Source organism: Equus przewalskii, chromosome 20, assembly GCF_037783145.1.
Source record: "Equus przewalskii isolate Varuska chromosome 20, EquPr2, whole genome shotgun sequence".
In the NCBI taxonomy this organism is placed as follows: Eukaryota; Metazoa; Chordata; class Mammalia; order Perissodactyla; family Equidae; genus Equus; species Equus przewalskii.
This window is the reverse complement of record NC_091850.1, coordinates 37,423,453-37,567,631: the sequence shown is the minus strand read 5'-3', so window position 1 is coordinate 37,567,631 and position 144,179 is coordinate 37,423,453. Positions and strand designations below refer to the sequence as shown.

The 144,179-nt window shown below is 35.0% G+C and overlaps 1 long non-coding RNA gene across 1 annotated transcript; it reads right to left on the bottom strand.

Moving 5' to 3' along the window:
- Positions 1 to 59,421: 59,421 nt before the first annotated feature.
- On the bottom strand, positions 59,422 to 125,889 carry LOC139077854 (uncharacterized). The gene is made up of 3 exons (XR_011530434.1): positions 125,798 to 125,889; positions 91,577 to 91,653; positions 59,422 to 60,047 (listed from the first exon to the last, which is right to left on the bottom strand). It is a non-coding gene; the product is annotated as an uncharacterized lncRNA (long non-coding RNA).
- Positions 125,890 to 144,179: the final 18,290 nt, after the last annotated feature.

The following is a 144,179-nucleotide window of genomic DNA, read 5'->3' as shown; positions in this document are numbered from 1 at the left end:
CACATGTAAAATCCCTATGTGGCAGCTTCATGAAACTTATGGCTTCAAAAGATGACTAAATCTTTTATTTCCGCAAATACAATCTATTTATTACACAGGATTTTAAATCTCACTAACGTTTAGATTAGTGAGATTTTATTTGCTGTTGGCTATTATGTATAACTCAGTGGCTATTCTTCAAACAAATTATTGTCTATACTTTTTACTGTTGATTACATCCAAAGAACAGATTTCTAGAAGTAGAACTACATTTTTTAAAAATTGAGGTCCTTTGAAAGGTTCTTGATGCATTTTCCAAAATTTCTCTCCAGGAAAGATGCATTGATTCAAACTTCTGACAATAGCTTTAGAAGTCTTCATTTCACTGCCTAGATTCACTTTTAATAATTAGGGATTACTGATCACTACTGTAAATTTGACGAAAATTATTTGACATATTTGAAAATTTAGAATTTCCAAAATGGTACTGTGGCTAAATATTTTTTTTTGTTTATAAAATATCTGTGTCTTCTTTTGTAAAGTGAGTGTTTGTAATATTTTCCATCTTTTCTAATAGAGTTTCTTAATTTTCTTATTTAACAACTCTCCAGGAGCTAAAGAACATATATTCGTTAAAATAATTAAAATTATTTTGATTTAATGGAAGTTCAATATTTTGACTAAAATAAATTCCCATCACATCCCCATTCCAGTCTCTTGAACATTGCATGCTCTGAGGAATAACATAACAATTCAGCAAAAGGAGGCTTTATCGGTATCTTTGTAGTTTGCAAATTATATATCATACAGCTTGATGTCTTTTTCCTGCAACACTTTTTTACTCAGAGAGTCACCGACAATGTTGATTTTGCTGCTACTTCTGAGCGAAGCAGCAAAAGAACTCTTAACCTTAAATACTTATATTAAAGTTTCTTACTTTTCAATAGACCCTTGCCACGGTACCTTTTTCTTTAGAAGTGCTTTACATAACTGTTGAATACTTGCCATCATTAGAAGATTCCTCTCAAACTCACTGCTTCTCAGCATGGATTTGCCCAACCATTGGTCATTTATTTGATTTACAATAGCTGCCTTATTCAGCTCTCATATCTCCATATACACTAAAGATTGCCCATTATTTTGACCCATACCTAGTTTGTCTCTAGTATTTCCCGGAAAAATATTATTGTCTTATTTTACAAATTATCATTAAGCAAAAAAGCCAATGAATGTACATCAATGAGGCAAACTGGATTAAACATAACATAACTCTGGTCATTCTAGTTGAAAATTATGCTATATACACTTGTTTACTGTGTCAACACACGATCTTGGTACTAACAGTCCTTATTTTATCCATGTGATATCATAAAATTGTCTTCTTACTTTATGCATATTCTATATACTGTAAGATAAGAATGGTTCTTACATTTTAAAACTTTCTTGGAGAACAAAGAATATATGAGAGACTGTATGTGACCAGCAAAGCTTAAAATATTTAATATTCAGCCTTTTGTAGAAAAAATTTTCCAACTCTGGTAGAGAGCATATGTGAGGCTTTTAATGTACTCATGATGGCATTGTACCTTCAGGATTTAATCTCCTCCAACTCTGCACCAAAATAGTACCAGTAATAAGTGAAATATTAATAGAGACATTTAAATAGTCTTATCTAACTTAAAATCCAAAACTACCATACCTGTGGATTAATACCAAAACATAAGCTGAAGATAGACTGTCCATACAAATGCGGTCAAACATTTAGCTCCTGTAGTTAAATAGAGTCAAAAGACTGGAACTAGGTTCATGGTTTGAAATCAAGGAATAGCTTGATGCACCCTAGACCATAAAACACAACTCAAAAGAAAATTCTCTGACTACTGCCTACACTACGTATTTGATAAAGGTTTGTAACTAGGTTGGTGAGAGGAAATAGATAGCAACACACTGCAAAGAACTGGGCTGAGCCACCATCTTATTCGGTACCTGTGGATTGAATATGAAATAGCTTGGGATAAGAAGACAGCACCACCAAAAGATCTTCTGACTTGGTAGTTCTGGAAAAAGAAACCACTGGACAGTCAGGCTAAATACAAAGGCAGACAGAAAAATATAAAGAAATCAAACTTTCAGTAAAGATGAAAGAGAATGAGAAAATTTCAACACAATTAAAAACAATGCATGCTAAAAGTGAACACCTATCTAAAAAAAGATTAATTCTTGATGAAATGAAAAATATAACAGTCTAAATAATTTTTAAATGTTTGTTGGAGATCTTCAAATTCATAAAAGATACACTACAAATATTGAAAAAAAGTTAAGGATTATGAACCAAAAGGAAGAAATGAGAAAATATTTTTTTTAAAAAAAGAAAGAAAAGAAGAATCCAATTAATCTGGAATGATAAATGAAGATATAGAAACATAAACTCAATATATATGGGATAAAATCTAATTTGAGAATAGTAGATAGGTAAATTAATTTATTGAAAGATAGTCTTAGAAATTATATCATAATGCTATCCAAAGCAATAGAAACAAAAGAAAAAACTATTAACAGGCATAGAGAAGAAATGGTGGGGTTACACCATAGGACTTTGAGAAGAATCTAAAATAGAAGGGCTATTTGAGAAGAAATATTTTATAAAATAATGGCTGAAAAATACTCTGGAACTGAATAAATAATTGACACATCACAATTGAAAAGGCCATCAAGGGCCAAGTCATGTGAGTGAATGAATGAGCTACAAATAAGAGATCTTTCTTGGTTCATTCAGACAAGGAGAACAGAATAAGTGACATAGATTAAAGGATTTCTTGTAGGTATTAGAATATACACCATGTGGGAGCTGGTGAAGAAATCTTTGTAATCTCCATTTTTGTCTATGGTGTGAGCCTATTGCTATGGGCCAGCCAGAGCAGGGGTCAAGAAAAGGATCTGGACCCCAATTGTGAAAGAGCAAGAAAAAACTGGACACACTAAAACCTATGAAGATAAACCCGATTCCATGTCTGACTCACACCACCTCTAACCACAACTATGCAGGTGATCTGCAGGACAAGAAGTGCACATTCATATGCATTTGACCCAAGCCAACAGAGAGCTCCTAGAAGGCAGAGTTGCTGAGGGCCTGGGTGCCGCCCAAGCCAAAAAAGGTGAGCTGGAAGATGGAAAACGACACAAGGCCTGGGGCCCTACTCTGACTTTCATACAACAAAAATGGCTGTATCTTCCTTGCCTTCTAAATCACATTGAAATTTATATTGTAACCAATTATAACCTGGTACAAAGAAGAGAAGCGAGCACTAGGAAATGTAATTTCAGCTTGGCTAGGTCTACGGGGCAACCTCACCACACTGTACACTTAAAAAATTTAAAGTCAAATTGCAGAATGTTCAGAGACATAGGACATTTTAAGATTTGCCAGAGGCACATGACAGACAACTTAAAAATGTATGAATATTATACTGAAAGCAGATATATTATCACAAACAAATGATGTCAGTTGGTAATGGAATAATATCTTCTTGGATGTCAAAAATTATTTGCCCAGAATCTCATTGTCAACCAAGCTATCAAGAGTAAATCATGAAATCAACATGTTTACAGATATTCATACACAAACAGAATTTACCACCCACATACCCTCGCTGAAAGAATGAGTCAAAGATATATTTCATCTAAAAGAGAAGTAAATATGGAAAATACTTGTTCAAGAAAAATGGTGAGCACAAAGTGTAGGAAAGAAAGTCTTCATTTTGATGAACTATTGAGTATAAATATAAGAAACACAATCAGATTTTTAAAAAATAATAAAATGGCAAGTTTTTCCAGTTAACCATCTTTAACTTGCTCAGAAGAAAAACAATTATACAAACTAATCTCAGATTTTTCAATGTAATTTAATTTAATTAACTTAATGATGGTCACTAAAAGAATGCAATACAACTTATACCTTTCAATTCCAAAGCAGGAAGACAAATATAATGCAAAATATATCAATCAACCAGAAAGCAGGCATAGAAAATAAGAAGCAAAGCAAAATCAAATACAAGAATTTTATTTTGAGTGCAATTACATAGGTAATAAAAATAAATATAATGAATGTATTAAAGACAGTGAAATACCAAATTTAATTTTACAAATCCAACCATATATTGGTTATAAATGTAAAGCTCAAAGTGACGATTGACACTAAATGGATGAAAAGTATCTTAGCCAAATGCTAGGCCTAAGAAAGTTATGCAACATTATTGATATCAGAGAAAATAGAAGTTCAGTGAAAAGATCATTTGTCGGTTTAAAGATGGTGTTCAAACAGCATAATTGTAGGAGGAACGATCCAACAAGAAGACAGTCACCTAACATTACAGTATCAAAGCATGTATATGGGCAGAAAAGAAATGACAGAATTAAACTTACAGAAAAGTTATTGAGATAGATGGGCCTGTGGTTTCTTTTGGCTCTTGGTTTGTCTCACGTTCCCAAATGTAAACAGGATTTTGATAGTGCACTAGTGTATCTCAAAGTTGAGGAAAAAAACCACCTGTTAAAGATGGAGATACATCAATGCAGAAGGGGCCTGGTCCTCCTTGTCATCTTTGGATGGTTGCCCTAATTGCAAATGGACTACAAATTTTGTGGGAAAAATAAACTTCATTTGTTTTTGTTGCTTTGAACCAGGTTTCCTATTTGCATCCAAAATATTTCTAAAAGTGATAAAATTAATTGGAGTCAAATGGTGGAGGAAAGCCAAATTGTACCTAAAGTGAAAAATCAGAGGGAAAGATATGGGAAACATTATTATCCACAATTGCAACAAGTTTCATGCTAAAATTAAGGAGAGAGACCAGATAATTATTGGCCGGAGGGTATCATTTTCTTTTGAAATGAAAAGGAACTTGAAAAAGTTCTGAGTGGAGAGTTGATGTAGAAAAAAGAAACGTATGTTAAAAATTTATCATTGATATTTTGTAGACTTGTGGGAGGCAGGAGGTATACTGACCCAGAATACAGGAAGCATGTTAGTTTTTGGTTTGAATTCCTGGTCTAAAAAGACTATATATATGAGAAAATTATTGAAGAATGATCTAGGCGAAAATAAGTTGGAATTAAGGAATAATTAGTAATGATTTTGCTATTAATTCATTTATATGTTTTTCAATTTACATTATTTAAAGAAGCTTGGCTAAATTTCTCCACACTGCTAAGCACAATTCTACGTGCTAGTCATGCATGATTAAGTAGACATATTTTCTGTATATTTGACACACACATTTGTCTATAAAATTATCTTCAGTGGCTGGCCCCGTGGCCGAGTGGTTAAGTTCTCACGTTCCGCTGCAGGTGGTCTAGTGTTTTGTCGGTTCGAATCCTGGGCGAGGACATGGTACCACTCATCAAGCCATGCTGAGGCGGCATCCCACATGCCACAACTAGAAGGACCCACAACTAAGAATATGCAACTATGTACTCGGGGGCTTTGGGGAGAAAAAGGAAAAAAATAAAAATAAATAAGTAAATAAATAAATAAAATAAAATTATCTTCAATATGTTTTGATAAGCAATCTGTTGAATATCGTAAAGAAAGTGTTAAAGGAGGACAAAGGAGGGAATAATCAGTTACATTCTAATAAGTGATCTTATATAGTAATGAAAAAGAATGACTCTGAGGGGCCCAAGAAGAACAGGTATTGCAGAGGTTGTCACAATAGGAACAAGCCTTGCAGGGTGATTATTTTTATTCAGTAGGTTTGCAATGTCAACTGAGAAACTATATTCCCCAGAATTCCTTTCCCTGCATGTTTCAGCTTACCCAAGACCACAAGACAATTTCCTGAGTGAGATTTAGAGGGTGCACTTGAAGCAGCAGCCATTGTTCAGCTCACATGTGTTGCCGCTAATATATTCACTCATGTTATTGGCATGAAGTACTGGCTGGGACTGCAACCTCTCTAACTTCCCTTAAATCTTCCTTTAGCTTCACCACTTCTCATCTAGGTATGTATTTTTCACTTTGAGATAAAGGATCCTGTTTCCACATGACACCCATAGCACTAAGGCAAGAGTCTGTCTTCGTGTGGCTCAATCTCATGCTTGTGGGCTCCAGCTTCATCTTGCTGTCCCCCACTTTACATCCATCTTCCCTTCCTGACAGCCTGTCCTGTGGACTTTGTCAAAGCAAACATTACACTGAACAAAATTAAACAGGCAAGTAAGAATTTATTGGAGGCCATGGCTGGGATGAGGAGAAGATAATAAGCCATCTGTGTTTAGTAATTGGCTTTATCTGATGGAAAAGTAAACTTTCTTCTATCTTCATGACAGGAGGTAGTTTTACAACTTGGAACAAGGTGGCCCACTGAAGCTAGGTCCTATCCTCCCTCAGAAACTAGGAGATGGTGGTCCTGTCTTGTCTTCCTTGATGATTACATCTCAAAGACAGGGCTCCCAGATCCTTGGGAGAGAGATTACTGGGTTATAAACCTGGTAGGAGGTTTTTAAAACAATTTACATCTCAAAGGATAGACAAAGGATTTAGGATTACAAGCTTTCTAAAGTAAATGTTCTAAAAGAAAAGGAGAAAGAAAGAAAGAAAAAAAGGGAAGTCAGGGGCCTTAGAGTCTGGAAGAAACCTACCTAAAGTTTAGTCAATCTAAGGGGTACTTTAAGGCCATCTTGGTCAATTTCATGGTACTGTTGATGAGGATTATTTTAGGCTAGTTACTTTTAAAATACTCCAGACGGGAAGGAGGCTCTGAGGAGTAGAATTTACTTACCCTTTGTTAAGAGACATTTACATTGTAAAGGAAATCTCCATCTGTAAAGATGTCTCCCTCTCTGTACCAGGAAGAAGGGGGGATGAACTTATCTCTAGAAACTCTTAATCAATGCCAAAGGCAAGGACTTAAATATGCATCTTGTTTACTGTCCTTGTGTGGTAATCTCCTATGATCCACTCCCCCTTCACCCACAACATCCTCCTTTGTCTTTAGCTAAAAATAATATTTAAGGTGGTGGCTTCAGCCATTTACTTAATCCGGTTTGATTCTTATCTAAAAATTGTAGGACCACTCAATAACCAGACCCCACCTGCACTGATACCATTTTAACAACTTTTTTTACATATTCTTTCCTTTGTCTTGTAAAGAGAGAACTCACATACCTATGCCTTAAATTTAGCCCTACCCTCAACCTATGTTTGCAGCAGCTCTTTACTGCCCATGTATCCTGTCCCCATGCCAGCAGCAGCTCTTTACTGCCTGTGGGTCCTGTCCCCATGCTATTCCATACTATTTTTCTAAATAAAAGAGCCCTACTGCCAGACCTTGAGAGTCCAAGAAATCTTTCTTTTGACTCCTCAGTTCACTGAGCCCACATCACTGCTACAGAGGCAAAGGCAACAGCCTTAGAGAAACTGATCAGCCAGCTTAAATAGTTCCAACATTTGTGAAGATCAAGTCTAGTAACAAATCCAAATATGTATGTTTTGTTAAAAAAGAGACGACAGGCCCAAAGTGGAGTCACTTAGGCCAAACCCCAAGTCGCCAAACTGAGACTTAATACCTAAGTTAATTGCAGTTTCAGCCTCTCCCAGGAATGGAATCTTAAGCCAGTCCATCTGGAATTACCTGGTCAGCACTAATAGGGTCATCTGCCTAATAGAGCCCTACCATCCCCTAAAGGAAGGTGACCATGCCTGAACCAACCCATTTTTTGCGTGGTATAACTTCCTTGTCCCACTCTCTTCTGCCCATAAAAGTCTTTCATTTTGTACAGCTCCACAGAAACTCCTTTCTGTCTGCTAGATTGTACGCTGCCCTATTCATGAATCATTGAATAGAGCCAATAAGAGCTTTCAAATTTACTCCACTGAATTTTGTTTGTTAACAGGGTCTGTCTCCTAGTAGTTGTGTTTCTCTGATTGGAGCCTAACTGATACAGTGTATTCAGGCAGAGAGAACAAACAGCAGGGATAAAATTGACAGAAGCATAAATTGCGTGAAGTGGCATAGGGAGATAAGCACGTGATCAGCCCTATGAACGCGTTAAGAGGCACTTGAGTTGGGACATCTACCTGCTATGCTTCTCTGAAGCAGAAACACTGTGTGGGGAGAGGTAGAGGGAGACTGACCACTTGACTTTGTGGGACAGCTCATTTAGACGTGGTTCATCACAATCCTAGAAGCAGAGTACAAGTCCAAGACAGTAAGAGTAGTTCTCAGGATAGAGTGCTGGGGTGCTGACAGCACAACAAATGGGCAGGGATTCCCAAAGTGAGCAGGAATAAAAACACCCACTCAGCCTAATATAGCAAAAGAAAAAGAAAATCATGAAAGAAGATCAGGGAATGTGGAGTCTGGCAAAAGGAACTGCTTATCTTAAAAGTCAACTGCACTGATGGCTAATGAAGAAAATGAACAGAAGTGTAACTATCTCCCATACACTTGACTAGAGGAAGAGGACAGATGAAAGACAAGAGGACAAAGTGCAGGTTCTCCCCAGCATTTCAAACTAAATATGTTAAGAAAAAAATCTGCCTTATTTTTGGTTTTGGTGTTGGGAGTGAAGATTACTTACTGGCCTATTCAAAACCGCATTCTCCGAATTGGACCTTGTTAATAAAGGTCTTCATGTTAGTAAAGATATTCATCAGCCACTCCTCTGCACTATTCCTTGAATTATTCAAACCTTGTAGAGGAAATAGGGGCCCTATTAGTTGGGACCCTCTCTGTTACACCAAACTTTTGAGGAAGTGCTGGGAAAATTGATTAAAAAACCCAAAAAAAGTAGAATTTGGGAGAGCACAAATTACCAATGGAGAGATTTATGTTGTTCTGAGTTGTATATTACAAGGCCTAGACTTCAGTGCATTGGCACTTTTTTTTTAACCTTGGAGTTAATAGAGCTTTGTAATGGTTCAACTTTTTTCAAAATTGGACTTATTGATGTACAAGTAACCTACAGTAAATTTTGTCATTTTTTAAGTTTAGAATTCCATGAATTCTTTAAAATGTGTGTGTACAGTCCTGTAGATGCCAACACAATCAAGATGTATAACACTTCCATCACCCTAAATAGTTCCCTCATGTCCCTTTGTAGTCAATCCTTTCCCCCGCCCCCTAGTTCTGGAAACTAATGACATCTTTTCTGTCCCTACAGATTGTTTCATCTTTGTTTCACTACAACATTTTTTACAATCAAGGTTCTATTTACATACAACAAAAATCATTTGTTTAAGTGTACAATTTGATGAATTTTGGTTTCGTTTTTAGTGTCTGTGAACTGTGCATGAAGTTTTAAGCCAGCCACAAGCTACTTTGACTTTAAAAGAAGGACTGTAGCTTATGGTGGCTCAGTCTACAGACAAAAGGCTGTTTCTGTAAAGGTTAGATACCTAAGCTGAGACATATGCAACCTACATTTCAGCAAGGACAACAAGAAGAGCATAAGCAGAGCCACAAGGAATATAAGTGATCTCAACAGATGGTAGAAGACCACCAAGACTGTAATCGTCAGGCTAATTTAAGGCAGAAATTTGATTCTATGGTTCGTGACGGTGGCATTGCCCATTTCTGGTGTATAGTAGACATGGGCTAGCAAAGTCATGGGTCTGGAGAGTTTTTGGTAGGAATGGCCAGCCTCAGGTTATAGGCTCCCGCTGCTTAGCAAGAAAGCAGCACTTCTCTCAAGCACGTATGTCAGAGGCAGACACTTGATTCTAAAGGGCAGAGGGCTTTATGTGCTTTGGCAATGGGGTCTTGGGGCTGAACAATGTTAACTGCTTTTCAATTGCAAGTCAGCTGAGGTCTGATGTGATCATGTGTACTGCTGAGCTTTCAGCTATAAATTGTCAGTGCTGGGCTAGCTAAGAAGATTGAGATCGCCAGCCATGAGCTGTGTCCTTCATTCAGGGACCCTCCATGCAAGAAAATGGGGGCACTAGCTGACCTTGAGTTTTATGGTAGTTTTTGTATATGCTGAAATGCATCTCCCAGTGCATGGTCTGAAGGTGACTCTTGAGTGGTTAAGTATAAATGACAGGGACATCTTTCCTAGGAGGCAGGTTTCTTAGTCCTAAGAGATTCCACTGCCACACAGAACTAAAATGCCTGCTTCAAAATAGGAACAATGCTCTGTCACTTTATAGAATTCACACCAATCTAGTACTGTTGTGTTGGAAATAGGACTCAAAGGGAAATGGAGATTATAGGATTAAGCATAATGGAATAATCCCCAGAGGTAGTATACATATACCATATGAATATTAATTTTGTGTTAGGAATTTCTCCCAACTGAATTCAGGACAGTGTGTATCCACAGACTGTTAATTTGATGAACCGAAAACAAGATTTTTTTGTTCTTCTCTCATCTCCCCATGTTCAGGTAATTTTATTCTAAAGGCTAAGGTGATATTAAGTGCTAGCTCCTAGCAACATAATTGTATCTGTTATAATTAGATCAGGTACTGTGTACCCTGTGGATTGCTAGATGTAGAGGATAGAAGGCCAGAATGGTAAAGCTCTTGTGGGACTCACTGATTCTTTGGATACTCTGAAAGTGAGGTGCATTAGCGACTGACATGGAAATAAAACACTTTCTGAGGCCCCAAAGGAAATACGCATATTTCTGTGAGAGTTAGCCCTGTGTTCTACCAGATTCTACCTGAGCATTGAGAACTCCTAGACCTGAGATGGAGCAAAATACAAAGGTGGGGAAGACAGATTGTGGATTTTCATTTCTTTGAAATGGTAACTCGCAGGTGCTAGAGAAATTAATTTTGGACTTTCTTCCTCTGTTTTGCGGTTTAACTTTAAAGAGGATTTAACATGTAGAATTTAATTTCAACGTGCTATGTAATATTAGGGCAGGATATATATTCAAATAAAATAAATTTATTATCACTTGATTAGATTTATGCATTTCATTTTTAGGCCACCACAATACTTCCGTTATTGAAGAATCTCTGTTGAGCTTTCATGGAAAATGAAGCTGGACATAACTTGTGAAGGGAAGTAGAATAACAAGTGAATTTTCAGCCTTGGGAAGGCAGTGGCTTTGCAGTTAGTTTGACTACTGCACTGTTCTTATATTTCAGCAACTTTTAGGGGCAAATACCAGGCTGTCTCACATTGTCCGAGGAAGGTGCACAAAGTGCCATGGCTTAGTCTAGAAGGAATGTTCTCACAAATACTGATCCACATCTGCCTTCTACTAGCCATCTCCACCCCAAACAGGTTAATCATGTGGCTAGTCAACCACAGGCTTAATCTCAAAGCCCAGTGGTGGATGAGAATGGGAAGTTGGAGAACAATAATTGAAGAACACCTTTTCTCCACTCCTCGTTTCCAAGAGAGGGGATGTTGTTTTTCAAACACCTGTCTTCTCTCAGACAATTTATTCAGTCCTAACATAGGGAAGTGGAGTGACTTGGTGATTGATACACTGGAGTATTCCTGGGCATATCCAGGTCACCTCCCCATTTCTGTTGATATAGGAGAAAACATTCAGGATGATTTTGATTTGAGTGAAAGCGTTTTCCCATTGCTCTTTTACCAAAAGTTTTCACCGAGCGCATCAAGGTGCCCAATTGTGGAGGTGTGTATTATGAAATAAACTTGCCCAAATATAAAAGTCATGAACACCAAGTCGGCAATTATTAGTTATTAATGTGAAATTGTGCACTTAATTTGTGATTCCTTTGTTCTGTTTTCTCAACAGGGAAGAGAGCACTCCCTATTGACTCCTCTGGCCTCCTAACAAGCATCAGTCTGCTCTAACGTATGATATAAATATTACTCCCATCTTTGTAGAAATAATCGCAAAAGGAAGAACATGAAGAAAGTGAGAAAATAAATGTGTGGTATTTTAAAAGTTTAACTCATTAAGGAAATATCTAGCCTAAGACAGATATTTTTAAACTAAACTACTGAAGCTTATTTGTAATGAGATATTAAACCGAGCCATTTCCTTTTCTCAGTTTTGCTAATGGTATAAGCAATAAGAGAGAAAAAATTATTCTTATACACTTTGAAAATGGGAAATATTGTACATGCTTGGTTTTTATAAAGCCTAAAATGGATTTCTGATGAAAAGCTTCTGTAAAGTTAAGGAAAGTACTTACAAAGATAAATAGGATACTTGAGGACAACCAGTGAAGAAAGTATAATTGGAAAGACTATAAAATGTCAACATAATGAATCTCTCCAACATTAGATGTTCTGTGAACAGCTATACTTTTTTATGAACGTTGTGAGTTGCTAAATCAAGAAAAGGCCAATGACGAATGAATGAAGGGGCACAATGAAGAAATAAAGGCCTAGAGAATTAAACAAATGAGTAAGAAAACAAACAGCTTTAGGGTCAAATGAATAAACAAATTAAAACTATTGAATAAATTGTAAACCAGTCAATGTTAATGAGCTCTTCAGGCTGAACGTAAAACCATTCCATGGGATTCTAACATTCAGTCTGTATATGCCTGATTCAAAGTCTAAAAAAAAGTACGTAAGCAAAAAACTGTCAGAGCACTCCTTGCTGCAAAGAAAAATATTGATTTAATAAGATAGGATTAGAGAAAACCAAATGAGAAGTAAACCAAATTTGAAAATGATTAATTTCATGCTTTGCATCCCTTAAGTGCAAAAAAAAAGAAATAAAAAATAAGAATATAAAAAGTAGAAAGTTGAATTTAAGTAATGGCCAACCATTTTAGAACAATTCTCAAGTTTATGAGGTTTACGTTATTTCTTAAGGCCAAAATTAGTTCACTTCTAGGAATTGTGAATGGGAATTAAAACACAAAGTAATTGTCTCACTTAATTTTTTCTTCATTTAAAAGCAATATTAATGACAAGCCTAACTCTAAATCTGCATGCTTTTCTAATCTATTCCTAACGATAAAGATATAATTTGAATCTAAAAAAATGTATAAGCAACATTTCCACCACACTACAGAAAAATGAAAACGAAAGCAAAACTTAAGAAATTAACATGAATCACCAATTGAGAAAAAGGATTTTATGAATTTTAAAAATTCAGATGTGAATGAGTAGAATAGCAGATACAGCTAACATTTTGCCCATCTCTACAAAGCAAATGTAAAAAGAAAATAAGAAAGAATATTTTTTAGATCAAAATATTGATTGTATGGATCCATGGTTACTAATATGGTGTGGGATTTCTGAGAAAACAGCATATGAAAATTGTGGTAGAATCCTTATTTCTCACTTACCCAAACTGAAGATTTCTATTTGCACATTTTAAAAAGAAAGTAAAGAAAATTTTTCTGTTTTTAATTTAAATCTATAAACATCTCAACCCATTAAAACAAGTCAATTTGTGATCTACCAACAAAGAGTGGAGGAATTCTCAGACTACCAAATATATCATATAAGATTTTTCATATATAGGAAGAGAACTAATTTGCTCTCTAAATTAATCACTGCCAATTATTAATGTAATTCATATTTTAACACTGATGTAGTTTACATGAATTATTTCCATTAGGTATTCACAAGTACTTATATTCTCACGGGATAACCTGGATAGCTACTTTTATTATTAATAGGAAGCCCAGGCATAACACCAAGATTCACAAAATCTCAGGGTTAAGCATAGTATTAACAGTTTGTTTACTTAACCTTACCTCATCCTAGTGTAAGTTGAAATGCCTTCCAATATTAATTATGCAATATTATCTATAGGATTAAAAAACTTATCAAAGACTTAGACAACGTATTATATTTTTTGGTAGTTTGGGCAATTATCTCCAGAAGAAAACTGTTAAAATACTGGACATAAAAATGATCCTTATTCACTGCAAAATTAGCCATTTATTTTGTCAACATAGGATAATACTCTCTGGTAATACTAAATGTGATTTCCTCCTATCAACATTTGATTCTAAGAAGTTATATTTTAAAATTACTTATATAAGATTACTCTAGGGGCTGGCCCTGTGGCCGAGTGGTTAAGTTCGCCGCTACGATGCGGTGGCCCAGGGTTCAATCCTGGGTACGAACATGGCACCGCTCGTCAGGCCATGTTGAGGTGGCGTCACATATGCCACAACTAGAAGGACCTGCAACTAAGATATACAACTGTGTACCAGGGGAGATTTGGGGAGATAAAGCAGAAAAAAAAAAAAGAAAGATTACTCTAGGCAATAAATCTGAGTGCATTGACCTTTAATAAAATTTTTAAAAAACAATTTTGTATGAATTCTATGACAGAATATTAAGCAAATTATGAGATAATGTGAATATGGAAATATTCAGTGATAAGTGTATAGTAAAATGTCAAGACCTCTGATAACATCTAGTTGTATTACAAGATGGTTTGTAGAAATTCTACAGTATAAACAAGTACTGTAGAGAATTATCACAAGAAAAAATCATTTTTCTCAGTTGATGATCAGATAATTTCAGTGGATTTTATATTACATACATACATACATAATTTGAAACAAGTAGAAAAAAATCTTTGATCTTTTACATTAAAGGCAAGATAGGTGAAAGAAAAAAAAAGGATGTTTGGAGAGAATATTTATTTGGAAGAAATAAGTCCCAAAACAACAACTACTATAGTAACTATAAATGGGTCAAATTCACTAATAAAGGACAGAATCTCGGTCTGGATTTTAATATTAAGTAATATGTTGTGTACAAGAAACATCACTAAACAATGAGAAATAGAAATGTTGAATGTAGAAGGGAGGACAATTACAAAAGACAACTGTCTAACAAAAGAATCCCAATGTAGCATCTTTTCTGTCAGACAACAGAACTCATATTTAAGGTGAAAAACAAAATAAGCCAGAGAGAGATAATACAAATCCTTAAAAGATATTAAAAATAAAAATATATTAAAGGTAATGTAATAATGAATATATACAAGGCTAACAATAAAAACAAATATTTATAAAGAAACAACTGGTAGAACAAAGTCATTTATAGAACAAGGAGAAATCTGTAAAAGGATAAACATAGTTGGAGATTTACCGCATCTATTTCAAATTACAATAAAATTTATGTTTTTTAATGCATGAGTGATTGAGTTTGAGTTTTACAAGGAAGAGTTTTACACAGAAGAGAATAATTTTTGGAGACCTAATATGATTTTTGGAAAACTTATATGTGAAAGAGATGACAAATCAAGCTTCCATAAATTCCAATGAAATGGTACCATTCTGATTACATTCTGAAACAACAAAAATCAACAAAAGAAGATATAAAAATGAATGTGACTGTAAACAAAGTAACACATTTTAAGTGAGAATTGAATTACAAATCCGTTAAGGAAATTATAAAATACTAAAGGAAAATGGCATTGGAAGCAAAGCATTTCAAAATTTCTCAAGCACAGCCATAGCAGTATTTCAAAACAAAATAGATACATTTTTAAAATTTGGTTATTATATTCTAATGTGCCAGATTGCATTCAAGCTTGCAGAGGCAACTTCCAAAGCTTGATTTCTAACGCAAAGTAGTCAATTTAACTTATCCAAGGAAATTAGATTTACAGCATAAATGAAGTCATAAAATCATCTTAACATTTTTGTCCTTTTTAAACGTTTCAGCTGTCAATCTTTCCTTGTTAAAAAATATGTTGTCAGATAGGTTATTATGAAGATAGCTGAAATTGATTTTTTAAAAAGCAAAATAGAATCAAAAGATATTCAACTTTTCAAAGTTTTGGTAGTTAAATAATAAATCAAATTCTATATAGTTATAGTGTAAAATCCACTGAGATTATCTGTGAATATACGCTTTAAAATTAAAGTGTTAATTACAATTTTTTTATTTCCTCATTATTTAAATTCTGATGTATTTTAACAGAAGTCTTTGAGTTATAAAATTTTCAATAAGCAAATTTATGAAGTAAATAGTATTCAATTTAGATTGACTTTTATTTATTAATCGAATTTTGTTTATTAACAAAAGTCATTTATTTCTGGCAAAAATCTAGTTACTAGTTTCTGTTCCCAGTATTTTTCTAAAGGGAAACAAATAACTTCATGAATCTCTTATTTTAGTTAAAATCTACATACATTAAAATGCACACATACTAAGTGTGTAATTCAATATGTTTAGAGTAAATGTAACCAAAACCCAATTAAGATTTAGATTTCGGTCAAACCTGATATTTCTCTTACATGCATTTCCAGTCAATTCCCACCTTCATAAGCAATCTGAGGTCTGATTTTTTTTACACTATGGTATAATTTTATCTCTTCATCATCTCCAAAGAAATGCAGTTATATAGTGTGCACTCTTTGTGTTTGACTCTTTTCACTTAACATAATTGTATGCGCCATAAGGCATTCTACTGTATTGCCAATAGTATTCCTTTGTATATTTAAATCATAATTTGTTTATGTAATAAAATATTAGTAGACATTTTGAGTATTTTGTAGTTTTGTCTATTTTAAATAAAGCTGTTATACATAATTTTGTTTCTGACATTTTCACCCAGTATAATTTCTTTTTCCATTTTCATTTTGCGGGGCATTTGGTTTCTCCCCCATTTTGGGCTGTAGGAATATCTCTGCAACAGTCGTTCCTGTAGAAGTTGTGTTGTTGATTTGTTTCTCTTTCTGGGCTAAATACCCAGGAATGAGAATACTGGATCATAGGATAGTCTTATCTTGAACTTCATTTTAAAAAGTAATATAATAATATTATAATCAATTTGTCCATTTATACAAAAAAGAATTTTGGATTTTTATTGTGAATGCATTAAATCCATAGATCAAATTGTTGAGCACTGATATCTAAACAATATGGAATTTTCCAATTCATTATCCCAGTCCATCTCTCCATTTATTTAGGTCTTTTTAAATAGCTCCTCTAAATAATTCAAAGTGTTCTGGTAATGTTTTTATATGTCTTTGCTTAATATATTATTAAGTATTTTATACTTTTGGATGCTATTTTAAATGTATTTTTAAAGTACTTTCTATCTGGAAATAATTTCTAAGTTTTAATTCTAGTATCTAAAATTTAATTACTTTTTTTTGTATATTGACCTTGTATCCTGCAACTTTGCCAAATGAGCTTATTGATTTCAGTAGTTTGTGCAGATTCCATATGACTTTCTTTGTAAATAATCATGTCATCTGTCAAAAGGGTAGTCATACATATTTCTAATTATCTGGACTGATTTCTCCTTCTTACCTTTTGGAGATGGCTAGGATCTCTAGTACAATATTGTAGAGAACCAGTTGTAGTGGCTATCCTTGCCTTGTTTCTTAGCTGAGGACTAAAAAGTTCAATATTTCACCAATAAATATAATGTTAGTTGTAGGTTTCATGTAGATAACTTTTCTAAGCTTGAGGAATTTTTCCTAGTTTGCTCAGAATATTTATCAAGAATATTGTTAATTTTTGTCAAATGTTTGTTTTATAACTACTGTGGTAATCTGAAATTTTGTTAATGTGGGTATTTTCATGATTGTTTTCAAAGTAAACTGATCTTGTATTTGTTGGCTAGAATGTAGTTGGTCGTGATATATTATCAATTTGATATATTGCTGCGTTTGATTTGCTAATATTTTGTTAAGGATTTTTTTGTCTATTTTCACAAGGGGCACTTACCTCTAATCCCTCGGTTGTTTTTTTCTAAATATCACTATCAAGTTTAGGTACTAGGGCCATGATGACCTCATAAAAAACGTTGGGGATATTCTATTCTCCTTTATTTTCTGCAAGAGTTTATATGAGATTGGTATTAAAATACTCCTTAAATATATGATACAATCCACCAGTGAGGCCATCTGGGGCTGAAGTTGTGAGAAGTTTTGTCATTGCAATTTTAAATAATTAATAGACATAGAGGTCTGAAGTTTTCCATTTCTTTTATGTCAATATAACTAGGTTATGTTGTTAAAAATGTTGCCCTTTGGTAAAATGTCAAATTTGTGTCATAAATTTTATTATAATATTCTCTTCTTATTTTTGTAATGGCTCTAGCTCCTAGGATATCCCTTCTTTCATGCCTGATCTTGGAAATTTATATCCTTATCCCTTTTATTAAGACCAATTTTGCCAGGGGACTATGAGTTTTATTAAGCTTTTCAAATAATACAATTTTCTCTTTGTTAATTTTACTTATTTTTAATTATATTTTGTTGATATCCACTCACTTTATTATTTGCTTACTTTTACTTACCTTGGGTCTAATTTCTGTTTTATCGTATCTTCTAAAGGTGAAAGTTTAGGCTGCTAATTTTTAAACCTTCTGTCTTTTCCAATTTCTTCTAATTTGTCCAGTTTCAGTAGTTTCAGAGGAAACGAACGTCAAGTAAAAGTTACTCTGTCATGGCCATATATGGAAAAATGTTTCTCTCTCTCTACATATCTATAGGTGTATATATATATCTTTCTCTAGGATATACTACTTTTATAGCTTTAACAAATTACTTATCAAAGCCAAAAATCCTACTGAAAATTTAATTATGAAATATTTAGTTTCAACATACATACCTATAAACCTGATTCATCAATTAACATAGGATTTTGACTTGTGTAGACTGAGCCAAATATTAATTTAAGAGGAAGATTACTCTGAATGTTTTATATTACTTATGAGACATTTAGTAATATATTTGTTGTGTAAGTAATGTAAGCCAAAGGATGTTCTAAATTAAAAATGCAAATCAGAATTCATAGTGTTTTACAATTCTTTACGCTAGTAAAACCTTTGTTGAAAAATAGATAAATCTGCTCACCCATTGAATAAGTTTAGTACTTTAAATTGCTGTATTAGCAATAAAACCACGTCATCATAATAGACTACCCAATAAGAATAACATTTTTTAGCTAGAATCTCGAAATATTTAAATGAATTTGAAAAGTAACCTAAATTTCTCTAAGCAAAGAATATTTTAAGTAGGAACACAAAATATGACTAATCTGGACATGTTCAACTCTAATTAAGAACGTTTGTCACTGGGAACCTGATTCCTTTCCTTATAATTGCCGTTGCATAAAAATGTCTGATCCACATAAATGTTTGATTAGTAAGACATTTTATTACTTCGAATAATGCATATCATAATTGGCTCTGTATGCAGAAGATAGTGTTTTTAGTGAGTACTATAGTTATATAGTGAAATGTTAATTAAAACGGAAGTAGTAAACTGTTTGTTCCAAGTCCAATTACTTAATTATGGAATTAAGACAATATAAAGCTAAATAATTTGCCACTTCCACTCTCACTGGTATTATAAAATGAGATCCGAATGATTTCCAAAATGATTAGCATGGCTCTAACTGTCATGAACTGCAGGTTGCCAGGTTATTGAATTCTCGAAACAGCTCGTAACTATTTTTTTTAACTCCCTGTAGTGACAGTCAGTGCACCAGCGCAACATAGCAATATAGGAAAGCACATATTTTGGAAACATTAGAATTGAAAAGGTTATTGTCTTTCTTTCATTCAAAATTGCTATTGTAATGGCACAAATCTTTGAGATTTATTTATTTTGGTTTGCTTCAGAATTGACCTTACCAACTCATAAAGATTACACCATATAGCATGCTTTTGAATAATGCTTTAAAAAGTATGCCAGGAATAAATTGGCTAAGGGAAATTTTAGTTCAGAATTTACTGCTTTCAATCACTGTGTAGACAGTGCTTTTAAAGAATTATATTTAAAGACCTTGAAAATGTGCTCGGTCCTTCCTGGTCATCACTTCATGAGCATTTAGCTTTGTCTTGTCTCTGGTCCATTTATTCCTCATCCTGAGGCTGCCCTTCTGTGGACCTCATGAAATCAACCACTTCTGTGAAATCCTGTCCATCCTCAAGTTGGCCTGTGCTAACACTAGGTTCAACCAAGTTGTCATCTTTATATCCTGTATGTTTATCTTAGTGGGTCACTTCTGCTTGGTGCTGGTTCCTACACACACATGCTGTTTGCCATCCCCAGGATCCAGTCAGGGGAGGGTGGCTGAAAGGTCTTCTCCACCTGCTCCTCCCACCTCTGCGTGGTCGGGTTCTTCTTTGGCAGCGCCATCGTCGTGTACATGGCCCCCAAATCCCGCCATCCTGAGGAGCAGCAGAAGATCCTTTCCCTGTTTTACAGCCTCTTCAACCCTACGCTAAACCCACTGATCTACAGCCTGAGGAAGCAGAGGTCAAAGGGGCCCTGAGGAGAGCGCTGTGCAAGCAGAGGCCAGTGTGACAGACAGCAGAAATCATCACAGGGGAGGGGCCTTGGCTCCCTGTGAATATCTTGGGTGGCATGTTTTGACTTGTGCTAGAATAATAATGGCACATAAAAATAGAATATTCTAAATGTAAATATATAACTGGAAACCATATAGACTTCAGAAAACAAAATGATTATCTTCATGATGTTGGATAGGCAAAGATTTTTAGAGATGATCCAAAAATCATAAGGCAGACAATCTGAAAAATTGATAAGCATTGGGCCTTTTTAAAATTAGTCATTTTGTTCATCCAAGTAACTGTTAACAAAAAAGAAATGCAAGTCACACACCAAGTGTTTTGTATTTTTTCAAATGTGACGATCACTCAAGTGTGGCCACAAGAGGAGACAAAGGAGAGGCTCAGGAAAAAACACTTGATTATACTCACAGGTCCTGGAGACAGGAGGCAGGACACAGCATACAGGGCCACATGGACAGGACACCAGGGTGGTCAGGGGCAGTAGCCAGGAGCGAGGGGAGGTTTGGACCCCCACTTTTATTGGTATTTCCATAGGAAACACCCAACAAAGAGGATGGATAAGAAAAAGTGGGATTCTTATAGCAGGCAGATGTTTACCACATAAAGAAAGCGAATCATGTAGACTGATAGCACAGAGAAGTCTAAAGCTGAGAATTACTCTGATATTCAGGGCCCGAGCCATCATACTCTCGATAATCTCATTTTAAATCTCTGGCCTCTCTTCTCCCTTGAAGTATAAAGTGCTGTATAATAGTAGGTGTTACTGTTTTCTTCTTCCTTTCTTGGTTCTCCTCAGTCAATTTGATAATCACCATGCCCATTTCTGATTTTCATATAGCTGCGCACGAATTTCCTCTCAGTTTATACCTGTTCCCTGGTATTAAAATGTTACTCTGACAAATTGCTCTGCAATTTGATTTCAAATATCTTTTTGCCGTCTTCTCACAAGAAGATGTGGACATTCCTAGATTCCATCCATCTTACTGAAAATATGTGTTAAAAAAGAAATGTAAAGAAATAATTTTAAAAAGAAAAGCCAGTTTGCAATTGTAAACTTCAAGGTCACCAAATGATGAACCCCTGATCTCCAAAAGCAAAATAAAATGAAAATAAACAATTTTTAATAATAAAATAAAATATTTTTTTCTTTTCAATGGGATTTTCAAATACTGACAAACTAGATAATACCTTTAAATCCCATATCAAATCATTAATATATACTGCTTCCAAATGTGACAGTAAAGTGAAAAAAAAAGTCCTTTTCTGTCAACAAATTGTAATTATTAAAGGTTAAAAGACTAATGGGACTTTTCAGTGAAGCTGCTGAGAGAGGAAGGTGCCTAAGGCCCCACCATGCAGGTGGGACCACAAGGTTCCCCTCTCCCCCTAACTCCCCATCAGGGGGCTATCTCCCAGGACGGGCAGGACACCAGCTTTTCTCATCCCACCTGAGAAACCTCAGCATTTCTTCTCCTGCCCCAGAGCTAACTGCCACTGACTTTCATACAGCTGACTTTCATACAGGTGAAGTGCTGAATGAGTGAGGCAGGAAGTGGGGGGTCCCTTTTTCTGCCCAACTGCCACTTATGGGACAGAGACTCTTCCTTGGGTACAGCAGTGTGGAAATCCTGGGGCCCTTGCTGCAGCCCTAATGTGGTGGTCCCACACCACAGGAGGCAAGTCAAGAAGACCTTAGGCTACTGTCCGCTTCCCATTCCCCACTGAGCACCCAGTTCCTAAAATGGAGATTTCAGGGAGAAGTATGCCATTGTCCCCACATCTAGCCAAACAATCATGACTCAGAGATTTTGCCTGGAGGTAAAAGCAGACCAGTCATCAAATAGCTAGTAATCTCTCCCAAAGAAGCTGGCTTCATTTGCAAGAGTGTGGAGAAATTCAAGCCTTAGGGTGCTCTCAAAACAGTGGAGGCTGTGTTGAAAGGCAGGTGGGAAGAGATGGTTAGATTCAGCGGAGACACAGGCTAAACTTTGGGTTTGCTAGTTTTCAGGAGAGAACTAGAGAGAGAAATAGCCGAGTAGGGCCCTCCAGGGGTCAGAAGGATGCTCCAACACTGACCTCTGATGAACCCCTTCAATGGAGCCCAAATTTGATTGGAGTTATGTCTGGAGCAATTTATGCCCTAGAGCATTGTTGAGAACAATAGTCCCTTTGCGGGACTGGAATTGGCCACCCCAAGATACGTCTCTTTAGCATGAGGATTATTTTGGGCTGGTTACTTTTAAAAACTGCAGACAGGAAAGAAACTCTAAAAGGTAGAATTTACTTACCCTTTGTTAAAAGACGTTTACATTTGTAAAGGAAATCTCCATCTGTAAAGGTGTCTCCCTCTCTGTAACAGGAAGAAGAGGGGAGATGACCTTACCTCTAGAAACTCTTAATCAGTGCAGAAGGCAAGGACTTAAATCTGCATAATAATTTTACTCTTCTTTACTGTATTTTTCTGGTAACCTCCCCAACTGACTCCCCCCATCCGCAACATCCTCCTTTGTCTTTACCTGAGGATGGTATTTAAGGTGAGAACTTCCTCCATTTTGGGGAGTTGCTCAGTTTGCCTGAGCCTCTCCCATGTATACATGTTATAAAGCTTTGTTTAATTTTCTCCTGTTATTCTATCTCATGTGAATTTAATTCGTTGTCTGGCCAGAAGGACCCAGAGTGGGTAGAGACAGTATCTTCCTCCCCTACAGTTTGGTGACCTGGACAGGATAAACTTTCACTGACTGGATGCTGCTCACTCCCAGACTGCTGCAGCCAAGAGATCCTGGACCCCTGACAAGAGCTGGCAATAGGTAAGAGTTCCTACCATGTAGGTCTCCTGGATCTCTGCCTGCAGGGTACAATGGAAGCAAGAGTGGTGAGTTTTTTTGCTTTTCTAAATTTAGATTAGCAGGAGATAATTTTGGTGAGGCTAGCTTCTTAGATTCATTGACTCTAGGATGTGGTTGAGTACTCATTTGTTATAGATCATTTTCCTTCCAGAATTAATACTGTTCCTTGTCTCTTTATTTTGTTGTTTGTCGTAAGACACAGGCATCTCTATAAGCTTGTTGTCTAGGCCTTTTGTCTTGTTCTATGTCTCGAGAACTTGGCTTTGTGACATTTCTTGTCTCTGCCATCGGAGGATGCATGTACTGACACACATCTTGGGGGCCAGTCAAGTAAACTGGGGTTCCAGGACACACTCTTTTTGTCCAGCTGTGTTAGCTCTCAGGAGCTTGTCATAGGGGTCCCAATTGCTTTCATAAGGGGCCTTTGTTGACTGAACCTTTGTTGCTTGCCGTGCAATGAAGGCCTTTACTTTCTTGGACTATTTTTGGGAGTGAACTTTCTGGATCTCTTTTGGGGATGCCTCTGTGTCCACAGTTAAGCTTATTGGTTAAGTCGCTGTTAAGATCCTATTCATCAATATGGACAGACAAATTGGGAAAACTTCTAAGTTGGGGGGAAAAGTTCATGAGAGCTCTCATTATAATTCTTATTGGTACTAATGAAAAAGCCAAATTAAAAAGGAAACACACACACAAGAAAATATTGACTAGCTTTAAGACACTGACTCAGGCTACAATTGTATTGATGAAATGTAAAGTATAAGTATTGATAAGATTACAAAGGTTGGAATGCTTAAGCTGATTTTTTAGAGAGGTTATATCAACCTGGCCTGAGTAGGTTTTAAAATGTATGGCTGGGAATACTTCATTAGCCAGTATTATAAGAATAAGACCTATTGATAAAAATCCTAATGAAAACTATAATTAGAGGTACAAGAGTTGATGGAATTGAGATGAAATTTGTAGAAAATTGATATATTTATGGGCTTTATGTAAATGATTGTGTCTCTTTGTCTGATTGTATTGTGCGGATAGACATTGTCTCACTGGGGAATGTTTCCCTTGTCTAACTGTAAGACTTTTAAAGGTATGATACATTGTCCTGAAAGGTTTATAACATACAAATCTTTGATTCACCTCTTAAGTTAAAAATTTCCTTGATATAAAGAAGCAAGTGGAAGGGAGTGGCTGGATGGGTGAGTCAGCCTTTTATTTTTGTCATTCAGGTTGTAATCCAGTTCTTTGGGGAATTGGAAGCAACTGTCTTTGTCTTGAAAATCTCTGCAAGGCTGGAGCTGTGGCTTTAGAAGGCAGTTCAAAGTTCCAGTGCCTTTTGCCAAGCCCAAAGCCTCCCCTGTTCCTCACCAAATGCTCCTAGGTATTGAGACAAAAGATTGAGACATTAGAAACAGATACGGCAAATGCGTCCCGAAACTCCATCTTAAAGAAAATTTGACCTTTTCTGTGTCTTTATGATTTAGATCTGCTGCTCCCATCTTCTCTAGGACCTGAGAGCCATTCTTTGAAATACAAATATTTCTCAGAAACTAGTGCATTTTGTATTACACCTTATTCATAACAAAAATTTAACGTCTCTGTATCTACCTGTGTCTTTATGTGTGTCTATATGTATGTTATGTATGTGTGGTACTTTTACCTCTGGATGCTATGGCCAAAATTAAGAGCTCTGTTTAATTGGTTTAAAGTAAGCACTTACATAAATTCTGAATGTAACAGAAATTAACCCAATGTCTTTTAAGTTAAGATGACATACATTAATCTTTGGTTAATGAAAGTTTAAGTTTGTTGGTTTCATTAAAATGGATGTGGCCTCCAGAGTTAGCACTGGATATTACGCAAACATGCAGCCTGGGTTTGCTAGAAAAAAAAAACCTCATGTTATCCCTGTTAAAAATTTGTCAGCATAATAACTTAGAATGACGGCTAATTTTGTCTAATATCTCATGAAGTTTTTGTGGGTAATCTAAACATCATTATTGGGAACAAATGATTTAGATATAAATGAAATAAGAGTTCATAGATAAACTTTTAGTAATAATTATAGTTTATGGCATGTGTATCTAAAATAACTTCCAAAATCTCCTTGGTAACTTGAAACTTTGAAGTTTTGCTAGGTTAATTTAAATGATAAAATTTATTGAGTATCCAGATCATTTCTAAATAAGATATTAAACATTAATTATTAAATTTAAGTTTATCTACCTTTGGTTTCTTATTGCAGAGAGGCTAAAAGTATTTTGGGTCTATTATTGTGAAGTGTCATGTTTCTAGAATTTGTGAAAATTGTTTAGAATGCTGATATAAAAGACAGTTCATAATTGCTCAGTTTTTAGCTTTTACTAGGGTCTACAAGGGTTAAAATTCTAATTAACATATGCAATTAAAGCTAGTAAAAATTAATAAAGAAAACAGCTTTGTATTCAAGGAAAGTAAAATGTATGTTTTCAGTAAAGAGGGTATAAAGAATGGAAGTATTTTTGCTGGGTCAAGAAATATAAATTTGTCCTAAAGTTCTAGAAAGGAAGAAGGCAAGCATGGGACGAATTCTGAAGGCAAAAAGAAAATTGTATAAGGTTGTGAAGGAGAAATTCTGAAAGGAGTTTTATGCAGGTCAAGTTGACTAAGATTAACTAAATCTAACTAAGTACATGAGTTTTAATGTTAAAAAATGAGTGGGTGCAAAATTAAAATTTGGTTTTCTCTCAAAAGGACAATTTTCTTAAACTTTTGGTCTGCTCTTTATAAAGAGGTTATAAAAGTTTTTGTTTTTTGAGTAACTCAACCTAAAAGACAGAAAGTCTATGTTTTGCTAAAATAATTTCCTATGTTCAGAAATAGGTTTCTCAAGAATTTTTTTTCTTGACTGGTTTCTGTTGTCACTTTGAATACATACCTGAGCATTGTTTTGTAGTGATCATTGTTTCCTATCTGAATGAGAGTTTTAAAGCCTTTTGGTGTTTTTGACAAGCTTCTCCCTCAAAAAAAAAAATATTCAAGTCCTGAATAAAGGCTTTCTTTTGACCTGGATGAAGGAAGCAGATTTCTTTGGGGATTTTCAGAGGGCCCCTGGGACTTCTCAGAGAAATTTGCTCTCTCTTCCTAGAAGGAGGAAGATTCTAAACTAATTAGGCTAGTTTGGTATGCTAAATTACATGGGAAGCATTGTCAGATAAGCAATGATAAACTTTCTTAGGTGGTATTATGTGGGTAAATGTTATTGATATAAGTGTTTTGAAAATTATATAACATTTCTAAAATTCTGATCTGTGCTGGTTATCCGGGATAATTCTGGTTATTATTTTAAGGTGTGTATGTCACAAAATTAAGCAAATTTCTTTGCCAAAAAAAAAGAATTATATTTAAAAAAACATCTTTTTCTACCCAAAGCAATGTGATTCTTCTGATGAATTAGTCTTACACTGTAAAAAAAAATAATAATTATTAAATGGCATGTATTTCAATAATAAAATTTTTATATGGTCAACTATATGAAGAAACCAGACCCATTCAATTACATGTGAATTCAAAATTTTTAGCTTGTTTAAATGAAATAACATTTAGACAAGTAATGGAAAAACAATAAAAACAATCTAAAAACGCTTACCTTCTATCTCTGTTTACCTCATAATGTACTACTAGACTACCTTTAAATAGCGACTTTTTACATAAGATTTCATTGAATAGATGAAACAAACCATCAATGACTTTAAAATATGGGTAGGAGAAGTACTTGTCCATCTTTTGGTGTCATCATAACATCAAGTTCTGAAATAATATAGTGGTTACTGTTGGTGTTGCCTATTATTTTACCCCCTGAGGTTAGAATTGCTCTCAGCAATATATAGCTGGTCACTGTACACACTCCAGAGGGACTGGACACACTTTAGGAATGAGTTGCTGCAATATCCAGCCTTCAAGATGACTTCCAATGACACCCCCTTCCCAGTATTTATAATCTCCTAATTTTCTCCCACATTGTACCAGGGTTGGTCTATGTGACCAATACAATATGGCAGAAAGTGATGTATATCTTTTGAGATGAAGTTATAAAGGACTGTGGATTCTGTCTTGGCTTTCTCTGGTTCACCTGCTCTCTCCTTTACTTGGGTCACATACTCTGGGGAAACCTTATTGTGAGCAGTCTTATGGAGGGAACAACACGGTAAGGAATGAAGCCCTCCTGCCAGCGGTTATGTGATTGAGCGTGATTATTCACTCCAAGCCTTGAGATGAGTGCAGCCCCATCAGCAGCTTAACTTCAACTTTGTGAGAGACCCTGAACCAGGTCACCCTGATAAGCCACTCCTAAATTCCTGACCCTCAGATAATGTATGAGATAATACACGGTCGTTAAGTTATTAAATTGTGAGGTAAATTGTTACACACCAATACAAGACCAATACAGTGAGGAAGAAAAAAGTTCAAATAATTCAGTACAACAATTTTAATATTTATGCATTACATCAACATTTATTCCCTCCCCCATGCCCTGTGTTAGGACATGTAGGCACTGTTGTAATTACCGTGTTGTGTCTGACTCTGTGTGGTTTTACGCTTGAAGGTATTCCTGGCATATTATATTTTTAGAAACATACTTGACAATACCTTGTAAAAACATTAATATACGTAACATTAAAAACAAGTAACATTAGATTTTAAGATGGTCTTCCATTCTATCTAGTAACCAACACTGTTCATTGATGCCATATCCTCTGTAGGTAAAACATCTTCCTTGGCTAAACTATTTTCTCTCTCGTCATTTTTTTCATGATTACTTGTAAAGTTACAGAAGTTTAAGTGTAAAGGCTTATATGAGTATTAGATTAATCCTTTAACCCCTCTAGTAGTATATTCTGGGAGCATTTAGTGTCATTTCAAGTTAAAATTATTCACTCACACTCATCTAATACTTTTTTAAGTTATGTGGAAGCAAAGCTAGTCTACTTGACTTACAAGTGCTGACTGTGGACATGGGGGCAAACCACAAATGCAAGAAAAAGAAAATAAATATTTTATAATTATTTTTACTTCTAACTTATTAACATTAGTTTCATGCTTTTAACACAATCTTATTTCTGTTCATCATATCAAGTGCTATAAATAATGTAAAAAATATTAAGATATACCAAGTGCTATTATTTCTGTAGAAAATATTGACATCTGTGTTCTAAGGCAATATTCAAAATGATCACTATTTAAAATTTAAGATAATTAGATTATTTTATTATTTTTGACAAAATTTGTTGTCCTTTAACTTGCCATAAAATAATAGATTATAGAAAAAAGTATTCTCTACAAATGATGTACCTTAGATATTGCAGAGTAACTGGTAAATACAAGTAATTGGTTTGGTGACTACAGATTTATTGTTCTCTGTTTATTGATGTGTCAATATTAAAAGACCCTTTGAGAAGCCAATGTATAAACCAACTTGTTAGATTGGTTTAAGCTACTGTGTATAGTTAAAAGAATATAACATTTTTCTTGAAGGAGCAACTCAATTATTTACTTAATCTATCCTTCCAGCAGTGTCTGAATAACTATATTTTACTATATTTAACACAGGTTGAATGTTCGTGCACAAAATGGATGAACTATTGTGACTAATTTTTTAAAAGTTATTTCTACACTTTATTTTGTTTGAGTTTGAATTTTCTAAATTGATGTTTTGCCTCAATCAAACAGTGATTATCAGTGAAAATCCAGCTACATGTATTAAATTTCACTCTAGCTTCTGCTCAATAAATAAAAATCCCAAATCAGCGGAGGCTGATTTAGTGAATTTATGCTATGCTTATAATAGTATAGTTTAAGATCAAGAAGGAGATAATTCTAAATTATTTGCTTAATTATTCATTTTGTTACATGTTTTATGTTTCTTAGTAGTTTGGGAAAAATTTGTATTTCACATATGAGTTTCAACATTAAAATTTACTTTTAATAACACTTTTATTTTTGCAGTTTTAGATTTACAAAAATGTTTCAAGGTGATAGGACCAAGAGTTCTCATACACCCCCCCACTTATGTTCTCCTTCTTGCTATATCTATATCTATATCTATATCTATATCTATATCTATATCTATATGTAATGGCATGTTATTTCTTGTTTGTCAGTGTCAGGGAGTTGATTCCAACTCCTAGCGACCCTGTGTATAGCAGAGTGGAACCCTGTCTAGTCTTTTTGTGCCATCCTCTCACCTTCCAGAGCTGTCTCAGACAATGTTCCACTGCTGTTCATGGAATTTTTGTGGCCGAACCTTTTTCCTAGTCTTAGTCTGGAATCTCAGTTGAAACCTATTCACCATGGGTGACCTGCTGGTATTTGAAATCCCGGTGGCACAGATTTCAGCATCACAGCCAACATGCAGCCACCACAGTATGAAAACTGGCAGGTGAGTGATGTGGTTCTCTGACTGGGATACGAACCTAGGCTGCAGCAGCGAGAGCACCGAATCTTAACCAGAAGACCACCTGGGATGGCCAATATTATGTTAACTATGGTATAGTCACAATGAAAGAATCAACATTGGTATATTACTCTTAAGTAAACTCTAAAGTTTACTTAAATTTCATTTGTTTTTCCCTAATTTTTTATTCCTGTTGCAGGATATCATCCAGGATACCACATTACATTTAACTGACATGTTTTCTTAGGATCCTCTGGATGGTGGCAGTTAATCATACTGTCCTTCTTTCTTTCTTTTTTTTTTTAATATCTTGACAAAGTTTTGAGGAAGACTTGTCAGACATTTTGTAGAATTGTCATCAGTTAGAATACGTCTGTTTTTCTTGTAGTTAGACTGGGGTTATGCATTTCTGGGAGGTGATATTGAAATTTTGAGTGATCGTATATTATGAAATTTGATAATGATATATTTGAAAATATGATATATAATAGAAATTATACAATATAAGCATTTCTGATATTCATTGATAGTTATATGCTATATTGAAGCCATTTATTTAGTTATTCATTTATTTATTTTACATAATGCTCTTTTTATAAAGAATATGGTGCTATATATATAGCTAGAGTTACACAGTTATACAGTTATATCCATACTAACATTTAATCCAAGACTGTTCATTTTAATGCACTGGGCTTTGCTGGTAATTGGTAATACAAAGGCATCATTAACCAGTACATTAAGACATTCTGATTCGCTCCTCTAGATTGTGGGCTTAAGAGGCCATTACATTCTTAATGACCCTAACCAATGGAGGCAGTAGTTTTCCTCTCAAAGGAGAGTCCCAGAGTAGAGTTGTTGTCTTTGATTTATATGCCAACTGGAGGTAGTTAATTACAAACTTCCAATGGTAAGTCCAGAAAAACACTGTAGATACTGCTTTTGTTTTGGCAATGATTCCTGAAGAGAGGCCCAATATAATTTCAATTGTCGGTCTCTATGAGGAAGATCTATCTGCTACAGTTTTCCATATTTCAAAAAGAAGAAAAATCTTATGGTGATAAGATATAAATATTGAACTCTTTAAAAAATTCTCTATGTCTGAAGATAGAGAAACATAAAAATTTATAGGCAGATTATTTATTGTATAGATTAGCCATGGCTTCAGTTCCTCTGCTGTTGGGCTAGCCAAAGTCTTTGGACTCCAGAGGAACTTTGTCCAAATTCATGTGCTCCACAAACTTGATTTGATTGCCCTCTAAAAGCCAGAAAATGCTATCTGATTATTCATTCATTTGGTGTGAATGCATTCCTACTTGATTCATCCAGCAAGAACAAAACTGAGTGGGACTCTTTGTAGTCTGACTGCTAACAAGGAAACTTTAAATTTCCATTATGCTGTTTCAGTCAACCGTCTTGGTTTATTTGCTGTTTCTCTGTTTTGTTTTATAGCAACATTCCACATTGCTTTCTATTTATCCTCAATGGTTTTTGTAACTGGGCTTTATTGAAAAGACTTAAAAACAGCATTGAGCAGGACCCTGGAAAGCAAAAATGCTCCCTCTACTCTGTACTGTTATTTCATGCTATTATGAAGCAGGAGCAAACCAATTCAAAGACTCTTCTCAAAAATTATAGGAAGATATATATTTGTTTGCCTTAACTTATTTAATACATTGGCATTGTGTGGTTTGGCGATACATATAAGCTTTCTTTGAATGTCTTATTTTGGATAATCCATAAGTTGTATAAAATCCAACAGTATTTTACACTGTTCAGTATTAAAAGGAGGAATAAGGACAGAATACTTGTGAAAATTTGATGAATTTCCCAATTAATATAGATTGGTATGTTCCTAAAGACTATTTTGAAGTTTGATGGAAAAAAAAGTAAGATATGTCTAGGAAAACACTAAGTAATCTGCAGAGTACAATCACCATATTAATAATATCCCAGACATTCTCTTTACCCAAATGAAGCAAGGATATCTATTTCTCTATTTTTTTCTCTCTTAGTACTGAAGCTGTTGTATTTCGGTGAACAAATCCTGCAATATCTTAGAGATTTTGCGTTTTTATTACCCTTAATTCAGTGAATTGCTCACCAGGTTCAGTAGGAAAGTAATATTACATTTAGATTTGTCTATATCTATATTTGGTCTCTCTATTTTGTAATTTATAAGTTTTCATTATCTTTAACTGTGCATCCCTTTCATTATTGAGTCACTGTTTATTATTGATACTATGAGAAAGAGACACCTGAAATAAGGTTTGTGTTCTTCTCCAGTAAAACTTTAGGTTGCCCAGTTTAACAATCCAGGTTCTACACAGACTGACTTCGCATTCACCTCTCCATTCTTGTATTATGTCGTTGCTTCTCATAAAGGTTCTATTTATGCCAAAATGATCTCATCCCTGAGAATGTGTGTTTCCCCACCTTCTATGTTTTCCCCAGCAAGTCCTCTCTTTGATATGTTCTCCCTCTTCTTTATTGTTTATCAGGTCTATTTCTTCCCTTAAGGTTAATTTTTAAAATTTAAATTTCATCCCATTTGTTACACTACAGCCAATTAACCAACCTCCAGGGATCATTGCATCATCTAAATTTCTTGTTACCCAAGTGCTGTGCCACTTATTTTTAAATTAATTAATATACTCAAAGAGTTGTATATTTATATAAACGTTTATTTTTAGGCCTCTGTTTCAGAAAAGGACTGTAAGGAGCTAAGTTATAGAGGATGGTATACATATTTCAATCCTCACCCTTCAGTATATTTTTTGTCCCATGAGGTTTCTTGATAAATTGATTACGTCTTATTAAAACTCCTCAATTGATCCTGTATGAGATGTGTCCAGGGAGAAAAAACAAGCCAAATAAATAACATATAGCACTGGAAAGCCTTGCAGAATGTTGGCATTTTTATTATTTCTTCCATTTGGATGCTGTAGAATAGAGAGAAAAAAGATACATGAAGATAACATATCACCTATGTAAGGAGGAGAAAAAGCAAGTTTGGATTGTGTGGGCTGTGGTTCATGTTATCAGCACTATGAAACCCAACGAAAAACTCAAGGTGTATTCTTGAGAATTTTAAGACACACATATGGTATTGTCACCAGCTAACTATCCCGAGTTGCTTAAAGAGTTACTTAGGTCTAAAAAGTTGCTTGGTGTTTAGTAGCTTAAAGAGCTGCTTAACAAGTGCCATTGGCATCCAGTAGTTGCTCAAAGGTGTTTTTCAGGAGAATGAATATCTATCACTAGCTTGAACTGGCTCAGACCAGTCCAAACCACACTGCAGGAATGATGCCTACACAGAAGAAAAGAAAGTGTAGAAAAGTAAGGTTTGCTTCACTATAATTTTAGAAACACTACCCCAGGAGGCGCTAAAGTCCTATTAACATAACATGCAATGTATGGAGGCATGTATTTGAACTGTGCATGTGCCAGCCTATGCCTGCCTCTACATGGAACGACAAAACTTCCTTCTTGCATATTCATTCTCTACCCCAAATAAAAGGCATCCGCTCTCCTTGTTTGGGGAGTCATAGCTTTGTGAAATTATTCCTTAAGCTCTCCATTTTGTTTGCTGCATGCTGTAAATAAAATTATGCTTTGTGTGACAACTACTTCTGGTGCAGATGATGAACTTGCCAGGGAGCAGACTCACTTTGATCCAGTAACAATATTTTCCACAGAAATAGAACAGAAATTTCTAAAATTTGTATGGAACAACAAAAGACCCTGAAAAGTCAGAGCAATTTCTTCTTGTTCTTGAGAAAGAAGAACAAAGCTGGAAGCATCACACTCCCTGATTTCAAACTATATTATAAATATATAGTAATCAAAACACTGTGGTATTGGCATTAAAATAGACACATAGATCAGTGGAACAGAATATAGACCTCCAAAATAGACCCATGCATATATGGTCAATTAATTTATGACAAAGGAGCCAGGAGTATACAATGGGGAAAGGGCAGTCTCTTCAATAAATGGTGTTGGGCAAACTGGATCGCTACACACAAAAGAATGAAACTCATTGCCTATCTTATATCATACACAAAAATTAACTCAAAATGGATTAAAGACTTGAACATAAGACCTGAAACCATAAAACTGCTAGAAGAAAACATTTGTGGTAAGTTCCTTGACATCATTCTTGGTGATGATTTTTTAGATTTAACACCAAATGCAATGGCAATGAAAGCAAAAATAAACAAATGGGACCACATCAAACTAAAAAGCTTCTGCTCAGCAAAGGAAACCATTAACAAAATTAAAAATGAAAAGGCAATCTATCAAACAGGAGAAAATATTTGCAAGTCATATATCTGATAACGGGTTAATATCTAAATATGTAAACAACTCATACAACTCAACAGCAAAAATAATCCCAAACAATCCAGTTTAAAAAATGGGCTGAGGATCTGAGTAGACATTTTCCAAAGAATGTACAGATGGCCAAGAGGTACATGAAAAGGTGATCAATATCGCTAATCATCAAGGAAACACAAATCAAAACCACAATGAGATATGCCTCACACCTGTTAGAATTGGTATTATCAAAAGTCAAGAAATAACAAGTTTTGGCAATGTTGTAGAAAAAAGGGAACACTTATTCACTGTTGGTGGGAACGTAAATTGGTGCAGCCACTATGGAAAACAGTACGGCAGTCCCTCAAAAAATTAAAAATAGAACTACATATGATCCAGCAATTCCACTTCTCAGTATTTATTTGAAAAAAATGAAATCATTAACTCAAAAAGATATATGCACCCTCATGTTCATCGTAGCATTATTTACAATAGCCAAGGTATGGAAACAATCTAAGTGTCTGTCAGTGGATGAATAAAGAAAATGTGATATATATATTCACAATACAATATTATTCAGCCATAAAAAGAAGGAAATCTTGCCATTTGAGACAATATGAATGGAACTTGAAGGCATCATGCTAAGTGAAATAAATCAGACATACCATATGGTCTCACTTATTTGTGGAATCCAAAAAAAGAATGGGGCTCACAGATACAGAGAACAGATTGGTGGTTGCCAGAGGCAAGGGGTAGGGGCAGGCAATGTGGGTGAAGGTGGTCAAAAGGTACAAATTTTCAGCTATAAAATAAATAAGTCATGGAGATGTAATGTACAGCAAGGTGACTATAGTTAATAATACTGTATTGCATATTTGAAAGTTGCTAAGAGTACATTAAAAGTTCTCATCACCAGAAAAAGAATTGTGTAAGTATAAATGGTGATAAATGTTAACTAGACTTATTGTGGTGATCATTTTGCAATATGCACAAACGTCAAATCATTATGCTGTACACCTGAAACTAATATAATGTTATATGTCAATTATACCTCAGTAAAAGAAGGATTTACCAAATATAATAATGATTTTAAAATTAAATAATTGAATATAATATAAGAATATAAAAATAAATATATCAAAGGCAAAACTATGCAAACTAAAATGATAAGTGGTTTTCAGGTGTTAAGAGATTGGGAGTGATGAATATACAAAACAGAGGATTTTTAGGGCAGTGAAAATACTCCTTATGCTACTATAATGGTGGGTACATGTCACTATACGTTTGTCCAAATGCATAGAATGTACAACACCAATGTGACAACACCTGATGTAAACTATGGATTCTGGGTGATAATGATGTGTCAGTGTAGGTTCATCAGTTGTAACAAATGTACCATTGGAAGATACTGATAAGAGGGGAGGCTATGTATGCATAGGGGCAGGGGTAAATGAGAAATCTTGGTACCTTCTCCTCGGTTTTGCTGTGAAACTAAAACAGCTTTAAAAAATAAAACCTATTTAGGGGCCAGCCCGGTGGCACAGCAGTTAAGTGCACACGTTCTGCTTCAGCGGCCTGGGGTTCGCCAGTTCAGATCCTGGGTGCGGACATGGCATGGCTTGACAAGCCTGCTGTGTTAGGCATCGCACATATAAAGCAGAGGAAGATGGGCACGGATGCTAGCTCAGGGCCAGTCTTCCTCAGCAAAAAGAGGAGGATTGGCAGCAGATGTTAGTTCAGGGCTAATCTTCCTCAAAAAACAAAAAATTATAAAAAAAGTACTACAAGGAAATAAAACTAAAAAAATAAAAAATGAAAAATAAATAAAAAATAAAATCTATTTAAAAGTATAATAAAAAAATAAATATATCAACAAATGAAGCACACAATGGGGAGGAAGAAATAAATAATTCTCAGGAGAAACAATATATAAGGACCTCTGAGATGTTCACTTGCCAATTTATTCTTAAGAAATAGTAGACATTGTAAATATATATATTTAAATCTACATATCTGTTGATCAACTTCATATTAGATGAATTGGGACTAACTCCACCATTGTGATCTTGTAATGATCTCATGTTCTAAAGAAATTCAGCGCCACATAGTCCTATGCCCATTTACGCCGGTGATATTCAAAGGTAAACTTATGATGGATCAAGCTCAATTTATGCTTAATAAAAGTAGAGAGAAAAAGTGGCAAGGTTTTGGGAGTTAAATATTTCTTACACTGCTAAAATAGGGAAATAGATGATGTATTTTGAATAAAATTTAGAAAGTGGCTTGGAGGCACGATAGCTGTCGTGACCCTGGACTCCAGCTCTCTAGACATCTAATCTGTTGAAAAAAGTGAAACAGCAGAATGATTCAAACAGAATGGAGATTGTTCCCGCTGGATATATACCTCAAGAGTCAAAAGACTACAATCTACCGTTATTTCAAATTAACCTTTTCTGACATTCAGCTTCACACTTACGTTTTCTTATAGTAACTTTCTAGCAATTAGTGTGTTACCTACTGATGTACTGTGTTCTTGTTGAAAGGAGAGAATTTTATAATTTTTTTTGTAACTAGAGTTAAATACTTGAATAGTGTTTACTAACCAGAATAGGCTAATTTATATTGCATAAAGTAACTCTAAATATTATTCGAGTAAAATAGCAAAGATTTATTTTTTACTCAAGCTATATAGCTATTGTGTAGACAGGAATTTTCTGTTTACTGTATTCAATCAGGAATCCAAGATGGTCCACCATGAGGGTGCACGATTTGCTCTAGCAGGGAAAAAGAGAGGAAGAAGTCATGACCCAGTTTTGAAATGCTTCAATCTGTAAGAAATATCTCACATTGCCATTTTTAACTCCAAAGTGTGAGAAGGGTAACTTTTCCCTGTGCGAGACAGAAATATCACTATTCACTAATAATAGTTATCAATGTAAAATTTCTAACACTACAGATTTGCATTTTCAGATAAATAAAATATTTACATTTGATTTCACTCTTAGTAGTGAATGCTAGGCCCAGGAGCACATTAGGATCTTCGAGGGCTGATCAACGGCTACTTTATGTCTCTAAGGCAAGAGTCTTATGATAAAAATGAAATCATAATAAATATTAATGAACACAAAACTACAAAATATTTGTTTTTAAATTTTCTTCAGGGTCTCTTTCATATGATTTTAAATCATATATGGTCATGTGCCACATAATGATGTTTCAGTCAACAAGAGGACTGCATAAGTAAAGGTGGTCCCATAAGATTAGTACCATAGAGCCAGGTGTGTAATAGGCTATACCATCTAGGTTTGTATAAGTGCACTCTGTGATGTTCGCACAATGATGAAATCACCTAATGATGCATTGTTTAGAACATATCTTTGTTAAGTAATGCACGACTGTGTATATATAATACATAAATTGACACATACAGTTAATTATTTTGTATGTATAATATATGCAATGATCACACATATATATGTAAATTTCATATATATTTATTAACTGTATACGTCAATTTGACTGGGCCAGATATTTGGTTCAATGCTATTTCGGGTGTGTCTGTGAGGGTGTTTCTGTATGAGATCAACAACTGAATCTGTAGAGTAAGTAAAGCAGATTACCTTTCCCAACGTGGGCAGGTCTATCCAATCTACTGAAGGCCTAATTAGGACAAAAAGGCAGCATAGGATAGAAATTGCTATCTCTGCCTGACAGTCTTAGAGCTGGGACATCGGTCTTTTGCCTTCAGTCTTGGACTGGAATTTACATCGTCAGCTCTCCTGGTTCTCAGGCCTTCAGATTGTCTCTGGAACTATACACCATTGGCTCTCCTGGGTCTCCACCTTGGTAAATGTAAATCTTGGGAATTTTCAACCTCTATAATCATATGAGACAATTCCTTATAACAAATACAAATATATATAGAGAGAGAGAGAAAGAGGTTCTGTTTCTCTGGAGAAGCCAGACAAATACAGATTTTGGTATCAGGAGTGATTCTAGAAGAACAGAATGTTAAGGATGAGTTTTCTGAATTGGTTCTGAGTTTCCACAATTGGCTCTTTCATCTGATTAGATTTAAAGGTGTTCATCAGTCTATTTCCTGTAGTAAGGAAAGCACTGATAGCCAAGGGCATAACCTTGCATAGAGATACACAGTATATCTCTGTTAGATACCCCTAATAAACCATTTATAAGAAGCAAAGAGCAGGGCGGCTATGTATATGATATTTTCTAACATTTTTTGAAAACTAAGAAATATGATGAGTTTGGCTGGTTGTGCCTAATGTCGCTAGACAAAGAGATGAAAGAACAGGGTGAGCTCAAGGATTTGAATTCTCAACTCAAGCACCACATACATGAACTAAAAGCACCTATGTGTGCCCTGAAGAGGACTCTTATCTCCTGGAGCCACAGGGCTGAGATTGCTGAAAATCAAACACAGAATCTCATCCTGAGACTAGCTGAATGTTAATGCCAAGTTAAACTCCAGTCTGACAAGGTGTCTACTAAGAAGTCAAGGGCAGTGACTGGGAAATAATGGGATGTTGTTAAGTTCTCCAGGGTGATAGCCAGCTACCTGGTGGCAGATTGGTTACATCGGGCCGCTTCCATCATGGGAGGGGCAGCGTTTTTGTACTTATTAGAGTAGACACTTACTCTGGATATCATTTGCTTTCCCTGCATACAGTGCTTCCAGCCAAAACTACTATCCACAGACTTACAGAATGCCTTATCCACTATCATGGTATTCCACAGAACATTGCTTCAGATCAAGGACCTCACTTCATAGCAAAAGAAGTGAGGGAATAGGCCCACGCTCATGGAATTCACTGGTCTTTCCATCTTCACCTTCCTGAAGCAGCTGACTTGATGGAATAGTGGAATGGCCTTTTGAAGACTCAGTTACAGTGCCAGCTGGGCAGCAATACCTTACAGTGCTGAGGCAAGATTCTCCAGAAGGCTGTATATGCTCTGAATCAGTGTCCACTATATGGTATTGTTCTCTGAGAGCCAGTATTCGCTGGTCCAGGAATCAAAGGGTGGAAATGAGTGTGGAACCATTCACTATTACTTCTAGTGACCCACTAGCAAAATTTTTCCTCCCTGTTCTTGCAACTTTATGCTCTGCTGCCTTAGAAATATTAGTTCCAGAGGGAGAAATTCATCTCCCAGGAGACAACAATTCCATTGAACTAGAAGTTAAGACTGCCACGTGGTCATTTTAGTCTCCTCATGTCTCTGAATCAATAGGAAAAGAAGGGACTTACTGTGTTGGCTGGAGTGATTGATCTTGACTACTAAGGGGAAATTGGCCTATTATTCCTAAATGGAGGTAAGGAAAATTACATCTGGAATACAGGAGATCCCAGGGCATTTTTTAGCATCACCACGCCCTTTGATTAAAGTCGATGAAAACTACAACTCAATCTAGATAGGACTACTAATGACCCAGACCCTTCACTATTTAAGGTTTGGGTCATCTCACCAGGTAAAGAACCATGACTGGCTGAGGTGCTTGCTGAAGGCAAAGGGAATACAAAATGGGTAGTGGAAGAAAGTAGTTATAAATACCAGCTATGACCACATGGCCAGTTACAGATGTGACAATTGCAATTTAACAGCATGGCTATAGAAATGAATATGTAGAAATTTCACATAAATAAATTGTTACACATTTCAGTGACCCAACAAATCCAATTGTATGTGAGTAAACCCATCTTAAAGGGTGTCTACACAGCATTTAACTTTCTTCTGTCACAAATATATATATATAAGTTATTTTGAAGTTGAGTTTTAAATTTAAGCTTATTATTTTGTTTTAATTTTACATTGTTTAGGTCTAGCTAGAAGCTTCTCAAACACATTACCCCATTATTCCTTTTTAAGTAGATTTTTGAGTAGTTTCAGGTATATTTTTCTCACTTTTTATATGTTATTTTATATTACTTCCATTATAAAAAACCAAATAAAAGCTGAAATTTGGCAGCATTTTTCTGTAAAGGGGAAGATAGTAAATATTTTCAGCTTTCTGGACCGTATTGTCTCCATTGCCACTATTTAATTCTGTCATTCTAGTGCAAATGCAGCAGCAGACAATATGTAAACAAATTGGTGTGGTTGTCTTTCAATAAAACTTTATTTGCAAAAAACAGATGCAGGACAGGATGTGGCCTTCAGGCTGCAGTTTCCTAACCCCTGTCTAGATCATTTAAGAGGTCTTGCCTCAAATCAGGAACTTCAAAGATTAGTTCTTTCCAAAGTTACAGACTCCACTATAGCAACTGCGTGTTTGAATTTCTACAGTTGAGATATACGTTAACACCTCACGCTATGTCATCCTCAATTACAACGCATTCCTTTCAGATTTCTTGATGTTTCAAGTACATGCCTTATTTTGGCGTTAACCGTGTTAACAGCCTTGCAGAACCCTGGAGTGGACAGAACTGAGGGGACACATTACAGGAGTAATTTTTCACATAATGCCCTGGGGTTATCCATGGGAAGGTGGTAATGCCTGAACTTCCAAACATCGGTGGGAGATAGCACATCACAGGATGAGCAAATTGTTCTTGGCACCTGGACTGTTTACCTCCCTGACTGGGAGAATCATTGCACCAGCAATGCTTTTCCAGCAGGCACATTGAAACTTCATGGAGGCTGCAGCAGCTGGTGATGGCATTCAGCTGTGAGAAGGAGAAAACTTGTTCATCACTGGCTTAAACAATTATGGGCTTATTTTTCTTTAAACAATTAGAAGACTAAAATCATTCCAGTGGCTCATGAGAGTCAGAGCTGAGTTTTCTGCAATTTTCTTGGCCTTCCTCTCAGCCTCCTACTGCTCAGATTGCTTGAGCTCCAGCCACCAGGTTTACATTCTAAGCAGGCAGAAAGTGTGAGCAGTAAGGAGCAAAAAGGTGCTTATATTAAGAAAGCAATTTTTACCCTATTTATACATTGCTTAATTTGTGTCACATGTCCTTGCATAGGACATCGGAAGATGTGTCTATAAGCCTGGTACATGAGAAGTGCTATAAAAGAAATGGATCCAATTGACTATTGATCTGTAAGTCCCTGAGCAGCGTCTGCTAAAAGCACAGCGTACAAGTGTACTCTCCACAGGTAACAGAGGCCTAGCCGTGTAGGAAGCCAAGTTTCTTTTTGATCACCTCTTTTTTCCATCTTTTCTCGCTTTTGCACACCTTTCTCTTGTCCTCCTCCTCCTTCTCCTTCTTTCAAATCTCTGGTTGGGGAAACATTTTCAAGCTTAAAGACAAGGGAATCAACCATCAAAATGAAAACTAGGGGGAATTTATTATGTTACAGATACTATCTATGTGTTACATAAATATTTTAAAAATTTTAAACAAAGTTGAAAGTAAATGACACCAATAATACTCAGAAAGTTTAGCAGAAAAAAAATGCTCTTTCATTGTAGTAATACATATTATAATGTTCCTGGGGGAAAAAAACAACAAAGTGCAAGATACAGGTGGCGAAATTTATCACGCTATTTAGGGGAAAAAAGATCATAATAAGGTTTCTCACGAAACTCAATGTAATTCCTATCTAAGGTTAAATGCCTAATATTGGACAATATAAATAGGTGGCAGTTATAATAAGAGCTATCAAGACAAAGTAACATAATTAAGATAGAACAAATAGATACAGATAGGTACTCTATATTGCTGTTATTTAAGCATTGAACAGAAGTTGTAGTCTATGTGATTAGCCACAAAAAGCAAATGAAAGAAAGGGCAGTGACAGCGATCACTAAGTGCAAGTGCTGTGCTCCCTAGGAGAAAAATACAGTAAAAATGGATACCAAAAAGTTGACCAAATAAAGAAAAAATAGCTCTTTGGAATAGTACTGTAGCTCCTGTTTCTTTTTTAAAGTCTTAAATTTAAATATCTAAAATTTTAATTGTCTCTGATAAAATATAGTATACAACAAAATATACATTAATAAATAACACATATTATTAATGCAGTACAATATATACTATATATTATATCTTATTATACACAAGATATTTTTTCCTTCCTTTGAATTCATTTATCTTTCTGGACTTGACTATTTTGTGATATGGATTCAAGTACGTTTTTCCAAAAGTCTAGTCAGTTTTCTCCAAATAATTATAGTCTTTTAAATTTTTATTTTTATTTCAATAAATTGAGATATGGATAATACTCTAAGGATTCCAAGCAAAACACAGTAGTCTCTGTCCCAGTCTTTGCAAACTTCCAGTAATACATCCAAAGTCATTATTTTGATTTAAGTTCATGTTTCTTCTGATTTTTCACCATGTGCTTCTAAATATTATAATTTACGATCAATATTTTGTTAATTAAATTTAGTTATTCTTTGTTGCTTTCTTTTGATTAAAGATGGGTGTTTAGCATTCTTAAATTTCCATTCCCAAGTTCACTCCCCACTTGCTCCTCATATAGGTGTAGCACAATTTTTTTATAACAATCAGTATTCCAACTCTACATATTTTTTTCTCTATTAGTGTTGCCCACTGGTGAATTTTTCTAGTATAACTGAGTTTATTCCAGTTAACGATTGCCACAGTTCTGGTTTGCTTATTTTTCTATGCATTTACTATAATTGTTCCCACACTCTACATAATCACTATAAACCCCATTTTGATTCCTTTTTATTGAAGGTTTTGTTGAATTTTCTCTTCTGGTGATTGCTACTCACGACTTCGTCTACATAATACTCCTAGAAATTCTCAGAATTTTCGTGCTTTTTCTATATATTCATTTTTTTTGCTGGATCATATGTTCATACTCTTTGTTCATTTGTTCCATCATTTTTAGTAAAGCAGATCTTTATGTTGCTTCTTTGTAAATGGTGTATGTATTAATTGAGAGCATGCAAGACTGCAAAAGTTTTTCTTCTACTTCCAGACTAGATGTTGATTTTCTGTTTGTTAACTTGTTTGTTTTTTGTGGATGCCCATTTTAAGACCAAAAAAGTTTTCTTATATTTCTAGTTTCCTGTTAATTTTTATTAGGAATGGATAGTGAATATTATCAAACTAATTTTCTGCATTACTGAGATGGTTGTATGTTCCTGTTTTTTCTGTCATTCTGTACCTGTGATAAATTACATTGTTTTACTTTTTTAAATTTTTAAATAAAAAGTCACACCTATATTAATTGTATAGTTCAGTGAGTTTTGAGAATGATATACCTAGGTAACCACTACTACAATCAAGAAGTAAAACATTTACATAACTTCACGAAAATCCTTTGGCTTCATCGCAGTCAACATCTCCTTACACTTATCTGCTTTCTGTATTTTTTATTAGTTTTACCTATTTGGAATTTTATGACATCGTATGATATGCAGTCTTTTGTGTATCACTTCTTTCTCTCAAAATAACATTAAAAGTTTTACCCAGGTTACTGGGTGTATTTGTGGTTTGTTCCTTTCTATTGCTGAATGGTATATTATTTAATAAATATGTCAGACGTTTATCCATTCACCTTTTGATGGACATATAGTTTGTTTCCATTTTTGGCTATTAAGAATAAACACAACTATGTACATTTGAATTCAAGTCTTTGCGTGGCTTCATTTTTATTTCTCTTGGGTAAATACCTATGGGTAGAATTGCTGAGTCATAGAAGAAGTATATGTTTTATAAGAAACTGCAAACTGTTTGCCAAAGTGGGTATGCCCACCACCAAAGCAGTTACATTCCCACCAGCAGTATAAATGAAAGTTCAAGTTTGTCCTCCTTCATGTCAACACTTGATATCGCCATGTTTTAATTCAAGCCATTTGAGTATGCCTGTAGTTGTATTTTTTATTTTTTTGAGGAAGATTAGCCCTGAGCTAACATCTACTGCCAATCCTCTTCTTTTTGCTGAGGAATACTGGCCCTGAGCTTACACACGTGCCCATTTTCCTCTACTTCATATGTGGGACGCCTACCACAGCATGGCTTGCCAAGTGGTGCCGTGTCCACACCTGGGATCCGAACCAGTGAACCCCAGGCTGCCGAAGTGGAAGGTGCGCACTTAACCTCTGCGCCACTGGGCTGGCCACTGTAGTTGTATTAATTGTGGTTTTAATTTTCATTTTCCTTACGGCTAAGAATGTTGAATATCTATTTGGGGGTTATTGAATTAACATTTGTATATTTTCTTTTTGGAAGTATCTCTTCAAATCACTTATTCATATTTATAGGGATGTTTGTTATTTACTATTGATTTGTAATTGTACATTATGTATAAAATAAAAGCAAAACATTTTTTATTTTTTAGCTCTATATAGTAAATACTTTCTCCAAGGCTATGGGTTGCCTTTACATTTTATTAATGGTTTCTTTTGAAAAACAGACATTTTAATTTTGATGAAGTTAAAATTACTAATATTTTTATTACTTTTTTTGTGTGTCCTAATAAATGTTTCTTGACCCAAGTCACAAAGAGTGTCATTATTATTCTTCTAGAACATTTAGTTTTAGTGTTTACATTTATTTGATATAATTCATATATTTATATAGCATTTCAACTTATCTAATGTGCATGATATGAGGGAATTTGTTTAATCTATAGGGTCTATTGGCCTAAAATATATAAACAATGTGCATAAAGTTGATCATTTGAACTAATAGAACATTTTCCACAAGGAAATCGCAATAAGATTATAAAAATGCCTTCCAGACATAACATAAGAATAGACACAGGGGCTGGCCTCATGGCCGAGTGGTTAAGTTTGTACATTCTGCCTTGGCGGCCTAGGGTTTCATGGGTTCAGATCCTGGGCATGGACATGGCACTGCTCATCAGGCCATGCTGCAGCAGCATCCCACATGCCACAACCATAAGGACCTACAACTAGAATGTACAACTATGTACTGGGGGGCTTTGGGGAGAAGAAGGAAAAGGAAAAAAAAGATTGGCACTAGATATTAGCTCAGGTGCCAATCTTTAAAGAAAAAGAAAAGAATAGACACAAAGCAAGTTAATTGTTTAGGCAAATATGCAATTAATTAGCATATTCTTAAATAATAATCGTTGATATTTGCATAATTTGTATGTTTTCTCAGAAGCTCTACAAGCACTATTAAAAAATTTAATCCTGACGGCAACTTTAAATATACCAAAATGAGAAAGTAAATAAAAATATGAGCTTATATAATGGTCTCCAAGTGACTCAAAATCTGGATGCAAGACAGGACTCTTGTCTCCTAGACTAGTCAATATCATGCCACATTGTACTCAGAAGGATTGTTTAATGTTGTTTGGCACAAAAGAAATTTAAAATACAGCTTTAAAAATAATTTCAATAAAGTTTTAAAGAGATTAAACATTTAACAAATTTTGAATTTGAGTGTTTTAAAATCTCGTTTACAATAATGAGTTCTTCCATACATTTTTTCTAAAGTACACATTGATAAATAATTAAAGAGCAAAAAAATAATGGGAGCTAGCAGAATTTTTATTGTTATTTTTACTGTTCTAGGTAATAGAAACAAATTCTTTAATTCCTCAAAGATTGGTATCTCTCATTTAAAAGAATTAAATTGCTAAAAACAGGATGTCTCTGCAACAGATTAATGATGAATACTTCATTTTTGATCATCTTTTCTACAGCTACATAATTTTTGCATCAAATAATAAAAACCTACACCAACATTCAAAGTATCTTTGAGTCAGGCAATAATTTTTTCTCTGTTCTTTCTGGGTATTGAAAGCAAAAAAATGCAAACTTCACATTTATGAGGTTTACGTACAGCTTTTAAAATTCTTACGTACAGCTTTTAAAATTCTTTTTCCAAAATCTAAATGGCATTTTCTACTTAATATTTTATTGCATCGATGGAAAAGACTCAGGCATTAGTCCTATTTCCACTCCTCTCACACTTTCAGTTGCTCAGTGCAGAAACGAGTCCTTTGGAGTCTATGCCCAAGTCAACAAGGCAACAACTGTCTACAGTACCATGCGATGTGAGGCTAATGTGCACACTCACACTAAATGTGTGCACACACTAAGTGTGTGTTTGTGTTGGAAGTACTCCTTACTACAAGTATAATTAAAAGAAAAAATTAAGAAGAGCACATAAGTATATGAGAATCTTTTTCTTTAACTTCTCTCAAAAAAGATAACTCCTAACTTCCCAGAACAAACTTAGAAACCGGGTGTGCATTCTTTGTTTTGATCATAAGAACTCAAATGATTGACAAGGTGGTTATGAAGTTCTCAAATACAAGTTGGATTTTGGACCTACATTTTCCATAACCAAATGTCAAAGCACTTCAAGTTTATATCTAAGAAACTCCAGTATTCCCCAGAGACTGGGTCTTACTGCTAATGTGGATCCTTTGATTGTGACGGCTTGGAGATTAGACAAACTATAGATTTTAAAAGTAAATTGATAAATTAAACTTACTTCAGTGGTTCTTGAAGCATCCTCTTGAGATTGGTAGCATCAGCATCGATGGAGACATTAAAAGTGAAAATTCAAGGGCCAGCCCAGTGTCTCAGCGGTTGAGTGCACATGTTCTGCTTTGGTGGCCTGGGCTTTAGGCTTCTCTGGTTCGGGTTCCGGGGTGCAGACACGGTGTTGCTTGGCAAGCCATGCTGTGTTAGGCGTCCCAGGTATAAAGTAGAGGAAGATGGGCGTGGATGTTAGCTCAGGGCCAGTCTTCCTCAGCAAAAAGAGGAGGATTGGCAGCAGATGTTAGCTCAGGGCTAATCTTCCTCAAATGAATAAATAAATAAATACATAAAAATGCAAATTCTTAGGCCCCACCCAACACCTAATAAAGCAGAAAATCTAGGGATGAGGCCCAGGGGTCTGTTTTAACAAGTTCTCCAAGTAATTCTGATACAGACTTAATTGCAAACCACTGGCCTGTTTGATAAACAAATTTGTTATTTCTGTGTAATAAAACACAATGTCTATTTAGGAGATCATAAATAGTTTATTTTTTTTTCTCTACACACCTCTCTTAGCAAGTTACATAAAATTTCCAATTTCAAGTAGTTCACCCTATTTATAATGTACAGTGTTATTAATTCATCCCTGAACTATAGATCGTTTTCATTCTCCCATCAACACTTTGCCCAAGCTATTTCCAGTGCTTCCTCTGGCTTTGTCTTCTGTTTTAACTTACCTCTAATTGCTTCTAATTGTAAACGTCTTCCCACACCCAGTTTCCATATTTTTACCACTCAGTATACCTATGTAGTCTTCAAATTTTCATAGACTCCTCAGACCACATTATCTCTTCAGATGTCGGTTTCTAAGCCTTTTGGTCTTATCTTTTCTGCCCTCTCCTCTCAAGTTGGATTACATTGCTTTTTAAGGAAAGACAGGAGCTAGAAGCATGCCCGCCTAAGGCTGCTGTCGTTTCCGTCACCTAGAAGATGATACCAACCAAACTTTTAAAGAGTTCAAGACTTTATTCCTTCTTTCTGTACATTTTCAATCAAATAATATATTTAGAAACTTAAAAATATTTCTCTGTAAAAATTTTTAACAGCCGAAGAAAGGACTGGCTTTGGAATCAGAATCGTGGTTCAAATTCTAAGTCGGACAATGATTAATTATATCGCCTTGGGAGAGTCAATTAACATTTCTGAGACTCTATGTCCTCGTATGTAAAGTAGAATAATCATTTCTGACTTTCAAGTTTGTTGTGAGGTTTAAGATAAATTTAGGTGAAGCGCGCACGCAGCTCCAGACATCAGACATGGCTCTCGACAGGAATCAAGAAATGGTCACTGCCTGTACATATAACTTTGTGTGAAAGGCTACAAAATTAACAGAAGAGCCCCTCAGGCTCTATTTTACTGAAGATAAGCACTTCTTTCCACACTGATTACCAATGATACGCTATTTTTCCACAAACTCTTTTAGTTAAAAGAATGTTCTAAAGGATGGCTTGGTGCACAGATGTGTGTTTTGAGAATAAAACGAAACAGATGTGTGAGAAAAAAATGAAAATTCCCATTACAATATAAATTATTGCAGCATTTGCCTACATAACCTATATACCAACTGTCAAATATAAAGTTGAGAACTGGGTTCATAATATGAGTTAAGACACAGTGGGCATCTCCATACAGGATTTATGCTGTTTCATTTTATTCTCAAAACACACCTATAGTAGACAGTATTATTGCAGTAGTTTTACAGATAAGAAAATTGAATCACAGAGACTTTAAGTAATTTGTCCAAGGCCACAGAGCGAGTCAATGTCAGCCAGGATTTAAATGCCAGCCGCTGGTCTCTGGAACCAACGCTCTAAACCAAAGGGTTCCGCTGTATATCTGAGTCAAATGCACCCAAATTCATCAATTTAGTTACAAATTTTAAAGGCTGTCTCTGTTGTGTTTTGTAAACACACGAACTATAGGACCTTAGTTATATTACCTTATCATAATCTAGAAAGAAGCCATGCAAAGTGCTAAATAAACACACACACAGAGGAATGAAAAGAAGGGCTGGAGAAATAACAGTGGTGACAGGGTAGAATCCATCAGAAGCAGGCCAAGATTGAGATGTGTGAGAAACTTGAGATGAGAGGAGACATCTCTTCTTTGGTACTTCCATACCAATTTGTGAGCACTGGTTATAGGATCAGAGTACTCACGTTTTGTAGGAAGAGTCAGTGGATTATAAAACTAAGTGATGAGGCAGCTCTAGGCCCTGGTGCTTTTGGTTTCTTTTGGGAATAGATGTTGAAGGTTATGACCAATGCTGATAGCTATACTTTTTTTTTAAACAGCTTTATTGAGATATAATTTATATACTTTGGCTTAACTCTAAAAAGAATAGATGTTAAGGAATAAGACCCTGTTTTTCTCCAGACTTTTGGCTCAAGTGAAAAAAGAAAAGGCGACATGGTTATTCTCTTGCAAACTGTCTAACCTATTTTCTCAGGAAAGGAAAATAGACAAAGAAATGGGGCTACTGCCTTGTCAGGAGATATAAATGGACTATTTGTCTGCAGTTTCTTCTTCTAAAATCTCTTAGGAATCTGCTGAACAGAGAGCTGGACACTGATAAACCCAAATAAAAAGTGACTATTTTTGTCAAGTTTATTTCTGTCTTAAGTTTTGCTTTCCTTATGGATACCAGCTCTGACACTGATGCCTTTTCTGCGTGAATAGATCTTTGCATTAGCACTTGAAGGTCTGTGGCAGAATGCAGCTCCACATTAATTTAAGGGTCTGAGCACTCTTTGGAAGTTGCTATCATTTCCAAACTGGTTTAAAATGTCCATGTGACATTTTCCGGAAGACTGACGTGGGGATCACCCTGATTGATTATGGGGAGGGGAGAGATGTGGTATCATTCCTAAGCATCACCTCCAAGCTGGGTTCGAAAATGGGAACAGATAATCTAAAATAGTCTAATAGGAAGAGGCTTGGACTGAAGCCCCAGTGCCGAGTCCCACTTTTATATCTGCTATTTACCCTGTATGGCTACAGTCAGTCCAATACCTTTACATATAAAACATATAAGAAATACAAAACAAATAACATCTATAGACATACCACAAACAGCCACTCTCCCTGCAAAATAGCTTATTATATCTTAAAGGTAATTTAAATATTGGTAAATACCTACCCTTGCCATTTATTTCCATTTCCCACAGTGTATTTCCTACCAGTTCTTCTTTATTCCCTGATTCTTCCAGAGGGCCCGAGCCCCACAGTCATCAGGATAATGTTGACACATTCTAAATAAAGGTTTGTCATTTTGCAGGGGCTTTTGCAGTTCCTGAACATTAACATTTGCCTCCTGGACCATTGTGTAAGAAGATATACTCGCATCTTGCTATAACTATGTCCTCAGGGTCCTTGTATTTGGGCAGCCTTATAAGATTTACAACAAGGTCCTTTGGCATAACAGGACTTGGCTGTGATTCAAGGTGGATTTGCCTTACAACAAAATAGCTTCTGGAGTGTCGTAAGAGGATTTTAAAGCATTTTGGGACACATTTATTTATTTTTTTTATTATGGCTTCAGTTTTAGAGACTGAGAGATGATACTTTAGAATGTTTTCCGGAGGTTAAATATTTTTTCCATTTATGTCTGTTCATGTGACAAGACACATGTCCTCTTTCACGTTTCTAATATTCATAATTAGTATTACAACGCCAACTATTTTTTTTCAGTCCTTGAGGTACTTAGTCTGTTTTGTTGTTCTCCTAATTAATATACAACCTGTGAGATTCTCAAATCCTCCAACCCCAACTGAGTGTCCAACAACTCAATTCAATTCTCACACTAACTATTGGAGTGAGCGTCAGACTGCACAGGCTTAGGAACTCAGCCCTACAAGATTGGGCCACACTTCAAATATCAGCTGCAAATTGGATTCCAGGACTGCCCACATTCCGCCCAGCTGGCTACAAATTCAGGGGTTCCCAAGCCCCCTCCCCTCAGGTTCAATATTTTGCTAGACAGGCCCGCAGATCTCAGGAAAACACTTTATTTACCTTTACTTGTTTATTATCAAAGATACAACTCAACATCAGCCAAACGGAAGAGATACTTAGGGCAAGTTATGGGGTGGGAGGCACATGAGCTTCCCTGCCCTCTTTGGACCAGCCATCAAAGTGTCCACCACCTCAGAAGCTCTCCCAATCTCATTGTTTAAGAGTCTTTGGAGAGCTCAATCTCCAGATCTCTTCTCCTCCCTGGAGGGCAGGAGTGGGGCTGAAAGTTCCCAACCTCTAATCATTTGCTCTTTTTGGAGACCAGCCTCACCCTGAGGCTATCTAGAGTCCCCATCTTGAGTCATCTCATTAGCATAAACTCAGATGTGAGCAGAAGGTCTTGTTATGAATAACAAAAGACCATGTTATCACTCAGGAAATTCCAAGGTTTTCAAGAACTCTGTGGTAGAAACCAGGGACAAAGACCAAATATATTTCTTATTACACCACATGACCATAATTTGATGTTACCTATTCAGTTTGATAGAATTTCTCCCAATTACATATACAAACACCTTGAAGTCAACCCCTAGGAATGTACTGACTTTTTCAGTATTTCCCTTCTCTATGACTTATTTGTGCACTGTTAGGTTAATTAAATAAGAAGGCCATTTGACTGATATAGGGGAGGAAGAAATATTCCATTCCCCTCAAAGTTCTTCTGGCTTGTCTAGAATTAAATTCACATGTGACAGAATAACAGGAGGAAATCAGACAAATTTAATAACATATATACATGGGAGAAACCCAGGAAAACTGAGTAACTTGCCAAAATGGTCAAAGCCACCACCTTAAATACCATCTACAGCTAAAGACAAAGGAGGATATTGTGGATAGTGGTTTCAAAAAGGAGGAAGGCAATTCACATGGAGATGGAAAAGCAAATGTTTGGTAACTAAATGTTTGCCATGCCTTGCAAAGACAATGGGTCTTGAGGAGAAATTGATCAAATGGCCTTTTTAGGTTCCTCCCTGTCTACCACACCTAGTTTATTATACTATAGTTATCTATGGTACTAGCTCCTTCCTGAAACAGTCCTTATATCTTAAATTGTTTTAGGCAGTTAAGGGGAAGGTCAAAGTTTCTTCTTGAGTGATTTGTCCTTAAGAATAATGAAGCCAAAGAGACATATTTCGGGGTGGCAAATTCTGATGCCTCACACTAAGGTGACTCTAATGTTGTGGCAGCAAAAACAGAAGTTCTCCTTTTGGCCCAACACTTGTTATCTAAGTGGCTTCATGTTCCTACGGATGACACATTCAACATTTGGGCTTTGATCCTGTTTTTCTTCATTACAATGATGTTTTCCTCTGTTTTAGCTTTGACCATTCCTGATACAATCTAGAAATTGTAAACCTCTAAAATCACTATTTCAAACATCCCAAAGTCTACCTACAAACTCCTCAACATATAGTTTCCTCGCTCAAGCACAACTGTTGAAACAATTCTTCAAATTCATCAATATTTCAAAAGCATTCACTCTTTTCTCTCTATCAGTCACTCCCTATCTTCAATCCCCTGCTTTTCCATCTTAGTTTACACAGTTTTCCATTTTAATCACTCTGCAAATACCAAGAATGCCTTTATTCCTTTCTCCTTCCGTATCTCTTTGATGGCTTCTCCTTCTCTATCAGTCCTAAGTGTTCAATTTACTCTGCCCTCTGTCCATTTCATTGGGCTGACATACAATTTATTTGTCAATGAGCAGTTTTTTTAAATCCCTAGTTCAGACCTATCTTCTCATCTTTAGGGTCATTTCTCCATCTGCCTGCTGGTATTACTACATTATACATTATCCATCTCAAAATTTAAATGTTTAACTGCAATCTAGATGTTCTTTTTAAGTGTTGTCCAAATTAGCAAGGGATCTTTCTGTGCACTCATTGTTCAGGGAAGAGATCTGTTTTGATAGTCATGGGTATCATTGTCAATACCCAGCCACCAGCATGTCCCACGAATTTCTAACTCCAAAATCTATTTCAAATATTTCCACTCTTCTTATATCCATGGTTACCATCCTTGTGTTCATAGAAGAAAGGATAAAGATAACAAACTCAGGTCACTTCAGAACTTAGTACCCTTCAGTGGTTTCTCGTATTCCTTGGAGAAATTCCAAAAACTTCATCCTGGTCTGTGCAATCCTGGATAATCTTTTGTTCTGAAAGATTCTTTAATCAATCACTTTTGCCTCTTTTTCACTATGGAATAAACCTAATACCTTCTTCTAGCCTTTACAAATGGCCTGCCTTCTGCTAACAAACTTTCAGCCATACATATTACTCACAATGGAATGTTCATCTTTCAACACTCACTTGGCTGTTTCCTACTCATCCCTCTGGCTAAGGCTTAAATTCAGTTTCTCAAGTAAGTCTTCATGCATCCTTATTAGTCAAGATTAGATCCTTGCATTATTATCTCAGAATCTGTTTATGTCTTTCATGGTGTTTATTTGAACAATTCTGTATTTTTTGTTTCTTTTATGTTTACGTGTCACATTTAAAGTTGAACAAATTGTCCATTACTATATAGTTATCCCTTAACATATTGCTTGCTTCATAGTAGACACTCAACAAATGTTTTTTTCTCTCTCTCTCTCTTTGTTTTTGAGGAGGATTAGCCCTGAGCTAACTGCTGCCAATCCTCCTCTTTTTGCTGAGGAAGACTGGCCCTGAGCTAGCATCCATGCCCTTCTTCCTCTACTTTTATATGTGGAACACCTACCACAGCATGACTTTTGCCAAGTGGTGCCATGTCCACACCCGTGATCTGAACTGGTGAACCCCGGGCCGTGGAGAAGCTGAACATGCGAACTTAACTGCTGTGCCACCGGGCTGACCCCTCAACAAATGTTTTTAAACAAATAAAAGACTGTATCTTAAATATAATCTCAACTATTCTTGAATTTCATGGTATTATATTCCTATGAAAGTGTCTTTAGTAAAATTAGTATAAATTGGTTCTGTTTTTAGGTGACTACAACAAACCTTCATTTTGGTATTCTGATGTTAATTCAGAATGCTCTGGCAAAAAATCAATCAAACAAAGAAAAAACCCACCATAAATAAAATCAATTAACAAAAAACAAAATGGGAAAGGGTACTTGCAAATGACAGCACATATGAAGATACAATAACTATGGTCTATAAAGAACTGTTAAAGTTTGAGGGCAAAGGAGCAAGAAACTTATTAGAAAAATGGGGAAAAAATAAGAACAGATACAGATATACTTAAACATACAAAAAGATAGCAAGATGTCCAGCCCCACTCATAATTATAGAAAGGCAAAGTAAAGCTACACAGAGATAACGTTTCTTACCTATGTTCTATGAGAATGTGTAACCTTAAGGAGTGCACAATATATTTTAGCAAATCTATGCAGAAATAGCTGCTCTAATAATTGGATAGTGGAACTCATACTGGTAAAACCTTTTGGGGGAATGGGCTACCAATATCCATTAAAGTTACACATGCATTTACCTTTGACCCAGCAAGTCCACTTCTTGGTATTTATCCTGACAACTCAGCTCCAATATTATGAAAACATATATTCATGTTTATTTACAAAAATTATTTTGAATTGCAAAATATTGAACATTATCTACATGTATAGAGAAGGAAAAAGAGTTGTATAAACTATGGTCCACCCACACATTGGAACACTATGCAGCTAGAAACAAGAATGAGGAAGATTTCTCTAAAGGGATAGGAAGGGATTTTTAGAACACACTGTAAAGTAAAAAGCAAAGTGCAAAAAAAGTATTCATAGCATGCCACCTTTCATGGAAGAATGAGAAAATTTTATATATATGCAGTTGTCTAAAAAGAAACAGGAAGTATAAAACAGCAACAAAAAGAATGGTTCCCTTTGGGAGTTGATAGAGAATAGGATAGAAGTGTAGGAGTATGGGAATGATGGAGAAGTGATAGAGAAAGAAGACCTTTCTGATTATCACCTTTTGCATAGTTTTGACTTTTAGATAGTTGTTAATGTCTTACATACTCACAAATTAAGCAAATAATAAAAGTTGGAGGGAAAAAGTGGACTATAAACAAAACAAATAAACCTAAGTGTATTTCAAAAACATAATGTATGAGGGCCAGCCCCGTGGCCAAGTGGTTAGGTTCGCCTGCTCCGCTGCAGGTGGCCCAGTGTTTCGTCGGTTCGAATCCTGGGCGCAGACATGGCACTGCTCGTCCAGCCACGCTGAGACGGTGTCCCACATGCCACAACTGGAAGGACCCACAACTAAGAATATACAACTATGTACTGGGGGGCTTTGGGGAGAAAAAAGGAAAAACAAAACATAACGTATGAACAACATAAGCCCCCTGAAGGGGGAAAAAATTTTAAGTAATTTTTGGCCACAAATTAATTTTGAATCTATATCCTAAGACTAAAGACAAAAATAATCATAAGAAAATATATTATGGTTGGTAGTTTTGTTTCATAACAGGTTAATATACCCAAATTACTAGTTAGATAAATATATGGATAGATTTATAAGGATTAGCTATCTGTCTACCTATTTATCTCATTTCTGTCTAGGACTGAGAAAATAAATAAATATACTGTGAATAATGGCAGCCAGGCTTTCCACTGTCAAGGAAAGAGTTACAAATATGGAAAGCAGAGGAGTTAAAAATGAAACTGACAGAGATGGGTGACAACTGGAGGTATCAGGTAAAATCTGGTTTCTTAAATAGTGTTTAATCAGGGAAACTCTATGAAAGACCATTTAATGGGCAGCATAATGCAGCTAATGCCTTCCAAGAACTTGTGCCAGCAAGCAAGTGCTGCTTTTCACGTGAATATTTCTAACGCTTCTTGGTCTGTGCCTTGCTTTGGAGTAGCATCCTGGTCCTGGGGTCAGCTCCTTCCACTGTGGATAGCTCTGATTATACATTCTGGGGGAATAAAATAATGTTACCTGTTTCCTTCCAAGAGATCCTAGAATACCCAGTTCTTTCAAATGTTTCCTCTAATTTCCTTCAGTTCATCTGCATCAACTGCCATGCTGGGCTAGAAATACAGTCAAGGGTGCGTTGGGGATGTAGCAAAGGCAGTTGGGAGGCATTTAAAGGTCATAATTCTTTCCATAATCACTCAGCTGAAGATTAAGTTGCATAGTCACAATGTGTGTGGAAAAATTAGCAGACCAAATAAAAATTGAAAGTTTCTTTGAGGAGGAAAATTTGTCTTGTTCACAGATGTATTTCTTGGTTCTAATTTTATAGTTTAACACATAATTAGTGACTGCATAATTAGTTGAGGAATGAGTTAATGAACCAGATAAAGAAAATTTAAGCAGAAAAGTGACTTTGTATGCTATGGATATTTTTAATTCAAAGAAAAATAAAACTCTTCCTGGCAGAAGGCAGGGCAGAGAATGCTCAGAATCCATGACATGTGATGGTAAAAAGTACCAAAGAAAGTATGTTCTCTAAGAAGAAATGCCCACTAAGAATAGCAATGCCTTTTTTCCTTCAGTTTCGAACTTTCATTCATTTGTTTGGAATATTTTTAGCCAAAATTAATTTGTCATAAATAAACTCCTGGGTGAATGGAAAGGAGATGTTGACCGTAATTCAGTAAGAGGTTAAGGAGTCGTTCTTATTTGAGGACACAATGCTACTTCAAGAAAAATAAAACATGTTAACAAATGCACTTCTTATAACTGAGTTAGGCGGTTTGGTAGAATGACTTGGTGATGTGAATTTATTTTGACTTAAAATTACTTGGTGGCTTGATCTTCTACACCATTGAGCCATAGCTCAGTTACAGCTTTCAGGTAGGAAGACTGATTTCTGTAGGTTTCACTTATTTTTTTTTCTTTTTCCCCCTTCTTTCAAGAGTAACCAATGAAAACAAGTTAAAAGAGTTAAAATATTTTATCATTTAGACAAAATATGTTTGAGATGAAAAAAGCTCTGAAATCTAAGCTGTTTAGATGTAAAAATAATTTTGGAAGAAGAAGAGATCAGTTGAAAGACGTCAAAGTGATATGAGATTTATAATACGGTGTCAAGAGTAATTGAGTAAGAAATCTAAAAAGGAAGGACATTGTTATGAGAGAAAAGCAAGACTAAGTTTGTGGTTTTAGGAATGAAGCAATTTGGGATGACAAGGCTGTGGAAATAGAGGGCAGAAGTGCGTGAAAGGGTCATAACAAATGAATAAACCAAGCCATCAGAGGCCATTGTTTTCATTAGAGGAGGAATATCCGTGCTAGTAAAGAATTCACACAACATGTGGAAAGGGTTTGAGAATAAAAATGAAACACTGCAAATCATATGCAAAGTCAGTAGATAAAAAGATGTTTAAGGCATCACCACTAGTTTCTAAAGACGAAATTTTTGTATGAATGCCTGGAGATTATCAGATAGAGCAAAGAGTAGAATATTAATAAATATAAAATATCACTACATAGTCTGCCATTGTCACCATCTTTAAGCATATAATTGGGATTTATGAGGTACAGATTTTTGACATATGACTTATTGCATATCTTATAAGGGCCTGGGCTGCGTTTCTTATTTTGTAAAAGTAGAAGCCAAATTGTTTGATAGCTAATACGTCATTTCAGATTTTAGGTTTTTGCACTTACCATTGGGGCTTTTTACAAATAATTTTGTTGCAGCAAAAAAAAAACAAATAATCCAATTAAAAAATGGGCAAAGGACCTGAATACACATACAAATGGCCAACAGGTACATGAAAAGGTGCTCAATGTCACTAATCATCAGGGAAATGCGAATCAAAACCACAATGAGATGTCACCTCAACCTGTTCGGATTTCCATCAAAAAGACAAGAGAGAACAAATGCTGCCTAGGATGTGGAGAAAAGGGAGCTCTTGTATGCTGTTTCTAGAAATGTAAACTGGTACAGTCACTGTGGAAAATAATATGGAGGTTCCTCAAAAAGTTAAAAATAGAACTACCACATGGTCCAGCAAGACCACTTCTGAGACTGTATCCAAAAGAAAAACATCACTATCTCAAAGAGGTGTCTGCACTTTCATGTTCATTGCAGGATACTTCACAACAGCTGAGGTATCAAAATAGCCTAAGTGTCTGCTGATAGATGAACAGATAAAAAATATGATATATATATATATGTATGTAATATCTATATATAAATGTGACATATATAATGGAATATTATACAGTCTTAAAAAAGAAGGGAATCCTGTCTTTTGCAGCAACATGGATGAAATAGGAGGAGATTTTCCTAGGCAAAATAAGGCAGAGAGAGAAAGATAAATATTGCATGATATCATTTATTTGTGGAATCTTCAAAAAAAATAATTCTCATAGAAGCAGAGCAGAAAAGTTATTCTTGCCAGGGACTAGCGAGTGGAAGAAATAGGGAGAGGTTGTTAAAAGAGTAAAAACTTTCAACTATGAGATGAATAAGATCTGAGGATCTTATGTGTAACATGGTGACTATAGTTGATAAGATGGTATTTTATAATTGAGATTTCCTAAGAGAATAGAACTTAAATGTTCTCACCACAGAAAAAAAGTAGTTTAATATGTGAGGGGATAAGGGTGTTAATTAACTCAATTAACTCGATGAAGGTAATCTTTTCGCAATGTTTACAGATATCAAATCATCACATTTAAATATCTTACAATTGTATTTGTTAGTTGTACCTCAAAAACCTGAGGAAAAAAGAATACAAAAATGATTTTATGGCAATTTGGACTTCAGCTATGTCTAGAAAGATGAGAAAAAGACTAATGGGAAGAACTGGAGAAAAAAATACAGGCATTTACATGATGTATTTGAAATGCAATTATATCCTTCTGGCTGAAAAATATGCGTCATGTACAAGAATGTGCAGATCTAGCTCAGAGACTTACATGAAGTAAGTTTGTCTTTATTCCAGCGACAATGAAAGCCAACCATATGGAGAGCAATATTACAAAATGCACGTGTTGTAATGATTCTTATGAACAATGATATTTTTGTAAAATTTTTCCCTACTTTTTGGAGATTTACCATGTGTACATGAGCATTCAGAATCATATGTTAGATATGTGTCCAAAATTTCAGTCACAATTGGATAACACTTCAACTTGTTTAGGGGAAGAAAAGATATAAGAAGTGGGGCCAGCCTGGTGGCGCAGTGTTTTCGCACATTCCACTTCTTGTCAGCCCGGGGTTCTCCATGCAACTACAATCTCTGTTTTGTCTTTGCTGGCCTAGCAGTGGTAATGCCCTCTTGCTGTTGCTAGTCTCAGGCAGTGGTGTGGGCCTGCCAGAGCTGGAGATGGCTCTTACCAGCTGATGAGATCCAATAGTGAGTACCTCTTTCCGACTCTGTCTCCACTAAGGTCATGTTGGCAGCTTGAAATCAGGCATGATGTGAGTATTTACATCATGGAAAACAGCACACCTATAAATTAGGTGTTTTTGTTTTCCTTTTTCTGTAAAGTCAGTTATGAAAAATGCCCGACATACTACTGGCTCAAAGGTTCTGCATTAGCCACCCTCCCGCCACCCTTAGTTTTATTCCCTTAACCATGCACACACGTTTGTAAAAAGGTTTGCTTTATTAAACATCCCACAAAACAGCAACTTTAGTGGGCCATCTTTTTCCTGGTGAGCCCTAACTGAAATATTAATTGGTGCCTGAAATGGCTCCAGGAAACAACCCTTAGAAATAGTATTCTCAGATTGAATTGCACACATATTGAGAAGCCCATGGATAAATGGTTTCCAGAGGAAATTGGACACTGGTAAGTTGTGGGAAGTGGTGGCATCAAGATTCTCAAAATCTTACAGGTACCAGCATGGGAAGAGCTGCCATTAAAGACTAGGCTTTGGGAGATAAATTATCTTTGGAATTTCATCTTTTTGCTGACAAGAATGAATATAAAGTGTTTTATTTTAGCTGGCTACTCCTAAGAGCATTAGAAAGCATACTCGAGTAAAAGAACAAAATAAAGTCTGTGACTATCCAATTCACATAACACATGGAAGATTAGAAATTCTCAGTGATAAATTTAAGGAGTTTCTTATCTCCTCCAGCTGCAGAGCAAATATGGTGGAGGACCGATAACCAGAGCCTATTGTAAAAGTTGCAGAGCTGCAGTGTCAATAAAACACTCAACTCAGAGCACTGATGGAGAAAAAATGGGTCTCTGAGATACGGGATAGGGAAAATTGGCAAGAAACAGACACAACGGAGAATTTTGCATTCTTCCTCTCTCATATAATTTTGAATCTCCTTTGCAAGTGGAGGTACAACTTCTAACCCTTTCTGAGGGATCCAGGCTTTCCCTTGATGAAATCGTTTCCTTAAATGTGTTTAGAAACTGTTACTCTGCAGAGGCCATGCTAAATATCCTTCATTGCCTTCAGAGCCATAGGAGTTGTCTCAATATACACCAAATGAGAACAAAGTTGACTCCAGGAAGAGAAAGTCTATATACAGAAAAGTTAGAGAATTTCTCCAGCTTTAATTGAGGGAATCTGGCAAGCACGTATGGGAGTGTTAGACATTCTGAGGGTGTTAGACAAAGGAGGATGAAATACATATTTATAAGGTGTTCTTACTTAGAACTTGGGATGTGATATTTGGATCCAGTGCCTGAAGAGGATATAACAGGCAGCAGCTACTTTGACCCCCTGAAGCCTGTACTCAACAGGAAGCTCAAACAATCAGCAGTGTGGTTGAAATATCAGAAGTTTCTTGGGGGCAGGTAAAGGGAGGAGTCAGAAGATTCATCTGGATTGTAACGTTGGAATTGAAATATTACAAGTAACTTGATCAGGCAGTCTTTAACCATGTGCTCTGCAAGAGTCTAAAGAAAGACTTTATTAGACATTAAGAAAGGATTTGGTAAGAAGGGTATCAGCAGTTTTAAAAGCCTATGTGTAGGGGCTGGCCTTATGGCGCAGTGGTTTAAGTTTGCGCATTCCGCTTCTCGGCGGCCTGGGGTTCGTGGGTTCGGATCCCGGGTGCGGACATGGCACTGCTTGGCAAGCCATGCTGTGGTAGGCGTCCCAAGTATAAAGTAGAGGGAGATGGGCATGGATGTTTGCTCAGGGCCAGGCTTCCTCAGCAAAAAGAGGAGGATTGGTAGTAGTTAGCTCACGGCCGATCTTCCTCAAAAAAAAAAAAAAAAAAAAAAGCCTATGTGTGGCCATCGTGTGTTAGCTAGACATTATGGCAAAGGATGCTGCCATAGCCTTAGGTTCTCTAAATCTCAAGGGAAACATTGGCATCCAAGATTGCTACAGGCAGTTCGTGGTGTTTGACCTTAAGAGACAAGGTGGATGCTAATATCTCGATAAATCTCAAGACAGGAGTAGTAATAAAAATGTTTTAATGTGCAATCTGTAGCGATGGTTAACGAAGCATGTGGTCCCCAGGGATAATATAGATTGACAGCCTACTAAGGGGTTGCATGACATATATTAGCAGCAAAATTCCATGGCTGCAGGACAAAAAGCTTTCTCAGGTGCCAGACTTCTGCCAATTAATGGACTCACTGGTCCTCAACTGAAGGAGAAGTCTAGGTGTTTTACAAAAGGTCTCAGAAAAATGATCCATGTATCCAACATGAATCTTCCTCAAAATTTTAGCAGAATTTAACAGGATAACAGATGCTCAAGAAAAGAAAAATGAAGAAAATATCCAACCATTTTGAGGTTTAGGTACTGCCTCTGAATTGACACTAATATCTGGAATTTTGCAATTTATCACGGTCTGCAAAGAGTGGAGGTTTTTGATGATTGTTGGAGTCTTGGTATGATTCTTTCTTTCAGTGGGTCCAATGGGACCATAGATTCATTCCAGGGTTATTTTTTATTCCCAGAACATATAGGGGGAAGAGATATACTTAAAAACTGGCAAAACCTCTAAAGTGTTTTCTACATAGGGACCAAATGGAAATCCTTATATCTATCTCCACACAACACAATAAAATAGTGTTTGCCTTACATCCACCTTCATCGATTTGCCTCTGAGCTATGGCAACTCTCTTGTTCTCTGTCATAATTAGTTTAAAGTGTGCTTATATCGTCTTGATATCCCTCCAAACATCTCTCTGGTCCTTTTCACTTTAGACATTATACTATTTGGACTTGGTGAGAAGGAAGCAACGAGCTACCAGTGTTGAGGATGCAAGTTTTCCACCTGGGTAAAGACAAGAGTAGATGCTCATGGGAGGATGAGATAGTTAAAGAGGTACTCTCACCTGCATACCTTTGATTTGCCTATCTAAAGACATTCTCTAACCTTTTGTACACTGCCATGTGCTCTAGGAAGCTGATGTATAGAGGTTACCTCAATGACCTCTCTAGACTTCAGCATATGGTTGTGTACAGCCAGGAGGAAGGCAACAGCAAAAGATCTGAGTGCTGAAGGAGTGTGAACTTTGGATATGCACTTTGTTGCACTCCTTAAGTGTATGATGTTATTTGTTGGCTGTATTGGGCTGTTTTCCATCCTCTGCAGATTTGGACAATTGGTCCTTCAGGATTAGGAAGGTGAAAGGTTTCTTCTTGTTATGAATTCCAGAGTACGGCATTATTCCTTTGGTATTCCTAAATTCTACCCAAATCTCTGTAAAAAATAATTTTATAATTTCCTCTAGTTACCCAGTTTGAATTTCCAGTTTCTTGGAGAGAACATGACTGGTACACTGTGTCTCAATTAGCTCTAGATCTTACAACTTGTTCAAGATGCCACAACTCCTTAACTGCTTGATCCTAAGACTCAGGTTTACTTCTTTATTTTTTCCCTTCTGCTAATAGCATTTATCTATCCTATTTTACTCCTTTAGAATATAGCATCAAAAGTGTGGATTCTTGAATATAGATACACTCTTTCTATATAAACTCAATTTTTCTTGCATTTAGCGAGATATTTTATTATTGAGCTAGCGTTGTGAAATCCTCAGTTGCATTAAATACATTTATAAAAATATTTTTGACTAGCAACACAAATAAAACATAATATCTCATCAATAAATGTCATACTGATAGTAATCTTCAAATTTCATACTTTCTATGTAGATACTGGAACGTTCCTACTTTAATTATTAACTTATTATAAATTTTCCACACTAATGGGAAATTACATGAATTAGACTTCCTGTGGAAACCGAGAGCAGACAGCTATTTCAACTGAGACTCTGAGGCTATTTTAATTTATTGGTTAGTTATTCGTGTTTGCCATACTGTTAATCCAAAGGAGAAATTTATTCTAGCTATTTATTGGGAAACCAAATTTCTATAATATTACCTGTACATATGTTTGAAGAGTAGTATAGAAAAAGCGGTATTTATTAGATGCTTTATTTTTCACTCTTAGTCTTTTTGAGATAAGGACTGTAAGGTTTTGAACTCTTAAGCTTTGTCTTCCTGGTCATTTGTTTGGAGAACTGACCATTCGATCTGGGATCAGATAATCTTTTTTCTCACTAGTCCACTTTGAATTGATGCTGCAGGAATACTAAGTGATCTATGTTCTTCTGAGCCCATCAATCTGTTCATATCTCCCTGACTTTGCTCTAGTCCCTCAGCCTTGGAAAGACTTTCTATTACCATCTCTCAAGTTAAATATTTTCTATTTTAAACCCTTTTTTTACTTACTTGTCCACTTCAGTCAGAATGAATCATTTCCTCCTTTTGCTACTTGTGTACTCAGTGAATACCACTTATATTTCATTGACAGTAAGAGATTATTTAGAAAATAGATTCAGCACCTGGTTAGCACGCCAGTTAAGCAAGCACATCACAGGGAAAAAGATGAAAATGCTGATGTTTATTACCTTTTAAGAATATGAGGTGCCACATTTTATCAACTCTTATTTACATGTTTTCTAACATTTTAACCTCTCTAAAATTGTAATATATGTTATAATTTCATTGGCATAAAATTTTCTTTGTGGTATATGAGATAATGGTATCTATTACAATTGACAGAAGAGTTACTATGAGAAATTCTATAAATAATTTTTATTCCCTTACATTTATTTCACTGCTTGATATCTCTCTCTCTCTCCAAAATAATGATGATTTTTAAAAATTTTGTGATAATGTATACAAGGACATTTATCTCATTCTATGTTGGTCAGCCCAATAGTGCAACGTGTGATTAATTGTCTTTGCTTTATTTCAAAGTGCTTACAGAGGAAAAACAATCCATATGAATGGCAAGAAGAATTTGGAATGTTTAAATATAACACGATCGTGGTAAGTAAATTTAAAATGTCTTGGGTTTTTTTTGTATAAGAAGTATCAACATATATGTTTACAGAGAGAACTGAGGCCTGTGGTTGGGAAAGGAAAGCTAATGATAATTCAACATGCAAAAACAATTCTTAGCAGAGTTTCTAAAAGCATTAACCTGCTACCTCACGCGATGTTGTAATGGACTTCTCTATGATTAGAAGTCTCCAAATAGACTTACTGCCTACTTGTAAAGGAGTTTTTAGGGATGCTGCACAAACCAGTTGAAGGAGAAAGATGTTGAATAGATAACTTTTCTTGTATAATACAATTTTGATGTTCTGTCTTTGTAAACCCAGTCAAACTAATCTTATTCTAATATATGACTTCTGTTTGGCTAATTTAAACCACAATGAAATACATAGTTTAAAAATAAACAACATAAATAACAAGAGGAAATGTGCTATTGGAAAAATTATGAGTGAAGACAGATCACAAATTCTCCTCCTAAAATTGAAATACGTATAGCAGTAAGTCTTAATGAAGGTAATACAGACCAGTGCTACAATCTTTGGGAAGAGGCACGGGGAGAAATAAAAATAAGAATTCTAGGAATCAAGGAGCAGATCCCACTTACACTTCCTTTGGGGGAAATGCAAGTTCATGCAAACAAAGTGCAAGAGCACACAGAAAAATAAGCTGTGTCTTTGCCTATCAAATGCTATTACCATAGGTTCAGCTTAACATCATCTTCAAAATAAAATTTTGGAGCAAAGACAAATGAAATGACTAGAAAATAAAAGAAAATTGACCAATATCTTCTCTGAACACTGAGAAGCTTCAAATAGACCTTTTCTTAAAACACAGGTACTATGAAAGAAGTGATTTTTATGATGTTAAAAAACCGAAGAAAATGAAAGAACATAATATGGGCATATGTATGTGTATATGTATATATAATGTATATTCCCTATAGAATGAGTATACTCAGAAACACAGAAGAAGTTATCTTCATAAATATATGGCTCATACTGTAATTATGTAGACTGCAAAATAAATTGAAAAAATCAAATATAAGATGATAAGAAACCCAATTAGCTGAAAAAGTATAATCCAGAGTTAAGGGAAAAATGAGTACTAAAACAGAACTTTTACAAAATTGATTAAAAAGAGCAATATCAAGAGGAAAAAATGACTTCTTTGGGATAAACATGCTGGCATGGTGAAGACGAGAAAACAACAGAATACAAGACCATATAGAAAGTCAGGAAGGAAAGCACTAAAATATGAAAATAGCATTTGGGAAGCACAGATAACATTCCCTGTAAATAGTACAATCATAAAAAAAAAGTGTTCACTTGTATATGGATAAAATATTCTAGGAATACAGGAACAAATGAAACTGTAGAATAAGCTTGTCCAAACCTCTTACTTTGGAGTATCATTCTCATTGCCATTTATTGTGCATTCTCTTGCAGTGTTTTTACAGTTTCTCTGTGCGTTAAGTTCTGTTTTCTTTAGTTAGACTTAAACTCATTGAAGATGAGATTGAATTCCCCGTTGGAACACTCACAGAGTATGAGACAATGTCAGACTCATTATAGGTAGTCAACGAACAACTTTAGAATTGAAACACAGCAGAAAAATGTTGAGAATTCAAATATCCTTCTTCCGCTTGTCCTTCCCACCATAAAACTGGGTTATCTGTTAAAAATCCATAAGCATGTCCTGGAATGGATTTTTGGCTTTAGGTGGAAGAATGCTAGCCGCTTTCCTTGCCCTGCTCTTCTCTGACATTAGTCTTTCCCAGGACTCCATGATGACTCCCTCTGCTTTGTTTTTAATACTGAGATGCAATTAATATATCACAATTCACCATTTTAGAGAGCAAAATCCAGTGGTTCTTAGTATATTCACGAAGTTTCACAACCATCACCGCGATTAACTTTAGAACACTTTTTTATAACTACAAAGAGAAACCTGGTACCCATTAGGAGGCACTCCCATTCCTCCCACCCTTCCCAGATGGTGGAAAACGCTGCTTTCCTTTCTGTTTCTATGGATTTGCCTCTTCTGGCTATTTCATAGGAGTGGAATCATACAAGAAATGACCTTTTATTTCCGGCTTCTTTCACCCAGCATAAAGTTTTCAAGGTTTATCCATGTTGTATTGAGGATTAATACTTCATTACTTTTTATGGCCAAAGTATTCCATTACATGGATATAGCAAGCTTTATTTTTATTCTATTTCAGACATTGTTCAAAGCACTTTACTTAAAAGGAAATTTATAGATTGTTTGATGTATCTCCTCATTCTGAGAAGAGATAGACACCACTGGCGAAGAGTTTGGAATTGGAATAATAATGAGAACACAGAAAACGAAGAAAGCAAATAAATGAGGCAATTATTAACTCCGAAAAATATGTTCCAGAATTGAAAAGTACTCATAGCATGCTATATGGCTTTCGTGTAACTGGCATTTACTTAGCCATAATAATGTGTGTGGTTGTGGTGAGGACAAGGAAAGATGAGAACATCCTTTGTATCCATTGTGGTAAGTAAATTAAAGATACTATAACTAAAAAATCAAGAAAAAGCCATATAGTATGCTATTTAGATACATAGAGTTAAATACTAAAAGAGCCAAATAAAGTAATTTTTTTTGTTTAGATCATCATTTGCTGTATACATTATTATGGCTAAGTCTTATGGGAGGAAGGACAAGATGAAGAAAGCTATTTGAATTCACAATGCATTTTATCTACACATGGAATGCCCAATGGTACGTTTTAAGATAATAAATTAGCCATATCCCTATCAGCTAACTAAGCAGACTCAGTCTTTCGTCTCTTGGTACATGAAAAGGCTAGGTGATGCTACCTAATTATGAGACTCTGATAGGATTTATTGTGGGTTTTTAACTACATCCATGCTCCAAGTCAATACATCATAATCCCATGATACTTTGTTAAATAATGCTGATCTTGTGAAGTTCAGGAAAAAGACACCATTTCTGAGAAAGACAGTATGGTTTAATCAAATTAAAATACAATGAAAGAGAAGGTATTAAAGCCCATAGCATAGCAAGAGAAACCTAACTATTAAAACAGAAAAAAGTCACTCATGAATGACCACTGGCTTGGATTTGGGTTTCCCTGGACTAGACAATTAGATATTATGTTCAATTCAAAAGTCAAGGTCACCCACACAGCTCTTGCAGACTTCTCCAGTCTGAGATGGATTTCTTCCTCCTTTGCACCAAGTACATTATTGTAAACACAGGAAACTTTTGAGAGTATCAGAATAAGTTACAAAAATTCTGTGGTGTTAATCCAGGGCAAGAAAAGCCACAGGAAAACAGGAAATGAAAATTAATGAGTTAAATTCAGAGAGGCAAAATTTTGAAACTCAGTTTTCATAAAAGTATGATAACCAGTTTTGTAATCAGCACAGTATACGGAAGGTTTTTGTTTGAATTTATAATACCTAAGGCATTCAATGTAATTTGACTTACTGAATTTGTGATTTTATTTTGATGTTTAGAAGATAATCAATGTTTAAATATTTAGTGGAAAATTAATTTTATATTGTTTTGCTTCATATAAATCATCTGTTAATAACTAGAAGCCTGATATATAATGTCTAAGATAATTTAATAAGGTTATAAAGAATAATAATTTTTTTTTAATTAAAGAGTTCGGTGTGTCCCTCTGTGCACAAAATTCACTCTGCTATCAAAAAACATATCAATGCATTTTAAGCACTGAAAACCTAATAATATCTTTTACAAATGATGCATTATTTAGGAATCATGGAAAAAAAGGATATTATAATAATTTTTCCCAGTTATGAGTTCATTTGTAAGAACTTAAAGTATATGTTTATTTGGACTTTGACCACTATTTAGCAAATGATGCAAACTATGGAATATCAATTGATTGTGGGAAAAAGATACAATTTCTTTTCAGTGTAGACTGAAAGGTAGGGAGCATGGTTCATATAGGCAAGTAAAATTCGCTTACTTTTTGCTTTATTTACAATTTAGAAATATTTACTTATCACCACTCTATATTGGTCATTGTTATAGACTTTGGGAAAATATTGATGAATAAGACATGCGTGATTCTTATTCTCACAGAGCTTAAAATCCAGTAGGAGACACAAGCAAGCAAAGAGAAAAACATTTGGATAAAATAATTGTAATTGTTTTAAAAACCAAGAAGGAAACAAGCAAGGTGCTAAGATAAATAATAACAAGTAGAACTTTTTTTATGATAGGGACAGAAAGACGATCTGACCAATGAGCTGACTTCCAAACTGATTCACGAAACTTAAGATTTACCCATGCAAGAGAGGAGGAGAGGCAGACATGGGAACTGGTCTGGTTGTAATGTCATTACATGACATGTCACGGGCAAGGAGGAGTGGCAAACTTTGTAGTTAGGTGACTGAACAGAAGCCAAATCACCAATATGATTTCAGGTGTTGTTAGGCATTTAGCTATTATTCCATATACAATGGTAAAGCCATGAGGGGTTTTAAGGTAGTGCTATTATCAATAATAATAGTTTTAGTTAATGTTTATTGAGAGCTCTCGTCATTGACTAGTTGTCCCAGGGACTCAGTGAGGGGTTTGGAAGCATTTAACTGTTTTTCCAAATTGTTTTTCCCTTTTGTTATGTTAATGAGCAACCACCAGCCACCCTGAACCAGACCAAGCCTCACCACAGGAGCTACACCCATGACCTCTGCCTTATTTTTAATGCTAAGATCTCTCCAGGACAAGCTTAGGCCTTATTACCATAGCCTGTAGTGTATGCGGAAGCCTGTTTTCCAACTGAGCCGGCGCAAGGGAATCCCCACCTCTCCCTTTTGAATATTCATCCCCATCCAAAATAAAATGTCCCTGCTTCCCTTTGTTCTCTGACTTCATGACTTTGGAAATGTTCCACATGGTCTCCTATTTGCTGCAAATATATTTTACTTTGTGAGACAACTACTTCTGGTGGAGAGTCTGATTTAACTCACTCAGAAGTGAATTCACTTTGGTTGAGTAACAAGCTTACTGTGTGTCAGAAAGTATCCTAAATCTGTTATATGTACTATCTCCGGAGTCTGCAAACACCTGTCATATGCTGCCTACCATCTGTGTTCAGACAGTCCTGGGTACGGCTCCAGGGAAATGGCCCTGGGAGCCATGGAGACCAAGCAGGGTCTCCTCTTGCCTTGATTGCCACCTACCTGTTGGGGACTCTACTGTTGGCAACTGTTGGATGGGTGAAGTAGTGGAACCTCAGTCTGCGAGCCAGAGACTGACTTTGTCTCAGGTCACCTGTTAAGTGGGGAAGGCCATGGTCTTCAGGAGGCAGTCAGGACATGCATGTCACTGGTCAAAGAGGGAGAAGGACCGTGAAATCCCCTGCATTCACCCTTCGGACCTGTGGCTCTAACACTTCACAGTGTCTCCAGGTGAGGGCAAGTGGGTACGTGATGTGGCCCCAACCTGGATCGCCCACTCCAGGCTTCCAAGGCAAGCTGATACAGGTGTCCTTTCCTTTTCTAAGTAGCTTCATAGTATCCTTCTTTTTTGCCTCTTGGTCTAGGAAAGCTGAACTATGTATTAGTTGGCTTTTTACTTCCTTACTCTCTCCACAACATTCATATCCCCCATCCCACAGATGTGGAACTGAAGCAGGCCACTTGACTCTAGAGCCTGAGGCTGATTTGCCAGGCTGTTGGAGGAATCCAGAAAACAAACAAGCAGGACCCGGATGAGGACAAAAGTGGTGGAAAGGAGTAAAGGGAGAGATTGCCATTTTAAATGTAAAATTGGCAAAGCTTACTTTTGGATCTCCTGTGTGGGTGAGCTAAATGTAAACACATTGTGAAGCTTCTTCCTTTAACAAAGATAGTGGTACAGTTCTACGATGGGGCAAATTGGAAATGAGACAAGAGATAAGGAGAAAGAAAAGATATCAAGTTTTTGTCCTGTTAAACAGCAGATGTCTGTGAGACTCCCAAGAAGACCCATGAGTAGGAAGCTAGTATAAGTTTCTAGAACTCAATAGAGCATTCACATTACATGTGGAAGGAAAGTTGACTGTTTTGTGTTTTATTTTGTTTTTCTCGCTACTTTCCTTTCTCTCTCTGCTTTTGACAGGGAAAACCCTATTTAAGACAGAACTGCAAAAGCAAATCATGGTGAACCCCAGGACCAGCACAGAGGAACGTAAGGGAGGACTGAGAAGTACTGAATATTCATGTCATTAAAGAAGAGTGCAGTTTATTTGATAATTGTATACTGTGTCGTTAAGTTACAGAGCTTGGAGTGCGTTAGTATTTATTTCAAAATTCACGTTGTCACTTTGCAGTACATTATTATGTGAGTTTGCCTAGGTGCTACATTCTATATATGACTAGGTTAATATATTTCCACTGCCTTGGACTCTTAAAATATTTCGCAATAAAGAACAACTTTAAAAAACAAAACAAAATAGAGTAACATCAGTAAGTTAAATTAACGTGGAACAAAATTAGTTTCAGTAACTTAAGCATGGGGCCTTCAACCCACCCTTCACCTGTTCCGTGAAGTTCTCTGGCTACACATGTTTGACTCAGCTTACAGTAGATGAATAAACAGGGGCTGTTTCCATAGGGTTCTTTGATATCATGGCATGCTTTATTTGTTCCACTTATTTCTTTGAGAGATGCACAGGGTCTATAAGAACCAATCATTTTTACTCTGAAACCAACAATTCTGCTGAGTATACCCTGATTGTTATCTAAAGGTCAATAGAGAAAAATGTTAACAAATTAGAACCTGATAAGAAATTGGATAAAACAGGTTTATTTTAAAATCCTTTTTTTTCTCCTTTAGAAGCTCTAGAACAGCTACATATTTAATTACATTAGAAATCTCCTCTGTATTCTAACCTAAAGATACTGAAGTCTTCATTCTTTGATATGTTGCTAAGGATGCTGCTGAGATGTTAGCATAATAGATATCCAAGAAGTTTTGGGAAATAACTATAATTTTACTGCTCAAATTGTGGGGAATCAAGTAGAAACTTCTTAGAGATAAACCAGCAGTAATTGAACAAGCAAAAGTATAAAGTTAGTATACATTTTGTTTTTTTCTGTGAGGAAGATTAGCCCTGAGGTAACTACTGCCAGTCCTCCTCTTTATGCTGAGGAAGCCTGGCCCTGAGCTAACATCCATGCCCATCTTCCTCTATTTTATACGTGGCATGCCTACAGCGCGGTGTACCAATCGTCGCCATGTCTGCACCTGGCCGGTGAACCATAGGCCAATGGGAAGCAGAAAGTTCGAACTTAACCGCTGCGCCACTGGCCGGGCCCCAATATACATTTTTAAATACCATGAAGGAAACAACAATGACATTAAGAGGACTAGGTAGAACTTTTCACTTTTTCCCACCTTTTTCGACCGTTGGTATAGTTCTCTGATACAGAGAAAGGCCCATGATTATATGGTGAGCTTGGCAGGAGATACGAAATAGTAGGAAGCGTGATGGTGGGGTTTGCATTCTACTATTTAGAACTTTTGATATTTTGCTTCTGTTGCCTAGAGAAAGAAGTTTCTTCTGTTTTCTGACATCATGGTAGAATTTATAAGCTGAAACTAAACATATTTTGGTACCCCTGTTTCAGCAAGATTTGAGTTAATGTGTCTAATTTCTGTTTTGTTAAGGACTGCTCTCAAACTAAAGAAAAATATTTGCCATATTTGGAAGGCAATTTGTCAAACTGCTGAAATTTTATCAAATTAGAATCATAAAATAAATTATTAAACTAATATATTACAGATAAAGGGTGTGAAGGACAAAGAGAAACAGAAAGAAGTAGGGAGTACAAAATAAAGGGAGGAAGAAAAAACCTTAAACCAAATTACTTGTTCCATAATACAACTATAGAAACTTCAGAGTTTCCCAAATCAATATCACAAGAGAATAGAGAATCCCAATCCTAATTGAATGTTGTGGTAACTCTAACCACCCCAAATGCATCTATTTATATTGATTAAATATGAACATCAAAGAGGAGACATTATTTATTTAAAATAATCTCTGACGTCTCTAATGACATTTGAAACCAATCAGTGTAAGAATAAATTACATGCTTAAATGTACAGCAAGCACTACATATTTTCCAAAGGACAGATTTTCCATATTGGAATTATGTGATACTGGCTTGCTAGATAACTCATAATAAAAAATAAAAACATAAAGGAAAAATAAACCGCATTGCAAACTAAAAGCATAATATCTATTTTTTAAATTATCTGCATTGATCTCCTGTTACTCAAATTCAATATTGCTTTCTGCTTCCTCATGCGTAAATATTTTCACCCAAATCCATTTTGACTAGTTTTTCTATAATCCTGTGGTTATCTATTTTTGCTATTTTTATTCAACACTTTTTAGTCTCTTTCTTCATTTTCAACAGCATACTATATACATTCAATGCACATGCAAAAAACAGTCATATTTGGAAAGGAAAAATCAGCTATAATGTAATCCTAATAGTAATGTCAATAAAATTTTCAATTGCATTTGCTTAGCTTATTTTAGATACAAAACATAATCACTTGTCTCCAAAATACAAATTTCTACCCCCAATGCCTCTTAGGTACTTAAAATAAATTTAATGTACTTGAGAAAATTAAGGATTTAAAAATATAGACAGATAGAGGTACATTTTTGTGTAATATCCAGGATATTCATGTCTTTAAATGACTCAGTTACAGAAAAGAGGAATTTGTTTCAGAAATAAGTTATGATGTGTAAAAAAGAGACTTTAACCCATTTGAGGAAGGCCCTGCCCATCTTGATAAAAATGTAAGACTGCCTGACTATTAAGGAGCAAGGCCAAAGGACTTATAACCTAGGACTTGGTTGGATATTAGATGCTGAACAGAATTATGTCACCTGAAGAAACTCCACAAGATATTTGTCAGCTAAAATCTCTGTACTACATGGACCCGCTGGCTCTCAGTTTAAACAGGATTTCCATTATTATTATTATTGCTATTATTAATTGACATTCTTTAGTTTAAAACTTCCTTTATAATATATACACTCTCACTAGTATTTTTTATGCCCAGCTCCAATTATTGCACATACTTGAAAATAATGATAATGCATTGCTTAAATTATGGTTTGTATTTCAGGCACTATAGCAAGTATCTTGAATTCCTTCTTTAATTAATATTAGTGAAGTTTTAAAGTACATATTCCTTAGATTAATATTATATGAATTACAGTACTCTGTGGAGCTAAAGGTATATTAAATTCCTGTTGGGTTAAAACCATAATATGCCTTGTGAGACTCTCTAAGGGTATTTAGTAAGGAGTAAATTATTTGACCTCATTTACTAGAATGTGTATTGCAAATATAATTTTTTTTAAAAGTCTGGGATTGTTTTAATGGACGCAAGTAAATTTGAATGCATTTTGCTTAAAAAATGGCTAAACTGCAGCTTTTTTGGCGGTTTTTGTTTCTTGACTTTGGATGTCATTAAAGTGTTGATCCATGAAATTTTTAATCTATAGATTTTGGTACATGGAGATTCACTTGTATTTTAAAAATGTTTAGACTGTGTATTAAAAGTAAATGTTTTTAATAGCCTAGCCACATTACATGACCAGAAAAAAATTCAAATGCGTTAAACATGCTGGTATGCTATAAATCTATTTAATATCTTAAGAAAGTAAGAGGCTAAATCTTAGAAAAGTCCTATAAAATAGTACATTAGTATCAAAGAAACTTTTACTAAACTAAAATGCCTGCTTCAAATATTCAAAAATAAATATTATGTTATGGTTTTGTAGGATTACATATATTTTTAAAATAAGAATTGGATTTTTGTGTCAAATAATAGAAGCCATAACATCCTCCTTTTCCCCATATCTTAAAAATAAAAGAAAATATAATAATAACCAGGCAGACATTCACTAGTAGCAACCAAAGAAGAAAAGTAGAGCAGCATAATGCCGGAATCCTTGAAGTATAGATATAAATAAATTAACAAGAAAATTCTAGGACTCTGTAGATAGCATAGTGAGGCTTCTAAAAACATACTGTTTTTACATACATACATACATACAAAAAACATACTGTTGTGTCTTAATATCCTTAAAATGCTTATTGATATCCCTGAAACTGGAGGGAGGTCATCAGAGTTTATGACATCGCATTTTCCTCTTATCCTGGGTGGGGGTCAAGTTGGGGTGAACAGGATTGAAAATAATGGCTGTGAAGAAATGCATGAACACAGAGGAAAGGAAAAGCAAGACCCCTGTTTCTGACACAAGTACATTTTCCTACCATACACACTGAGCATCGGCTGTATCTTGAGCCTGTGAGCATGTCCACTTTGGATTGGGATTCATTGTCCAAATATATGGAAGGAACAAAGCAAACCCAAGGAGTGAAAGCAGCGAATGTTCTCTGAATCATTGAGCACTGCCTCAGTGAGCTCTAAGTTCTCTTAGATCACATAAAAACAGTGGGTAAAAAGATTGTATCTTATCTGGATGACAAAATGGTTTTCACTGTGGTGGGAAAGAAGTATCGCAATCTTCAACAGCCTAGAAACAAATGGAAAGTCCCTAAACTGCCAGAATAGGAGAAAGATTTAACAGGTACTGAAATTAGGCAAATACACTTTGGATGAAAAAAACAAAAAACCAAATAACAACAAAAAGAGGAGCATAGCCTGAAGGAGATAAAGAACTCAGGTGAGAAGTTTACCCAAGACACAGAAGGAAGTTTGTCCAAGCGCTGAGAGGAATAAAGCAACTTACTAAGAGCACTAATTCAATAAAATCAGAGCCCAAATAAATGAAAAGAGAATTTAAAATTAAAGGAAAAATTGAGGATTAAAGTAATAGCATAACTGAACTCACAAATAAATTGGTAGCACCAAGGGACAAACAGAGAATTGCTAACGTAAAGAAAAGACTTAATTAGGGGGACGACAAATTAAAAGCAAAAAGAGTAAAGTGGTGAGACAGAAATACATTTGAAATAAGCATGATTGATTTTCTTGAGAAATAAATCTCAACAATTAAAAATAAAAAGATTATTTAACACAAAATAAACACAAAATTTTCCCCCCAAAAGACTCAAAAGGCTAATTAGGTATATAGAGCATGTTGGGATGGAGGTAACACCAGGTGCCTTTTAGTTAAATAGATCTTAAAGGACACGGAAAGAATACTTCAGACAACAAGACAGAAGAAGGCAAGTCACCTACAGGGTTGGGGCTTCAGACTCACATCTGACTTCTCAACAGAAACATTCAGTCCTAAGATTACAAAGTTCAAAGAAAAGAATATGAGCCAAAGGATGCAGTTATTCTCAAATAACAATCACTTGTGTACTATAAAACTCAAATTTCTTGAACAAACATTATTGATGGTCAATTGCATCCAGTTAAGAACATAATCAGAATAAATACTCTCCAAACAGAGAACTCTTGATCATACAAACAGATCCACTGAAATAGAGAACAAGTGTTTCATAATTTAGGGTTTATTAGTTACAGAATAAACTGTAAGTAGGTTAAAGTAATAGTCTATGTATTAAATATTAGAATGGAGGAGAAAGAGTGCTAATGACATTATCTTTTACACCAAAGATTCAGTAAAAACTGTTTAAGAACATGTAGTTAAATAATAATATACCCAACCTGTTAATGGGTTAATGTAATCTCCTTTTTTAATCTTTAAATTTTTAAGGAAATAATATATTTGGGGTAAAATAATATACTTCTTTAAATTTAGTATCTTTTCAGTTCACCCCAATTTCAATTTTTCTGGTAATTCAAGAACACCTTAATTTTATTGCAGATTTTTATTGAATTAATGAGCAGAGTGCAATCCATTCTTATAAAAGAACGTATATTTATTTGCTCATCTGGTTTGGAAAACTACTTGGAATGATTTTCATCTAAATGTAATTATGTAAGTAATTGAAAATAATATGTTAGTGATCTTTTATTACTTTTTCTGTACTTATTACAAAATTTTTTCAATAATAGTTTTGACATTCAACAAAAACCATGTGCCATTATTATTTTTATAGCATTAATTATATGGTAGTAATACTACGATTTTAAAAACTCCTAACTTTAAGAGTGAATAAAAATTTAAATTCATCCTAGTGAATAACATATGTCCAAATTTGTACAGCATAAGTCACAGATTCATATACGAATGATAGAGTTTACAATGTCGCTTGTGATTAATAAAATACATGAATACAAGGCAAACTGGGCATTGTGTTCCCAAATGGAAACAAGTAATTAAAAATAGAATGATTTAACTTAAGTGTTGAAATGTCAGCAATGCTGTAAAGAACTAAAGACTATGTGAACAAATGTGTCTATATGCATATGGACAGATATGGATACATAAGGCCCTGAAAAATGTAATATTCTCTATTAAATGTGTCTGAGACATTAAACTTCAATTGTAGATTACTATGCCAAATTTGATAATGCTCTTACTGATTTTTCCATTGGTTAATTCACGATAATAACAAAACATTGAATTTTTATACCTCTAGATGTTTAGAATAGTGATCAGTCAACCAGTAAGCCCAGGAGTACTTTCTACTAAAAGGCCCAGAGAAAAGCTAAGAGGTAGAAAGATCATGGAACAGTGAAGACAAAGGTCACTGGAAGATTTCATCTATAAGCACAATTAAAGAATTTGTACTTTTTTTTTCTTTTAGGAATATTGGCCCAGAGCTAACATCTGTGCCCATCTTCCTCCCTTTTATATGGGAGACATCTGCCACAGCATGGCTTGATATGTGGTGTTGGGTCCGCGCCCGGGATCCAAACGAGTGAACCCCGGGCCACCAAAGCAGAGTACACAAACTTAACTGCTATGCCACCAGGTTGGCCCCAGGAATTTGTACTTTTGATTCTTTTACTTTCTTTGTGGCTATGCACTTATTCTGTAACTATACCCTCTAGCAATACTACAGAGAGTAAATCCCAGGGAAGGTGGTACGGTAGAAGAGGCTTGTGCTCGAAGAGCAGCGTGACAACCATGGACTTAGAATGTCAATGACCTCCATCCACTGTTCATAATAACATAAAATGAGAGTGAGACTGGGGAATTTCTTCACAGGGCGCAAACCACTTAGCTGTGGAATCCACATCCCTGAAAAGGTGGCTTGTCTTTATGAAAACAACTAATCCCTCAAGATAAGTTCCAACAAGTTTTCTCTTAACACAAGTAAATACAGAAGGCAACAAAAATAATTCTCCTGCTTGTTTATGCACAAAAATAGGTCCAGGTTGACAAAGTTACTGAAGAAAATATAAAGAAAAAAAGAACGGGACTCTGGAATAACCTGAAATTTAAAAAAGGAAAACAAATTACCCAATAAGGGCAGATGGAAACTTGATTTATGTGGAAAAAAGTGATTAGAAATGAAATCATAAATCAACAGACTCTCTCTCCTTTGTCCCCAGTCATCCTCCCCCTCTTCCTTCTCCTTCGGCAAAGTGGACACTGTCCAGGCACTCTAGCCATTGTCACGGTCTGTAGTGGCACACACCACAAGGTGTCACTCCCCCTTACTAAGTTTAGCAAGCGTGTCTTCGTCATTGTGGAGGTGAATTAGCCATTTTTAAGGTCTCTTCAGGTCATTGGGCAAAATGATCCCGAATGGTTCTACATTCTTTTTCATTAAAAGCACAAGTTGCAATAGCTCACTGCAGACTGTCCTTTGGCATCGGCTGCCTGTTTAGAGCCAATAATAATCTCTGGGTACAATTCTGTGTGTGGGGGGCGGGGTCTCTGAAGACTTATGGTCCCATCACTGCGGAACAGTAGGCAGTGGCCTGGAAATACCTTCCCTGGCTTTGTTAGAACCCCTCTGTTCATCTCTTATTTGACCATCCCAGCGAGCTCCTTGACTGTCTCTCCCTTCAGAGACTGTGGTGCATTGGTTGTGCACTGAATCTCGGGCTTGGGGGGCAGCTCCAGGTAAAGCCTGTGTAATTGCTTATGATCGGGCCTGAAAGATTACAAATAGGCTTTGACTAGGAACTATACTCAATCATTATCTGAATTGTGCATGAGACACACATTTAACATTTTTTTTATTGAGATGCTTCAAGTAGAGTACATGAAGTGTACTAATTTTACTGCTCTGTTCAATTAATTTTTGCATATATATACCACATAATGACTGCCCAGATCAAGGCTTAGAAGGCTTATGGCACCCATGACTGTTTCTTTACAATCCTTCTCAGATAATGCCCCCGCTGGAGGTACCCAGTATTTTCACTTCCGTATCTTAGGATAGTTTGCTTGTTTCTGTCTTTGTTTCTTTGTCGTATCAATGGATAATACAGTATATTTCCTTTTGCAACTGACTTCATTCAGCAACTGTCTCTGAAATGTAACCACGTTGTTGCAGTTTATTCTTTTTTATCACTGTGTAGCAAAATAGGGCATGCATATAACACATTTTATTTGTCTATTCTATTTTTGTTGGGCACTTGATGGTTTTTGGTTGTTGGCTATGTGAATAAAACTGCTATGAGCATACTCACAGCACGCATCAGCCTACTCAAGAGGTGTCTTTTGGACGACGTAGGCGCCTAAATCTCTTATCTATATGCAAAGAAGTAGATTGCAGAAGTGCACAGCAAGTATATAATTCATTTTAAGAGATGTTGCCAAACAGTCCTTGAAAGTGGTTTCACTTCCACCTGCAATGTATGAGCGAATAGCTTGCATCATGTCGTTGACAATGCTTGTGAGTCATTTCTGTTTTAAAGCATTTGATGGACGCGTATGATATCGCTTTGTGGATTCAATTTGCATTTCCATGATGAATGATTTTTTTTACATCTTTACTGGCCTTTTAGATATCCTCTTTTGCAAAGTCACTGTTCACATCTTTTACACATTTTGTATTGGATTGTCAGTCTTTTCCTTACCGATTTGTTAGCCTTCTTCATGTAATCTGGAAAGAAAAATGAGGTTCTAACTGGCATCTCTGGAACTGATGGAACATGAAGACCAAAAGAGATATATCAAATGGTCATGAAGCACGCAAAATGAATGACTCTGAGAGGCTCACCAGTAATATTCACTAAGCACCCTGTTCATAGTCACCTGTAACATTCACTTCGGCTGAGCATCAAGCTAAGTAAAATGGTACTGCCATAGTAGATTCTGAATAGGAGACTTGTGCTCCTTAGATCGAGTGCAGAAACTGCAAAGCCAGCAGAAAGCATGGAGCACTAAGTCATTTTGTTATTTAATAGAACTCCTCAATGCGACAGCTCCCTGAGCAGCGTAGCTACTTGCTCTCTAGTTTCCCAGAGGCAGCTGGAGCTTGAAACTAACAAGGACACCCAGAGTTTCAGAGTAACAGACTGAAACTGAGGGTGGATAATATGCACTTTTAAGGGAGTGTGACTTTTGGGTTTCACAGTGCCTACGTGGGAGCTATTTGACTTGTTTAAGAAAAACCCAGCCGGCAGCTGGCAAAGATGGCCACGTGGGTTAACTGTCAAGACAGGCTCCTAATAATGGTATTTGTGTTAATTAGATAGGAGAGAAAGTTCCCACCTAATTTCAGAATGACAAAACACTGAGAAAAATGCTGCAAAAAACAAATAAAGTCATTTGGCTACTGACAAGTACATCACAATTTAACTGTCTTGGGATTAAAAACTGATAAATTCTGTTTAAAAAATCTCAATAAACAGTATAAATATTGGAAAAGTAGAGACAGAATTGTCAATTGAAGATGCTATTGTATATCCAAAAATGAAAAGAGGCTAAAATAACAAATATATGTGTGTATAATTGCATGTCTACACATATGTCATAACTATATAATAAAATAATTTATTAAAGTGTCTGGATGTATATATCATATATCCTGTATAATAACTTAAACATTACTAATATAAATGGAGAGAGGTTTTACTTATAATGAGAGCAATAACTGACAATAAACAAAATTAATTTTTTAATTAATATACATTATTTTAATGAGCAAAGCAAGCCATTTTGTGGAAAGAACATACTGGATAAATAGAGAAGCTAAGCGTCAGCAGTAATTTTAAATTACTCTGTAATTGCAATGCAACTGCATTTAAAATTCCAGAATATTGAGTTTTGTTACTAATTGTGTTTTATAATTTTGCCTGGCAAAACAGTTTTTAAATATTTATTGAAGAAAATTTATGATAAAATTATAAGGTTTACTTGAAAGAAAAATATAGTGATACAAGATTTCCCTACCAGATATTAAAGTTTACAATAACATTACTATGTTTAGAAAAAAGAGCATTGGTCTGAGAATAAACAAATAAATTAACGAAAAGTAATAGAGAGGATGAAATGATATTGAAAATGTATGGGGAATTAGTAAAGGCATCATTTTAACATAGCAGGAAATGGATGAGGTGATTTAATAAATGGTTTGGGGATATTAGGATGTTCTAGGAGGAAAAACAGCATAGATAGGAGACATAATTTGTGTGAATAAATTTAAGTTTTATTAAAGATCTTGATGTAGAAAAAATATCAATACTGAAAGCAAATACAAAGACTGCTAGTGCAAACTGCAGGTGCAGAAGACCTTTCTGTACTAGAATGAAAATCAAGAAGCCATGCAAATAAAACATTTGACTCTATTAACATGTTTAAAATATGTGTGGCACAAAAACCATCACAAACAGTGTCAAAATGACAAATAATCAAATGAGAAATATTTATACACCCATATTCCAAAGTTGGCTGACTTCTCAGCATGTGCCTACGTTCTCTTCAAAACAACTTGATAGTCAATTAAGCAAAAGCAGAATCTCACATTTGGCCTTTAAATGGAGATAAAAGACAAAATTTCTGAAATAATAGATTGAAATATTTTGAAATTTCTGAAAGATTTTGAGCAGAAAGTCAAGTTAGGACATAGTATCTTGAAGTAACTCTAGCTGCTACTAGATTGAAAGGGGGCAAGAAAGAAAGTCGGGAGATCAGCAATTAGATTGTTGACGTTATCTTGCTATAAGGATGACTGGGATCAGCCTTTTCTAGAGTATATAGACAGTTGTGAGAGTTTTCACTATTTAACTTCAGCATTGTTGTTGTCACACAAACTTCAAACCGACATGCAGTGCCAGTGGTGATGTGGTGATGGCAGTGTACGTGGAGACAATGGAGATAATAAATAGCATACCTCAACATAATAAAGACCATATATGGCAAGCCCACAGCTAACATCATACCCAATGTGAAAGGTTGAAAGCTTATCCTCCAAGATCAAGAACAAGACAAGCGTGCCCACTCTTACCACTTCTGTTTAACATACTACTAGAAGTTCTAGCCAGAGCAATTAGGCAAGAAAAAGAAATATAAGTCATCTAAATATGAAAAGGAGTAAAATTGTTTTTGTTTGCAGTCAATATGATCTCACATATAGAAAATCCTAAAGACTCCACCAAAAATTGTTAGAACTAATAAATGAATTCAGTAAAGTCATAGGATACAAAATCCACATGCTGAAATCAGTTGTGTTTTTATACACTAACAATGACATATCTGAAAAAGAAATTAAAAAAAAAAATCCTATTCACCATAGCATCAAAAACAGGAAAGTAGTTAGGAGTAAATTTAACAAAGGAGGTGAAAGATCCGTACATTAAAAACCATAAGACTTTGTTGAAAGAAAGTGACAAAAAAGTAAATAAGTGGAAAGAAATCCTGTGTTCGTGGATTAGAAGAATGAATATTGCTAAAATATCCACAGTACCCAAAGCTATCTATAGATTTACTGTCATCCCTACCAAAATTCCAATGGTATTTTTCGCAGAAATAGAAAAGAAAACAATTCTAAAATTTATATGGAACCACAAAAGACCCCAGATAGCCAAAACAACCCTGAGAAAGAAAAACAAAATTGGAGACAGTACACCTCCTGATTTCAAACTCTGTTACAAAGATATAATAATTTCAACAGTATGGTACTGGCATAAAAATAGACAGTAGACTAATGGAAAAAATCAAATAGGTTCTTGAAATAAATCCTCACATATACAGTCAACTAATATTTGACATGTGCCAAGAATACTCAATGTGAAAAGAATAGTCTCTTATATAAATGATGTTGAGAAAACTGGATAATCACGTGCAAAAGAATGAAATTAGACCCCATCTTATACCACTAACAAAAATTAACTCAAAATGGATTAAAGACGTAACCATAAGGCCTGAAATGGTAGAAATCCTTGAAGAAAACATAAGGAAAAAGCTTTTTGGCATTGCTCTTGGCAACATTTTTTGGATATGGCAACAAAGTCACAAGCAACAAAAGTAAAAATAAACCAGTGGAAGTACATCAAAATAAAAGCATCTACAAAGCAAAAGAAACCAACAAAAATGAAAAGACAACCTACAGAATGAGAGAAAAATATTTGCAAATCTACATATGATAAGGGGTTAATATCCTAAATATATAAGGAACTCATACAACTCAACAGCAATAAAAACAAACAATCTGCTTAAAAAATGGGCAGAGGAACTTAATAGACATTTTCCTAAAGAAGACATACAAATGGCCAACAGGTACATGAAAAGAGTTCAACATCACTAATCATCAGGGAAATGTAAATCAAAACCACAACGAGATATCGCCTCACACCTATTATAAAAAAAGACAAAAGGCAACAAATGTTGGCAAGGATGTGAAGAAAAGGGAACCCTTGTGCTATCTTGGTTGAAATGTAAATTGATAAAGCAACTATGGAACACAGAATTTTAAGTTCCTCTAAAAACTAAAAATACAACTACCGTGTGATCCAGCAATTTCATTCTGGATATATATCCAAAGAACATAAAATCGGGATCTCAAAGATATATATGCAGTTCCATGTTCATTGTAGCATTATTCATAGTAGCCAATATATGGACACAACCTAAGTGACCATCAATGAATGAATGGATATAAAAGATGTAGTATATACATTTATAATGAAATATTAGTTGGCCATGAGACTGAAGGAAATTCTGCCATTTGTGATAACATGGATGGACCTTAAGGATATTATGCTGAGTGAAATGTCAGATAGATTAGGACAAATACTGTGTGATATCACTTACATGTGGAATCTAAAAAAGCCAAATTCAAAGAAGGAGTAAAATGATGGTCATCAGGACTGGGGGGTGGACGAAAAGGAGAGATTGCCATCAAAGCGTACAAATTTCCAGTTATAAGGTGAATAAGTTCTGAGGATTTAATGTATGGCATGGTAATCATAGTTTACAATACTGTATTATATACTTAAAAGCTGCTAAGAGAGCAGACCTTAGATGTTCTCACCACAAAAAGAAAATGATAATTGTGTGCCATGATGAAGGGGTTAACTAAGACTACTGTGGTAGCCACTTATATACAGGATGGCGTATCACAATATATAAGTGAATCAAATCATCACATTGTACACCTTAAACTTATACAATGTTACATGTCAATCATATTTCAATAAAGATGGAAAAAAAGACACAAAGTGGGTGATTGAATTAAAAAAGAAGACACACCAGCCATCACTCTTCTGGATGTATATTCAAAAGAAATTATATTAGTACCTTGAAGGTATGTCTGTGCTCTTGTATTCATTGCAGCATTATTCATAACAACCAAGATATGGAAAAAACCTGTGTCCATACGCAGATGAATGGGTAAAGAAATTGTGAAAGAAATATACATATATGTGTGTACACACACATATACAATGGAATACTATTTGGCCTTAAAAAAGGAGATCCTAATATTTGCAACAATATGGGTGAACCTAGGGGCATTATGCTAAAGGAAATATACCAGACAGAAAGAAAAATACTGCATGATCTTGCTTATTATGTGGAATCTTAAGAAGTTGAATTTATAGAAGCAGAGCTTACTGGGAAGGTAGAGACTAGGGAGACATTGGTCAAAGGGTACAAAGCTGCGGTTTTGTAGGATAAATAATTTCTGGAAATCTAATGTACCACATGGTAAACATAGTTAATAACACTATATTATATCCTGGAAATTTGCTAAGAGAATAGGTCTCAGGTACTGTAAACACGCACACAGACAGACAGACATGCAAACGCACACAAACACACACACAAAAGGTGAGGAGATTGATATGTTAATTAGCTTGACTGTAGTAATCATTTCAAATCACCATGTTGTACATCTTAAATATATACAATTTTCATTTGAGGACATTTTTAAAAAACTTTAAAAACCAAGACTCAACTATATAATGTCTATAAGAGATTCGCTTTAGATTTAAAGACACACATAGGCTGAGAGTGATGGGATAGAAAAATATATTCCATGCAAATGTAATCAAAATACAGCTGGGATAGCTATTAATGTCACACAAATACACTATAAGTCAAAAACTGCCACTAGAGACAAAGTAGGCATTACATAATGATAAAAGGATCAATGCAACAAGAAGATAAAAAGTAATAAATATATATGCATCCAAAATCAATACACCTACATATAAAAAGCAAACATTGACTAGTCTGCAGGAAGAAATAGGCAGGAATACAATAATAATAGGATAGCTCAATATCTCACTTTCAATAATGGATAGCTCATCCAGGCAGAAACTCAATAAGGAAACAGCAGTCTTCAACAACATTATAGACAAAATGGACCTAACAGACATATACAGAACATTCTACGCATCAGCAGCAGAATATACTGTCTTTTCAAGCATGCATGGAACAGTCTCTAGAATAGATCACATGCTAGGTCACAGAACGAGTCTTAACAAATTTAAAAAGATGGAAATCATTCAAAGTGTCTTTTCAAACCACGAGAGGATAAAATTAGAAATCAAGAAAGAAAGGAAATTGAGGAAACTCACAGATTCATGGAAGTTAAACAACATTCTCTGGAACAACCATTGAGTCAGGGAAGATTTCAAAAGGGAACTTAGAAAACATGTAGAGAGAAATGAGAACAAAAACACTACATTACACAACTTATATGATACAGCAAAAGCAGTACTAAGAGGAAACTATGTCACAATAAACTTCTACATGTATAAGTCTAGAGATCTAATATATAGACTGATGACTACAGTTAGGATACTATATTATATACTGGAAATTCGCTAAGACAGTAAATTTTAGGTGCTCTCACCACAGACATACACAAAAGATAATTATGTGAGGAGATGTATATGTTAATTAGCTTGACTATATTAATCATTTCATTATGTAAATGTATATCAAAACCTCATATTTTACACTTTAATATATATAATGTTTAATTAAAACAATAAAAGAAATTTAAATAAAAAAATTTCAAACAACTTAAGTTTACACCTCAAAATAACTAAAAAAAGAGGAATAAACTAAGCCCAAATTTAGCAAAAGAAAGGAAATAAGAACAGAATAAAAATAAATGGAATCAAGAATAGAAAAACAACAGCAAAAATTGATGAAACTAAAAGCTGTTTTTTTTAACAAATAAACAAATTTGATAAACTCTAAACGAAGATAAAAAGAGAGAAGAGCAAATAAACAGAATGAAATGAAAGAGGAGACATTACAACCAATGCACAGAAATAAAAAGTGACCATAAGAACTAATATGAACAACTATATGCCAACAAATTGGACAACTTAGAAAAAAATAGATAAATTCCTGGAAATAGACAACCTACCAAGACTGAATCAAGAAAAAATAGAAAGCCTGAATGGACAAATAACAAATAAGGAGATTGAATCAATAACCAAAAATCTCCCAACAAAGAAAAGCCCAGGACAAGATGCTTCACAGATGCATTCTACCAAATATTTAATGGAAAATTAATACCAATCCTTCTTAAACTCTTCCAAAAAGTAGAGGAGAGAACACTCCCAAACTCATTTTATGAGGCCAGTATCACCCTGATACCAAAGTAGTACAAAGACACTACAAGATGATGAACATGGATGCAAAATTACTCAAAAACATATTATAAAATCAAATTCAACAGCACATTAAAAGATTCACATACCATGACCAAGTGGAATTTGTCACTGGGAATGCAAGGATCATTCAACATACAAAAAATCAATTAATGAGAGACACCACATTAATAGAATGAGGGACAAAAATCACATGATCATCTCAGTAGATGCAGAAGAAGCCTTTGACAAAATTTAACACCCTTTCATCATAAAAATTCTCAACAAATCAGGTATAGAAGGAGCTAACCTCAACACAGCAAAGGCCGTACATGAAAGCTCACAGCTACCATCATACCTAATGGTGAAGAACTGAAAGATTTTTCATGTAATCCGGAGTAAGGTAAGGAGGTCCACTCTCCTGACTTCTGTTCAACAGAGTACTGGAACTCCTAGCCGGAGGAATTAGACAAAAAAAAGAAACAAAAAGCATCCAAATCAGAAAGACAGAAGCAAAATTATCTCTGTTTGCAGACTACATAATCTTAAATATATAAAATACTAAAAACTCTACAAAAACACTATTAGAACTAATCAATTAGTTCAGAAAAGTTGTAGGATACAAAATTAACATACAAAAATCAGTTGTGCTTCTGTACTCTAACAATGAAGTATTCAAAAAGGAAATTAAGAAAACAATTTTATTGCCAATAGCACCAAAAAGAATAAAATACTTAGGAACAAGCCTAACCAAGGAGGTAAAAAACTTGTGCACTGAAAATTACAAAAGACTAATGAAACAAATCAAAGCAGACACAAATAAATGGAAAGATATCTCCTATTCATGGATTGGAAGAATTAATATTAGAATATCCATACTACCTAAAGCATCTACAGATTCAATGCAATAGTTATCAAAATCACAAAGACATTTTTACAGAAATAGAAAAAAGCAATCCTAAAATTCGTGTGGAACCACAAGAGACACCAAATAGCCAAAGCAGTTTTGAACAAGAAGAATGAAGCAGGAAGCATTGCACTTCCTGATTTCAAAGTATTGTACAAAGCTAAGTAATCAAAAGAGTATGGTACTGGCATAAAAATAGACATATAGACCAAAGAAACAGAATAGAGAGCGCCAAAATAAACCCATGTATATATAGTCAATTGATCATCAATAAAGGTGCAAAAAAATACTTAATAGGGAAAGGATAGTCTCTTCAGTAAATGGTATAGGAAAAATGGAATATCCACATGAAAAGAATTAAAGTAGGCCCTTATGTCACACTGCATACAAAAATTAATTCAAAATGGATAAAAAACTTAAATGTAAGATGAGAAACCATAAAACCCCTGGAAGAAAACACAGGAGCAAAATTTCTTGTCATCGATCTTGGAAATGATTTCTTGGACATGACACCAAAAGCAGAGGCAACAAAAGGAAAAATAGACAAATGGAACTGCAACAAACTAAGAAGCTTCTGTACAGCAAAAGAAACAATCAACAAAGTGAAAAAGTACCCTGAGGAATAGGAGGAAATATTTGCAAACCATATGTGTGATAAGGGGTTAACCTCCAAAATACGTAAGGAACTCCTACAACTCAATAGCAAAAAACAAATAACCCAATTAAAAAAGGGACAAAGAATCGAATAGACATTTCTTGAAAGAAGACATACGAATGACGAAGGAGTACATGAAAATATACTCAACATTGCTAATTGTCAGGCTTCAGTTCAAATTTCACATCATCAAAAGCCTGCTTTGGCCATCCCCTCAGAAATAGCATTGCTTTCCCAACATTATCTTCTTTTATCTTAAACATGAACTATTTTTTCTTCATGCCCTTTCTAAAATAAAAAATAGGACATACTTACTTGACTATTTGTCTTCTGCAACCAGAATATAAGGCCAAAAATATAAGGGATATTTTTCTCTCTTGATCTTTCCTGTATCTCCATTGCCCTGACAGTGCTGAACATATTCTAAACATTTAATATTTTTTTTGTTGTGAAATCAGTTTTGAAAAATAGTAGTAATGGTCTAAAACACTATCTTGAGAAAGATTCTGAGGTCATTGCAGGGTTAATTATGGAGAATCTAAGCGGAAGTAGCACCTTAAGCCAAAGAAGGAAGTGTCCCATATTTGCCATTTCTTGCTTAAGTGACCCTAAACAAGACTTTTCTTAAATATGTTAACTAAGAACATTGACTCTATACTTTTACTCTCATTTATGCTTTTTCAAGATGGATCATAATGGTGGGGTCCATGTGACTACAAATCACAAAAGAAATGATCTCTTAGTATCATCTCACATCCCACCTTGTTTCCATTTGTCTTTTTGCCGAGTATTAAACATCAAATAAAGTAAAATGAATGAGCTAGAACATATAAAAGGGAAGCTATTGATTCAGTCTTCATTTCAGAAAAAGTGCATTTTTGGTGGAAGAAACATCACCATCATGATGAAAAAGAAAAAGAAAATGGAATATACATTCAGTAAACTTTGCTAATCTCTAAGATTAAAGTCAGGCATTTGAATGCCTCAGTTGAATCAGGAAAATTTTATTGCAGTTAAAATTAGCTTTAATTTTATTTTCCTTGGATAATGTTGTTCAAGATTTGCCAAATTTGGCAAATAAAATTATAGCATGCCTAGTAAAATTTGAATTTCAGATAAACACTCTTTTTTTTAGTATATCTCATGCAATGTCTGACATACATATACTAAATATATACAACATATAAAACAAATACTGAATATAATAATATAAATATATATAATTAGTATAAGTAATTGCAGTGGTCTAAATGTTTGCGTCCTTTTCAAACTCCTATGTTGAAATTCTAACTCCCAAAGTTGATGGAATTAGTAGGTGGGGCCTTTGGGAGATGCTGAAGTCATGAATGTGGAACTCTCCTGAATAGGATTAATGTCCTATAATTATAAAGAGGCTCCAGAAAGATCTCTGCCCACTTCTGTCCTGTGTGGATACAGCTAGAAGACTAGAAGTCTGTGACAACGTGGAGGAAGGCCATCACTTGACCATGCTGGCGCACTGATCTCGGACCAGCACACTTCCAAACTGTGAGAAATAAATTCTGTGGTTTATAAGCACTCATTCTGTGATATTGTGTTGCAGCAGTCAAGTGGTCTAAGTCAGATATATACATATATATATATATATATATGTATATATATAATTTGTTGTTTATCTATCTACCCACCTACCTATTCATTTTTTGTCTAAACCTCAAATTTAACTGAGTACCTCATATTTTATCTGGAAATCTTATTTTTGTTACTTTTAAAAAAATTCTTATTTTGTTTGGGAGACAAGCTATCTCTCAGTAAACAAAGAGAAAGTATTATATAGTGATGCAAAAATCTGAATGCATCGAATAATAGAACAAACTTGAATAAAAATGAATAAATCATTTAACGTGATGAAAATTCATTCTTAAATATTTTCTATATATTGCCTTAGCACCTTAGCATTCAAAATTCAATAAATTGTTTCAAAAGCGGACTTTCCTTGATTACAATACAATAAAAATATAAAAATTATAAAAACCATATTAAAATCCACTTCTACTTGGAAATGAGAGCAAACAAACATCAAACAGAAGTTATTTTATAACTAAACCTTCTGTCAAAAAGGAAATCAGAACTGAAATTTTAGTAGTTTTCATAAACTGAAATTTTAGAAAATAAACATAAAAATAACATTTCAAAGTCTATGGATTATAGCTAATTAAGTGTACACAAAACAACACATAGCCTTAAAAACATGTATAATAAACAGTACAAATGTTAATTAAGAATATGACTAATGAACATAGACATACACTAAAAAATCAAATTTAAGGAAATCAGAAAGCAGTAAGTAATGAAAATAAAAGGAAAAATTAAAGAGTGAAAAAAGAGAAATAGAATGGAACTAGTATATATATCTAAGAACTTGCTCTTTACAAAACAGTTGTCAGTAGCTAATGTTATCGAGAAAAAAGAAAAACATAAATATATTAAATAAACATTAGGAATTGGGAAATAATCATGGAGATCATTTACAGTAATCACGCAGATCCTTCTGACAGTTCAAAGATAATAGTATATTTATTTGATAAAATATGGAAAGGTATATTTTGCCCTAAGTATTTGAAACCTTATATTAGATAAGGAAACATAAATGTTTGAAAATGACCCCCCAAAAGATGCAATATTTAAACAGAAATAAAGAACAAACAGAATAAAAAAGCTTTTCAGCAGGGTTTCTCATATCCTGGAACGCTGTCAAAAGCTTACGTCGTAGTATAAACCAGTTTGCCCAGGCAAAATTGTGTGTAGAAAATTGGCCTCTCATAATCTGGATTGGCCAAACTTGGGGCAGCTGTAGTCCTTGAGCTGTTGGCCTCCTCTCAGTCAGCCTCATCTGTTTATCTAAGCATGCTGTATAAATACCGTAACTTTCTGTACATACCAATCAGGTCAAAATGCAGAGAAGTACCACTTTCAGTACAACATTCCAGGTATACTGAAATTGTTAGCATAAGAAACATAAAATTTCAAATCCTTTTTATAAAATACGCTTGTCATTAACACCAGCACAAACTTCCTCTCCCCTCAAAAGGAAAGGACAACAAAGAAAACGACAGACTAATTTCCTTTTTTAAAATATATTGAAAAATACACAATTTAGAAACATCATATACTAAACAGATTGATATATTTCAAAGGGTTACTGAGTCAAAAAGAAAAATTAAACATATTTATAAATGGTAAAAATAATCAGAAAGCTAATATTTTAATTTACTATTTATCTTAAGAAATCTTAATAAAACTAAAGAATGGGGCATAATTGCTCCTTCTTGTTCAATCTATCTGTCTGTCTGTCTACATCCAGAGCTGGAATAACACTTAATAGGAAACACAGAAATAATCACTATTAAGGGCTGAAACAAGAAACAGCTAATAAACTAGTTGATTCTAGAGCTATTTAAAAAATAAACAATACGGATAAACTGAAGAATTCTGAAAGAAAAGAAATGCATGAGGACAAGACCTAGCAAATACTAAAACTTATATAAAACCACAAAAGTTAAAGCATTCTGATACTGACAAGTGAATCTAAGAAAAATCTAAAAAATATTAAAAAAACAAAGGAAAAAAGACGAGGAAAACCCCAGTGGATATGGTATATTATATGGGGCATGCATATCAGTGGATTCAAGGTGGATTATTCAATCAAAAGATTCAGAAAACTATAAAATATGAAATTGGTCCCCTGCTTCATTTACAAAATCTTGTTAAAAACTAGAGCTACTATATATTATAATATAGAAAACCATAATGTCAAAAGAAAATATATGACAGTTTCTAAAAAGTAATAGTAGTAACCTAAAAGCTTTGACAATTGTTCTAAGCATTACACAGGACACAAACTAGAAAGAATTTGTGATGTATTTGAATCTAAGAAATAATCTGTATATCAGAATACAGGAATCATAAAATACTTGGTTCATATATTTGTCAATAAGAAAATAACTTGAGTACAGGTTAAATGACAAATGGAATATGTTTAAAATATATCATTACCTGAGGGTTCATTTATCTGTTATAAGCATCTCCTACAAGTTAATAACCCAAACCTTTCAAAACCTAAACAGAAAAGTAGTAAAGAACATACATAGGGAGTTCACAGAAGAGGAAAGAGAAAATATTAAAATTTGTTTGATCTTATTCACCATAAAAAACAAGCAAATTTACATTCTCAGGTACAATTTTTCATCTGTCACAATGACAAAGGTAAAAATTGTTGATAACACCCTGCACCAATATGCCATATAAGATAGGAGGATAGTCAACCTCACATGAGGGTATGTAAATTTTGACAACTCATTTGTTGGCAACTTGCCAATACCTGTCAAAATTTTAAATTCTGATAGCATATTGTTTGCTAAAGTTCTTACAGAAGTGAATTGAAGGTTTTCTTCCTATTTTGTGTACACGTGTGTTTTGCCATGTACACATATGAAATTCGATGATATATAACTTGATACATAGATGCTCAATCATGTTGTCTTTATTTGCTTCAACTCTGACATTTATTTTCAATCATACTCCTGCAAGTAAATGAAATCAGTTCTCACGGAAATTGTTTTTCTGCAATATTTACCTTTATCACTTGGTTAGCCCTTCATTTAACAGTGTCTTCAAGTAGAACCCCCCAGCTTAAGTCCTCTTTCCTTTCACCTGTAAAGAATATTGCATTTATACATACATGATAGTTTGTCTTGGTAAAAAAAAAGTTTCTTACTTTCCTTACAGTAGAAATATATAGACTTTACCATACTTTTTTCTAGTCTTACATATTAGACTATGGAGAATTCTGTAGCCAGTCTAATTTTTCCCGTAAGTTCAAAGGATTGCTTCTTTATCTTTTAAATCCATTTGCTTTTTATAGGATATAATTCAGAGTGTGCCAAACCCTCAACTTTGGCAATTTATCCTGGGAGACAACGTCCTTTCTCTTTGTAGATTCCAGTTTCTTTTAGTTGTGGATTTTTTCACTTGAATTGCATCAATAAACATTTTTGCCCTGTTCAATTTGTTCTTTTTGCCACTTTACATGCACACATTATGATTATAAGAGATTTGTATCCACCTATCTTCATTTATATAAATATGTGTGTGTGCATATATATATATGCACATATAGTCTTGTTCATAATAATTTTTAAACTCTATTCATTTTAACTTTTTTCTTGGCTTTCGAAAGCCAGTATTTGATGCCCTTAATGTTTTCAGCACTATTTTCCAATTCATTGTTTAGCATGTGATCATTTAATTTTCTTTTGTTATTTCTTCCTCAGTGCTGCTAACCCACAATCCTGTGCTTCAGATGCTTCATAGTCCTTTCTTGAGCTTTTGATTATCTCATTGAACTTTTGCAACATTTTATTTTGGCAAGGTTCTTTGTCTGCCGTTTTTCATTTATTTATTTATTTATTTATTTATTTATTTATTTTGCTGAGGAAGATTAACCCTGAGCTAACATCTGTTCCAATCTTCCTCTACTTTATATGTGGGTCACCTTCAAAGCATGGCCAATGAGTGGTGTAGGTCTGCACCCAGGATCCGAATCCGCAAATCCAGACTCCCAAAGCAGAACATGCCAAACTTAAACACTATGCCATTTTTGGTTTCTGTTTCGTTCCTCTTATGTTCTTATGGATTCTTTTTTCACCTTGTGCAAGGTATGTTTTAATTATCAAACATTGTTTAATCATAGGACTTCTTTTCTGCCTAGATATTTAGCAGGAAATTACATGTAGATGTGTAGAGAAGGTGGTATTCAAGGCAGAAAGTTTTGTGTGTTTGAACGATTAGTTTTAACACTTTATTTTCCCCAAGACAACAGTTTGCCAGCTTCAGAGATGGTCCCAAATTAGAGACTCGCTAAATAATGAACTTACAAGAATTTGCATATTTCTTCATTCATCCACACCGTCCCTGATTCTTCTGTGTTGGATCCAAAGGGAGTCCACAGAAGCTGTCACCACCAATCCTTACAAGTCTATGCTCTTGTCTTAAAGGTTTCTCATTTCTTTGTTGTCTCTCTCAGCGTGCGTAACTTTCTTTGGAGAATTGTTCTCTTTGGACTAGTTTGAGAATTGTTCTTAAAGTCATCTCTTGAGGCTTCTTTCTAAGATTATTGGGCATCAACTGCATTCTGTAGCTCTTCCTCACATGTGGTGATGTAAAATCTCTTGCTGATGTTGAAGCTCAAGTTTTCATTTCCTTTTCTGATTGCCAGTGCATTATTTCTTTGACTTATTGGATACAAAAGTCAAGTTTTTGCCCCATTTATAATATAAAATCCTTTTTAATATTTATCATGGGGCTCATACCTACAATATTTGTGCCTGTCTCACTGCATTGAGGTGCCTAAAAATATGTTACCAGAGCTACCATATGTTTCAGGGCAATTTTATGTGGCATTCAGGTTATTTTTTATGTGTTATAGGAGTATTTTGTACTATCCTATGACCCTGGTGTAGTTAAAAAGAAGGTCATATATATTTTATTGACCTTGAAGTATCGTTTTTAAATTGTAAAATTTGGAGGCTTTTATATTTGGTGCATCCTAAACTTTATGCTGTCTGATGGTTGTGTACATGCTTTGCTGATGATTAAATCTTTGCTAAGGAATGCGATCTCAATTACCTTATTCTTCTGAGACTATGCAATCTGCTTTAAAATGATACACTTCAGAGAGTGCACTGGGAAATCCATTGTGATAAAAATATGAATTGACCATATAACGCACATCTTCACCATGGCCCCATTTGAGAATCTAATGAAAGCTATAGATGTTCTACCCACGGGTGAAATTAAATGTATAAATCACAAATACATAACATATTTTACATCCAAATTCACAGCATTTGCAAACTTCTTGAATACTAACCATGGGCAAGGAACACTTATTCCCCCGATTATGATGTCTTTAGAGTAAAACGTAAAACGTATAAACAGGTTTAAAATTAAACACCTTTCTTAATGACCTTGGAATCTAACAATTGACAATCTAACTCTGGTTCTATGGCTGAGATTAAGTGGGACCCACCCTATCTATTTACATGTTTGGCTTTCAACTTTCTAAGTTGGATCGCCTTGCCTTATTTTTAAAAAGGTAGAATAATTTTAAATGTCAGACAGTGTCATTTCTGATAGTTAGCATAAAATGGTATAGTTGCCAAGCAATCTACATTTTTGGCAAAATATCTGTGTTAAAGTCATTAGCAAATAGCACAGATCAAAAATTTTGTCTAGAAAAAATAACTCTTTTAAGATATAATTAGGTTCCAGAAACCAAAGAAGTTTAGGAATATAATTTTGTTCAAGCATTTAAAATTAAGAGTAAAGTAAAAGTATCCTATTTTAATTCAATCTGTTCTTTTATTTACTTAATGCTCATGCTCATATCACTGTAACTTACAGAATGTTAATTGTCTCATTATTGCAATAGAATCTGTATCACTCCCTCTAATCTTTATACTGCTCACGAGTAACAAGATATTTTACTTCTTAATGTATTATACGAAATTTGGGTTTGAGAACTATTAATTAATCTATCCATGATAGCTCTAGGCTAGACATTAAATTTTTGTTACCATTCAGAGTTGTTTTTTTTCCGCCTAAACAGAAATAGAGTAGAGACGTTATTTTATTTTGTTCCAAAGCCTGGGGTAAATCAAAACTAATAAGAAAATATGTAAGTAAAGAAATAAATAGAACATTAAAAACATATTTCTTGTGTTTGGGGGTAGGTGAACTCTACAAAATCCTAATCTAGAGTAAACCATTCAGTCTCCAAGTGGTGTAACCTCTTGTTCTGAGTGGCCGTCTGCACATACGGACGTATGTGGACTTGTGCACGTAGGGGCTTGGCCTAGAGCCTGTTTCTTGAAACTTACATTTTAAACAATTTATAATGTTTTATTTTGACATGCTGTCACACTTAAATAAAATTTCCAAAATAATGCAAAGTATCACCATGTACTCCTCACACAGAATCACTAAATGTTAACTATTTCCCACATTTGATTTTTTTAATTTTCTCTCTACGTTTCTCTTACTGCAATGTTGGAATATTTGAGAGTAAGTCGTAGGCATGATGCCCCATTACCTCTCAGTGTGTCAATATGTATATCCTAAAAAGAACTCTTACTGTGTGCACAATGTAATTGTAAAAGCCAGGTAATTCATATTGATACAATGTTATTATTTTTTCCACAGCTATTCAAATTTGATCAATTATTTACTAATTTCTTTTATAGCAAAGAAAACTATGTCCGGGGATCTAATCCATAAACGTATGCTGCATTCAATTGTATTTAATTTTTAGCTTAATCTGGAATGGCCCCTCAGTCTTTCTTTGTCTTTCATGGACCTTGAAATTTTCTAAGACTGTAGGCCAATAAGAAAGTGAACAAAGAATGGTGAAGATGTGTGAAATGAAAACAGGAATCAGCCTGAAGGACTCTCATTAGCTGAACTGGGGACTATTTGAGCACAATGCAAATAATGAGTAACAGATTATAACTTGTAAATAAAATAAGAATCCATGATTTTTCATACTGATATATATAAATTAAAAAAAATAAATGTCATAGAAGGCAAAGCTTCTCCTTGTAACATAATTTCAATCTAGAAATGCAGTAGCAGAGATGGAAATAGAATGTCACAATTTGGCAATCACAGTAGTTACAAAAGATACAGGCAAAAACCATCAATGGATGTGAAAACTAGCAGTCAAAAATTTAATGACAAATAAGATATTTATAGAGTCCCAGATTATTTTCTGCAGCTACTTTTTGGCAAAAGAGTAAAACAGCAACTTTATAATGGAAAATCTTAGCAGACAGCACCTTAACCAAGTGATAAGAGTTAATATCACCAATAATGAGATGTCAAATGTGTCTTAATATAATGCACTGAGGAGACACCAGCACTCCTGTGATATTCTGGCCAAAAAGGGATTACCAGAATCTAATGATCATGAAACACGAGATAAAGCCAAATTAAGGAACATTCTACAAAATAACCAGCTTATATTCTTCAAAAATAGTCAGTAGTTTTAAAATGTGTTTGTTTTATTTTGTCCCATTTTCCCATAGTGGAACATTTCTTTATTCTCGGTTTACAGGTTCTCCGTTTTTCTTTTCTTTTCCTCCTCTCATTATATAAAACTGCTGCACCTCACAATAATTCAGTCTAGATGTCACTATGTGAAACTGTATAAGGGACCTCAGCTCAGTTCAAAAGGTATTTATTGTGTGAGTATTCTGATTACAGACGCTATTCATCTTTGCCCTATTCATATAACAAAAACTTTCTTTTCGGTCCATCCATCATGGACTGCTTTATAGTATGACAACAATGATTAATTTATCTTACTGAATTCTTTAAGGGGACGGTCCATGGCTTACTCACCTTTGTATCCCTTACCATTGTCAGTAAATAATTGAATTTGAAATCTGTGTTGAATTTTGGTCTCGACACTTTCCCTTTGTGTGTTCACAGGACAGGCCATAGGTCCTCTCATTCTCCTAGCTCAGATCTGTTTCCATATTCTCCCAACTTCACTCGAATAGATTTACCCACAAAGCTCACCATTTCTTCCCAGCAGTTCACACCCAGTTTTCTAAGGGATACACATTTGTTTTTGTCTTTCTATAGGTCATGGAGGCAAATATGTAAATATAGGTCAAATGAGAATCCAAAATCACTCTTAAAATACTGTGTTACCTACAATAAAGTTGTATTAAAAACCAAACTGTTTTTAAAGATATATAGAGCCTTAGCTTTTACAAAATTCCTCCAGAACAAGCACTAATTTATGAGGCACATTTCTGCTTATCATAGGTTGCCATCTCTTTAGTCTTTCTTCTAACGTATTCAAGTGAAACATTTTTTACTATTGTGTGATTTTTCACTCTCTTAACCAGTGATCAGACCACTTATATAGGTAACCAATTGTTTTTTTCTGTTTATATGCAGGATAAATTGATCCATATTCCTCATGGTGTTAAAAAAAGAGACATTTAGATTTGAGAGTTCCTTTTATTATGATATTTTTCAATAAGGAAATACATAATTAGGAGGAAAATATGCTAATATAGATGCTCATGTAATTGCCCATATGGGAGGCTGATAATTAAGCCCAATGTTGGTTACAGCTCACCTTTTTCAAGACCATGTTCCTAATATAAAAGAGACGATTTCTGAAGTACTGCTTTTAGACTTGAAGATAATAATCCTAAGTTCTAATCATTTAAATGTCACTGAGTGGTCTATAACTAGTATTAAACCTTACTAACTGCATTCACGTGTTCTATTGGTTGCAATTATCTTTTTTATTCTCCCTATAAGTTTACATAACCAAATAAAACTACTGAAAGTTTGAAAATATTCTGATTTTTTTCATCAGACTTAAATAAGTAGAATAAAAGTGTGTTGCATTTTATAGAGATCAGTAGAATATAGTTACACAGGGATTGCATAAAATTCGGAAAATAGCATCTTGGTACTTATCGATTTGAGTTGATTTTGTAGAAGGAATAGCTAACACAATAACCATAGGAATAATTTTCAATATTACATGCCCTAGTTTATGAAAATGGGTCAGCAAGCTACAACCCAGGGGCCAAACCTAGCCAAAAGTCCAAATCTGGCCCATGACTTGTTTTTGTAAATAAAGTTTACAACCACATCCATTCTTTTTTTTTTTTTTCCTGAGGAAGATTAGCCTTGAGCTAACATCTGTTGCCAATCTTGTTCTTTTTTTGCTTGAGGAAGATTAGCCCTAAGCTAACATCTGTGCCAATCTTCCTCCGCTTTACATGTGGGTCACCACCACAGCATGGCTGATGAGTGGTGTAGGTCTGGGCCGAGAGTCTGAACCCATGAACCCAGGCTGCCCAAGTGGAGTGCGTGGAACTTAACCACTACATCATGGGGCCAGCCACCACACCCATTCTTTATGTAAAGTTTATGGCTGTTTTCATACTACAATGGCAGAGTTGAAGCATTGCCATATAGCTCAAATGGCTCACAAAACCTAAAAATATTACTATTTGACCTTTTACAGAAAAAGTTTGCTGACTCCTGTATTACAAAGAATTTTTCAGGCAAAATAGTTTCTGATACCTGAGAATAGCTTATATGTATTTATTGATGGTAGGAACTGCTTGAAATAAATGCCCATTTGATTTGTGCTTGCATTTAATAGTGAAAAAGGAATTTTAGATTCTGAGAAATTTAGAAATGAGTATCAAACTAAATAATTCCCTATTTGATAGTGTAACCGATTCTCAAACTGAACTAAGTAGATGAAATATTGCCAAATATGACTGTATATTATATATTTTCTAAAGGCTTGACCTTTGAAAACATAGATTTTGTCTTGTTTTTGCATTATAGAGAGCATGATTGTTTCAGTCACTGTAAAACTTCTAGAGTATTCCTATGTTTTTGTATTTGTATGTTTTTATATAGATTCATCTATATATCGTTTTAGTCACTGAAGTGCATACTTATTTAGGAAATCAATTTCCCTTTTTCTTGAAAATGAGCAATACCAGTTTAGGATACCACAAAGTGGTATTCCTAAGGAAATATTTCAACTGTGAGGCCACTACTGAGAAAATTCCATCCATATTTGAACTGCGCTCCTTTCGGACAAGGTCATTGATTTTTATACTGAGTTAGTTAAAGCTAATTTTTCTCTTTATATCTATAATGAAACATTTACATATGAAAAGCAGTATCTGGCCTTCCATTTCAGGAATAAAATACTTTCTACTCCATAGTTGTCACTGAAATGTTAGAAAATAGCTTGAATTTTCTAACTCACTTTGAAACACAGACGTAACAACTTTTAAACTTCCTCTGTATGCCATTTAAAGTCATCTTGAACATCTCCATGGAACCACATTTTAGAAATTGTCAATCAAACCCAGCAGTTTCTTTAGCCGCTAAGAACACTAAAGCTAGAGCATGTAGTTACTTGCTCACTGTCACCGAACTTTTCTTCGCAAGGCTCCTTCTTGTATCTTAAGCTGCTACTAGTTAGTAACACACTATTTGTAAATATGGTATGTGAAACAGTAATTCCATTTTACTGTAAATATTGCTGGGAATTTTTAAAACAATCAAGCTTGTATGCATTAGTGGTGGAAAGGTCGTTAAGAATAAAAAATTTAAGATTAGTCTATTATCTGCATGTGTGTGAGGAAGATTAGCCCTGAGCTAACATGTGACCCCAATCCTCCTCTTTTTGCTGAGGAAGACTGGCCCTGAGCTAACATCCGTGCCCATCTTCCTCTGCTTTATGTGGGACGCCTGCCACAGCATGGCTTGATAAGTGGTGCTAGGTCTGCACCTGGGATCCGAGCCTGCAAACCCTGGGCAGCCGAAGCAGCATGTGTGAACTTAACATGCCACCGGGCCTGGCAAGTCAGGACTGTGCCTAAAAATTCACTGGCATCTTCATTTTCAGGTTGGCTCACTGCTTTGCTATATTTAGAGTAGGAGTGCAAGGTCTGCCCGAGTATTTGAGCAGCAGAAGTAATTCAGTGTGGGTAACCACAAACTTACTCAACTAATCCAGTTAAATGAGCAATAATTAATAACTAACTGACTTTCATTAGACAGTGTTTTTTTTAATCAAACAACTTATTTCTTGTTTTTGTTCAAGTTAAGTTACAGAATGTGAACTGAGTATCTATTTTATGTATTATTGATCTCATAAGTAAGAAGAGCCACATCTCTTAAGTAGAAAAATTTGACTCACAATCTAAATCACGTGGGATGTTTTCTCAGCCTCCTGAGGTGTTAACAAAAGGCCTTACAGGGGAACATGTTAATCTAAGCTTTAAATAACGCTTCTTGTAATTTATAATTTTATTTTAGCTTTAAATTATTGCCTCTTTTCAGCCTTCAGAATTTTCTTCCTTAAAGGCATAATTAACCAATGAAAAATTATTATTTCTCAGAAAGTAAAAAATAAATATAGTATTTGCATACAAATGAAAAAATATGAATCAATATATTTAATAGAAACAGCGGTTTTAGATTACTTATATGCAGGGCAGGTTTATATATAGAACTTTAGAGAGAAAAAACAAGAATGAATCATTGTTTAAAGGTATATAAGAATATTCAAATAATCTTAACAGCAGAAAGTAGTTTTCATTATAATTACCAGTATTATTTTTATGAATCCAAAACATTCGTTTCAATTATTTCTCAAGGCTAATGTAAGTATATTTATCATGTTTTCTTTTCACATTTCAGTAACATGCACTATTCTAGTCCTATCTTCCACTCATCTCTGTTCCTTTGTTACAATGAAGACTTTTTTTACAAACTGCTTTAACTTGGAGGTAATCACCCCTGATAAAATGTTAATACCTCTCTTGATCTGTCCTTCTTCCTGAATCATACCATCTCTTCTTCTTGTAAACGCTGGAACAAGTAAATCACATTTGGACACTGGAAATTACTCAAAGATCAAAGATGAAGAAAGAAAAAATAATTCAGTTTGTGTTCATGGAAAAACACAAGTATCTTTAAACATTTTTTCCATGGATGTATCGATTTGGTAAACACACATTTTAAGATGATGTGATGGTTAATTTTATGTACAACCTTGACTAGGCCATGGTGGGCAGTTTGGGTCAAATGCTAGTTTAGGTATTGCTGTGAAGGTTTTTTGTGATTAACATCTCTAATCATTTTATTTTAAGCAAAGGAAATTACCCCAATTAATCTGGGTGGCCTCATTTGATCACTTGGAAGCCTTCCTAGAAGAACCTGAGAAGAAGGAATTCTGTCTCAAGACTGTAACATCAAAATCCTGTCCAGTTTCCATTCTGCTCACACAACTGTGGAGTCTGGTAAATCTGAAATCTACAGGGCAGGCCAGCCAACTGGAAACTCAGGCTAGAGGTGAAGTAGCAATCATGAGTCTGAAATTTGAAGGACAGGATGGCAGGCTGGAACCTCAGGCAGGAGCTCTATATTAGCTTCATAGTAACTTTTGTCATTGGAAAGAGTTAGTTTTTCTACTCTGTTCTTTTTTTATTTTTTTCTGAGTAAGATTAGCCCTGAGTTAACATCTGCTGCCAATCTTCCTCTTTTTTTTTTTTTTGCATGAAGAAGATTAGCCTTGAGCTAACATCTGTGCCAGTCTTCCTCCACTTTATATGTGGGTCACTGATACAGCGTGGTTGACAAGTGATGTAGGCCCACGCCTGGGATCTGAACCCATGAACCTGGGCTGCCAAAACAGAACACATCAAACTTAACCTCTGTGCCACAGGGCCAGCCCACTACTCTGTTTTTTATCGTGACTATTTTGACTAATACAGTTTCCTTGTATTTGGATATGAATTTTAGAATCAGTTATAAATCCGCAAAGAAGCCAGCTGGGCTTTTGATAGTGATTGCATTGAATCTGTAGATCATTTCTAGAAATTATTTATCCAAGAACTCAAGATGCCTTTCCATTTATTTAGGTCATCTCGAGCGTCTCTAAATAGTGTTTTGTAATTTTCATTGTACAAGTCTTGCACTTCTTTTATTAAACTTACTCTTAAGTATTTATTCTTTTTTGTGCTCCTGTAACTAGAATTGTTTTCCTATTTTAATTTTTGTATATTTATTCCTAAGTGGGTAGAAATGCAATGGATTTTTGTATATTGATCTTGTATCCTGCAAACTTGCAGAAATTGTTTATTAGCTCTAATAGATGTTTTGGATTCCTTAGGATTCTTTACACACAGTATAATGTCATGTGCAAATAGAGAGAACTTCCTTCTCTCTTTCTAATGTGGATGCATTTTATTTCACTTTCTTGCCTAATTGCCTTCTAGATCATCTGCAGTACAGTGGTGAATAGAAGTGATGAGAGTGAACATGCTTGTCTTGTTTCCGTTATTAGTGGGAAAGCATTCAATCCTTCACCACTAAATATTATGTTAGTGAGTGTTTTGTAGCTGCTTTTTATTTGTTCAAAGAAAATCTCATCTATTCCTAATTTTTTGTGTTTTCTTATGAAAACACATTGAATTTTGTCAAAAGCTTTTTCCACGTCTATTAAGATGATAATATCCTTTGTTGTATTAATATGGCGTCTTACACTGAGTGATTTTTTTTATGTTGAGTCAATTTTGCATTCCTGAGATCAATGCCACAGTCATAGTGTACAGATCTTTTCATGTACGGCTGGATTTGTTTTGTTAGTATTTTACTGAGGACAATTTTGCGTCTATCTTCTTAAGAGAGATTAACCTTTAGTTTTCTTTTCTTATGATGTCTTTGGCTCTCATAACAGGATGATACTAGCCTCTTGGGATAAGTTGAGAAGCATTCCTTACTTTTCTAGTTTTTGGAAGGATTTCCTAAGGATTGATGTTAAATATTCATGGTGTATAATCCTTTTAATATGCTGTTATAAATGTAATTTGTTGAGAATTTTTGCGTCTATATTCACATGGGGTATTTGTTTTCCTTACTTGTGAATCTTTGCTTTTGTTATCAGGGTGACGTTGGCCTCATAGAATAAGTTGGGAAGTGGCTCCCTCCTCTTGTGTTTTTCAGAAGAATTTGACAAAGATGAGTATTAATTCTTCAAATACTTGTTCGAATTCACCAGTGGAGCCATCTCGTCCTGGACTTTTCTTTGCTGGGAAGCATTTGTTGTATCTTCACTTGTTGTGCGTGTGTTACTATTTTTTATATTTGTGAGTCAGTTTTGATGGCTCGTGTGTTTCTAGGAATTTGTCCGTTTCATCTAGTTTATCTAATTTGTTGATAATTTGTTGCAATTGTTCACAGTATTCTCTTTTAATTGTTTTTATTTCTGTAGCATTTGTCCCCACTTTCATTTCTAACTTTTGTAATTTGAATCTTGTTCCTTTTTTAATAGTCAGTTTGGCTAAAGTTTTTCAATTTTATTAATCTTTTTATAAAACCAATTTTTATTCTGCTGAGTTGATTCTCTCTGTTGTTTCTCTATCGTCTATTTGGTATATTTCCAATCTAATATTGAGTATTTTCTTCCTTCTTCTAGCTCTGGGTTTGGGTTACTCTTTTACTCTTTTTCTTTCTCTGCATCCTTGCCAGAATTTGGGGTTTTCACTAGTTTTTTATTTTAGTCATTCTAGTAATTGTGTAGTAATATCTCATTGTGATTTTAATTTACCCTTCCTTTATGGTTAAAGATATTGAATATCTTTTCATATGTTTATTTTCCATCCGTATATCTGTATATCCATCTGTATATTTTCCATCTGTATATCCTTTTCAATGACACACCTGGGCACATATTTTGCCCATCTCTCATTGTACTCTTATTCTTTTACTATTGAGTTTTAAGAGTTCTTTATATATTCTAGATACAAGTCTTTTGTCAGGTAGGTTGTTAACAATATTTTCTCCCTGATCTATAGCTTGTCTATTCATTCTTTTAACTTTTAGCATAGTGACAGTTTTTAATTTTGATGAAGTCCGATCTATCAATTTCTTTCAATTTTCAATTGTACTTTTGATATGAAATCTAAGGACTATTTATCTAGGCTTAGATCTCAAATACTTCTCGCTATCTTTTTCTAGAATTTTTATAGTTCTGCGTTTAAATCCATTATGCATTTTTAAGTTAGTTTATGTATGAAAGATGTGTGAGGTTTAGGTTGTAGGTTGAGATTCTGTTTTTCTTCTTTTTCATTTGTTTGTTTTATTTTTGCCTGTGCATGTCTAATTTCTCCAGCACGATTTGTTGAAAGGGCTATCCTCCTCAACTGATTTGCTTTTGCACCTTTGTCGAAACACAGCTGGGCGTGTGTATTTGTGTGGATCTATTGCTGGGTTCTATTGGTCTATGTGTCTATTCCTTTCCCAACACCACACTCTCTTAATCATCGTAGCTACATAGTTGGTCTTACTATCAGGTAAATTGATCTTTCCTACTTTATTCTTACTTTTCAATGCTGTTATAGTTATTCTAAGGTCTGTGCCTTTCCATATAAAGTTTAGAGGAACCTCGTCTATGTCTATAGGAAAGAAACATTGCTGCATTTTGTTAGAAATTTCATTAAACATTGACATCTCCCCATGTTAAGTCTTCCAATTCTTCAAAACACTATGTCTGTCCATTTATTTAAGGCTTTTTTGATTTATTTTTCAAGTAATTTGTAATTTTCACTACATAGATCCTGTACATATATTGTTAAGTTTGTACCTAAATATTTCATTTTTGGAGCAATGGTAAAAGATACTGAGTTTTAAATTTGAGTTTCCACATGCTTATTATTACTATATAGATGTTATTTCTTAATGTGTTGGACATATTCTTGCGACCTTGCTGAATTCCTTATTAATTCTAAGAGTTTGTTTTTCCTTTTCATATAGACAATCATGCCATCTTCCAATAGTGAGAGATTTATTTCTTCCTTTCAATCTGTGTGACATTTATTTCTCTTTTTTTACTCATTACAGTAGGTACAACTTCCAATACTATGGTGAATGAGAGTAAACATCTTTGTCTTGTCCCTGAACTTACAGGGAAAGCATTTAGTCATGCAATGCTAAGCATGATGTTAGTTGTAGATTTTTCGTGGCTGTTCCTTGTCAAGTTGAGAAAGATTCCCTCTGTTCCAAATTGGCTGAGAGTATTTACCATAAATGGGTGTTGGTTTTTAAAGTGCTTTTTCTGCATTTATTGATATGATCATATGATTCTCCCTTTTAGTGTATGGATGTGGTGTATTCCATTGACTGATTTTCAAATGGGGAACCAACTTTGCATATGCGGAATAAATCCTAGTTAATCATAGAATATAATCATTTTTAAATGTTGCTGGATGTGATTCGCTAATATTTTATGGAGGATATTTGCATAACCTTTGGAGTTTGCCTACTTTCTCTTAGCATAACGCATTTGAGATTCACTCTCGTTGTTGCCTGTGTCTGTAGTTCATTCCTTTTTGCTACTTTCATTGTATGAAAGAACAGAGTTTGTCCGTGTCCTGGTTGAGGGAAATTTGAGTTTATTCCTTTCAGTGGTTATGAATAAAACTGTTTTTTGTACGTGGGTCACCACCACAGGATGGCTTTGATCAGTGGCGTAGGTCCACATCAGGATCCAGACCTGCAAACCCCAGGATGCTAAAGCGGAGAGTGCTGAACTTAATCTCTACGCCACCAGGCTGGCTCTGATGTTGAACATTTTTTGAAGTGCTTACTTTCTCTCTGTAATTCTATTTTGTTCTAGTATAGCTCAAATATTTCAACTTTTTTATTGGGCTGCTTGCTTTCTTATTATTGAATTTAAAATTTTTCATATATTTCGGATATTGCTTTATCAAATATTTTCTCTCATTCTGTGACATCTTTTCATTTTCTTAATCTTTGAACATAAGTGGTTGTTAATTTTTATGCAAACCAATTTATCAATTGTTTTTTTTATGTATCATTCTTTGGTTTTCTAAGAAGTCTTTGCCTAGTAAAGGTTCCAAATATACTGACATATTTAATTCTAGAAAGTTTATAATTCTATGCTTTATGTTTAAGTCTAAGATCCATTGTGTTAATGTTTGTATATTTTACAAAGAATAGATTGAGGTTAATTTTTGTGTGCACAAAATTTGTATTTAATCCCAAAATGCATCATATATGGTGTGTGCTAGTTTTTTTGCTTCTTTTTGTTTTTGGTGAGGAAGATTGGCCCTGAGCTAACATCTGTGCCAATTTTCTTCTATTTTGTATGCAGGACACCACCACAGCATGGCTTGATGAGTGGTTTATAGGTCTGTGCCTGGGATCTGAACCCATGAACCATGGGCTGCTGAAGTGGAGAGTGCAAACTTAACCACTACACCACCGAGCCAGCCCTGTGCTCATTTTTAACAGAGTAAGTAATAAAATTATTTATAACTTAACCTCTCAAAAGTTAATTAATTGCTCTTGACTTAACTTCTTTCAAAGTATCTGGACAGTACCTCTAACAACAGGGCTTCCAACACACATTTTCTTATATGCTGAGCCCTGCCAGGCTGTTCCCTCCTGCAACTTGACCAATATGTATAAAAGTTCTCAGGGCTCATGTTTCAGAGAACTTCTGTTTCATTTTCATATTGGTCTATGGTTGACGGCTATGTTTCTAAAATTTTTCAGCATGGTTTATGAATTTGACGTTTGCATCAGCATATTTATGTACTACATTTAGAAAAAGTAGTGGGGGCTTAAGATAGCATCTATTTTTGTGAACTTTACATTTGAAATTTCAAACAATTATTATGTTCAAGACATGTAAGTCCATGGCTTTCTCCCTCCCCTGGGGGAGTTTTTACATTTTTAATAATTTAAAAAGAAATCTCTGTAGGATTCTGAGGGGAAGAAAGCCAAGATCATAAAAAAATATTCTATATAATATAGAGAGGTGTATATGCATAACACAACTATTTAACACATTCTAATATTTAAGTGTAAAACTAAAAATAAAGAAAATAAGTTTAATATGAAACATTTAGAGAGACAACAGAGGCTGTTAATATTCAAAAGTATCTATATTACAACATGCAAATTGGGCAAAAGGCTCAGAATGATCAAAAGAAATACACTATAATTAAAACTGTATTTTCACTCCTATATGCATAGGAAGACTTCTAGAGAAGAGATTTCCAAAATAACAAAAAAGGATTCTAGGCATTCAGAACAGGAGCATAGCACTATTTCAAAGGAACGCTGACAGATCAGAAATAGCAATTGTATTATTAGCAATTGTAAATCATGCCATTCACTGAATGATCCACACTTTTTCTCTGTAATTTGAAGTGCAAATTTTGTCTTATAAATTTTTTCTTTAATTAATAACTTGTCCTCTGCTCATTGATCTGCATATCTGCTGCTGGGTCAGCATTCCAATTATTTAATCAATGAAGTTTTACAATACTTTTATATATCCTGTGGCAACTGTACACATATTTTTCTATTTTTTATGCATTTTCAATGTGAATTTTAAAGCAAATTTTTTAAGTTCACGGGGAAATCGAGTATTTCAAATAAAATTGCGTTATATGAGTATACAAACTGAGGAAATCTGATCTTTCTACCACTTAAGAATTGTTCGTTAGTCTCCATTTATTGAAATGCAATTTTGGTGTATATTTTAGATTTTTTTAAACTTATAAGTGCTGTTTGCTTGTTGTTAATTTATTATTGGATTCTGATATAGTTTTGAATGCTATTTTAAAAAGTATCTTTAATTTTCTCCTCTGAGAAATTACTGTTAATTCTGATGAAAGCTTTTAACTCTGAATAGTCAGCTCATAAATGGCCAAATAACCATGCTCCATCCATTTATTTTTAATTATTCTTAACTAATAAAAATAAGATAAAATTATAATATGTTTCTGTGAGAAGAGTTTAACCATGACCCACAGATTTTTTTATATTATTTTCCACATACTCTCTATAAATGAAATAATTTTCCATTTGATCAAATAAGAATTTTGACGTTGACCTAATTTTCAAGTGGTTACATAGTTTTAAGAATTATATTAATACTGTGTTATTTTGTTGTAATGCCAATTTTATTAACAATCCAAGAGAAATTATTTTTTCAACATGGCTTATAAAACCCTTTGACCTGTTTATTTCATCCATTTACCTCTGACACCCGTTTATTTGCTTATTTATTTTTCAGTTCTCATGCCCACTTTAATTTTTAAAAATTTCGTGCTAAAATATATCTCATAATACAGGCACAGTGGAAAATCCCTTTATATCTCTTTGCTGAGAAATAAAATAACAAATAGTACTCTCTTGGTTCTTTTGTGTCCTATAAAGATACATATGCTTCTCTCCTTGTTACGCTCAAATAAACTCTCCATTATGGGAAGAGCGGAATCACTGTGTACGTTAAGCTTGACTTATGCATCCTCCCTTGCCCTTTTATAGGCTTCTTTTTAGGAAGCCAATGTACTGACAAAGTGACCTTCCTCAGACTTACTTCACCTATCACAACTTATCTCTGATTCCTCTCCCCATGCCCAAAATGAACACTTGCCCTATATAATTTTCTAACTTTAAATGAAAGCATGAGTAAGTTTCCCATCAATCATTACTTCATTTAACTATTTTAACTCTAAAACCCATTTAATAGAAGTTCAGCATAATTATGAAATGCAGTGTTCTAATTCTCTGTATAAATAAATTTGTAAACTTATGGAATAAAAGCAAATGTGCACTGCGCTCAAATTTATTGTCTACATATCATCGTTCTTGAGTCAGCTATCTCTATGTTGTATTTCTTGTATATACAGAGAAAGCATAATTGAAAAGATATAGGTTATAAACATATATATTCGTGTGCACGTGTTTATATAGACCTGTTTATATATTAATAAATCTAAATATAACACTAGCAGCTTAACATTTTGATATTGTCTGTACTTTAATTGTTGAGGTAGATTCTAAGTTGATTTTGTCCTCTATATGTCTATAGATTGTTTTACACTGAAAAGGTTGGTATGCACAAATTGTCCCATCGATCCTAGTAAGAAGTCAAAGATAGTAACTTACCGAATATCAAAAGAATGTTAAGGCAGAAATTTTATCATAATGTGGTGCAAAGGGTTAGGCTAAAATGGCTGAAAAACAGTTAGAAAGAATGCATTAAAATAAGTTAAAAGCCACAGAGGTACCTTTATGTTTTGTTTAATTTTAACAAAAATATGAAACTGTTATGGAAAGATCCTTATGTGATGAGTACCAGCTGCTCTTATTTTGTTATATAACAATTTGCATAAAATCTATTAAGTTTGCTGTATTGCATGCTTCAGGAATTTAATAACCCAGAATTACGGATGATATATAGGACTTGGCAACAAATGTTAATAAACAGAAATGCTACTTCCAGCTAGAAATGCATATAGAAACGAATATGTAATTTTAGGGAAAATGAAGCTATTGCAAATTGTTTTCATCATTTTTAGTAATTAATTTGTTCTAATTAAGAAGGTGTGATTTGTATTTCTATGCTTCTAATTCTTTGGAGTATTAAAGAAAATGAAGTTTCATCATTAACTGGGTTGCACATAATAGGTATCATAAAATTCCTCTTCTTAGTCTCTCTCTTTTTCTCACTCACTTTCTATTTTTAATAAAGTAATGAATCCACATGAAATTCTCGATTAGCTGTAAAAATGAAAAGGTTTGCTGAAAAAAAATGTGTTACCTATGCAAACATGATATCTACATGGCCTTGGACACAACAAGATTGAAATCCATTTTTCTTCTTTTAGAAAAGTTATTATTCTCTCTCCTTCAAACTGAATAATTCCTAGGTTTTGCCTCCTCTGGGGCAAAGAATACTCAAGACATGTTTTCACATCACAGTAATCTTTTAGCATAGTACCAAATTTCAGGTACATGCATTCATTTCCTATAGTCTACTAAAGCCAAGGTTAATACACAATGCTAATTTATTCAGCCTTTCATTGAGGTCCTCTATTATAAATTGCAAAGGTTTAAAGAATCTGTGCAGGTCTTTCTGTACCATTGGGACAGTAGTATAATACTTGAAAACATAAGCTTTGGATTCACAGATCCTTATATCCAAATTGGGATTTCACCTCATGTTAGCTGGGACCGTGGGCAAAGTTATTCTCTAATCATAAGTTTCTTTTCAAGAAATATGGAAGCCCAATAGTAATTACTACACAGGATTAATGTTTAGATTAAATGGAATGGAAAATATGTCGTCAGTGCCTGGCACTAAGAAATAATGCAATAAATGCTAGCATTTTTAAAGCTATTCATTTTGGTGTCTGTTCAAAATCATGAAGTATTCTGTCTTTATAAACTATAATTTGTGGAACCAAAGAAATAGAAATCTTTATAACAGTTCTGAAGCATTCCACAATTTTGCAACATTTGAAGAATTTGTTTTGTCAAACAACGGCACAAGCGAGAGAGTATGAAAGTGATGTGTGTGTGTGTGTGTGTGTTTATTCTCTACTTTGCGTTTGTCAGTCCCATTAGCAATAAATAAAGATAAGTTCAAGTGACAACAATAAAGTGTTTTTGGTATATTCTTGTGATTTCAAGTCAAATGAAACCCATTATTTCAACTCATTAATTTTGCCAATATTGTTATTTTAGGAGGGGCTAAAAAAACTTTGCTTTCATTTTTAAGGTTTTTTCTCTTAATTCCCCACGTTTTATTCAGTTTGTAACAAATATTGAGAAAAATGGCCTCAGCCACCTAGCCAGCCAACCAATCAACAACCGAATATTGAGGATGTATTATGTGCCAGTCACAGAAGACAAGTCTTGAAGAAATAGCAATGAAACAGTCATGGTTCCTATATCAAGAAGGTCTCAGAAACCAAATATAGACAAGTACAGTGCGATGAAATGTGTTTCACATAAGAAGTATATAAAAGATACAAAAAGAGCAGAGTTATTGACCCTAATTCCTGGCTTAGCAGAGGAATTACAATCCTTGAAATAGTTCTCGAAGTATGAATAGGAATTCACGTGGTAGGGGGAAAACGTCATTTTTTTTTTAATAAAAATAAAAACAAAAGGTAGGATTAGAAACAGGATGATTCTCAAATTATTACAACTCCTAACATTTCTATTCAATATTTTTCCAAAATAATTATATGTTACTCCAGTATAAATTAGCATGATGTTGTTTAGAATGATTATTTTAAGGTAATAGAGAATAATAAACTATATACAATAACGATTATTTTATAAAGCTATAAAAACCTGCTAAATATTGAGAGCCCTCCATATAGTATTTGATAACAATGTTGCTACTGTTTCTCTAATTTACACATAAACATACTGTAGTGCAAGAGGATAAATAGTTTGCCTGTGATCATGTAACTGATAAACGGATGTTGTTGTATTCTAACATCCAGTTTACTAAAACTTGTACACTTTCTTCTAGAATATACTACTTCTGACACTTCTCATTTTTAAATCCCTTTACTTTACCTAATTTCATTTTCATAGAAAAACTCGTGTGGTGGCTTAGACAGGGTTACTTATCCATTTCACATTCACCTCACTCAAGACACATGTAATGAATGCTTATTAGCAGCTGTGTACCCTTCTAGTCCTGAGAGACATAGAAGAAAACTAGACCACTCCCACCAAGAAAGCTGTCCAATGGGTAAGACCCATTAGTACACAGACAATTGCAACGTAGAACCTGAACAAATGAGTCCACCGTGGCTGGAGTATAATTAGTCACATTCCTCCTATTTCTCTAAATTCAGTTGAGACATATTGTCACAGTGAAAATTGCTTTGCACAAAATTAAAGAGTCAAGGAAGAATTTATTCAAGACTATTGCTGTAGGGGGGAGGGGATGGGACTCACTCTGAATTCAACTCAACTCAGAAAAAAGGTGGGAGGCTTTCTGAACACTGGACTAAGCTAGTAGAAAGTACTGGAGGACTTTAGGGGGAATATTTATCTATGGGATGTGTCAGGCACATTCACTTATTCGTGAGTTTGCTGGTTTTTTTCTCTTTGATTCTATACCATTTGTCTTTGCTAATTGCTGCCTGTCACAGTTAGTCTCCTATCTTCTTCCAGAGACGGGCAGATGGGGGCGCTATTTTCCTTGATGGTTACTTTTCAGAGGGATGGCTCCCAGGTCCTTGAGGAAGACATTCCTGGATTGTAAAACTGGCAAGAGGTTTTTTAGAAGATGTACATCTGAAAGGGGCAGAGAAAGAGTTTCCAGTTACAGGTTTTCTAGAGTAAATGCTCTAAGAAAAGAGAAGTCAAGGTCTAGAGTCTGGAAGAAGCCTGGCCAAAGTTCAGTCAAACAGAGGGAAGCATTGGGCCTCCTTGGTCATAAAACTTGCTGGATTGTCAGGAGCACATTTCAACATGTTGTTTCTTCCTTCTTATCTCCCTCGTATTATTCAAGATCCTTGGGCACTTAACCCACACTCTGTCCACTCATGTAGTAGGCTGCAAATTGTTGTTTCTAAAACTAATATAGGTAACATTTTCAATTTGGGAAATCCCATATATTTTAATATCTAGATTTTTTTGCTGCTCTTGAAAAATTGGAAAATCTGGCTTTATTGAGCATTTGTATTTGTAACCCTTGTTTTGCATAATCTAAAAGAAAGTTACAAATTCCATAAGCAAGTCATGGGAAGTCCTAGGGTCTAATAGACCACTGCTGCCATTTCCATCACTGAGCCATTCCACCATGTGGTGTAGCTGTTGGATATTAATTAGCAGTCCTTAAATGTTCTTTGGCTTTCTCTAAGCTCAAAAGAGTAGGATCTTCCAGTGAAGGCTATGAAAACCTCGTACTTGCATGAGCCACAGTGAATTCATCTTGTTCAGTAGACTTACCTATAATCAAGGCATAGTGTGTATTTTCCATAGACAATTAGATTTCCGAGTGTATTTTAAGAATCTTGTGTGTAAGAGGTGGTAATGTACACCAGATCATGCTTTTATTTGGAGGATTTTCTTCTGACTAGAAACTGATGAATAATGGACCGGTTTCAAATGCCATCATTATATATAATAGCTCCCCACTTATATCTCTGTGTACACTGCTTTATTCAATGACTTACATGAAGACAAGGAGAGTTTGATATTACAACATTGGCAGAAGGCTCCAAGTTGTTTGAGATAACTAATTTGACTCATTTATATGGTTATATTGGACTCCACCTGTTTGCCAGCATCTACAGGACAAAATTTAGCAGAAATCCTAGTAACACAATTTTTGGAAAGTAAGTAGTCCATGTGAACAAAAGATCTGGGAATTTTGGTTCATTTGCTTTGTGACTCTGCTTCCTGAAATAACTAATCAAGCTTATTTACACTATTCAACTGATAGTATTCAGACATGAGGATGAGAAATAACAATCCTTCTCTTAACTTGCACTAGTGAAATATTTCAGTAGTGTTGATGCAGTCTGCAGGCAACTTTTTACGAGTGAGATCAATAGTCTACAGTAAATCCAAAAGCTATATGTAATTATTAAATCAATCAATAAATGAATTAATACAGAGACATTATTATGAGGGGTCTGGGAAACTTATGATTCAATAGAAGAAAAGCTGAAACTGTTAGCTGATAAGAAGGTTATAGCTACAGAAATTCAGCCTACATTTTTAAATGTTCTCCTTAAAATAAATTATGTGCTTTTCTAGAGAATATTATTTTTATTTTACTTTTTAATATTCTGTAGAATAGTATTTTACATCTCTGTATGTAAGCCAATGTTGGGAACCCAGAATAATAAAAGTAGAACAAATCAGCCACAACATTGGGACCAAGTGATTTGTGATTTAAAATGCAAAAATTAAGTCAAATACAGCCCACTAAATCAAACTGAGACATCTATGATTCAAATTCACATAGATAATCTTAAACATAAATAATCTCTCAGAGTTTTCATCTATAGGACAAAATTCTTCTGTAGTGTTTATATAATAGCCATTTTTAAAGCTCTGTCTGGAAAAATCAATAAAAATAAGATTCAGGAAGTTTTTGCAGCTTAATTTTAACCCAGAGCTTATAAGATTTAGCCTAATAAAATTGAGAAAACAAGAAAAATTAAGTTTGTAAAATTGATTTTTCAGGAGCAGAGATTTTCTAGAGCTCAGCAGGTATGTGATGGGATTAAGATATTTTCAAAGCTAAAAATATGATTCAAAAAACAAAGATATGTTCAACATGAGTGTGGATATTAAGATTGTCTAGGGAACCAGGATTTAACTTTCACTTTTAAATTATACTTTTCAAAGTGATAAAAAAAAAAGTATGTGTCTGTTTGTGTATTTTATCACAAAATATGATGAACAGAAACTATCCAGAGGTTAATTTCAATTAAGTTGTACCGAGAAGCAAAACACAAAATCATTTCAGGATGAGAATCATGCTGGCTGTCTGGTAGGGCATCAAATAAGAGAGATTTAAGGAAGCTTTTTGATTCATTGTCATTTCTGTATTCACAGAGTAAGTCAATCAGATGGGAATCCCCATGTTCAAAGATCAAGATATGTGTATAGCAAGTTTGTAGAAAACCCACTGAAAATTCTATGGCCGTTATCAATCTTAGCTCTTCAAAATGCAGTTGACAGACAGCACATATTGGCTTAAGATAAAAGAATTTATTGGCTTAAGTAACTGAAATTTTCCAATGTGGCTACAGATGAATATTCAGATGGTCTAATAAAATCATGCCCTGTCTCTATATTTTGACTCTAAATTCAGCTCCATCTTCCCACCATGCAAGTTGACCTCCAAGAGCGCAAAGCTTGCATTCTATTATTTTGGCATCAACTATAGAAACAGATTGATTATATTTACCATAGGTCCAAGAACAGTTTGGGATTAAGTCTCATTGACCTGGGGTTGCATACCCATCTCTGTTAGTCAGACTAGGTAAGGCTTGCTGCCTTTATATATCCACAGCCCCTTATGGTAGTTTAACACAAGAAAATGTTATTTGTTGCTCAATCCATGATTGATGGAGGTGAAGAGGCTCTCTTCCACCTTGCAGTCATGCCTTCTTTAACTCATGCCCTTAAATGTCTCCACAGCAGGGGACGAGAGAGGTGACAAAGAGAACGCACTCTGAACTGGCTTGCCAAGAATTCAATCACATGAACCTGCCTAAATGAACGGGAGACTGGAAAATGTATTTTCCTGTATGTCAGGAAAGGAGGACATGAAACAGGATTTGTGTCTGTCACGTCTTTCCTTTCCCAATCATTTTTCAGAGGTTTGGCCCTCAAATGGACTAGGCTAGGGTAACATATCCACTCTTGAACTTGAGGAGAACTAAGGAGTTGACACCATCTAATTACAGACAGTGAGAATGGGGCTGAGGTGGTTTCTTGAAAGAATGCAGAGTTGTTATTATAGCCAAACGAGGGAATGGAGACAAAGATACTGGATAGGCTCAAAAACAAACTCCCCAGAAATGTAAACAGCCATTCTTTACAAAGTGAAAGTAGAGAAATAGATCTCTTTTTATTTTTACCAAATAATAATACAGTCAGTCACATCTGAGATACTCATTTCTTTATCATCCTTATCTCCTCCAATCAAATATATATATTAAATTGGTAAGCTCAATCATTGATTAAAAAAATGTGATTATGGAAAATCAGTTAATTATGCTTAATGATGCTGTATTCTATTAGGTATAATAAAAGTAGAATTGGATTACTATGTAATACAAGTAATTTGTGGAGTTAAGGGGGCATAGAGGTATCCATGTTACTTATACACACCCAAATTTCTGAAGATAAATTTAGACATTTTTCAGAAATAATATATTCATCAAATCCTGAAATTAGAAAAATGCATAAAAGTCATTTAATTCAACAAGAATACTATGTGCGAATGCCTTTTCTATGACTCTGTGCAGCGTATATTGAATATTTGGTGACTGCATTCTTTTTTGTATTTAGATTTAAATCATAGACTAAAATATTAATAACTACCACATTGTATTCACAGAATTATTATCAGAGTTTAACGAAAATAGAGTTTCATCCAAAAGTTTTGGTGAGGTTAATAGAATGTTCGATTGTCACCTAGTAAGTGTGTTGTACAGATGGGAATCAGAGGTTCTGAACAGCATTGCAGTGTTTCATGTCTGTCAGGCCTACTATCTTGGCATTTTATTCTTCAGATACCAAGTTGAATTGATCTGCAGTCTCTATCAGAAAAAAAATTCATCTTAATGTATTATGTAAATGAATTGCTAATCCATCATAGTCTCGTTTAATTCTTTCAAATACTATGCAACAGGCTTAAATTAAAAACACGTGCCACTACATTCAGTCAGGATGTGCCCAGCGTTATCACTTTTTCCATGCCTTTGAAGGAATTTTGTGTAGAAATGGCCCATCTGGGAATCTGGAAATGTGGAAATTACTCAAGGCCACCTGGGAGGGAATCCTGCTGCCTTTGCTATGAGGACATGGCCTAGCTGAGGCTATGTTGCTTTCGTTACTGGGGAACAACAATATTTTTAAGTATGTTTTTAAGAGGAGTGCAGAGATTAATAATGTAAATCTTTTGGGAAGATGCTGCAACCTGGAGTATAAAAAGATCATTGAAAGATAATAATGTGGCTGTATTTTTGACTCATACAAGACCTAATCTACATGTAGGGTATCCCCAGAGAGAGAGGGGAGGACAGAGAAAGCCACACTAATTTGTATTCATTTACTTGTGCTCTCTGCAGTCAAGTTACTGAAGCCTTGGTTAAATCAATCAGTAGTAAATACTTATTTAGAGTCTCTTCCCATCAATCAATATTTCATTTGGAAATTTTCAAAGAGTATTCATCAAGTTTCCATTTTTATTATAGCTTACTCCTAAAAGGCAGTTACTTAACTCAATACCCCATTCTTGCCTTGTCTGAGTAACTCAAAATGATCTCAATGGAATTTATCAAGTCTTGAAATCTAACTTTCCATTCAGGGAACATGTAGGCAATAGAAGAATACGCTAAATGACATCATGAGGATGAAATAATCTAAATCCAGAAAGCTGGGAATTCTATAGTATGAGTGACCACGTTTAAATAACAAATAAATAAATAATAGGCGTGAAAAGATAAACTGAAGAAGAGGCTGTAATGTATTAAAAGATGGGCCATATTTGGGTCTTGATTCAAATGGCAACAAAAAGCAACTGCAAAAATATAATTTTTGGTAGGCTGGCAAAAATGAACATGGGCTGTTATTACATAGCATGAATGGATTTTTAAACAGATTTTAGGTGTGTTAATGGTATTTTAATAAAATCCTTATTTATTTGTGATATACAGTAACCTATTTATGGAGAAAAAAGTGTTATACCGTCTCTCCTCTTGGGATTGAACATGAAGTTGGTAGAGGCTGCTATTTAAATGAGTTTCATTTATAATGATGGCATTCTGTGGTGATAGAGCCATGTGAAGTGGTTAACCGAGAAAGAAAGAAAGTCATGTTTAATACACCAGGCAATGTCACCACTGTGGCAATCAGAAGGGTTTGACAGTGTCAGTAACTAGCAACAATCATTACTAATTTCCATGCATATGTATAATATATATTAATGTATGTATATATGCATATGTATATATATATATACATACAGACCTACACATTTATTTATATTTTTTTGATGTTGAATATTTCTCAAACTTTGAAGTGGAACCCAAATCCTATAAATTGATTATTTATGACATTCTAGTATAAAGGCTAAAGGAAGAAAACTGAGCTTTGGAGTTTTGTCCTTGCTTAAAAAATTTGAATCTCGAAGTTTGAGAGAGAGGGAGACCACATTTAAAAGAAGAAGAAAATTGAATTTTCATAGCTTTTATGATCCCTCCACATTTTTATTATCAAGATGGATATATTTTATTTGAGAACTAGTTTTAATATAACTGTTGACATATAGATACCATTAAAAGGTAATAGGTGATAGGTAAAAGTAGATAAAAGGGTAGTAGTTTGACATTAAAACAGTGAAAATGTTTTGATATTTTAATATGAAATTCAATAAACATTATGTATGTATGTAGGTACTTTTATAACCCTACAAGAACTTTAAATAAATGTTTAGACAATATGGGCAAGACTGTACCAAATGCTATGATTAATGTTACTAAACAGTTTCTATTATAAACTTCTGTTTTCAGAACCTGACATGATTCTGAAAAAGTCTCGGTTTGCACTAAAGTGTCGCATGTTTTGCCTCTTTCCCAAGGTGATTTTTTTCTCACATGTGGGAGGAAAATCTGTTCCCTTTTTCCAACAAGTGAGAATGTGGAAAATATATTTTTTCATTGTAAAAATAATTTGCTACCTATTTATATTTCAAGTAGTTCAAATGACGTGCTTATATAACTATTATAAATAATTTCACACTTTTTTTTATTATAAAAATTACATATAATCATTGTAGAACTATTTAGAAACACAGAAGCATTTAAAGAAATACAAAAACTCACACACAGAAATCACTATAGTTTATCTATTTTATTTCTCGGCTACCTTTAAAAATATACATATTGAGTGTTTTAAAAATTAGAATATATAAGTATATATCAGCAAGCCATGTTTTTTAAATGGCTTTATAATAATTCAATAATGCAAGAGATATAATCATTCAACCAATCAATATTAGATCAAGTGTTTTGTTTTCAATTTCCTATTATAAAAATTATAATATGATATATAACCTTGTACACATATATTTGTATGACTGTAAATATTTTTTGAGAAACTTTCTTGAATTGGAAAAGACTGACTGCTGTGAACTGACGTACGTTCTCCCATTTATTGAGGACAAGATTAGATTATTTTTCCCATCCTCCTTTACAATTAGGTGTAACCATGTGGCTAATTTTTCTCCAATCAAAGGCCAGCAGAATTAATGGTCTTCGCTTTCAGATTTTCCTAATAAAATGATCCTCCTTGGTTTTTTTCCATCTTGAATGACTGTCATGGTGACAACAAAGGTGACTTTGGAAACATTTGTTGAGTTTAATATCTGCTGTGGCCTTAGCTTCTTAATGACTACGTGACATAAAAGTGTTCTCTCGGCCTGCACACCTGAGAAACAAACTTCTTACTTCTTTAGCCATTAAATTTTGAGTAGCTTTTGTGCTATGGTTTAGCCTACCCTAACTAACAACTTTTCAGGACTTTTAATACATATGATAAAACTGCCTTCTGAAAATTTTGTAGTAATTTATAGTGAAAGCAATACTTTATAATATTACCAAGTCAGTACTCTTGCAAATATTAGGTAGCTTATACAACAGGGCCTGAGTAGGAAAGAAATGGAAAGCTTACATTCGCATAATTCGCTGAAAGTTTATTTAAAAAACTATTTACGAGGGTATAGACCACGTGTCAGAAAACTATAAGGGGCAGAATGCTGGGCCTGGTAATAACTGGGCTCCTGCACCACCTCAGGCCTGAAAGGCAAAGGGAGGGAGGAATTACCTCAGCGTGAAACAGAGAAGGCTGTGTTGAGCCGCTGCTTAATAGGACGCCAGAAGGCAGAAATTGACAATTTTGATTTTGTCCACATAGCCCGGACCCCTAAGCATAGAAAACAAGGTCAGAGAGTGGATCTAAAGAGAAATTTGACAGAGCAGACACAATGCACCCAATTTGCCCCTTGGTATTTATTTTCGTTTGTGCTGTGGGTAAAAGGCACGCAAATCTCTTGAGCCTTTCTGTTGTCAAGAGTTGGTGACAATTCTATCATAGTTGTACTCAAAACCTAGAGCTGAATTGCCGATGCTCTTCATCTAAGACAGTGCAGAACAAAAAAGGAAAAATAAGCAAATAAAATACATCTGTTTCACTCCTTGCTTCTATAGCTGGTCTAGAAGCCTAAGTTGATGCTTCCCATACATTGGACTGGCAGCTTGGCTGATTGGGAATTATTTGTTTAGCTGGGTTAAACTTCACTTTTGTGGAAACTGAGTTCTTTGTAATCATGCCTCTAGTAATTATTAGATTATTGCAGTCTACTATTGACCAGAATTTAACAAGGGCTGTAAATAACACTCCACTCAATTTCCCGGATCCTGAACACAGTCATCATTGCTCTGATTGTATAGCAGCATTATATTCTGCCTGGTAAATTACCCTGGCTAATAGAAAGACTCACGTACCTGTCTGTTGGTTAAACTACAAACCAAAATGGCCAGGAGAACCTCCCTCCCCTGCCAGAAGGGAGCTGGAGGAAGTAAATATCTAAACATCACTCTCTTTTCTTTCTTGAAACCTCTGTCAATGCCCTCCACTGGCCTATTAGCTAGAAGCCAGAGGTCAAGGGTAAGCTTCATATAGGCCACACAGGTTAGCATTAGCGGACACAAAAATTTTAAATGGTACTACATTCACGATTCAATGTACATTTCTTCAGTTTTCAAAGCATCCAACCTTTTCTGATACATTTATTCATCATTTGTATTCATCACTTGTCCTTCTATCTTTCAAAATTATTATTTATGATCTGTCCATTTTTTTAATTTGCAATAAATCCATGCTAAGGAGTTTTCAATTTTGATTTATCTCTTAGTTGACTAGTCCATATTGTCAGATATTTTATGAAACCGGAAGTAGAGCTTATTTTTCATACTCATACCTTGCTGCTTAAAATACTGTTTTTATTGGTGTTTTGATGTGTTATTGCTATCTAGTAGATATGTTTTAGCTTGGATTTCAGAAATCATACTAGAAATCTGTGGGATAATATCACAGGCAATCATCTGAATCCAAAATGAATAACTGAGTAGATTTAACTTGAGAGTACTGCAATTAGGGCCTGAAGATTAACGAAATGTTCCTTTGTTATGGCTCTCATTTTGTTTCTATTCTATTTCTATATGGCAGATTAAATATCATATTGCTCACTTGCCTGTAAACTAATTGAAACAGGAAATGCCCTTTAACTTTAGCTCTTAGCACATGAGAGCTGCTTGATAATTTATTGCTGAATTTTTAAGTTAATTTGTAATTTACCATAACATGAATATAAACATGACTTTATTTCTTAGCAGAAGACTTGGAGAGTTCATAGAGTCTAGGATAAAAAAAAGGGTCAATATTTTAGAATTTATGAGTATAGTTCTACAGTGCTCTGATTTTGAGAATAAATTTGTCTATCGAGAGAAAAATGTGATTCAAGTAGAATAGTATTATTTATTCCTCTTCAATATTTCATGGAAAAAAATTTCTTAAAAGATCTCGCTCTAGACCTACTGACAGTAACTTAATATATGGTTTAATCTCCTGACATACACAGTGCTTTGAACCAATGACCGGCAAAATTCAGCATTTGAGATAGATAAATAATTTTGATTCTCTAAATTGACATTTTGGTTTATATATTAGTCTCTTATTAATCTCTTTTAGGTTTGCTTAGTGTGATTTTGAATGACATAGCCTTGTCACTTCTTGTTTAATATGAGAAGTTGAAGGCAGGTTTAAGGTCTTCAAAACAAGTAGCCCGCTGCACAAAGTAAACGGTGTCTGCCCAAGACCATTAGAAGAAAATTCTAGAAACCTGGGACCATTTATTTTCTCACTCTCTTTCACATACTTTTTTTTTTCTTTATCTTTTTGATCATGCCTTTTCTCATTATTAGTTTAAGCTTATATTCTTATATCTAATGCCCTTAGCACACCACAAACCAGTATAAATTTTAGGCAACTAGTGTAGAATATAAAACAGACTTGGGTTTTTTGTTTCGTTTTGTTTTTCCTTTTTGGCTTCCCAAGAAGTAGGACACACCATTGCTAACAACTCATGTTTTACCATAACATTACAATTCAAAAGAAAGGTAGCTCACTTATCTAAGATAGACTCAGGGAATCATTCAGACTTGTTTTCTTGGTCAGATCTGAACAATGGTAGGTCATGGCTGCAGAGTGTGTTCTGTACCTTTCTAAAGTGCTTTCCATTGTTTTCATTTGTCCCACATATCTGCTGTCCAGAATCTTCATATATCTTCAGGCGGCAGAGAAGTCAACAAATTATTCAAAAACAAAAACAGGATGAAATAACATTCATCAACCTTCAAACTATCTGTAGGACCTCCACAATCTTCTCCTCATGAAGAATCAACACACAGTCGAACATTTGAACAATTGATGATGGCCTCTCCTACAAGAATGACTGAGAAGGGGAAAAGAATTCTATTCTTTTAGAAAAGGCGGAGTATTCTTTGCCCATAGTAATGAACAGCCAAAAAAGTCTGTTAAAGCCTAACTTGATTATATTAGTCAGCTAGAGCTGCCATAACAGAACACTCTTTCCTTTTTAGGCTTTTTTCAAACTACTTGGAGTACCTCGGTTTTCTTCAATCTTTAATCTCCTTGGCTAATTTCTAGTGACTTTGGTCACTAGTCATAGTTTTCATCCACCTGTCTCCTAGATTTATAGAATTATAAAATAGTTAAAAATTAAGAGAATATTCTGAGTCTTTCAGATGATGTTTTATATATGTTTGCTTTTGCCACCTTGGAATTAGTAAGTTATATGACACGTGTCCTTTGAGAAAAAAACAAGTACACAGTTCTTAGTTTTCTGTCTTCTTGTTTTCTTTGTATCTGCAGGAAATCAACTTTTGTTACTTTGTCTAGAGATGTTAATTAATATAGATGATTGAGGCAGTATGAGGTACAATCATTAAAACATATATATAAAAATATGTTCATAATAATAAGCATGGTTTTTATAATTTTCAAGAGAACTTTTTAGTTCATTAAAATGTCATTCAATATTATATATTTATATTATTTTATTGAATATGCTGATAGTGTTTTATTTTAAAGCTGCGGTATAATCTTTCAAGATATTATCTATTTGTATACTTGTAGTATTTTACATCATAGTATTTTATATTACATTATATTTCATAACACTAATTTATATAGCAAATACAATCTATTGTCTACACTCATATACATGGTATATATGAAAGTATCTTAAGACTAGATTAAAAGAATGTACAAATGTAGCAAAAGGAAATATTTCATAAAATGATGGAAACTTTACTTTCTTTGGGACTTCCTGCCATAATTCAATTAAAACTTTTATTAAGTTCTTCATTTTTGGAAAGAAAATATTAAAGTTCTTAATAATCATTGTTGTTCATCTCTGAGTTTAAAAATACTACCTATAAATATTTCTTACATGCCAACATTTATTATTATGTTCATATCACACCCCTTCCAAAAGTTCTGTTTCATTTTGCCTTTCCCAGATTTAGGCTTCAAATTCAGATTAATAAAACTATTAAGATGTTAGGATAAATAAAACTGTTAAGATTCTATGGCCACAGGTAAAGCAAAGATTTGCTCCTTCATCTCATAAAAAAAATAATAACAATAGGCATAGTTTGGTTTGTTTGACATCCTTTAGATTTTAATTATCTCTTGTTTATTGTGAGAGGTCTTTTGTTTACCAAATCTAGGATAAAAAAATTAATATGCCAAAGAGGAGTAAAGTCATTCTAGGTTAATTGTGTATAATTAAAACATATTAACATGAGTATGTTTTAGTGACTGCATACTTCTCAGGTTAAAAGAAACAAATTCAACTTTTATGCATGGATCAACATAATAACTGACAACAAATAAATTTTTAAATGAACAAAACAATCAGGAAATAGCCTTGTCAATCACTGACAATCACAATACTCTTCACAGGATAAATTAAAATCTCTGGAGATTTGCTAATGTCCTCATTGTCACTTTCCTCTCATATCATTATCCATCACTGTAACACCCTGAGCCCATTGACTCCATTAGGGAAATATTCATGCCCAGTGCAGATCTTATAAAAACTCCTTTGAATAACCCTGATTTAATGTTGTGTGTTGATGATTCATATCAAAGGGGTGTCAAGCTAACTATAGTATCATAGACATGTTTACCATTAAAAAACGAACTTCTACCAGAGTTAAATTAACTCAAATGAGTAAATTGCTCACCTTTATACAAGTTTTTCAACTAATGAAAGATGAAAAACAATATACAGACAGGTAGGTTTGCTTTTGGAGGGGGCTTTGATCATTTTGAATGCTTTGACAGAAGAGGTTTCTCGATCTCTACAGGATATTCCATAAAAATAGGAAAAACCAATTAAAATACATTTTAGGTGACTTCTGTTACATAGATAGCCATAATAAAAGTGGAATGTCATTCGAAGCCAGGCTTAGAATCCCAGACTGTCCTAACTGTTGACTGCTCTAAAAAGTACCGTTAACCAAACCAGTTGCCCTCAGGAATGGACTATAAACATGAACTCATCCTTGTTAGCTTATTCTTAGGATGAATTGAGGCTTTCCTTGCCAGAGAGCTACTATAGTAATGGTAGCAAAAAACAAAAATTGCTTAATGTTTTATGTCTCTCAAGTAGCGAATGCCAACCTACCTTTCCAGTGTCAAGGATATAAATTTCACTGGGACTATCACTAAAGAACTTTGCATCGCCTTGCTGTTACTCAAAATATCCATTGTCCTTATCATACTCAATCTACAGGATTAAGGATACCCAGGGAATTCTAAAATAAGGCAAAGTGCTATTTAGGAGAGCTCCTTTGAGGAATAACTATCTACTGTCTCTTAATATATGCTTTGTGAGCTACAGTCCAATTGCAGAATAATGCAACTAAAAAAGAGTTCTGAACTTTGTTTCTGAGCCGGTTTTAATAAAAAATGAGTATAAGTCTGCTCTGGAGGCTCAAGCAAGTAGTTTGTATCCATGACCTAGTGTTGTCTTAGGTAATCATCCGGGCCCTGCATTTCCCTTGGCTAGTCAAAGGGAGCCAGCCCCAGGGTCCTACTGTTTTAAGATTCAGTGCTCTCACCCATGCCATGGTCTGGGTTCATTTCTGGTCAGGGAACCATATCACCCTTCTGTGAATTGTCATACTGTAGTGTCTGTGTGTTGCTGTGTGAAAGCTATGCCACAGATGACCTGCAGAGTCACCCATAGTGGACAGGTTTCAGGGGAGCTTCCAGACTAAGACAGACTAGGAAGAGGGACCTGGCCACATACTCCCCCCAAAATTGGCCATGAAAACCCTATGATTAGCAGTGGAACATTGTCTGATGTAGCACCAGAAGGTGAGAGGATGGCACAAAAAGACCAGACGGGGTTATGCTGTGATGTACTCAGGGTCACTAGGAGTCAGAATTGACTCGATGGCACTAACAACAAGAAGTCAAGGAGAGCTTATGCTATAGCAAACACTTCCTGTTGCACCTATAAGTGAAAAACAATGATCAGGTAGAACAATAAATGAAGAGTCTTATGAAAATGACCACCTGGCTTTCTAGCTGTTCTTTGAGATATGCTTTCTCGGTCTGTGTTTGTTAGTCTATATCTCTGCCTTCAGAATCTATTATAAAGACTCATAATCCTTTTGTAATTGGCAATTGCCTATATTGCTAATACATTCTGTCCAGAGATTTAATTGCTACTGTACAGGCATTGTCACAGAACATGATTAAACAACAAACTCTGCAGTGAAAACACACGCAGTACTTATTCCAGCCCAAATTCTCATCAACAGAATTCTGAAAATGTATGGAATTAGACCCTACGGAATAAACTATAAGCTGACCCATCCCTGACCACCAGCAGCATGCAGCTAGACTATTACAAACAACACTTACAGAGTATACAAAAAGATCAAGCAAGGCCTCTCTGTAACTACTTTGTGGCAATTTCTAAAATATGACGGATATGAACACACTACAGTTTCAAAAGAATGAGTAAACAGTCTTCATCTTCCAATTACTTTTACACTCACAAAACTAGCCAGCTTTCCTCTTGCTTTCTAGATGAAAACTAACAAGACATCCAATAACCTAATTGTTCCTGCTTCCTGCCAGCACTCAATCCAGAAGTATCTTTGGTTTCCTTAAATTCTCTGTAGAGTGAGCCATCTGAATCCCAAATCCTATAAAAAGCCCCTCACAATTTCCTCTTGCCAAGACAGCCTTAATTTTCATATTCTTTTTGCTGCTGAAATCTAAATGGCCTAACTATGGATCCCGGAGTGTTCTTCATGGTCTTTGGCTGGTAAGCTTCTATATTTTATAGGAGCTTTAAATGAATTTTTTAATTTTAATTAGTCTTTCATTTACTACTAGAAAAAATTAGAAAACAAATGATATATCACTGAAGAGACAAAACCACCAAACTTCATTGAGATAAATATGTACCTCAAGAAACTACTTTGGCTCCTAATTGTCAAATATCTCAAATCTAATAATTTCAGCTCACCTTTTTGTGTCTGTGCAGATCTGTAATGCCCACAAATCTCCAAGTTTGTTTTCTTCTACTCTCCCAATGTCACCATCTGCAAAGTCCATGCCGTTCTTCACTGTTGACTGAGTTTTGCCAAAGTCCTGTGAGTCCCTGGACATGCAGGACATGCATGAGCAGTAGATGCCATTTGATCTTCAGGGAACGCAGAAAGTTATTTACAACAAAATGAAGTCCATGTGTGATATTTGTTAGAAGGCAAAATATGTTCTTTCTTATTTTACTTACATAACTTTCTTTTATATGAGGTTATGGGCAAATTTTTACTTTTCTTTTGCTAAAGGTATGTTGAAAAATTGCTATGAGACTTGAATGCATTTTATGAATATGCGATATATTCAGCGACAGAACTTTGGAATATGTTTCTCACGGCACCACCTTTGCTGGCGATTTCTTTGTCTGGAATGCCTTTTGCCCCATCCTCCTTTCATTCTGATGCCTAATTTGCCGCATTCTCTTTGGCTCATGTGTCATCTCCTCTGGGAATCTAATCCTGACCTGTTTAGACTGAGTTAGCCTGCCCTTTTCTGTGATTCCATGATACTTGGTGCAAATCTATCATTCCGTATTCTTAAATTTTTTTTTTTCTGAGCCTGTTTCCCTCATAGACTATGGGTTTCTTGAGAGAAATCTTATCTTGTTCATTTTGTATTGGCAACGCCTAGCTCAGTGATTATACAATAATCTCCCAGTAAATGTGTGAAAAATAAATGAGTGATTATAATCTCTTCCTATTTGAGAAATAAAATCTAGTTGAGACAACCAGGTGCTCCTTATTTAAAATACATCATTCTGAAAACCTAACAAATACTCCCATATTTGTTATTATGACTGATTAAGTGTTCTCTGCAGTGTATAATGAAATTACTTTCTTTGTATTGAGAGAGATTCTATTGCACTATTGAAAAAATATCAATTAGATACTAATTAGTCTTGCTTACTGCTTGTGGAGGGCTTGAGGTGAATGGGTGTGGAAGAGAATGGGAGCAATAATTAAGTAAACATTTAGGCAGTTCAAACCTTGTGCTCCTTGCAGATAAAAATGCAAATCAGGTTTGCAATATAACCTCCATACAGACAACCAGGGCAGATGCTAATGAATCCAACATGTTTGTCATGAGTAGTTTAGTTTTAAAACCATTGATTTCTTTACAAAGAGAAGCAGTGAAACATAAACTAAAGTTGTTATGCTGCACCAGACCTGGAAAATTAAAGGCTGCTAATGGTCTTTTGTCATGCATTGTGAGGATGATGATTATGAAAAAGCTCAGCAGTTTTGATGAATCACTCTCATCTGGCAAGAGGTCCTGACTTCTTTGACAGAAGGTGCCTTGCATAGATCAGCATAGAGAAGTGAGAGATAACAGCTATTGTGTTACATAATAGTGCAATAATACAACATTTACAGGGTTTAAGTGCAAGTGAGAAACAATAAAAGTGAAGAATTTCACAGTTCAGGAGGAAACGTACCAGTCTGCCCTTTAGCACAAAGTCACAACCCAGAATTAAGGGACTTATGATTCAGGGTGAATGATGTGGCTGTTTCCTTAAAGAAACAGTCTGCACAATTCTTCAAGTCTTACATCATTTCATTTTTTTACAACGAGGAATAGACAAACTTTCTTTGTAATGCCAGGATAACCCACCTTAAACCTTATGATTTTACTTCCCTACTTGAAAAACCCTGTTGGTCACTAATTGCCAATTTTATGAAATCTAAGCATTCTGGGTCAGCTTTCCTGTATATCTGAATCTGGGATACCGACTTCTCCAAGTTTATTTCCCTCTGCTCTCCACTTACAACCTCTACTGGAATTACTGTCTCATTGGTCTGCAATAGTCCTTGAGTGCTTTTATTTGCGTGAGTCAATCTCCTTCCATAAAGTTCCTTCTCTCTTCCCCATGACTAACCAATTCATACGCATATTTTTAAAGTCCATATCAAGTTCCAACTTCTATAAGAAGAACACTTAATTTGTATTGCATGTTTACTATGTGTCAAAATGGACCGAGCAGCTTAGGTGCAGCATCTTATTTAACCTTCATGACATCCTTGAGAAGATTTTAATAATTATACCCATTTCGCAGATGGGGAAACTCAGGTTCAAAGAGGTTATGTAATGTCCCCTAAGTCTAATGCTAGCAAACAGCAGGATTTGTTCTTGGCTATAATGGGCTGTCTATAAAGATTCCTTTCTGTGTTCCTTATGAACTTATTACCATTAACTCAGAAACTAGCTATCAATTATCTTATTATTTTCACATGAATTAATTATCTACCCAAGTCTAGACTAAAAGGTGGAAAAAATCATGTTTTCCCTTTCTGAATGCCCAGAATACTTAAATGTTTACTGAGAAACTTATTACTGAATACACAGAGATAGGTAGACACAAAAAATACTTACCAATCCTGGTTTTAAAGGACATACATCATTTTGAAACATAACATATTTATCAAGAAGGAAAGAATTAATAATCAGGATAAAAATAACAATTTAAAAGACAAGATGTATATGCTTGAAGGAAATACAGAAAATAGCACTAGGAAAGAGAGCTTTATTGAATGTCTACAATGAAATTCCATATTGAGCTGGGCACTGTGCAATCAATCCCCTATGAATTTTCAGTTTATATGGACAGGCAGATTAATAAGGCAGTGAGTAAAATGCAGAAAAACAAGGATTTTATATATATATATATATATATAGTTATTGTACACATAGAAGCAATGTACAGCTCTCATAAGAATGCCTTCCTAGCCACTTGAATGCCTGAGATGACCTAGGATACTGAGAATTATCCAGGGAAATGAAGCAGAGAAAGACATTCCAGGAAGAAGATAAAAAGAGATAAAATGGGCACTAAGGAAGAGAGGTCATAGCACATTAACAGAAATGTGCAGAAACGCAAATGATTTGATGGAACTGGACTCAAAAGTGCAAAGTGGGCAGTGGCTAGTGATGAAGCCAAACAAGGTAACCACATGCTGTGGCCCTGATTGTCTTTCTTGCCCCACTAAAAAGCTGTGAGCTTTTCCTCAGGACTGGCAATTCAGTAGAACTTTTTACAAAGTATCAGAGGTATGCAATTAAATTCCTAATTTATAAAATCACTGTGGTAGAAATGCTGAAGGTGAGGCGATAAACAGTGAGTTCTGAGATACCACGTTACAAATCAAGAATGAAATAACGAAGCAGCAGGAAGGATATTCCAAAGACACTGAGAAACCAGAAGCAACAGAACTAGGTGAAAGATTGGTTTGAAAGAGAAAGAAAGAGGGAATTGCAAAGAAAACAAGCGAAAGTATAATTTAAGAAATTGGAGAGATGTGGAACAACGGGCCGAAATGGCAGAACAAACATACTGATGGCACCCTGTGAAGATGCTAGGATCAGTTTGAATATTCATATTTGTAATGCCAAGAGATTTTCAGCTGATAGTCTTGACCTCATAGTGAGATTTCACATGAGACAAAGATATGGAGGAGTATTCAGTATTTAGGCAATGGAATGAATTGCATCACCCAGCGAGTACATATAAAGAAAAGTAAGCCAGTAATTGATCCCTGAGGAAAGCAAACACTTAGAGGATAAGCAATGGAAGTGAAAGCAGAATAAAAAGTGGGCCAACACATGGAAGAAGGATGAAGTAGAAACAGGGAGGGCAAGTCTGGCAGTCAAAGTTTGCTCTGGAAAAGAGAACCACTCTCTATATTTCAAATGGAGGGGATTTATACAGAGAACTGGTTACGAGTGTATCATAAGGGCTGGAACTTCAATAAATCCCTACCACCCCCAGGCTGAAAGAGAAAAATTGTCTTTCCATATTGCATTATTGCTCTGCAAGAGAGCTTGCAGCTGTCTTGGTTGCCTTAGAACAACCCTACCACACCCCCACAGCCTTCCCAAACTCCAGGAGGACACATTACTTTTTATGCTATAGGAGCTAGAAAGCTTAAAGGCATTCACTGATATTTTGCCTCCAGCAAAACCAGTGCCATTAATAAGGTCAATGCTACCAAGGCTGCTTCAGAACCCAAGAACTCTGTGCTTTCAGGGTGACGGCCACCTTCTGGCACTGTCAATGCTGGAGCCACACACCCTGAGCAGGAGCTGCACATGTCCCTAATGTTACTGAAGGCCGATCCAGAAGCCAAGGGAGAGAGGCACATGGCTTATTTCTTTCTCCCAATCCCCAGACTCCTGCCAATGCGTTCCACTGGGAGACTTTATTGTAGAATGTAGCTTTCAGGCTTCCAACAGAGCAGAGAAGGTGGAAGTAAAGTTAAGACAAAACAGACAAATGACAGGTACACAAAATTTTAGGAAAGATGGGTAATCAATACAAGAGGTACGGACTGAGGGCTTTTGGTTTGATTACCAACCACCCACCAAATTGCTTTTCTAAAATGATGCATCAGTTTATTCTCTTACTAGAAGTATATAAACATATTTTTACTAATTTTTACTTTTTTTTACATTTTTTTACACATTTTACTAATTTTTCAATGCTAGTTTTTAGCAAGCCTTTTATCTTTGTAAATTAGATGGATGAAAATAGATATCAAAGGCTGCTTTCCTTTGCATTCCAAAAGTTAGAAGGACTGTATATTGGTTGTTTTCTCAAAAGAGCTGAGCACGTTTCACTGCCAATTCAGCTACATGCTGTAGTTGCACAGAAAGATACTTCTGGAAAAGCCATGGCCTCATATGTCTGCTGATCTTAGGCAACAAAAGAATGGTATTGTTGGGGGCTTTCCCAGTGGCTTAGGGGTTAAGTTTGCATGCCCTGCTTCAGGGGACTGGGGTTCGCCGGTTCAGATCCTGGGTGGGGACATACGCACTGTTTACCAAGCCATGCTATGGCAGGCGTCGCACATATAAAATAGAGGAAGATGGGTAATGTTAGCTCAGGGCCAATATTCCTCAAAAAAAAAAAAAATGAAGAATATTGAGTTCATGGCAATACCACTATTTTCCAACTAAGCTTTCTACTTTCCAATGTTTAGTTTGAGCTCCTCAAAGGCAGATCCTGATACAAGGATTTGGTTATGAGTGTTTTATTTAGTGAGTGACCACACAAAATACTAAAGGGAGAGGGAGGAGTACGCCTCGAGTGTAGAGGATTTACCAGAGGGCTTCGTGTTGCCTTGCCCGGACAGAGCATGTTGAAGGCGTGAGAAGGTGAGAAAAGAAAGGGAAGGAAGTCAATAAAGAATGCATTAATGAATTGGTTAAAGCTGTGAGAACCTGGCACTTACTCCCACAGTGGGCCCCTCAGGGGACTCTAGAGAACATCCCCAAAAAGCCCAGGAAGCTGAGGTATTTTTCAACTCCCAGTTCTCATTTTTTAACAATAAATCTTGATGTGTTAATTTGCTGATATTTTTGTGTATCCAGTCAACACATTCCTGTGGACAATGTTAAGTGACTGAAATTTTCATTTCTGAGGGACCTGAGCCTTGGGTATTCTTCCTGTGACAGGCCATGGTTGCCACACTGTCAGTACTCATGTCTATGCACGGAAGCATGAAGATGCACTCTAGGAAATTCTCTACATTACAGCCTACTCTTCACTTTCCCATTACATAGCACCGACGTTAGTGCCTCCTGCAAATTAAGGAAAATCATCCCAGTTGGCAAAGTAACCATTTCCTTTGTCTGTACCAGCAAAATGACCAGCCAGCAGCCAATTCAATGGAATTCTTACTGTAACCCTGCTGGAAGCGTTCCACGCTTATGAATCAGGATGTCTAATTGCATAGAGACTGAGGTTGTAAGTTCAGGGAGGACAAATTTTGCAAGTTAATTATTGGGAGTGACGGTGAGGAGAGGGGATACCCCTACTTCTATTTCCTGGACTCGTGTTCTACCTGTCAGCTACACAGCATCATATAATGACTCTCAGTTCCCATCTTGAAAGACAAAAGTCGCAAACCCACTAAGAGTCGTCCCCATGCTGGTGGCTCCTTAGCTAATCCCTTAAATGACTATTTCAAAGTTCTGTCAGGCCAGCCGTTTCCAAGTGATGTGTTGTATCAGAAGTCTTGTGGATCCCTGGGCAGATGCTCATTGCTGCACTTCTTGAACCATATGGTGAGGTCTTGGCTGAAGTAGTTTAATTTAGGCTTACATGTCAGTTAATTAGACACACTGTGAGCTCTTGAGTAATGGTGCAGGGAGAGTCACTTGAACAGGGAGTTCAAACTCGTACCCAGAATACATCTTGATTACAGTAAGAACAAATAAATTTCCTTCCCCTCCTCTGAATTGAAGAGGTCTGCTAAACTCAAATTTCATCAGAAATTGGCTGGCTAAGCTCCTCACATAAGATTGATCTTCGCTGCTGCTAAGTTACACATTCAGCACCAGTGGTAGCTAGATCAGATTGCTGAGAGTAAGGATATACTAACTGGGCCCATAAGTGCCTTCTCATTGTGCCACCATGATCATTACATTAATGGAACTGAGACAGGCATCTTGGCGGGCTAGGTGGGGCCCTAGCTTGAAACAAGTCTGCACATACAGGAAGCCACATCTGCCGGAAGTCAGCCACACATCCCATAACATAGAGCAAGTCAGCAGCCTGTCCACGCCTGCTGAAACCCCGTCAACAGAGGGACCACAAACTGAACACGCAGCTCCGGAACAAATCAGCCAACTGATCACATATCCCGAGATCCGAGATCCAATCTCCAGCACCTCACTCATTTCCCCTATCCAGAATCCCTTAAAGAATCCCCCTTGATCCAACTTGAGGCTGCTCTCCCTGCTTTCTGAGATAGCTCAGGCTGTCTGTTGCCTGTTCGTTTCTCATACCTAAGTCCTGCTTAATTGCTTAATAAAACTGTCTTTGTCTTACTCTGTGTCTCCCACTTGAATTCTTTCCTGCAGGTGCCCAAGAACCCACTCTTGGCTCCGGGTCCCATCAGGGCCCTTTGCACTCTGAGCCCTGCGATGGACCCACTATACAGCAGTTATGTGGCTCAAACGAAGCCTGACCGGCAGGCAATGAATACATAATTTGCCAACTTCTGTGATGGATACTTTCTAATGTACTTTAATGAGACTTAAAGATCTGTACCCTTCGTGTCCACTCTAATACAGCCACCCACATGCATCTTTTCCAGACCATCTTCTGTATGATCTTCCAGTCTTGCTCATTCCAGGCACCTGAACATCAAGCCAGGTCATTCAATACTGCCTGAAATTTCAAAGATATTCTCACCTCTGACTGCTTTTCTCTCTAGATCAAGTGTACCGACAAATGGGAGGCCATCTTCTCAGGATTCACAGGTTACTGTGAATTTGAGTTATAGTACAGATCCAACCAATATACTATATCAAGGCAATCTATCCAGTTTTTTCCTTCTCCATAAACTAGTCATAGAGCCTTCTACACACACATGCAAAAAGCCATATACGTGAGTTGAGGGAGAGAGTTTAGTGAAACCATCTGTATTTGTTTGTTAGGGTTATCATAACAAAATACCATAAACTGGGCGACTTAAACAACAGACATGTATTGTCTCACAGTTCTGGAGGCTAGAAATCCAAGATTAATGTGTTGATAGGGTGGTTCTTCTGAGAGTGATAAGGGAGAATCTGTTACATGTTTCTCCCCCAGCTTCTCGTGGTTTTCTGGAAATTGATGATTTCCCTGGGTTTGTAGATCTCTGATTTCTCTTTCGTTTGGCATTCTCCATGTGCACATATCTGTCCAAAATTCCCCTTTTTATAAGGACACCAGTCGTATAGGATTAGGGACCCGCACAAGTCCAGCATGATTTCATCTTAACTAATTATATATGCAACAATTCTCTTTCCAAAGAGGTCATGTTCTGAGGTACTGGAGGTTGAGACTTCAACATATGAATTTTTACTGGCCACATCCAACCCATAACACCATTGATAGTTATATGGAGTCCATCCTCTCTCATTGTGGATTTTGTGTGTGTGTGCATGCACAGTTTCTACACTTGACTGAGTCTTCTCCTAAATGTACACATGATTGTAGTTGTGCTGATCCAAATCGATGGCTCAGTGGTCTATCCAGCTTTTGACGGATGGCTCTGGTCACATAGTATCTTGATATAAATAAGGTTAGGCTCAGGAGTCTGTTAGATGTTCCTTTTTGAATGGACAAATATTATATGCTGCAGATGGTCTTGTTCCAGAACCCTGGGGAACTGTATAACGTCTCTGACATGGAGCTTGCCAGAGACACCATATGCCATTCCTATCTACCACAGATAACTCTAGCACTGTAGAATCTGCTGGGTTGGATTTCTGCATGCAATGTAGCTTGTACCAAAGCCTGAGATTACTGCAGAGCTCTCCTTTTCTTTGGACCCCACTCAAATATGGCAGCCTTCCGTGTCACTCAGTTGGGACACTAGTAATATGCTGCTGCAAAATGCAGGGATCTACCATCATGTACTCTGCCTCTTTCTTCGTGGCAAGAATTGCAACATGCAATAACTTATCCTATATATCGGAGAGGATGTCTCCAAACCATTGGATATAAAAATGTCCTAACATTGCAGGCCCTTGAAATTTTGTATGGTTTATTTCCCATTGTTTCCAGGACTTACAGAATATTTTCCTCTCTTGACTTTGAGGGTAACACCTTTGCTATACAATCTGATGTGTTTTTCATTTTTCTAACTGACTTCCTTGTCTAAAGAGGGAGCAATTTCTAAATATTCAACATGGCTTCTCATACCATAATCCAATTTACTATATAAATCAGAGAGCTACTGTGATAATTCTGCCCACTGCTATATGTATACATGTATATATATAGCCTATGAATATATATATATATATATATACACACATATACACATACATGGAAAGACAACGGGGTGGGTCCATGGAACCACTGGACCCATTGTGAAATGGCCTGATTCCAGGAGTCCATTACAAACTCCATTCACCACATTCTAACAGAGGAGCTGTGATTGAATTTTGAGTGTCCTGGTATCAGTGTAAACTCATCCTCTAATCAACTGCTGTTGCAAGATCTGGCTATTATCTTAACCTAGTGCATGTTGTTCCTGGTAAACGACTGTGGATTCCTTTGGGAAATAATTAGAGACAAAATTATCAGAGATTCTTTCTGTGGAAATTCAATTTCCTTCCTCAAGGAGACGAGTCACCTCTTCAATTAATAGTTTCTTAGCCTGAGAATTGGCTCAGTTCTAGAGACTGGGTAAGAGATAATAATTCTCCTGAAGGCACAGACATCAACTCTCTCATTGATAACTCTTGATTTTTTGACTATATAAGCAAGCGCTAGCCCCATTGGCTGGCCACCTGTCTTCCACTGAGAACACTAAGTTCTATTATGCACTGCCACTGATCCCTGCAAGCCAAGACCAGCTAGTCACCTTTCAGCCTTATTGCCTACCATTTTAATTCTAACCATCTTGCTATTGACAGTGACGTGCTGCCACCTGGACCAACTCACCCGGAACCTTATAATCATTGATACTAGCAAAGTCAGTTTCATAGAAAATTATTTTACTATCAACTCTTGTGTATTAGTCAGCTATTCCTACTCTGTTATGCTGCATAACATATCACTCCAAAACTCAATGTCTTGCAAAAACCACCATTTATTTTTTTCCCTTGCTTGTGTGCAGTTCAGCTGGGACTGAGTTACACCCTGGAGGTTGGCTAGGCTCAGGAATAAGCTTTTAACTGGGATCATGTCTCTTCAATGTTTACTCAATTTTTCTTGGATTAACATCTACTTTGGACCTATTCTCATGGTAACTGTGGAGCACATGGGTGAAAAAAAAAATCTGTCTTCAAGTATTGGCTTAGTATTGACACACTGTGACTTTCACCCTCATTTCAATGGTTCAACATTAATATGTTTGAAACTGCCAACTCTGGCTCATGGCATGATCACATATAAGAAGGAAAAAAATGAAGAATTGAGAGGAGTATTCCAATCTACCACAGTTCACTGTCTTAGTCATAAGACATTTATGCACATTTCTTTCACATGTCAATTAACTTGTTCCTTTCAAAGGACTCCCCTCCAACAAAGTCACATCCCATCTGGCTTGATATCCACGTTCTCATAATCTTTATCAGGATTAGATAAGAATTCTTTTCATCCAATGCTTGTGAAACAAAAGTTAAAATTATCTACCTTCCACATACTCAACTTAAAATGGTAGGAAAAGAGGAGATAACCACAATGGGTTAAGCATACAGTATTCAATGGTCCATTGCAATTTGGAAAACCTCTGACTACTGTTGTGAGGTTCCATTACCCTGGGGCTGTCCTCCAGCAGAGGGATAAAGAAAGCCATTGCCATGCAAGGAAACTGGCTGAAGATGGCTTTCCTAGGTAGGCAGAGAGGTTTGGGGTCGTTCATCCAACAGAGGCAAAGATGGTTCATAACAAGTCAAGACAACAGAAATATAAATACAGACTGAAATATATTTGTTTTGTTTAGCATTGTTGAGTTCATTTGTACTACTATGGAAGACAGGCCCAGCAGAGTAATTGGTGTAAAGGCAGATTACAATGCTTTGAAGAATGGATTGAAGGTTCAAAAAGGAGGCTGAATTAGTTAGCCAATTCCACAATAATACTGCATAAAATCCACCCCAAATTCAGTGTCTTGGAATGCATATCATGCATTCTCATAGAGTTACAGGTTGGCAGAGGGTCACAGCTTCTTTTCAGGATGGAGCTCCTGGAAATCTCTGCTTCATGCTTTAGGTCTTTGGGGCAAGACCTACCTCACATTACTTTCATCTTCCTGGGATCAACAATCTATTTAGAATATGCTGTTCTCATGGTGATGGCATAAGTACAAGAGGGCAAGCCGCACCACAAGAAGTCTCTGCATGCCTAGGCTCAGCAGTGGGTCACTACCATATTCACCAACATTCAGATGGTCAAAGCTTGACTGTGACGAGGGTGAGGTAAGTGAGGCACAAAATTTGAGGGGTTGCCAAAAAACTCAGTGAGCAAGATGAGAAAAATATTTTAACGTAATATTTTAAAAATGCAAAAATCCCATAAGGAAAAAAAATCTAAATTTTAAGTCACTTTATAGAGGTATAATTATATACAAGAAATTGTACATATTTAATGTATACAATGTGATGAATTTGGAGATAAATATATATCTGTGAACCATCGCCACAGGCTATGCCATAAACATATCCATCACCTCCAGAAGTTTCCTCTGGCTCTTTCTATTAATTATTATTATTAATTATTTTTAATCCAGCCTTGAATGTGCATGGCCCTGCTTCTTCTGCCTTACCCTAATCTCGCCCCACATGTCACATAGCCAAGCCTAAATTGGCAAGGTGAGAAATATATCCCGCCGATGGAGGTAGGATTTGAGGAATAAAATATTTTGCACAACAATCTAACTAAAACAGAAACAATGCATCTAAACATTTCAGTGAAGAACCTATGTCTGAGGGAAATGAGGGTGGTAGAGAGAGAAATCTAGTAATGAGATGTTGCAGGAGAAGAGAAACACATTTATATGAATAACGACATGAACACAAGTCCATATGAAGATGTTAAGATATATTTTCAGATAAAGTAACTTAACTAGTTTGGTAGAAGACACAATATAAAGTAGATAAAGAAATGAAGAGTTTCTGGAATAATTTTTGCATAGTTGCCAGAATTGAGAAAGCTCATTATTTAGGAAGAGGGAACGTACATTTGTTGGAGTAACACAATACTTGTGTTAATGAACTATCTAATGAAGAGATTTCTGTTAAATACGCTCTTTTGGAAGACACACACTACTAATCTTTTTTACACATCTTCAGTGAATATTCTGAACAATTATGTTCAACACAGATTAAGTTTTGTCTTGTTGCTAGCAAATTTTTGGTTATGTACTGCTTCTTGGAGATTTTTTCCCTAATGTATTATACGATGATTATAAATTATATTGTACATAAATCCAAGTTTTGCCTTTTTTTAAAACAAATCAAGACTTTTCAGTCATTTGGGAAAGTTGGAAAATCTCAGGGATATGTAAAATACAAGAACTGTAATGTTGATTTGTAAATATGTATACTATAAAGTAGATTTTTTTGTATATTTTCATTTAGTTTTCAATTTTAAAGTCAATGCTTTCTGTGATTTTCAATATATTTTATTTGCTTCTTGCAAAATTGAGATGGAGACTATCTTAATCATAACATTTTTAAGAAGTGATATTTGTTGTGATATGGACAACATTCTAAAATATATTAAAATTTTAGATTTTGTAAAATATGTGTTATTGTTTCAGCTGAAGTTTTAAGTGTCAGAAATTTTCTATAATTCCAGTTTGGGGGGGGAATTATAGAAACTTCATAATTTTTCCATTTACTTCAATATTTATAGGTTCATTGTGGTCATCTACTTAGTAAATTGTTAGATATTGTTTTCAGAGGACAAGTTGGTAAATTTGTATATTCAGTGACATTACAGATCTACAATTAAAAACACAACAAAAAAGGAAGATATTTTAGTGAGAATACTTACTGTAACTTAAAACATCGAAATTCCACAGTCATCAGAGTTTGCAGCTAATCTGTATTTTCTTATTTGATCTCAATTGCCAACTTTTGTTCTGTTACTATTTGGAATATTGACCATGTATGTGAATTCTTTTGATACTTTATAAAGTAATTTCCATAATAGTAATATTCTGTACTTTATAAACACAGAATAATTTCTTTAAAAATATATTCTTATTGGTTTTGCTTACAGCGTGTTTTATATTATAGCCCTTTCTCTGAACAGTCTTAACATGTATATCGCAGTATATTTGCCTATAAAATCTTCAGCTAACTGAAAGTACGAAAGGCATACTTATGACTGATATTCAGCAGAAGCTTTACCTAGTTTTCATTAAAGTAGTTTAACTTTGTTGGTCAGAGTTGTCATTTATATGCAATTGTGCTACATAAGATGACAACATTTATTATGTTGAAGAATAACTTTTAAATAGCTGACACAATTCTTTGGCAATACATCACCAATAGAAAAATAGGTCTTCCATTTATAAACTTTGAGAAGACATTTACAAAGCCCTAAAACCGTATTCACCACAAATATGTGTTATGGTTGGCAACACTGAAAAAAAATCTTACTTAGAGAAATGCAGTATAAAGTTATATTGCAATTGCAAATTTTAAAAAATATACATATACATATATATATATATATATATATACTGATGCTGATGAAAAATTTTCCAAACTCATATGCTTTATCTTTAATATGTTGCATTCGTGTTCAATATACTGAAAATCTTTATTTTAAGTAGTATATTAGGATTTCTCTATATGATAAAATATGAATATTTTTCTATTTATCAAATGATCACCTTACTTAGTATATTAAAAAAGTCATATAGTTAAATGATAACTTTAAAATCCCTAGTAATAGTGTCAAGTATCTGATACAGCAGATAGGTATTAAAGTGGAAACTAAAGAATTGAAGTCAATTTTAGTAGATGGGAGCAAATAACTCTAAAAGCAATTCATCAAAGTGGAACATGGATTGCTAGATTGCAAACAAAAGAAACACTGATATTTCTATTATTATGTTTATTGTACATTTATATTTGTTATGCATTTAAATTTATTAATATGCTGCATTAACTAATAAAAGTGCCTACTTAGAGTAGATATACCCATTAGATATTATTTAAGTTTTTAGATTTTCTAATGTCAATTACTTAATGGGAACATTACCCCATTTGCTCACCTTTTCTGACATTTTTCTGCTCTTATGCTAATACATAAATTACTGCTTTTGTTTTTTTTAACACCTAGCCACATCCTTTTTTTCTTTTCTTTTTTCTTCTTTTCTTAATAAGTAGAAAATAATCAAGTATTTGAAGAATCAAATTTACATTGATTGAACCATAAAACCACAGTATCATCATTATAAAAATTGTGACTTTATTATCTTTACAATTACATATTCTAAAATATTATTGCAGAAGAGGTGGGTCAAATTTATCAAAACAGTGAGCATTTCCTTGAGATATACCTCTTCAGCAAAAAGCCTGGAATCATGGTCATGGTATTAAGGCAGGCATAGCTCAGAGATATTGCAAGTTTGGTTCCAGACCACTGGAGTAAAGTGAATATCGCAATAAAGCTAGTCACGCAAATGTTTTGATTTCCCAGTGCACGTAAAGTTATGCTTACACTATATTGTAGTCTATTAAGTGTGCAATAGCATTATGTCTAAAAAACAATGTACATACTTAATTAAAAAATGTATTGCTATAAAATGCTAGTCATCAACGTGGCCCTCAGCAAGTCATAATATTTTTGCTGGTGGAAGGTCTTGTAAAGAATATAATATCTGCAAAAAGCAATAAAATAAAGCATAATAAATGAGGTATGCCTGTAATATCAATTTCATGAAGTAATATTACATTTCAAATGCTTATGCTGAGATGACTTCTGGAGTGGTGTTGTAAGGGTGTACAGCTAATGAAGAAACACTTCTTTCAAGAAATAGTAAATCTCAGTAAAAGCCGTAAGAGTCTGTGGCATTTTGCTCATGGCCCATTCTCTTCCCATCCTGTACCAGCTCAGTCTTATGGAAGCCATACCCCTGATAGGTGCATGCAAGAATATAGGGCTTCCCCCATCTCCAGCTCTCAGTCCAAGGCTACTCTTTGTTCTCAGGAGGAGTAAGCTGCCAGTAATTCTCATCTCCCTAGCTCTGTACTGCAGAGGTACTATGTCAGGTAAGAGCAGCTGAGATGTCTCGACTTTCTACCTCCACCAAGGGCATAAGCTCTACCCCAGATAGGGCAGGCTGAGAATAATCAGACTCCTATTGCTTTTCCCTAACTCTCTAGTAAGGCAGAATTTCCATGCTGGAAGCAGCAAGCTGAGAAGACCAGAGGCTATAGCTCCCACCAATCACCCTGCTTGTAAAGCTGGGTATTCATTCCATGAGAAGTGGGTTTCTGTTTCCATTCCCAGCTCTTATGCAGTGGCTCAGAAATTTTGCCCAGTAAGAGAGTTTGATCGTAAGAAGAGAATCTGCTGAAGCTTTACCCAAAAGGTGACTTTATTTCTAACAGATTGTAAGGAAGATCAAGCCTAAGGGTACTCTCTGAGACAATGGAAATTTTGATGGTAAGTAATTAAAAGGAGTCCAGTAGTTCTACGAGAGTAACAAGTTAAATCATAGGATGATGAGAAATTTACCAGAGAGAATCAGGGAAAGAGAGGGCTAAGAAGAGCCGTCTTGGGGTTGGAACAAATCTCAAAGACTGGCATCAAAAACCAGCCTCACCAAATGGATCAAATTATAATTGGATGAGACTGTGGAACAGCTTAAACCCTAGGGCATTGTTGGATACAAAAGCACAAGCAATTGACAATTAGTGGAGGCTAACAATTGGGTATGATTCTAAACTGGGGAGACAGCTTTACAGAGAGATCAAGGAAAGAGGCCATCAAAGAGAACACTATCAAAAACGCTGTCACCCCAAGATGACTGCATGCACACCCAAGACTAAACTTTGAGAAGAATAATAGCAGAAGCTTTAGAAACTGAGCGAAATAGACTTCACTAAAACAGTCTAGCCTAGTCACTAAACAAATAAACAAGCAAACAACACCAAAACTGCCTCCAAAAGTTATAGGAGGGAGTTACCGCAATATATTATCTAAAAAGCCTAATTTTCAAAAAAATTGTAAGACATGCAAAGAAACAGGAAGTGTGACCCATCCACAAGAAAAAGCAGGCAATAGAAATTGCCTTTGAAGGGGCCCGATTGCTGATATTAGGAGACAAAAACTTCAAAGCAGCTGTTATAAATATGCTCAAAGAATAAAAGGAAGCAATATTTAAAGAAGTAAAGGGAAGTATGGTGATAATATTTCATTAAACAGAAAATATCAATAAAGAGATAAAAATTATTTAAAAATAAATTGTAAATTTGGGGTTGCAAAGTACAATAGCCAAAATGAAAAATTCACTAGAGGGACTCAAGTGCAGATTTGAACTGACAGAAGAAAGAATCAGCAAACTTAAAGAAAGATCGACAGAGATTATGCAATCTGAATACCAGAGAGAAAAGAGAATGAAGAACAATAAACAGAGAAATGAAGGATACTCTTTGGCATGCCAACATACACATAATAGGAATATCAGGAGATGAGCAGAGAGAAAAAGGTATAGAAAAGATATTCAAAGAAATAATGCTAAAAATTTCCCAAATTTGATTTTAAAAAACACCAAAAATTAATACATTCAAGAAAGTCAATGAACCAAGCAGTAAAAAGGTACAGAGATATACATCCAGACACATCAGAGTAAAAAAGTTAAAAGATGAAGACAGAATATCTTAAAAGCATCAAGAAAAAAATACCTCAACAAATATAAGGAAACCCCAAAATCTTTTTTCGTTTTTGAGGAAGATTAGCCCTGAGCTAACTACTGCCAATCCTCCTCTTTTTGCTGAGGAAGATAGACCCTGAGCTAACATCCATGCACATCTTCCTCTGCTTTATATGTAGGACACCTACCACAGCATGGCGTTTGCCAAACGGTGCCACGTCCGCACCCAGGATCCGAACCAGTGAACCCCAGGCCGCCGAGAAGTGGAATGTGCAAACTTAACCGCTGCGCAACTGGGCTGGCACCCCAAAAATCTTTACAGCTGATGTGTCCTCAGAAACAATGGAGGCCAGAAGGCAGTAGGATGACATGCTAAAAATGGTGAAAGAAAAAAATGAACCTGTCAACCAAGAATTTTTTAGCAAGTCAAGCAATCTTTGAAAAATTATGGTGGAATTTCCAGAAAAACAGACTGCAAAACTGTTGCTAGCAGCCCCACCTGAGAAGAAACACTAAAGGCAGTTCTGTAGGCTGAAAGCAAGTGATCCTAGACAGTAATTCAAATCCACGTTTGACGACTAGTAATAGTAGTTGTGCAATTATAAAGAAAGTACAATACTACATATCCTCTCTTGCTTATGTTAATTGATTTTAAAGCACTTGAATAAAACAATCTGCATATAATTGCATTGGTGGGCCCATAACACATAGAAAAATAGTATATTTGATAATATCACACAAACAAGATGGGTGACAGCAAACCTGTAGTGAAGCAAGGAAATGAAACCAGATGGTAACTTGAAGTCACAAGAGCAAATAAAGGAAACCAGAAATGGTGAGTAAAAGGTTAATATAACAAACTCAATAAACATACGCTTGAACTCTTCTCTCATTTCCTTTAAAAGGCATGAAGTTATATAAAACAATAATTACGTAAGTGTATTGTTGAGATCTTAACATATATAGATGCAATATTTATAGAAATAATAGCACGAAAACGGAGAAGAACTAGTAGAGCTGTATAGGAATGACACGTGTATACCTCACTGGAGTTAGCTTAGTTTAAATCTGAACATATGATCCAGCTATCCCGCCACTGGGTATTTACCCAAAGAACATGAAATCAACAGTTCAAAGAGATTTACGCACCCCTACGTTCATTGCACCGTTATTCACAATAGCCACGACGTGGAAGCAAACCAAGTGCCCATAAATGGATGAATGGATACAGAAGATGTGGTGTATATATACGACTCAGCCATTAAAGAACACAAAACTGTGCCATTTGCAACAACATGAGCAGACCTTGAGGGTATTATGTTAAGTGAAATAAGTAAGACAGAGAAAGACAAACACTGTATGATTTCACTCACATGTGGAAGATAACACATTGTTAGGGAGAACAGATTAGTGGTTACCAGAGGGGGAGTGACTGGGGAGAGGGCGGAGGGGATGGAGGGGAACACATGTCCGGTGATGGATAAAAACTACACTGTTGATGGAGCATGATGCAGTCTATACAGAAACTGAGGTATGATGGTGTACACCTGAAATTTACACAATGTTATAAGACAATGTGACCTCAATAAAAAAAAGATATAAATAATTTGAAAGGTGAAGGATAGAAAAATATATATCATGCAAACAATAACCATAATTAAACTGGAGTGGCTATACTAAAGATATAACACTAAGAAACATATACACACCTAACAAATGAACTCCAAAACACATGTTGCAAAACCTGACAGAATTGAAGGGAGAAATACAAAATTCAATAATAATAGTTGGAGATTTCAATATTTTACTTCCAATACTTGTAAGAACTAGGCAGGGAACCAATAAAGAAACAGAAGACTTGAGCAATGCTATAAACCAAGTAGAGCTAACAAACATCTATAGAATACATAGATATACTGTATTTTTCATCAAATATGAGATATTTTATGAGTTTATTTCTGACAGTATTTCTCT